At 42.0% G+C, this 136,647-nt stretch overlaps 56 non-coding genes and 2 pseudogenes across 56 annotated transcripts; 56 read left to right on the top strand and 2 right to left on the bottom strand.

The window, feature by feature from the left end:
* Window positions 1–73,984: 73,984 nt before the first annotated feature.
* On the bottom strand, window positions 73,985–74,148 carry LOC135014005 (U1 spliceosomal RNA). Its single transcript, XR_010212585.1, has one exon. It is a non-coding gene; the product is annotated as a U1 spliceosomal RNA (small nuclear RNA).
* Window positions 74,149–74,299: 151 nt separating this feature from the next.
* Window positions 74,300–74,463, bottom strand: LOC135014197 (U1 spliceosomal RNA). Its single transcript, XR_010212748.1, has one exon. It is a non-coding gene; the product is annotated as a U1 spliceosomal RNA (small nuclear RNA).
* An 11,427-nt stretch (window positions 74,464–85,890) lies between these two features.
* On the top strand, window positions 85,891–86,054 carry LOC135013996 (U1 spliceosomal RNA). Its single transcript, XR_010212581.1, has one exon. It is a non-coding gene; the product is annotated as a U1 spliceosomal RNA (small nuclear RNA).
* Window positions 86,055–86,206: 152 nt separating this feature from the next.
* On the top strand, window positions 86,207–86,348 carry LOC135013999 (U1 spliceosomal RNA; annotated as a pseudogene).
* A 692-nt stretch (window positions 86,349–87,040) lies between these two features.
* LOC135013985 (U1 spliceosomal RNA) lies at window positions 87,041–87,204 on the top strand. Its single transcript, XR_010212570.1, has one exon. It is a non-coding gene; the product is annotated as a U1 spliceosomal RNA (small nuclear RNA).
* A 152-nt stretch (window positions 87,205–87,356) lies between these two features.
* Window positions 87,357–87,491, top strand: LOC135014002 (U1 spliceosomal RNA; annotated as a pseudogene).
* Window positions 87,492–88,190: 699 nt separating this feature from the next.
* Window positions 88,191–88,354, top strand: LOC135013944 (U1 spliceosomal RNA). The gene has a single exon (XR_010212531.1). It is a non-coding gene; the product is annotated as a U1 spliceosomal RNA (small nuclear RNA).
* Window positions 88,355–88,506: 152 nt separating this feature from the next.
* Window positions 88,507–88,669, top strand: LOC135014167 (U1 spliceosomal RNA). The gene has a single exon (XR_010212724.1). It is a non-coding gene; the product is annotated as a U1 spliceosomal RNA (small nuclear RNA).
* A 674-nt stretch (window positions 88,670–89,343) lies between these two features.
* On the top strand, window positions 89,344–89,507 carry LOC135013973 (U1 spliceosomal RNA). The gene has a single exon (XR_010212559.1). It is a non-coding gene; the product is annotated as a U1 spliceosomal RNA (small nuclear RNA).
* Window positions 89,508–90,479: 972 nt separating this feature from the next.
* Window positions 90,480–90,643, top strand: LOC135013964 (U1 spliceosomal RNA). The gene has a single exon (XR_010212550.1). It is a non-coding gene; the product is annotated as a U1 spliceosomal RNA (small nuclear RNA).
* Window positions 90,644–90,795: 152 nt separating this feature from the next.
* LOC135014034 (U1 spliceosomal RNA) lies at window positions 90,796–90,958 on the top strand. Its single transcript, XR_010212613.1, has one exon. It is a non-coding gene; the product is annotated as a U1 spliceosomal RNA (small nuclear RNA).
* A 671-nt stretch (window positions 90,959–91,629) lies between these two features.
* Window positions 91,630–91,793, top strand: LOC135013911 (U1 spliceosomal RNA). The gene has a single exon (XR_010212499.1). It is a non-coding gene; the product is annotated as a U1 spliceosomal RNA (small nuclear RNA).
* A 152-nt stretch (window positions 91,794–91,945) lies between these two features.
* On the top strand, window positions 91,946–92,108 carry LOC135014164 (U1 spliceosomal RNA). Its single transcript, XR_010212721.1, has one exon. It is a non-coding gene; the product is annotated as a U1 spliceosomal RNA (small nuclear RNA).
* Window positions 92,109–92,782: 674 nt separating this feature from the next.
* Window positions 92,783–92,946, top strand: LOC135013958 (U1 spliceosomal RNA). Its single transcript, XR_010212545.1, has one exon. It is a non-coding gene; the product is annotated as a U1 spliceosomal RNA (small nuclear RNA).
* A 152-nt stretch (window positions 92,947–93,098) lies between these two features.
* On the top strand, window positions 93,099–93,261 carry LOC135013988 (U1 spliceosomal RNA). The gene has a single exon (XR_010212573.1). It is a non-coding gene; the product is annotated as a U1 spliceosomal RNA (small nuclear RNA).
* Window positions 93,262–93,932: 671 nt separating this feature from the next.
* On the top strand, window positions 93,933–94,096 carry LOC135014196 (U1 spliceosomal RNA). The gene has a single exon (XR_010212747.1). It is a non-coding gene; the product is annotated as a U1 spliceosomal RNA (small nuclear RNA).
* Window positions 94,097–94,248: 152 nt separating this feature from the next.
* Window positions 94,249–94,411, top strand: LOC135014153 (U1 spliceosomal RNA). Its single transcript, XR_010212712.1, has one exon. It is a non-coding gene; the product is annotated as a U1 spliceosomal RNA (small nuclear RNA).
* A 674-nt stretch (window positions 94,412–95,085) lies between these two features.
* LOC135013981 (U1 spliceosomal RNA) lies at window positions 95,086–95,249 on the top strand. Its single transcript, XR_010212566.1, has one exon. It is a non-coding gene; the product is annotated as a U1 spliceosomal RNA (small nuclear RNA).
* A 152-nt stretch (window positions 95,250–95,401) lies between these two features.
* LOC135014087 (U1 spliceosomal RNA) lies at window positions 95,402–95,564 on the top strand. The gene has a single exon (XR_010212660.1). It is a non-coding gene; the product is annotated as a U1 spliceosomal RNA (small nuclear RNA).
* Window positions 95,565–96,235: 671 nt separating this feature from the next.
* Window positions 96,236–96,399, top strand: LOC135014195 (U1 spliceosomal RNA). The gene has a single exon (XR_010212746.1). It is a non-coding gene; the product is annotated as a U1 spliceosomal RNA (small nuclear RNA).
* Window positions 96,400–96,551: 152 nt separating this feature from the next.
* Window positions 96,552–96,714, top strand: LOC135014116 (U1 spliceosomal RNA). The gene has a single exon (XR_010212686.1). It is a non-coding gene; the product is annotated as a U1 spliceosomal RNA (small nuclear RNA).
* A 674-nt stretch (window positions 96,715–97,388) lies between these two features.
* LOC135013980 (U1 spliceosomal RNA) lies at window positions 97,389–97,552 on the top strand. The gene has a single exon (XR_010212565.1). It is a non-coding gene; the product is annotated as a U1 spliceosomal RNA (small nuclear RNA).
* A 152-nt stretch (window positions 97,553–97,704) lies between these two features.
* LOC135014009 (U1 spliceosomal RNA) lies at window positions 97,705–97,867 on the top strand. The gene has a single exon (XR_010212589.1). It is a non-coding gene; the product is annotated as a U1 spliceosomal RNA (small nuclear RNA).
* Window positions 97,868–98,538: 671 nt separating this feature from the next.
* On the top strand, window positions 98,539–98,703 carry LOC135014059 (U1 spliceosomal RNA). Its single transcript, XR_010212638.1, has one exon. It is a non-coding gene; the product is annotated as a U1 spliceosomal RNA (small nuclear RNA).
* Window positions 98,704–98,855: 152 nt separating this feature from the next.
* LOC135014147 (U1 spliceosomal RNA) lies at window positions 98,856–99,018 on the top strand. Its single transcript, XR_010212707.1, has one exon. It is a non-coding gene; the product is annotated as a U1 spliceosomal RNA (small nuclear RNA).
* A 674-nt stretch (window positions 99,019–99,692) lies between these two features.
* On the top strand, window positions 99,693–99,856 carry LOC135013978 (U1 spliceosomal RNA). The gene has a single exon (XR_010212564.1). It is a non-coding gene; the product is annotated as a U1 spliceosomal RNA (small nuclear RNA).
* Window positions 99,857–100,008: 152 nt separating this feature from the next.
* On the top strand, window positions 100,009–100,171 carry LOC135014086 (U1 spliceosomal RNA). The gene has a single exon (XR_010212659.1). It is a non-coding gene; the product is annotated as a U1 spliceosomal RNA (small nuclear RNA).
* Window positions 100,172–100,842: 671 nt separating this feature from the next.
* LOC135014194 (U1 spliceosomal RNA) lies at window positions 100,843–101,006 on the top strand. Its single transcript, XR_010212745.1, has one exon. It is a non-coding gene; the product is annotated as a U1 spliceosomal RNA (small nuclear RNA).
* Window positions 101,007–101,158: 152 nt separating this feature from the next.
* LOC135014115 (U1 spliceosomal RNA) lies at window positions 101,159–101,321 on the top strand. Its single transcript, XR_010212685.1, has one exon. It is a non-coding gene; the product is annotated as a U1 spliceosomal RNA (small nuclear RNA).
* A 674-nt stretch (window positions 101,322–101,995) lies between these two features.
* LOC135013977 (U1 spliceosomal RNA) lies at window positions 101,996–102,159 on the top strand. Its single transcript, XR_010212563.1, has one exon. It is a non-coding gene; the product is annotated as a U1 spliceosomal RNA (small nuclear RNA).
* Window positions 102,160–102,311: 152 nt separating this feature from the next.
* Window positions 102,312–102,474, top strand: LOC135014101 (U1 spliceosomal RNA). The gene has a single exon (XR_010212673.1). It is a non-coding gene; the product is annotated as a U1 spliceosomal RNA (small nuclear RNA).
* Window positions 102,475–103,145: 671 nt separating this feature from the next.
* On the top strand, window positions 103,146–103,310 carry LOC135014058 (U1 spliceosomal RNA). The gene has a single exon (XR_010212637.1). It is a non-coding gene; the product is annotated as a U1 spliceosomal RNA (small nuclear RNA).
* Window positions 103,311–103,462: 152 nt separating this feature from the next.
* LOC135014046 (U1 spliceosomal RNA) lies at window positions 103,463–103,625 on the top strand. The gene has a single exon (XR_010212625.1). It is a non-coding gene; the product is annotated as a U1 spliceosomal RNA (small nuclear RNA).
* Window positions 103,626–104,299: 674 nt separating this feature from the next.
* LOC135013938 (U1 spliceosomal RNA) lies at window positions 104,300–104,463 on the top strand. Its single transcript, XR_010212525.1, has one exon. It is a non-coding gene; the product is annotated as a U1 spliceosomal RNA (small nuclear RNA).
* A 152-nt stretch (window positions 104,464–104,615) lies between these two features.
* Window positions 104,616–104,778, top strand: LOC135014008 (U1 spliceosomal RNA). The gene has a single exon (XR_010212588.1). It is a non-coding gene; the product is annotated as a U1 spliceosomal RNA (small nuclear RNA).
* A 671-nt stretch (window positions 104,779–105,449) lies between these two features.
* LOC135014206 (U1 spliceosomal RNA) lies at window positions 105,450–105,613 on the top strand. The gene has a single exon (XR_010212757.1). It is a non-coding gene; the product is annotated as a U1 spliceosomal RNA (small nuclear RNA).
* Window positions 105,614–105,765: 152 nt separating this feature from the next.
* Window positions 105,766–105,928, top strand: LOC135014163 (U1 spliceosomal RNA). Its single transcript, XR_010212720.1, has one exon. It is a non-coding gene; the product is annotated as a U1 spliceosomal RNA (small nuclear RNA).
* Window positions 105,929–106,602: 674 nt separating this feature from the next.
* On the top strand, window positions 106,603–106,766 carry LOC135013957 (U1 spliceosomal RNA). Its single transcript, XR_010212544.1, has one exon. It is a non-coding gene; the product is annotated as a U1 spliceosomal RNA (small nuclear RNA).
* Window positions 106,767–106,918: 152 nt separating this feature from the next.
* Window positions 106,919–107,081, top strand: LOC135013987 (U1 spliceosomal RNA). Its single transcript, XR_010212572.1, has one exon. It is a non-coding gene; the product is annotated as a U1 spliceosomal RNA (small nuclear RNA).
* Window positions 107,082–107,752: 671 nt separating this feature from the next.
* LOC135014193 (U1 spliceosomal RNA) lies at window positions 107,753–107,916 on the top strand. Its single transcript, XR_010212744.1, has one exon. It is a non-coding gene; the product is annotated as a U1 spliceosomal RNA (small nuclear RNA).
* A 152-nt stretch (window positions 107,917–108,068) lies between these two features.
* LOC135014114 (U1 spliceosomal RNA) lies at window positions 108,069–108,231 on the top strand. The gene has a single exon (XR_010212684.1). It is a non-coding gene; the product is annotated as a U1 spliceosomal RNA (small nuclear RNA).
* Window positions 108,232–108,905: 674 nt separating this feature from the next.
* LOC135013976 (U1 spliceosomal RNA) lies at window positions 108,906–109,069 on the top strand. Its single transcript, XR_010212562.1, has one exon. It is a non-coding gene; the product is annotated as a U1 spliceosomal RNA (small nuclear RNA).
* A 152-nt stretch (window positions 109,070–109,221) lies between these two features.
* LOC135014099 (U1 spliceosomal RNA) lies at window positions 109,222–109,384 on the top strand. Its single transcript, XR_010212671.1, has one exon. It is a non-coding gene; the product is annotated as a U1 spliceosomal RNA (small nuclear RNA).
* A 671-nt stretch (window positions 109,385–110,055) lies between these two features.
* On the top strand, window positions 110,056–110,220 carry LOC135014057 (U1 spliceosomal RNA). The gene has a single exon (XR_010212636.1). It is a non-coding gene; the product is annotated as a U1 spliceosomal RNA (small nuclear RNA).
* Window positions 110,221–110,372: 152 nt separating this feature from the next.
* LOC135014146 (U1 spliceosomal RNA) lies at window positions 110,373–110,535 on the top strand. Its single transcript, XR_010212706.1, has one exon. It is a non-coding gene; the product is annotated as a U1 spliceosomal RNA (small nuclear RNA).
* A 674-nt stretch (window positions 110,536–111,209) lies between these two features.
* LOC135013975 (U1 spliceosomal RNA) lies at window positions 111,210–111,373 on the top strand. Its single transcript, XR_010212561.1, has one exon. It is a non-coding gene; the product is annotated as a U1 spliceosomal RNA (small nuclear RNA).
* Window positions 111,374–111,525: 152 nt separating this feature from the next.
* Window positions 111,526–111,688, top strand: LOC135014085 (U1 spliceosomal RNA). The gene has a single exon (XR_010212658.1). It is a non-coding gene; the product is annotated as a U1 spliceosomal RNA (small nuclear RNA).
* A 671-nt stretch (window positions 111,689–112,359) lies between these two features.
* On the top strand, window positions 112,360–112,523 carry LOC135014192 (U1 spliceosomal RNA). Its single transcript, XR_010212743.1, has one exon. It is a non-coding gene; the product is annotated as a U1 spliceosomal RNA (small nuclear RNA).
* A 152-nt stretch (window positions 112,524–112,675) lies between these two features.
* Window positions 112,676–112,838, top strand: LOC135014113 (U1 spliceosomal RNA). Its single transcript, XR_010212683.1, has one exon. It is a non-coding gene; the product is annotated as a U1 spliceosomal RNA (small nuclear RNA).
* Window positions 112,839–113,512: 674 nt separating this feature from the next.
* Window positions 113,513–113,676, top strand: LOC135013974 (U1 spliceosomal RNA). The gene has a single exon (XR_010212560.1). It is a non-coding gene; the product is annotated as a U1 spliceosomal RNA (small nuclear RNA).
* Window positions 113,677–113,828: 152 nt separating this feature from the next.
* LOC135014097 (U1 spliceosomal RNA) lies at window positions 113,829–113,991 on the top strand. Its single transcript, XR_010212670.1, has one exon. It is a non-coding gene; the product is annotated as a U1 spliceosomal RNA (small nuclear RNA).
* Window positions 113,992–114,662: 671 nt separating this feature from the next.
* LOC135014056 (U1 spliceosomal RNA) lies at window positions 114,663–114,827 on the top strand. The gene has a single exon (XR_010212635.1). It is a non-coding gene; the product is annotated as a U1 spliceosomal RNA (small nuclear RNA).
* Window positions 114,828–114,979: 152 nt separating this feature from the next.
* On the top strand, window positions 114,980–115,142 carry LOC135014045 (U1 spliceosomal RNA). The gene has a single exon (XR_010212624.1). It is a non-coding gene; the product is annotated as a U1 spliceosomal RNA (small nuclear RNA).
* Window positions 115,143–115,816: 674 nt separating this feature from the next.
* On the top strand, window positions 115,817–115,980 carry LOC135013937 (U1 spliceosomal RNA). The gene has a single exon (XR_010212524.1). It is a non-coding gene; the product is annotated as a U1 spliceosomal RNA (small nuclear RNA).
* Window positions 115,981–116,132: 152 nt separating this feature from the next.
* On the top strand, window positions 116,133–116,295 carry LOC135014033 (U1 spliceosomal RNA). The gene has a single exon (XR_010212612.1). It is a non-coding gene; the product is annotated as a U1 spliceosomal RNA (small nuclear RNA).
* A 671-nt stretch (window positions 116,296–116,966) lies between these two features.
* Window positions 116,967–117,130, top strand: LOC135014191 (U1 spliceosomal RNA). Its single transcript, XR_010212742.1, has one exon. It is a non-coding gene; the product is annotated as a U1 spliceosomal RNA (small nuclear RNA).
* A 972-nt stretch (window positions 117,131–118,102) lies between these two features.
* On the top strand, window positions 118,103–118,266 carry LOC135013972 (U1 spliceosomal RNA). Its single transcript, XR_010212558.1, has one exon. It is a non-coding gene; the product is annotated as a U1 spliceosomal RNA (small nuclear RNA).
* A 152-nt stretch (window positions 118,267–118,418) lies between these two features.
* Window positions 118,419–118,581, top strand: LOC135014084 (U1 spliceosomal RNA). The gene has a single exon (XR_010212657.1). It is a non-coding gene; the product is annotated as a U1 spliceosomal RNA (small nuclear RNA).
* Window positions 118,582–136,647: the final 18,066 nt, after the last annotated feature.

Genomic DNA, 136,647 nt, shown 5'->3' with positions numbered 1-136,647 from the left:
CTAACAGGAGGCTTTAATATTTTCATTCTAGTGTCTTTCGTTTGGGAGAAAAATGCAAAAGTACAATGCAGCTTTTCCTTGCCGATATCTCTCTTTTGCAGAGATAGGCATTGGAAAATTCATGGCTATTACGTGTAGATGAAGCACTAACAGGAGGCTTTAAAATTTTCATTCTAGTGTCCTTCGTTTGGGAGAAAAATGCAAAGGTACAATACAGCTTTTCCTTGCCAATATCTTTCTTTTGCAAAGAGCTAGGCATTGGAAAATTCAGGGCTATACCGTGTAGATGAGGCACTAACAGGAGGCTTTAAAATTTTCATTCTAGTGTCCTTCGTTTGGGAGAAAAATGCAAAGGTACAATACAGCTTTTCCTTGCCGATATCTCTCTTTTGCAATGAGATAGGCATTGGAAAATTCAGGGCTATAACGTGTAGATGAAGCACTAACAGGAGGCTTTAAAATTTTCATTCTAGTGTCTTTCGTTTGGGAGAAAAATGCAAAGGTACAATACAGCTTTTCCTTGCCGATATCTCTCTTTTGCAAAGAGATAGGCATTGGAAAATTCAGGGCTATAACGTGTAGATGAAGCACTAACAGGAGGCTTTAAAATTTTCATTCTAGTGTCTTTCGTTTGGGAGAAAAATGCAAAAGTACAATACACTTTTCCTTGCCGATATCTCTCTTTTGCAAAGAGATAGGCATTGGAAAATTCAGGGCTATAACGTGTAGATGAAGCACTAATAGGAGGCTTTAAAATTTTCATTCTAGTGTCCTTCGTTTGGGAGAAAAATGCAAAGGTACAATACAGCTTTTCCTTGCCGATATCTCTCTTTTGCAAAGAGATAGGCATTGGAAAATTCAGGGCTATAACGTGTAGATGAAGCACTAACAGGAGGCTTTAAAATTTTCATTCTAGTGTCCTTCGTTTGGGAGAAAAATACAAAGGTACAATACAGCTTTTCCTTGCTAATATATCTCTTTTGCAAAGAGCTAGGCATTGGAAAATTCAGGGCTATACCGTGTAGATGAAGCACTAACAGGAGGCTTTAAAATTTTCATTCTAGTGTCCTTCGTTTGGGAGAAAAATGCAAAGGTACAATACAGCTTTTCCTTGCTAATATATCTCTTTTGCAAAGAGCTAGGCATTGGAAAATTCAGGGCTATAACGTGTAGATGAAGCACTAACAGGAGGCTTTAAAATTTTCATTCTAGTGTCCTTCGTTTGGGAGAAAAATGCAAAGGTACAATACAGCTTTTCCTTGCCAATATCTCTCTTTTGCAAAGAGCTAGGCATTGGAAAATTCAGGGCTATACCGTGTAGATGAGGCACTAACAGAAGGCTTTAAAATTTTCATTCTAGTGTCTTTCGTTTGGGAGAAAAATGCAAAAGTACAATGCAGCTTTTCCTTGCCGATATCTCTCTTTTGCAAAGAGATAGGCATTGGAAAATGCAGGGCTATAACGTGTAGATGAAGCACTAACAGGAGGCTTTAAAATTTTCATTCTAGTGTCTTTCGTTTGGGAGAAAAATGCAAAGGTACAATACAGTTTTTCCTTGCCGATATCTCTCTTTTGAAAAGAGATAGGCATTGGAAAATTCAGGGCTATAACGTGTAGATGAAGCACTAACAGGAGGCTTTAAAATTTTCATTCTAGTGTCTTTCGTTTGGGAGAAAAATGCAAAGGTACAATACAGCTTTTCCTTGCCAATATCTCTCTTTTGCAAAGAGCTAGGCATTGGAAAATTCAGGGCTATAACGTGTAGATGAAGCACTAACAGGAGGCTTTAAAATTTTCATTCTAGTGTCTTTCGTTTGGGAGAAAAATGCAAAAGTACAATGCAGCTTTTCCTTGCCGATATCTCTCTTTTGCAAAGAGATAGGCATTGGAAAATGCAGGGCTATAACGTGTAGATGAAGCACTAACAGGAGGCTTTAAAATTTTCATTCTAGTGTCTTTCGTTTGGGAGAAAAATGCAAAAGTACAATGCAGCTTTTCCTTGCCGATATCTCTCTTTTGCAAAGAGATAGGCATTGGAAAATGCAGGGCTATAACGTGTAGATGAAGCACTAACAGTAGGCTTTAAAATTTTCATTCTAGTGTCTTTCGTTTGGGAGAAAAATGCAAAGGTACAATACAGCTTTTCCTTGCCGATATCTCTCTTTTGCAAAGAGATAGGCATTGGAAAATTCAGGGCTATAACGTGTAGATGAAGCACTAACAGGAGGCTTTAAAATTTTCATTCTAGTGTCTTTCGTTTGGGAGAAAAATGCAAAGGTACAATACAGCTTTTCCTTGCCGATATCTCTCTTTTGCAAAGAGCTAGGCATTGGAAAATTCAGGGCTATAACGTGTAGATGAAGCACTAACAGGAGGCTTAAAAATTTTCATTCTAGTGTCTTTCGTTTGGGAGAAAAATGCAAAAGTACAATGCAGCTTTTCCTTGCCGATGTCTCTCTTTTGCAAAGAGATAGGCATTGGAAAATGCAGGGCTATAACGTGTAGATGAAGCACTAACAGGAGGCTTTAAAATTTTCATTCTAGTGTCTTTCGTTTGGGAGAAAAATGCAAAAGTACAATGCAGCTTTTCCTTGCCGATATCTCTCTTTTGCAAAGAGATAGGCATTGGAAAATGCAGGGCTATAACGTGTAGATGAAGCACTAACAGTAGGCTTTAAAATTTTCATTCTAGTGTCTTTCGTTTGGGAGAAAAATGCAAAGGTACAATACAGCTTTTCCTTGCCGATATCTCTCTTTTGCAAAGAGATAGGCATTGGAAAATTCAGGGCTATAACGTGTAGATGAAGCACTAACAGTAGGCTTTAACATTTTCATTCTAGTGTCTTTCGTTTGGGAGAAAAATGCAAAGGTACAATACAGCTTTTCCTTGCCGATATCTCTCTTTTGCAATGAGATAGGCATTGGAAAATTCAGGGCTATAACGTGTAGATGAAGAACTAACAGGAGGCTTTAAAATTTTCATTCTAGTGTCTTTCGTTTGGGAGAAAAATGCAAAGGTACAATACAGCTTTTCCTTGCCGATATCTCTCTTTTGCAAAGAGATAGGCATTGGAAAATTCAGGGCTATAACGTGTAGATGAAGCACTAACAGGAGGCTTTAAAATTTTCATTCTAGTGTCTTTCGTTTGGGAGAAAAATGCAAAAGTACAATACACTTTTCCTTGCCGATATCTCTCTTTTGCAAAGAGATAGGCATTGGAAAATTCAGGGCTATAACGTGTAGATGAAGCACTAATAGGAGGCTTTAAAATTTTCATTCTAGTGTCCTTCGTTTGGGAGAAAAATGCAAAGGTACAATACAGCTTTTCCTTGCCGATATCTCTCTTTTGCAAAGAGATAGGCATTGGAAAATTCAGGGCTATAACGTGTAGATGAAGCACTAACAGGAGGCTTTAAAATTTTCATTCTAGTGTCTTTCGTTTGGGAGAAAAATGCAAAGGTACAATACAGCTTTTCCTTGCCGATATCTCTCTTTTGCAAAGAGCTAGGCATTGGAAAATTCAGGGCTATAACGTGTAGATGAAGCACTAACAGGAGGCTTTAAAATTTTCATTCTAGTGTCTTTCGTTTGGGAGAAAAATGCAAAGTTACAATACAGCTTTTCCTTGCCGATATCTCTCTTTTGCAAAGAGATAGGCATTGGAAAATTCAGGGCTATAACGTGTAGATGAAGCACTAACAGGAGGCTTTAATATTTTCATTCTAGTGTCTTTCGTTTGGGAGAAAAATGCAAAAGTACAATGCAGCTTTTCCTTGCCGATATCTCTCTTTTGCAGAGATAGGCATTGGAAAATTCATGGCTATTACGTGTAGATGAAGCACTAACAGGAGGCTTTAAAATTTTCATTCTAGTGTCCTTCGTTTGGGAGAAAAATGCAAAGGTACAATACAGCTTTTCCTTGCCAATATCTTTCTTTTGCAAAGAGCTAGGCATTGGAAAATTCAGGGCTATACCGTGTAGATGAGGCACTAACAGGAGGCTTTAAAATTTTCATTCTAGTGTCCTTCGTTTGGGAGAAAAATGCAAAAGTACAATGCAGCTTTTCCTTGCCGATATCTCTCTTTTGCAAAGAGATAGGCATTGGAAAATGCAGGGCTATAACGTGTAGATGAAGCACTAACAGGAGGCTTTAAAATTTTCATTCTAGTGTCTTTCGTTTGGGAGAAAAATGCAAAGGTACAATACAGCATTTCCTTGCCGATATCTCTCTTTTGCAAAGAGATAGGCATTGGAAAATTCAGGGCTATTACGTGTAGATGAAGCACTAACAGGAGGCTTTAAAATTTTCATTCTAGTGTCTTTCGTTTGGGAGAAAAATGCAAAGGTACAATACAGCTTTTCCTTGCCGATATCTCTCTTTTGCAAAGAGCTAGGCATTGGAAAATTCAGGGCTATAACGTGTAGATGAAGCACTAACAGTAGGCTTTAACATTTTCATTCTAGTGTCTTTCGTTTGGGAGAAAAATGCAAAGGTACAATACAGCTTTTCCATGCCGATATCTCTCTTTTGCAAAGAGATAGGCATTGGAAAATTCAGGGCTATAACGTGTAGATGAAGCACTAACAGGAGGCTTTAAAATTTTCATTCTAGTGTCTTTCGTCTGGGAGAAAAATGCAAAGGTACAATACAGCTTTTCCTTGCCGATATCTCTCTTTTGCAAAGAGATAGGCATTGGAAAATTCAGGGCTATAACGTGTAGATGAAGCACTAACAGGAGGCTTTAAAATTTTGATTCTAGTGTTTTTCGTTTGGGAGAAAAATGCAAAAGTACAATGCAGCTTTTCCTTGCCGATATCTCTCTTTTGCAAAGAGATAGGCTTTGGAAAATGCAGGGCTATAACGTGTAGATGAAGCACTAACAGGATGCTTTAAAATTTTAATTCTAGTGTCTTTCCTTTGGGAGAAAAATGCAAAAGTACAATACACTTTTCCTTGCCGATATCTCTCTTTTGCAAAGAGATAGGCATTGGAAAATTCAGGGCTATAACGTGTAGATGAAGCACTAATAGGAGGCTTTAAAATTTTCATTCTAGTGTCCTTCGTTTGGGAGAAAAATGCAAAGGTACAATACAGCTTTTCCTTGCCGATATCTCTCTTTTGCAAAGAGATAGGCATTGGAAAATTCAGGGCTATAACGTGTAGATGAAGCACTAACAGGAGGCTTTAAAATTTTCATTCTAGTGTCTTTCGTTTGGGAGAAAAAAGCAAAGGTACAATACAGCTTTTCCTTGCCGATATCTCTCTTTTGCAAAGAGCTAGGCATTGGAAAATTCAGGGCTATAACGTGTAGATGAAGCACTAACAGTAGGCTTTAAAATTTTCATTCTAGTGTCTTTCGTTTGGGAGAAAAATGCAAAGGTACAATACAGTTTTTCCTTGCCGATATCTCTCTTTTGCAAAGAGATAGGCATTGGAAAATTCAGGGCTATAACGTGTAGATGAAGCACTAATAGGAGGCTTTAAAATTTTCATTCTAGTGTCTTTCGTTTGGGAGAAAAATGCAAAGGTACAATACAGCTTTTCCTTGCCGATATCTCTCTTTTGCAAAGAGATAGGCATTGGAAAATTCAGGGCTATAACGTGTAGATGAAGCACTAACAGGAGGCTTTAAAATTTTCATTCTAGTGTCTTTCGTTTGGGAGAAAAATGCAAAGGTACAATACAGCTTTTCCTTGCCGATATCTCTCTTTTGCAAAGAGCTAGGCATTGGAAAATTCAGGGCTATAACGTGTAGATGAAGCACTAACAGGAGGCTTAAAAATTTTCATTCTAGTGTCTTTCGTTTGGGAGAAAAATGCAAAAGTACAATGCAGCTTTTCCTTGCCGATGTCTCTCTTTTGCAAAGAGATAGGCATTGGAAAATGCAGGGCTATAACGTGTAGATGAAGCACTAACAGGAGGCTTTAAAATTTTCATTCTAGTGTCTTTCGTTTGGGAGAAAAATGCAAAAGTACAATGCAGCTTTTCCTTGCCGATATCTCTCTTTTGCAAAGAGATAGGCATTGGAAAATGCAGGGCTATAACGTGTAGATGAAGCACTAACAGTAGGCTTTAAAATTTTCATTCTAGTGTCTTTCGTTTGGGAGAAAAATGCAAAGGTACAATACAGCTTTTCCTTGCCGATATCTCTCTTTTGCAAAGAGCTAGGCATTGGAAAGTTCAGGGCTATAACGTGTAGATGAAGCACTAACAGTAGGCTTTAAAATTTTCATTCTAGTGTCTTTCGTTTGGGAGAAAAATGCAAAGGTATAATACAGCTTTTCCTTGCCGATATCTCTCTTTTGCAAAGAGATAGGCATTGGAAAATTCAGGGCTATAACGTGTAGATGAAGCACTAACAGGAGGCTTTAAAATTTTCATTCTAGTGTCTTTCGTTTGGGAGAAAAATGCAAAAGTACAATGCAGCTTTTCCTTTCCGATATCTCTCTTTTGCAAAGAGATAGGCATTGGAAAATTCAGGGCTATTACGTGTAGATGAAGCACTAACAGGAGGCTTTAAAATTTTCATTCTAGTGTCCTTCGTTTGGGAGAAAAATGCAAAGGTACAATACAGCTTTTCCTTGCTAATATCTCTCTTTTGCAAAGAGCTAGGCATTGGAAAATTCAGGGCTATACCGTGTAGATGAGGCACTAACAGGAGGCTTTAAAATTTTCATTCTAGTGTCTTTCGTTTGGGAGAAAAATGCAAAAGTACAATGCAGCTTTTCCTTGCCGATATCTCTCTTTTGCAAAGAGATAGGCATTGGAAAATTCAGGGCTATTACGTGTAGATGAAGCACTAACAGGAGGCTTTAAAATTTGCATTCTAGTGTCCTTCGTTTGGGAGAAAAATGCAAAGGTACAATACAGCTTTTCCTTGCCGATATCTCTCTTTTGCAAAGAGATAGGCATTGGAAAATTCAGGGCTATAACGTGTAGATGAAGCACTAACAGGAGGCTTTAAAATTTTCATTCTAGTGTCCTTCGTTTGGGAGAAAAATACAAAGGTACAATACAGCTTTTCCTTGCTAATATATCTCTTTTGCAAAGAGCTAGGCATTGGAAAATTCAGGGCTATACCGTGTAGATGAGGCACTAACAGGAGGCTTTAAAATTTTCATTCTAGTGTCTTTCGTTTGGGAGAAAAATGCAAAAGTACAATGCAGCTTTTCCTTGCCGATATCTCTCTTTTGCAAAGAGATAGGCATTGGAAAATTCAGGGCTATTACGTGTAGATGAAGCACTAACAGGAGGCTTTAAAATTTTCATTCTAGTGTCCTTCGTTTGGGAGAAAAATGCAAAGGTACAATACAGCTTTTCCTTGCCAATATCTCTCTTTTGCAAAGAGCTAGGCATTGGAAAATTCAGGGCTATACCGTGTAGATGAGGCACTAACAGAAGGCTTTAAAATTTTCATTCTAGTGTCTTTCGTTTGGGAGAAAAATGCAAAAGTACAATGCAGCTTTTCCTTGCCGATATCTCTCTTTTGCAAAGAGATAGGCATTGGAAAATGCAGGGCTATAACGTGTAGATGAAGCACTAACAGGAGGCTTTAAAATTTTCATTCTAGTGTCTTTCGTTTGGGAGAAAAATGCAAAAGTACAATGCAGCTTTTCCTTGCCGATATCTCTCTTTTGCAAAGAGATAGGCATTGGAAAATGCAGGGCTATAACGTGTAGATGAAGCACTAACAGTAGGCTTTAAAATTTTCATTCTAGTGTCTTTCGTTTGGGAGAAAAATGCAAAGGTACAATACAGCTTTTCCTTGCCGATATCTCTCTTTTGCAAAGAGATAGGCATTGGAAAATTCAGGGCTATAACGTGTAGATGAAGCACTAACAGGAGGCTTTAAAATTTTCATTCTAGTGTCTTTCGTTTGGGAGAAAAATGCAAAGGTACAATACAGCTTTTCCTTGCCGATATCTCTCTTTTGCAAAGAGCTAGGCATTGGAAAATTCAGGGCTATAACGTGTAGATGAAGCACTAACAGGAGGCTTAAAAATTTTCATTCTAGTGTCTTTCGTTTGGGAGAAAAATGCAAAAGTACAATGCAGCTTTTCCTTGCCGATGTCTCTCTTTTGCAAAGAGATAGGCATTGGAAAATGCAGGGCTATAACGTGTAGATGAAGCACTAACAGGAGGCTTTAAAATTTTCATTCTAGTGTCTTTCGTTTGGGAGAAAAATGCAAAAGTACAATGCAGCTTTTCCTTGCCGATATCTCTCTTTTGCAAAGAGATAGGCATTGGAAAATGCAGGGCTATAACGTGTAGATGAAGCACTAACAGTAGGCTTTAAAATTTTCATTCTAGTGTCTTTCGTTTGGGAGAAAAATGCAAAGGTACAATACAGCTTTTCCTTGCCGATATCTCTCTTTTGCAAAGAGCTAGGCATTGGAAAGTTCAGGGCTATAACGTGTAGATGAAGCACTAACAGTAGGCTTTAAAATTTTCATTCTAGTGTCTTTCGTTTGGGAGAAAAATGCAAAGGTATAATACAGCTTTTCCTTGCCGATATCTCTCTTTTGCAAAGAGATAGGCATTGGAAAATTCAGGGCTATAACGTGTAGATGAAGCACTAACAGGAGGCTTTAAAATTTTCATTCTAGTGTCTTTCGTTTGGGAGAAAAATGCAAAAGTACAATGCAGCTTTTCCTTTCCGATATCTCTCTTTTGCAAAGAGATAGGCATTGGAAAATTCAGGGCTATTACGTGTAGATGAAGCACTAACAGGAGGCTTTAAAATTTTCATTCTAGTGTCCTTCGTTTGGGAGAAAAATGCAAAGGTACAATACAGCTTTTCCTTGCTAATATCTCTCTTTTGCAAAGAGCTAGGCATTGGAAAATTCAGGGCTATACCGTGTAGATGAGGCACTAACAGGAGGCTTTAAAATTTTCATTCTAGTGTCTTTCGTTTGGGAGAAAAATGCAAAAGTACAATGCAGCTTTTCCTTGCCGATATCTCTCTTTTGCAAAGAGATAGGCATTGGAAAATTCAGGGCTATTACGTGTAGATGAAGCACTAACAGGAGGCTTTAAAATTTGCATTCTAGTGTCCTTCGTTTGGGAGAAAAATGCAAAGGTACAATACAGCTTTTCCTTGCCAATATCTCTCTTTTGCAAAGAGCTAGGCATTGGAAAATTCAGGGCTATACCGTGTAGATGAGGCACTAACAGGAGGCTTTAAAATTTTCATTCTAGTGTCTTTCGTTTGGGAGAAAAATGCAAAAGTACAATGCAGCTTTTCCTTGCCGATATCTCTCTTTTGCAAAGAGATAGGCATTGGAAAATGCAGGGCTATAACGTGTAGATAAAGCACTAACAGGAGGCTTTAAAATTTTCATTCTAGTGTCTTTCGTTTGGGAGAAAAATGCAAAGGTACAATACAGTTTTTCCTTGCCGATATCTCTCTTTTGAAAAGAGATAGGCATTGGAAAATTCAGGGCTATAACGTGTAGATGAAGCACTAACAGGAGGCTTTAAAATTTTCATTCTAGTGTCTTTCGTTTGGGAGAAAAATGCAAAGGTACAATACAGCTTTTCCTTGCCAATATCTCTCTTTTGCAAAGAGCTAGGCATTGGAAAATTCAGGGCTATAACGTGTAGATGAAGCACTAACAGGAGGCTTTAAAATTTTCATTCTAGTGTCTTTCGTTTGGGAGAAAAATGCAAAAGTACAATGCAGCTTTTCCTTGCCGATATCTCTCTTTTGCAAAGAGATAGGCATTGGAAAATGCAGGGCTATAACGTGTAGATGAAGCACTAACAGGAGGCTTTAAAATTTTCATTCTAGTGTCTTTCGTTTGGGAGAAAAATGCAAAAGTACAATGCAGCTTTTCCTTGCCGATATCTCTCTTTTGCAAAGAGATAGGCATTGGAAAATGCGGGGCTATAACTTGTAGATGAAGCACTAACAGTAGGCTTTAAAATTTTCATTCTAGTGTCTTTCGTTTGGGAGAAAAATGCAAAGGTACAATACAGCTTTTCCTTGCCGATATCTCTCTTTTGCAAAGAGATAGGCATTGGAAAATTCACTGCTATAACGTGTAGATGAAGCACTAACAGGAGGCTTTAAAATTTTCATTCTAGTGTCTTTCGTTTGGGAGAAAAATGCAAAGGTACAATACAGCTTTTCCTTGCCGATATCTCTCTTTTGCAAAGAGCTAGGCATTGGAAAATTCAGGGCTATAACGTGTAGATGAAGCACTAACAGGAGGCTTTAAAATTTTCATTCTAGTGTCTTTCGTTTGGGAGAAAAATGCAAAAGTACAATGCAGCTTTTCCTTGCCGATATCTCTCTTTTGCAAAGAGATAGGCATTGGAAAATGCAGGGCTATAACGTGTAGATGAAGCACTAACAGTAGGCTTTAAAATTTTCATTCTAGTGTCTTTCGTTTGGGAGAAAAATGCAAAGGTACAATACAGCTTTTCCTTGCCGATATCTCTCTTTTGCAAAGAGATAGGCATTGGAAAATTCAGGGCTATAACGTGTAGATGAAGCACTAACAGGAGGCTTTAAAATTTTCATTCTAGTGTCTTTCGTTTGGGAGAAAAATGCAAAGGTACAATACAGCTTTTCCTTGCCGATATCTCTCTTTTGCAAAGAGCTAGGCATTGGAAAATTCAGGGCTATAACGTGTAGATGAAGCACTAACAGTAGGCTTTAAAATTTTCATTCTAGTGTCTTTCGTTTGGGAGAAAAATGCAAAGGTACAATACAGCTTTTCCTTGCCGATATCTCTCTTTTGCAAAGAGATAGGCATTGGAAAATTCAGGGCTATAACGTGTAGATGAAGCACTAACAGGAGGCTTTAAAATTTTCATTCTAGTGTCTTTCGTTTGGGAGAAAAATGCAAAAGTACAATGCAGCTTTTCCTTGCCGATATCTCTCTTTTGCAGAGATAGGCATTGGAAAATTCAGGGCTATTACGTGTAGATGAAGCACTAACAGGAGGCTTTAAAATTTTCATTCTAGTGTCCTTCGTTTGGGAGAAAAATGCAAAGGTACAATACAGCTTTTCCTTGCTAATATCTCTCTTTTGCAAAGAGCTAGGCATTGGAAAATTCAGGGCTATACCGTGTAGATGAGGCACTAACAGGAGGCTTTAAAATTTTCATTCTAGTGTCTTTCGTTTGGGAGAAAAATGCAAAAGTACAATGCAGCTTTTCCTTGCCGATATCTCTCTTTTGCAAAGAGATAGGCATTGGAAAATTCAGGGCTATTACGTGTAGATGAAGCACTAACAGGAGGCTTTAAAATTTGCATTCTAGTGTCCTTCGTTTGGGAGAAAAATGCAAAGGTACAATACAGCTTTTCCTTGCCAATATCTCTCTTTTGCAAAGAGCTAGGCATTGGAAAATTCAGGGCTATACCGTGTAGATGAGGCACTAACAGGAGGCTTTAAAATTTTCATTCTAGTGTCTTTCGTTTGGGAGAAAAATGCAAAAGTACAATGCAGCTTTTCCTTGCCGATATCTCTCTTTTGCAAAGAGATAGGCATTGGAAAATGCAGGGCTATAACGTGTAGATAAAGCACTAACAGGAGGCTTTAAAATTTTCATTCTAGTGTCTTTCGTTTGGGAGAAAAATGCAAAGGTACAATACAGTTTTTCCTTGCCGATATCTCTCTTTTGAAAAGAGATAGGCATTGGAAAATTCAGGGCTATAACGTGTAGATGAAGCACTAACAGGAGGCTTTAAAATTTTCATTCTAGTGTCTTTCGTTTGGGAGAAAAATGCAAAGGTACAATACAGCTTTTCCTTGCCAATATCTCTCTTTTGCAAAGAGCTAGGCATTGGAAAATTCAGGGCTATAACGTGTAGATGAAGCACTAACAGGAGGCTTTAAAATTTTCATTCTAGTGTCTTTCGTTTGGGAGAAAAATGCAAAAGTACAATGCAGCTTTTCCTTGCCGATATCTCTCTTTTGCAAAGAGATAGGCATTGGAAAATGCAGGGCTATAACGTGTAGATGAAGCACTAACAGGAGGCTTTAAAATTTTCATTCTAGTGTCTTTCGTTTGGGAGAAAAATGCAAAAGTACAATGCAGCTTTTCCTTGCCGATATCTCTCTTTTGCAAAGAGATAGGCATTGGAAAATGCGGGGCTATAACTTGTAGATGAAGCACTAACAGTAGGCTTTAAAATTTTCATTCTAGTGTCTTTCGTTTGGGAGAAAAATGCAAAGGTACAATACAGCTTTTCCTTGCCGATATCTCTCTTTTGCAAAGAGATAGGCATTGGAAAATTCACTGCTATAACGTGTAGATGAAGCACTAACAGGAGGCTTTAAAATTTTCATTCTAGTGTCTTTCGTTTGGGAGAAAAATGCAAAGGTACAATACAGCTTTTCCTTGCCGATATCTCTCTTTTGCAAAGAGCTAGGCATTGGAAAATTCAGGGCTATAACGTGTAGATGAAGCACTAACAGGAGGCTTTAAAATTTTCATTCTAGTGTCTTTCGTTTGGGAGAAAAATGCAAAAGTACAATGCAGCTTTTCCTTGCCGATGTCTCTCTTTTGCAAAGAGATAGGCATTGGAAAATGCAGGGCTATAACGTGTAGATGAAGCACTAACAGGAGGCTTTAAAATTTTCATTCTAGTGTCTTTCGTTTGGGAGAAAAATGCAAAAGTACAATGCAGCTTTTCCTTGCCGATATCTCTCTTTTGCAAAGAGATAGGCATTGGAAAACGCAGGGCTATAACGTGTAGATGAAGCACTAACAGTAGGCTTTAAAATTTTCATTCTAGTGTCTTTCGTTTGGGAGAAAAATGCAAAGGTACAATACAGCTTTTCCTTGCCGATATCTCTCTTTTGCAAAGAGATAGGCATTGGAAAATTCAGGGCTATAACGTGTAGATGAAGCACTAACAGGAGGCTTTAAAATTTTCATTCTAGTGTCTTTCGTTTGGGAGAAAAATGCAAAGGTACAATACAGCTTTTCCTTGCCGATATCTCTCTTTTGCAAAGAGCTAGGCATTGGAAAATTCAGGGCTATAACGTGTAGATGAAGCACTAACAGTAGGCTTTAAAATTTTCATTCTAGTGTCTTTCGTTTGGGAGAAAAATGCAAAGGTACAATACAGCTTTTCCTTGCCGATATCTCTCTTTTGCAAAGAGATAGGCATTGGAAAATTCAGGGCTATAACGTGTAGATGAAGCACTAACAGGAGGCTTTAAAATTTTCATTCTAGTGTCTTTCGTTTGGGAGAAAAATGCAAAAGTACAATGCAGCTTTTCCTTGCCGATATCTCTCTTTTGCAGAGATAGGCATTGGAAAATTCAGGGCTATTACGTGTAGATGAAGCACTAACAGGAGGCTTTAAAATTTTCATTCTAGTGTCCTTCGTTTGGGAGAAAAATGCAAAGGTACAATACAGCTTTTCCTTGCCAATATCTCTCTTTTGCAAAGAGCTAGGCATTGGAAAATTCAGGGCTATACCGTGTAGATGAGGCACTAACAGGAGGCTTTAAAATTTTCATTCTAGTGTCTTTCGTTTGGGAGAAAAATGCAAAAGTACAATGCAGCTTTTCCTTGCCGATATCTCTCTTTTGCAAAGAGATAGGCATTGGAAAATGCAGGGCTATAACGTGTAGATGAAGCACTAACAGGAGGCTTTAAAATTTTCATTCTAGTGTCTTTCGTTTGGGAGAAAAATGCAAAGGTACAATACAGTTTTTCCTTGCCGATATCTCTCTTTTGAAAAGAGATAGGCATTGGAAAATTCAGGGCTATAACGTGTAGATGAAGCACTAACAGGAGGCTTTAAAATTTTCATTCTAGTGTCTTTCGTTTGGGAGAAAAATGCAAAGGTACAATACAGCTTTTCCTTGCCAATATCTCTCTTTTGCAAAGAGCTAGGCATTGGAAAATTCAGGGCTATAACGTGTAGATGAAGCACTAACAGGAGGCTTTAAAATTTTCATTCTAGTGTCTTTCGTTTGGGAGAAAAATGCAAAAGTACAATGCAGCTTTTCCTTGCCGATATCTCTCTTTTGCAAAGAGATAGGCATTGGAAAATGCTGGGCTATAACGTGTAGATGAAGCACTAACAGGAGGCTTTAAAATTTTCATTCTAGTGTCTTTCGTTTGGGAGAAAAATGCAAAAGTACAATGCAGCTTTTCCTTGCCGATATCTCTCTTTTGCAAAGAGATAGGCATTGGAAAATGCAGGGCTATAACTTGTAGATGAAGCACTAACAGTAGGCTTTAAAATTTTCATTCTAGTGTCTTTCGTTTGGGAGAAAAATGCAAAGGTACAATACAGCTTTTCCTTGCAGATATCTCTCTTTTGCAAAGAGATAGGCATTGGAAAATTCAGGGCTATAACGTGAAGATGAAGCACTAACAGGAGGCTTTAAAATTTTCATTCTAGTGTCTTTCGTTTGGGAGAAAAATGCAAAAGTACAATGCAGCTTTTCCTTGCCGATATCTCTCTTTTGCAAAGAGATAGGCATTGGAAAATGCAGGGCTATAACGTGTAGATGAAGCACTAACAGTAGGCTTTAAAATTTTCATTCTAGTGTCTTTCGTTTGGGAGAAAAATGCAAAGGTACAATACAGCTTTTCCTTGCCGATATCTCTCTTTTGCAAAGAGATAGGCATTGGAAAATTCAGGGCTATAACGTGTAGATGAAGCACTAACAGGAGGCTTTAAAATTTTCATTCTAGTGTCTTACGTTTGGGAGAAAAATGCAAAGGTACAATACAGCTTTTCCTTGCCGATATCTCTCTTTTGCAAAGAGCTAGGCATTGGAAAATTCAGGGCTATAACGTGTAGATGAAGCACTAACAGGAGGCTTTAAAATTTTCATTCTAGTGTCTTTCGTTTGGGAGAAAAATGCAAAGGTACAATACAGCTTTTCCTTGCCGATATCTCTCTTTTGCAAAGAGATAGGCATTGGAAAATTCAGGGCTATAACGTGTAGATGAAGCACTAACAGGAGGCTTTAAAATTTTCATTCTAGTGTCTTTCGTTTGGGAGAAAAATGCAAAAGTACAATGCAGCTTTTCCTTGCCGATATCTCTCTTTTGCAGAGATAGGCATTGGAAAATTCAGGGCTATTACGTGTAGATGAAGCACTAACAGGAGGCTTTAAAATTTTCATTCTAGTGTCCTTCGTTTGGGAGAAAAATGCAAAGGTACAATACAGCTTTTCCTTGCCAATATCTCTCTTTTGCAAAGAGCTAGGCATTGGAAAATTCAGGGCTATACCGTGTAGATGAGGCACTAACAGGAGGCTTTAAAATTTTCATTCTAGTGTCTTTCGTTTGGGAGAAAAATGCAAAAGTACAATGCAGCTTTTCCTTGCCGATATCTCTCTTTTGCAAAGAGATAGGCATTGGAAAATTCAGGGCTATAACGTGTAGATGAAGCACTAACAGGAGGCTTTAACATTTTCATTCTAGTGTCTTTCGTTTGGGAGAAAAATGCAAAGGTACAATACAGCTTTTCCTTGCCGATATCTCTCTTTTGCAAAGAGATAGGCATTGGAAAATTCAGGGCTATAACGTGTAGATGAAGCACTAACAGGAGGCTTTAAAATTTTCATTCTAGTGTCCTTCGTTTGGGAGAAAAATGCAAAGGTACAATACAGCTTTTCCTTGCCAATATCTCTCTTTTGCAAAGATCTAGGCATTGGAAAATTCAGGGCTATACCGTGTAGATGAAGCACTAACAGGAGACTTTTAAATCTTCATTCTAGTGTCCTTCGTTTGGGAGAAAATTGCAAAGGTACAATACAGCTTTTCCTTGCCGATATCTCTCTTTTGCAAAGAGATAGGCATTGGAAAATTCAGGGCTATAACGTGTAGATGAAGCACTAACAGGAGGCTTTAACATTTTCATTCTAGTGTCTTTCGTTTGGGAGAAAAATGCAAAGGTACAATACAGCTTTTCCTTGCCGATATCTCTCTTTTGCAAAGAGATAGGCATTGGAAAATTCAGGGCTATAACGTGTAGATGAAGCACTAACAGGAGGCTTTAAAATTTTCATTCTAGTGTCCTTCGTTTGGGAGAAAAATGCAAAGGTACAATACAGCTTTTCCTTGCCGATATCTCTCTTTTGCAAAGAGATAGGCATTGGAAAATTCAGTGCTATAACGTGTAGATGAAGCACTAATAGGAGGCTTTAAAATTTTCATTCTAGTGTCTTTCGTTTGGGAGAAAAATGCAAAGGTACAATACAGCTTTTCCTTGCCGATATCTCTCTTTTGCAAAGAGCTAGGCATTGGAAAATTCAGGGCTATAACGTGTAGATGAAGCACTAGCAGGAGGCTTTAAAATTTTCATTCTAGTGTCTTTCGTTTGGGAGAAAAATGCAAAAGTACAATACACTTTTCCTTGCCGATATCTCTCTTTTGCAAAGAGATAGGCATTGGAAAATTCAGGGCTATAACGTGTAGATGAAGCACTAATAGGAGGCTTTAAAATTTTCATTCTAGTGTCCTTCGTTTGGGAGAAAAATGCAAAGGTACAATACAGCTTTTCCTTGCCGATATCTCTCTTTTGCAAAGAGATAGGCATTGGAAAATTCAGGGCTATAACGTGTAGATGAAGCACTAACAGGAGGCTTTAAAATTTTCATTCTAGTGTCTTTCGTTTGGGAGAAAAATGCAAAGGTACAATACAGCTTTTCCTTGCCGATATCTCTCTTTTGCAAAGAGCTAGGCATTGGAAAATTAAGGGCTATAACGTGTAGATGAAGCACTAACAGGAGGCTTTAAAATTTTCATTCTAGGGTCTTTCGTTTGGGAGAAAAATGCAAAGGTACAATACAGCTTTTCCTTGCCGATATCTCTCTTTTGCAAAGAGATAGGCATTGGAAAATTCAGGGCTATAACGTGTAGATGAAGCACTAACAGGAGGCTTTAAAATTTTCATTCTAGTGTCTTTCGTTTGGGAGAAAAATGCAAAAGTACAATGCAGCTTTTCCTTGCCGATATCTCTCTTTTGCAAAGAGATAGGCATTGGAAAATGCAGGGCTATAACGTGTAGATGAAGCACTAACAGGAGGCTTTAAAATTTTCATTCTAGTGTCCTTCGTTTGGGAGAAAAATGCAAAGGTACAATACAGCTTTTCCTTGCCGATATCTCTCTTTTGCAAAGAGCTAGGCATTGGAAAATTCAGGGCTATAACGTGTAGATGAAGCACTAACAGGAGGCTTTAAAATTTTCATTCTAGTGTCTTTCGTTTGGGAGAAAAATGCAAAGGTACAATACAGCTTTTCCTTGCCGATATCTCTCTTTTGCAAAGAGCTAGGCATTGGAAAATTCAGGGCTATAACGTGTAGATGAAGCACTAACAGTAGGCTTTAAAATTTTCATTCTAGTGTCTTTCGTTTGGGAGAAAAATGCAAAGGTACAATACAGCTTTTCCTTGCCGATATCTCTCTTTTGCAAAGAGATAGGCATTGGAAAATTCAGGGCTATAACGTGTAGATGAAGCACTAACAGGAGGCTTTAAAATTTTCATTCTAGTGTCTTTCGTTTGGGAGAAAAATGCAAAGGTACAATACAGTTTTTCCTTGCCGATATCTCTCTTTTGCAAAGAGATAGGCATTGGAAAATTCAGGGCTATAACGTGTAGATGAAGCACTAATAGGAGGCTTTAACATTTTCATTCTAGTGTCCTTCGTTTGGGAGAAAAATGCAAAGGTACAATACAGCTTTTCCTTGCCGATATCTCTCTTTTGCAAAGAGATAGGCATTGGAAAATTCAGGGCTATAACGTGTAGATGAAGCACTAACAGGAGGCTTTAAGATTTTCATTCTAGTGTCTTTCGTTTGGGAGAAAAATGCAAAGGTACAATACAGCTTTTCCTTGCCGATATCTCTCTTTTGCAAAGAGCTAGGCATTGGAAAATTCAGGGCTATAACGTGTAGATGAAGCACTAACAGTAGGCTTTAAAATTTTCATTCTAGTGTCTTTCGTTTGGGAGAAAAATGCAAAGGTACAATACAGCTTTTCCTTGCCGATATCTCTCTTTTGCAAAGAGATAGGCATTGGAAAATTCAGGGCTATAACGTGTAGATGAAGCACTAACAGGAGGCTTTAAAATTTTCATTCTAGTGTCTTTCGTTTGGGAGAAAAATGCAAAGGTACAATACAGTTTTTCCTTGCCGATATCTCTCTTTTGCAAAGAGATAGGCATTGGAAAATTCAGGGCTATAACGTGTAGATGAAGCACTAATAGGAGGCTTTAACATTTTCATTCTAGTGTCCTTCGTTTGGGAGAAAAATGCAAAGGTACAATACAGCTTTTCCTTGCCGATATCTCTCTTTTGCAAAGAGATAGGCTTTGGAAAATTCAGGGCTATAACGTGTAGATGAAGCACTAACAGGAGGCTTTAAAATTTTCATTCTAGTGTCTTTCGTTTGGGAGAAAAATGCAAAAGTACAATACACTTTTCCTTGCCGATATCTCTCTTTTGCAAAGAGATAGGCATTGGAAAATTCAGGGCTATAACGTGTAGATGAAGCACTAATAGGAGGCTTTAACATTTTCATTCTAGTGTCCTTCGTTTGGGAGAAAAATGCAAAGGTACAATACAGCTTTTCCTTGCCGATATCTCTCTTTTGCAAAGAGATAGGCATTGGAAAATTCAGGGCTATAACGTGTAGATGAAGCACTAACAGGAGGCTTTAAAATTTTCATTCTAGTGTCTTTCGTTTGGGAGAAAAATGCAAAGGTACAATACAGCTTTTCCTTGCCGATATCTCTCTTTTGCAAAGAGCTAGGCATTGGAAAATTCAGGGCTATAACGTGTAGATGAAGCACTAACAGTAGGCTTTAAAATTTTCATTCTAGTGTCTTTCGTTTGGGAGAAAAATGCAAAGGTACAATACAGCTTTTCCTTGCCGATATCTCTCTTTTGCAAAGAGATAGGCATTGGAAAATTCAGGGCTATAACGTGTAGATGAAGCACTAACAGTAGGCTTTAACATTTTCATTCTAGTGTCTTTCGTTTGGGAGAAAAATGCAAAGGTACAATACAGCTATTCCTTGCCGATATCTCTCTTTTGCAAAGAGATAGGCATTGGAAAATTCAGGGCTATAACGTATAGATGAAGCACTAACAGGAGGCTTTAAAATTTTCATTCTAGTGTCTTTCGTTTGGGAGAAAAATGCAAAAGTACAATACACTTTTCCTTGCCGATATCTCTCTTTTTCAAAGAGATAGGCATTGAAAAATTCAGGGCTATAACGTGTAGATGAAGCACTAATAGGAGGCTTTAAAATTTTCATTCTAGTGTCCTTCGTTTGGGAGAAAAATGCAAAGGTACAATACAGCTTTTCCCTGCCGATATCTCTCTTTTGCAAAGAGATAGGCATTGGAAAATTCAGGGCTATAACGTGTAGATGAAGCACTAACAGGAGGCTTTAAAATTTTCTTTCTAGTGTCTTTCGTTTGGGAGAAAAATGCAAAGGTACAATACAGCTTTTCCTTGCCGATATCTCTCTTTTGCAAAGAGCTAGGCATTGGAAAATTCAGGGCTATAACGTGTAGATGAAGCACTAACAGGAGGCTTTAAAATTTTCATTCTACTGTCTTTCGTTTGGGAGAAAAATGCAAAGGTAAAATACAGCATTTCCTTGCCGATATCTCTCTTTTGCAAAGAGATAGGCATTGGAAAATTCAGGGCTATTACGTGTAGATGAAGCACTAACAGGAGGCTTTAAAATTTTCATGCTAGTGTCTTTCGTTTTGGAGAAAAATGCAAAAGTACAATGCAGCTTTTCCTTGCCGATATCTCTCTTTTGCAAAGAGATAGGCATTGGAAAATGCAGGGCTATAACGTGTAGATGAAGCACTAACAGGAGGCTTTAAAATTTTCATTCTAGTGTCTTTCGTTTGGGAGAAAAATGCAAAGGTACAATACAGCATTTCCTTGCCGATATCTCTCTTTTGCAAAGAGATAGGCATTGGAAAATTCAGGGCTATAACGTGTAGATGAAGCACTAACAGGAGGCTTTAAAATTTTCATTCTAGTGTCTTTCGTTTGGGAGAAAAATGCAAAGGTATAATACAGCTTTTCCTTGCCGATATCTCTCTTTTGCAAAGAGATAGGCATTGGAAAATTCAGGGCTATAACGTGTAGATGAAGCACTAACAGGAGGCTTTAAAATTTTCATTCTAGTGTCTTTCGTTTGGGAGAAAAATGCAAAAGTACAATGCAGCTTTTCCTTTCCGATATCTCTCTTTTGCAAAGAGATAGGCATTGGAAAATTCAGGGCTATTACGTGTAGATGAAGCACTAACAGGAGGCTTTAAAATTTTCATTCTAGTGTCCTTCGTTTGGGAGAAAAATGCAAAGGTACAATACAGCTTTTCCTTGCTAATATCTCTCTTTTGCAAAGAGCTAGGCATTGGAAAATTCAGGGCTATACCGTGTAGATGAGGCACTAACAGGAGGCTTTAAAATTTTCATTCTAGTGTCTTTCGTTTGGGAGAAAAATGCAAAAGTACAATGCAGCTTTTCCTTGCCGATATCTCTCTTTTGCAAAGAGATAGGCATTGGAAAATTCAGGGCTATTACGTGTAGATGAAGCACTAACAGGAGGCTTTAAAATTTGCATTCTAGTGTCCTTCGTTTGGGAGAAAAATGCAAAGGTACAATACAGCTTTTCCTTGCCAATATCTCTCTTTTGCAAAGAGCTAGGCATTGGAAAATTCAGGGCTATACCGTGTAGATGAGGCACTAACAGGAGGCTTTAAAATTTTCATTCTAGTGTCTTTCGTTTGGGAGAAAAATGCAAAAGTACAATGCAGCTTTTCCTTGCCGATATCTCTCTTTTGCAAAGAGATAGGCATTGGAAAATGCAGGGCTATAACGTGTAGATGAAGCACTAACAGGAGGCTTTAAAATTTTCATTCTAGTGTCTTTCGTTTGGGAGAAAAATGCAAAGGTACAATACAGTTTTTCCTTGCCGATATCTCTCTTTTGAAAAGAGATAGGCATTGGAAAATTCAGGGCTATAACGTGTAGATGAAGCACTAACAGGAGGCTTTAAAATTTTCATTCTAGTGTCTTTCGTTTGGGAGAAAAATGCAAAGGTACAATACAGCTTTTCCTTGCCAATATCTCTCTTTTGCAAAGAGCTAGGCATTGGAAAATTCAGGGCTATAACGTGTAGATGAAGCACTAACAGGAGGCTTTAAAATTTTCATTCTAGTGTCTTTCGTTTGGGAGAAAAATGCAAAAGTACAATGCAGCTTTTCCTTGCCAATATCTCTCTTTTGCAAAGAGCTAGGCATTGGAAAATTCAGGGCTATACCGTGTAGATGAGGCACTAACAGGAGGCTTTAAAATTTTCATTCTAGTGTCTTTCGTTTGGGAGAAAAATGCAAAAGTACAATGCAGCTTTTCCTTGCCGATATCTCTCTTTTGCAAAGAGATAGGCATTGGAAAATGCAGGGCTATAACGTGTAGATGAAGCACTAACAGGAGGCTTTAAAATTTTCATTCTAGTGTCTTTCGTTTGGGAGAAAAATGCAAAGGTACAATACAGTTTTTCCTTGCCGATATCTCTCTTTTGAAAAGAGATAGGCATTGGAAAATTCAGGGCTATAACGTGTAGATGAAGCACTAACAGGAGGCTTTAAAATTTTCATTCTAGTGTCTTTCGTTTGGGAGAAAAATGCAAAGGTACAATACAGCTTTTCCTTGCCAATATCTCTCTTTTGCAAAGAGCTAGGCATTGGAAAATTCAGGGCTATAACGTGTAGATGAAGCACTAACAGGAGGCTTTAAAATTTTCATTCTAGTGTCTTTCGTTTGGGAGAAAAATGCAAAAGTACAATGCAGCTTTTCCTTGCCGATATCTCTCTTTTGCAAAGAGATAGGCATTGGAAAATGCAGGGCTATAACGTGTAGATGAAGCACTAACAGGAGGCTTTAAAATTTTCATTCTAGTGTCTTTCGTTTGGGAGAAAAATGCAAAAGTACAATGCAGCTTTTCCTTGCCGATATCTCTCTTTTGCAAAGAGATAGGCATTGGAAAATGCAGGGCTATAACTTGTAGATGAAGCACTAACAGTAGGCTTTAAAATTTTCATTCTAGTGTCTTTCGTTTGGGAGAAAAATGCAAAGGTACAATACAGCTTTTCCTTGCCGATATCTCTCTTTTGCAAAGAGATAGGCATTGGAAAATTCAGGGCTATAACGTGTAGATGAAGCACTAACAGGAGGCTTTAAAATTTTCATTCTAGTGTCTTTCGTTTGGGAGAAAAATGCAAAGGTACAATACAGCTTTTCCTTGCCGATATCTCTCTTTTGCAAAGAGCTAGGCATTGGAAAATTCAGGGCTATAACGTGTAGATGAAGCACTAACAGGAGGCTTTAAAATTTTCATTCTAGTGTCTTTCGTTTGGGAGAAAAATGCAAAAGTACAATGCAGCTTTTCCTTGCCGATATCTCTCTTTTGCAGAGATAGGCATTGGAAAATTCAGGGCTATTACGTGTAGATGAAGCACTAACAGGAGGCTTTAAAATTTTCATTCTAGTGTCCTTCGTTTGGGAGAAAAATGCAAAGGTACAATACAGCTTTTCCTTGCCAATATCTCTCTTTTGCAAAGAGCTAGGCATTGGAAAATTCAGGGCTATAACGTGTAGATGAAGCACTAACAGGAGGCTTTAAAATTTTCATTCTAGTGTCTTTCGTTTGGGAGAAAAATGCAAAAGTACAATGCAGCTTTTCCTTGCCGATGTCTCTCTTTTGCAAAGAGATAGGCATTGGAAAATGCAGGGCTATAACGTGTAGATGAAGCACTAACAGGAGGCTTTAAAATTTTCATTCTAGTGTCTTTCGTTTGGGAGAAAAATGCAAAAGTACAATGCAGCTTTTCCTTGCCGATGTCTCTCTTTTGCAAAGAGATAGGCATTGGAAAATGCAGGGCTATAACGTGTAGATGAAGCACTAACAGGAGGCTTTAAAATTTTCATTCTAGTGTCTTTCGTTTGGGAGAAAAATGCAAAAGTACAATGCAGCTTTTCCTTGCCGATATCTCTCTTTTGCAAAGAGATAGGCATTGGAAAATGCAGGGCTATAACGTGTAGATGAAGCACTAACAGTAGGCTTTAAAATTTTCATTCTAGTGTCTTTCGTTTGGGAGAAAAATGCAAAGGTACAATACAGCTTTTCCTTGCCGATATCTCTCTTTTGCAAAGAGATAGGCATTGGAAAATTCAGGGCTATAACGTGTAGATGAAGCACTAACAGGAGGCTTTAAAATTTTCATTCTAGTGTCTTTCGTTTGGGAGAAAAATGCAAAGGTACAATACAGCTTTTCCTTGCCGATATCTCTCTTTTGCAAAGAGCTAGGCATTGGAAAATTCAGGGCTATAACGTGTAGATGAAGCACTAACAGTAGGCTTTAAAATTTTCATTCTAGTGTCTTTCGTTTGGGAGAAAAATGCAAAGGTACAATACAGCTTTTCCTTGCCGATATCTCTCTTTTGCAAAGAGATAGGCATTGGAAAATTCAGGGCTATAACGTGTAGATGAAGCACTAACAGGAGGCTTTAAAATTTTCATTCTAGTGTCTTTCGTTTGGGAGAAAAATGCAAAAGTACAATGCAGCTTTTCCTTGCCGATATCTCTCTTTTGCAGAGATAGGCATTGGAAAATTCAGGGCTATTACGTGTAGATGAAGCACTAACAGGAGGCTTTAACATTTTCATTCTAGTGTCCTTCGTTTGGGAGAAAAATGCAAAGGTACAATACAGCTTTTCCTTGCCAATATCTCTCTTTTGCAAAGAGCTAGGCATTGGAAAATTCAGGGCTATACCGTGTAGATGAGGCACTAACAGGAGGCTTTAAAATTTTCATTCTAGTGTCTTTCGTTTGGGAGAAAAATGCTTAAGTACAATGCAGCTTTTCCTTGCCGATATCTCTCTTTTGCAAAGAGATAGGCATTGGAAAATTCAGGGCTATTACGTGTAGATGAAGCACTAACAGGAGGCTTTAAAATTTTCATTCTAGTGTCCTTCGTTTGGGAGAAAAATGCAAAGGTACAATACAGCTTTTCCTTGCCAATATCTCTCTTTTGCAAAGAGCTAGGCATTGGAAAATTCAGGGCTATACCGTGTAGATGAGGCACTAACAGGAGGCTTTAAAATTTTCATTCTAGTGTCTTTCGTTTGGGAGAAAAATGCAAAAGTACAATGCAGCTTTTCCTTGCCGATATCTCTCTTTTGCAAAGAGATAGGCATTGGAAAATGCAGGGCTATAACGTGTAGATGAAGCACTAACAGGAGGCTTTAAAATTTTCATTCTAGTGTCTTTCGTTTGGGAGAAAAATGCAAAGGTACAATACAGTTTTTCCTTGCCGATATCTCTCTTTTGAAAAGAGATAGGCATTGGAAAATTCAGGGCTATAACGTGTAGATGAAGCACTAACAGGAGGCTTTAAAATTTTCATTCTAGTGTCTTTCGTTTGGGAGAAAAATGCAAAGGTACAATACAGCTTTTCCTTGCCAATATCTCTCTTTTGCAAAGAGCTAGGCATTGGAAAATTCAGGACTATAACGTGTAGATGAAGCACTAACAGGAGGCTTTAAAATTTTCATTCTAGTGTCTTTCGTTTGGGAGAAAAATGCAAAAGTACAATGCAGCTTTTCCTTGCCGATATCTCTCTTTTGCAAAGAGATAGGCATTGGAAAATGCAGGGCTATAACGTGTAGATGAAGCACTAACAGGAGGCTTTAAAATTTTCATTCTAGTGTCTTTCGTTTGGGAGAAAAATGCAAAAGTACAATGCAGCTTTTCCTTGCCGATATCTCTCTTTTGCAAAGAGATAGGCATTGGAAAATGCAGGGCTATAACTTGTAGATGAAGCACTAACAGTAGGCTTTAAAATTTTCATTCTAGTGTCTTTCGTTTGGGAGAAAAATGCAAAGGTACAATACAGCTTTTCCTTGCCGATATCTCTCTTTTGCAAAGAGATAGGCATTGGAAAATTCAGGGCTATAACGTGAAGATGAAGCACTAACAGGAGGCTTTAAAATTTTCATTCTAGTGTCTTTCGTTTGGGAGAAAAATGCAAAGGTACAATACAGCTTTTCCTTGCCGATATCTCTCTTTTGCAAAGAGCTAGGCATTGGAAAATTCAGGGCTATAACGTGTAGATGAAGCACTAACAGGAGGCTTTAAAATTTTCATTCTAGTGTCTTTCGTTTGGGAGAAAAATGCAAAAGTACAATGCAGCTTTTCCTTGCCGATATCTCTCTTTTGCAGAGATAGGCATTGGAAAATTCAGGGCTATTACGTGTAGATGAAGCACTAACAGGAGGCTTTAAAATTTTCATTCTAGTGTCCTTCGTTTGGGAGAAAAATGCAAAGGTACAATACAGCTTTTCCTTGCCAATATCTCTCTTTTGCAAAGAGCTAGGCATTGGAAAATTCAGGGCTATAACGTGTAGATGAAGCACTAACAGGAGGCTTTAAAATTTTCATTCTAGTGTCTTTCGTTTGGGAGAAAAATGCAAAAGTACAATGCAGCTTTTCCTTGCCGATGTCTCTCTTTTGCAAAGAGATAGGCATTGGAAAATGCAGGGCTATAACGTATAGATGAAGCACTAACAGGAGGCTTTAAAATTTTCATTCTAGTGTCTTTCGTTTGGGAGAAAAATGCAAAAGTACAATGCAGCTTTTCCTTGCCGATATCTCTCTTTTGCAAAGAGATAGGCATTGGAAAATGCAGGGCTATAACGTGTAGATGAAGCACTAACAGTAGGCTTTAAAATTTTCATTCTAGTGTCTTTCGTTTGGGAGAAAAATGCAAAGGTACAATACAGCTTTTCCTTGCCGATATCTCTCTTTTGCAAAGAGATAGGCATTGGAAAATTCAGGGCTATAACGTGTAGATGAAGCACTAACAGGAGGCTTTAAAATTTTCATTCTAGTGTCTTACGTTTGGGAGAAAAATGCAAAGGTACAATACAGCTTTTCCTTGCCGATATCTCTCTTTTGCAAAGAGCTAGGCATTGGAAAATTCAGGGCTATAACGTGTAGATGAAGCACTAACAGTAGGCTTTAAAATTTTCATTCTAGTGTCTTTCGTTTGGGAGAAAAATGCAAAGGTACAATACAGCTTTTCCTTGCCGATATCTCTCTTTTGCAAAGAGATAGGCATTGGAAAATTCAGGGCTATAACGTGTAGATGAAGCACTAACAGGAGGCTTTAAAATTTTCATTCTAGTGTCTTTCGTTTGGGAGAAAAATGCAAAAGTACAATGCAGCTTTTCCTTGCCGATATCTCTCTTTTGCAGAGATAGGCATTGGAAAATTCAGGGCTATTACGTGTAGATGAAGCACTAACAGGAGGCTTTAAAATTTTCATTCTAGTGTCCTTCGTTTGGGAGAAAAATGCAAAGGTACAATACAGCTTTTCCTTGCCAATATCTCTCTTTTGCAAAGAGCTAGGCATTGGAAAATTCAGGGCTATAACGTGTAGATGAAGCACTAACAGGAGGCTTTAAAATTTTCATTCTAGTGTCTTTCGTTTGGGAGAAAAATGCAAAAGTACAATGCTGCTTTTCCTTGCCGATATCTCTCTTTTGCAAAGAGATAGGCATTGGAAAATGCAGGGCTATAACGTGTAGATGAAGCACTAACAGGAGGCTTTAAAATTTTCATTCTAGTGTCTTTCGTTTGGGAGAAAAATGCAAAGGTACAATACAGTTTTTCCTTGCCGATATCTCTCTTTTGCAAAGAGATAGGCATTGGAAAATGCAGGGCTATAACGTGTAGATGAAGCACTAACAGGAGGCTTTACAATTTTCATTCTAGTGTCTTTCGTTTGGGAGAAAAATGCAAAGGTACAATGCTGCTTTTCCTTGCCGATATCTCTCTTTTGCAAAGAGATAGGCATTGGAAAATGCAGGGCTATAACGTGTAGATGAAGCACTAACAGGAGGCTTTTAAATTTTCATTCTAGTGTCCTTCGTTTGGGAGAAAAATGCAAAGGTACAATACAGCTTTTCCTTGCCGATATCTCTCTTTTGCAAAGAGATAGGCATTGGAAAATTCAGGACTATAACGTGTAGATGAAGCACTAACAGGAGGCTTTAAAATTTTCATTCTAGTGTCTTTCGTTTGGGAGAAAAATGCAAAGGTACAATATAGTTTTTCCTTGCCGATATCTCTCTTTTGCAAAGAGATAGGCATTGGAAAATTCAGGGCTATAACGTGTAGATGAAGCACTAACAAGAGGCTTTAAAATTTTCATTCTAGTGTCTTTCGTTTGGGAGAAAAATGCAAAGGTACAATACAGCTTTTCCTTGCCAATATCTCTCTTTTGCAAAGAGCTAGGCATTGGAAAATTCAGGGCTATAACGTGTAGATGAAGCACTAACAGGAGGCTTTAAAATTTTCATTCTAGTGTCTTTCGTTTGGGAGAAAAATGCAAAAGTACAATGCAGCTTTTCCTTGCCGATATCTCTCTTTTGCAAAGAGATAGGCATTGGGAAATGCAGGGCTATAACGTGTAGATGAAGCACTAACAGGAGTCTTTAAAATTTTCATTCTAGTGTCTTTCGTTTGGGAGAAAAATGCAAAAGTACAATGCAGCTTTTCCTTGCCGATATCTCTCTTTTGCAAAGAGATAGGCATTGGAAAATGCAGGGCTATAACGTGTAGATGAAGCACTAACAGGAGGCTTTAAAATTTTCATTCTAGTGTCTTTCGTTTGGGAGAAAAATGCAAAGGTACAATACAGCTTTTCCTTGCCGATATCTCTCTTTTGCAAAGAGATAGGCATTGGAAAATTCAGGGCTATAACGTGTAGATGAATCACTAACAGGAGGCTTTAAAATTTTCATTCTAGTGTCTTTCGTTTGGGAGAAAAATGCAAAGGTACAATACAGTTTTTCCTTGCCGATATCTCTCTTTTGCAAAGAGATAGGCATTGGAAAATTCAGGGCTATAACGTGTAGATGAAGCACTAATAGGAGGCTTTAAAATTTTCATTCTAGTGTCCTTCGTTTGGGAGAAAAATGCAAAGGTACAATACAGCTTTTCCTTGCCGATATCTCTCTTTTGCAAAGAGCTAGGCATTGGAAAATTCAGGGCTATAACGTGTAGATGAAGCACTAACAGTAGGCTTTAAAATTTTCATTCTAGTGTCTTTCGTTTGGGAGAAAAATGCAAAGGTACAATACAGCTTTTCCTTGCCGATATCTCTATTTTGCAAAGAGATAGGCATTGGAAAATTCAGGGCTATAACGTGTAGATGAAGCACTAACAGGAGGCTTTCAAATTTTAATTCTAATGTCTTTCGTTTGGGAGAAAAATGCAAAAGTACAATGCAGCTTTTCCTTGCTGATATCTCTCTTTTGCAAAGAGATAGGCATTGGAAAATGCAGGGCTATAACGTGTAGATGAAGCACTAACAGGAGGCTTTAAAATTTTCATGCTAGTATCTTTCGTTTGGGAGAAAAATGCAAAGGTACAATACAGCATTTCCTTGCCGATATCTCTCTTTTGCAAAGAGATAGGCATTGGAAAATTCAGGGCTATTACGTGTAGATGAAGCACTAACAGGAGGCTTTAAAATTTTCATTCTAGTGTCTTTCGTTTGGGAGAAAAATGCAAAAGTACAATGCAGCTTTTCCTTGCCGATATCTCTCTTTTGCAAAGAGATAGGCATTGGAAAATGCAGGGCTACAACGTGTAGATGAAGCACTAACAGGAGGCTTTAAAATTTTCATGCTAGTGTCTTTCGTTTGGGAGAAAAATGCAAAGGTACAATACAGCATTTCCTTGCCGATATCTCTCTTTTGCAAAGAGATAGGCATTGGAAAATTCAGGGCTATAACGTGTAGATGAAGCACTAACAGGAGGCTTTAAAATTTTCATTCTAGTGTCCTTCGTTTGGGAGAAAAATGCAAAGGTACAATACAGCTTTTCCTTGCCGATATCTCTCTTTTGCAAAGAGATAGGCATTGGAAAATTCAGGGCTATAACGTGTAGATGAAGCACTAATAGGAGGCTTTAAAATTTTCATTCTAGTGTCTTTCGTTTGGGAGAAAAATGCAAAGGTACAATACAGCTTTTCCTTGCCGATATCTCTATTTTGCAAAGAGATAGGCATTGGAAAATTCAGGGCTATAACGTGTAGATGAAGCACTAACAGGAGGCTTTAAAATTTTCATTCTAGTGTCCTTCGTTTGGGAGAAAAATGCAAAGGTACAATACAGCTTTTCCTTGCCGATATCTCTCTTTTGCAAAGAGATAGGCATTGGAAAATTCAGGGCTATAACGTGTAGATGAAGCACTAACAGGAGGCTTTAAAATTTTCATGCTAGTGTCTTTCGTTTGGGAGAAAAATACAAAGGTACAATACAGCATTTCCTTGCCAATATCTCTCTTTTTCAAAGAGATAGGCATTGGAAAATTCAGGGCTATTACGTGTAGATGAAGCACTAACAGGAGGCTTTAAAATTTTCATGCTAGTGTCTTTCGTTTGGGAGAAAAATACAAAGGTACAATACAGCATTTCCTTGCCAATATCTCTCTTTTTCAAAGAGCTAGGCATTGGAAAATTCAGGGCTATACCGTGTAGATGAAGCACTAACAGGAGGCTTTTAAATCTTCATTCTAGTGTCCTTCGTTTGGGAGAAAAATGCAAAGGTACAATACAGCTTTTCCTTGCCGATATCTCTCTTTTGCAAAGAGATAGGCATTGGAAAATTCAGGGCTATAACGTGTAGATGAAGCACTAACAGGAGGCTTTAAAATTTTCATTCTAGTGTCTTTCGTTTGGGAGAAAAATGCAAAGGTACAATACAGCTTTTCCTTGCCGATATCTCTCTTTTGCAAAGAGATAGGCTTTGGAAAATTCAGGGCTATAACGTGTAGATGAAGCACTAACAGGAGGCTTTAAAATTTTCATTCTAGTGTCCTTCGTTTGGGAGAAAAATGCAAAGGTACAATACAGCTTTTCCTTGCCGATATCTCTCTTTTGCAAAGAGATAGGCATTGGAAAATTCAGGGCTATAACGTGTAGATGAAGCACTAATAGGAGGCTTTAAAATTTTCATTCTAGTGTCTTTCGTTTGGGAGAAAAATGCAAAGGTACAATACAGCTTTTCCTTGCCGATATCTCTCTTTTGCAAAGAGATAGGCATTGGAAAATTCAGGGCTATAACGTGTAGATGAAGCACTAACAGGAGGCTTTAAAATTTTCATTCTAGTGTCCTTCGTTTGGGAGAAAAATGCAAAGGTACAATACAGCTTTTCCTTGCCGATATCTCTCTTTTGCAAAGAGATAGGCTTTGGAAAATTCAGGGCTATAACGTGTAGATGAAGCACTAACAGGAGGCTTTAAAATTTTCATTCTAGTGTCCTTCGTTTGGGAGAAAAATGCAAAGGTACAATACAGCTTTTCCTTGCCGATATCTCTCTTTTGCAAAGAGCTAGGCATTGGAAAATTCAGGGCTATAACGTGTAGATGAAGCACTAACAGGAGGCTTTAAAATTTTCATTCTAGTGTCTTTTGTTTGGGAGAAAAATGCAAAGGTACAATACAGCATTTCCTTGCCGATATCTCTCTTTTGCAAAGAGATAGGCATTGGAAAATTCAGGGCTATAACGTATAGATGAAGCACTAACAGGAGGCTTTAAAATTTTCATTCTAGTTACTTTCGTTTGGGAGAAAAATGCAAAGGTACAATACAGCTTTTCCTTGCCGATATCTCTATTTTGCAAAGAGATAGGCATTGGAAAATTCAGGGCTATAACGTGTAGATGAAGCACTAACAGGAGGCTTTAAAATTTTCATTCTAGTGTCCTTCGTTTGGGAGAAAAATGCAAAGGTACAATACAGCTTTTCCTTGCCGATATCTCTCTTTTGCAAAGAGATAGGCATTGGAAAATTCAGGGCTATGACGTGTAGATGAAGCACTAATAGGAGGCTTTAACATTTTCATTCTAGTGCCTTTCGTTTGGGAGAAAAATGCAAAAGTACAATGCAGCTTTTCCTTGCCGATATCTCTATTTTACAATGAGATAGACATTGGAAAATGCAGGGCTATAACGTGTAGATGAAGCACTAACAGGAGGCTTTAAAATTTTCATTCTAGTGTCTTTCGTTTGGGAGAAAAATGCAAAGGTACAATACAGCTTTTCCTTGCCAATATCTCTCTTTTGCAAAGAGCTAGGCATTGGAAAATTCAGGGCTATACCGTGTAGATGAGGCACTAACAGGAGGCTTTAAAATTTTCATTCTAGTGTCTTTCGTTTGGGAGAAAAATGCAAAAGTACAATGCAGCTTTTCCTTGCCGATATCTCTCTTTTGCAAAGAGATAGGCATTGGAAAATGCAGGGCTACAACGTGTAGATGAAGCACTAACAGGAGGCTTTAAAATTTTCATGCTAGTGTCTTTCGTTTGGGAGAAAAATGCAAAGGTACAATACAGCATTTCCTTGCCGATATCTCTCTTTTGCAAAGAGATAGGCATTGGAAAATTCAGGGCTATTACGTGTAGATGAAGCACTAACAGGAGGCTTTAAAATTTTCATTCTAGTGTCCTTCGTTTGGGAGAAAAATGCAAAGGTACAATACATCTTTTCCTTGCCAATATCTCTCTTTTGCAAAGAGCTAGGCATTGGAAAATTCAGGGCTATACCGTGTAGATGAAGCACTAACAGGAGGCTTTAAAATCTTCATTCTAGTGTCCTTCGTTTGGGAGAAAAATGCAAAGGTACAATACAGCTTTTCCTTGCCGATATCTCTCTTTTGCAAAGAGATAGGCATTGGAAAATTCAGGGCTATAACGTGTAGATGAAGCACTAACAGGAGGCTTTAACATTTTCATTCTAGTGTCTTTCGTTTGGGAGAAAAATGCAAAGGTACAATACAGCTTTTCCTTGCCGATATCTCTCTTTTGCAAAGAGATAGGCATTGGAAAATTCAGGGCTATAACGTGTAGATGAAGCACTAACAGGAGGCTTTAAAATTTTCATTCTAGTGTCCTTCGTTTGGGAGAAAAATGCAAAGGTACAATACAGCTTTTCCTTGCCGATATCTCTCTTTTGCAAAGAGATAGGCATTGGAAAATTCAGGGCTATAACGTGTAGATGAAGCACTAATAGGAGGCTTTAAAATTTTCATTCTAGTGTCTTTCGTTTGGGAGAAAAATGCAAAGGTACAATACAGCTTTTCCTTGCCGATATCTCTATTTTGCAAAGAGATAGGCATTGGAAAATTCAGGGCTATAACGTGTAGATGAAGCACTAACAGGAGGCTTTAAAATTTTCATTCTAGTGTCCTTCGTTTGGGAGAAAAATGCAAAGGTACAATACAGCTTTTCCTTGCCGATATCTCTCTTTTGCAAAGAGATAGGCATTGGAAAATTCAGGGCTATAACGTGTAGATGAAGCACTAACAGGAGGCTTTAAAATTTTCATGCTAGTGTCTTTCGTTTGGGAGAAAAATACAAAGGTACAATACAGCATTTCCTTGCCAATATCTCTCTTTTTCAAAGAGATAGGCATTGGAAAATTCAGGGCTATTACGTGTAGATGAAGCACTAACAGGAGGCTTTAAAATTTTCATGCTAGTGTCTTTCGTTTGGGAGAAAAATACAAAGGTACAATACAGCATTTCCTTGCCAATATCTCTCTTTTTCAAAGAGCTAGGCATTGGAAAATTCAGGGCTATACCGTGTAGATGAAGCACTAACAGGAGGCTTTTAAATCTTCATTCTAGTGTCCTTCGTTTGGGAGAAAAATGCAAAGGTACAATACAGCTTTTCCTTGCCGATATCTCTCTTTTGCAAAGAGATAGGCATTGGAAAATTCAGGGCTATAACGTGTAGATGAAGCACTAACAGGAGGCTTTAAAATTTTCATTCTAGTGTCTTTCGTTTGGGAGAAAAATGCAAAGGTACAATACAGCTTTTCCTTGCCGATATCTCTCTTTTGCAAAGAGATAGGCTTTGGAAAATTCAGGGCTATAACGTGTAGATGAAGCACTAACAGGAGGCTTTAAAATTTTCATTCTAGTGTCCTTCGTTTGGGAGAAAAATGCAAAGGTACAATACAGCTTTTCCTTGCCGATATCTCTCTTTTGCAAAGAGATAGGCATTGGAAAATTCAGGGCTATAACGTGTAGATGAAGCACTAATAGGAGGCTTTAAAATTTTCATTCTAGTGTCTTTCGTTTGGGAGAAAAATGCAAAGGTACAATACAGCTTTTCCTTGCCGATATCTCTCTTTTGCAAAGAGATAGGCATTGGAAAATTCAGGGCTATAACGTGTAGATGAAGCACTAACAGGAGGCTTTAAAATTTTCATTCTAGTGTCCTTCGTTTGGGAGAAAAATGCAAAGGTACAATACAGCTTTTCCTTGCCGATATCTCTCTTTTGCAAAGAGCTAGGCATTGGAAAATTCAGGGCTATAACGTGTAGATGAAGCACTAACAGGAGGCTTTAAAATTTTCATTCTAGTGTCTTTTGTTTGGGAGAAAAATGCAAAGGTACAATACAGCATTTCCTTGCCGATATCTCTCTTTTGCAAAGAGATAGGCATTGGAAAATTCAGGGCTATAACGTGTAGATGAAGCACTAACAGGAGGCTTTAAAATTTTCATTCTAGTTACTTTCGTTTGGGAGAAAAATGCAAAGGTACAATACAGCTTTTCCTTGCCGATATCTCTATTTTGCAAAGAGATAGGCATTGGAAAATTCAGGGCTATAACGTGTAGATGAAGCACTAACAGGAGGCTTTAAAATTTTCATTCTAGTGTCCTTCGTTTGGGAGAAAAATGCAAAGGTACAATACAGCTTTTCCTTGCCGATATCTCTCTTTTGCAAAGAGATAGGCATTGGAAAATTCAGGGCTATGACGTGTAGATGAAGCACTAATAGGAGGCTTTAACATTTTCATTCTAGTGCCTTTCGTTTGGGAGAAAAATGCAAAAGTACAATGCAGCTTTTCCTTGCCGATATCTCTATTTTACAATGAGATAGACATTGGAAAATGCAGGGCTATAACGTGTAGATGAAGCACTAACAGGAGGCTTTAAAATTTTCATTCTAGTGTCTTTCGTTTGGGAGAAAAATGCAAAGGTACAATACAGCATTTCCTTGCCGATATCTCTCTTTTGCAAAGAGATAGGCATTGGAAAATTCAGGGCTATTACGTGTAGATGAAGCACTAACAGGAGGCTTTAAAATTTTCATTCTAGTGTCTTTCGTTTGGGAGAAAAATGCAAAAGTACAATGCAGCTTTTCCTTGCCGATATCTCTCTTTTGCAAAGAGATAGGCATTGGAAAATGCAGGGCTATAACGTGTAGATGAAGCACTAACAGGAGGCTTTAACATTTTCATTCTAGTGTCTTTCGTTTGGGAGAAAAATGCAAAGGTACAATACAGCATTTCCTTGCCGATATCTCTCTTTTGCAAAGAGCTGGGCATTGGAAAATTCAGGGCTATACCGTGTAGATGAAGCACTAACAGGAGGCTTTTAAATTTTCATTCTAGTGTCTTTCGTTTGGGAGAAAAATGCAAAGGTACAATGCAGCTTTTCCTTGCCGATATCTCTCTTTTGCAAAGAGATAGGCATTGGAAAATGCAGGGCTATAACGTGTAGATGAAGCACTAACATATGGCTTTAAAATTTTCATTCTAGTGTCTTTCGTTTGGGAGAAAAATGCAAAGCTACAATACAGCATTTCCTTGCCGATATCTCTCTTTTGCAAAGAGATAGGCATTGGAAAATTCAGGGCTATACCGTGTAGATGAAGCACTAACAGGAGGCTTTAAAATTTTCATTCTAGTGTCTTTCGTTTGGGAGAAAAATGCAAAAGTACAATGCAGCTTTTCCTTGCCGATATCTCTCTTTTGCAAAGAGATAGGCATTGGAAAATGCAGGGCTATAACGTGTAGATGAAGCACTAACAGGAGGCTTTAAAATTTTCATTCTAGTATCCTTCGTTTGGGAGAAAAATGCAAAGGTACAATACAGCTTTTCCTTGCCGATATCTCTCTTTTGCAAAGAGATAGGCATTGGAAAATTCAGGGCTATAACGTGTAGATGAAGCACTAATAGGAGGCTTTAAAATTTTCATTCTAGTGTCTTTCGTTTGGGAGAAAAATGCAAAGGTACAATACAGCTTTTCCTTGCCGATATCTCTCTTTTGCAAAGAGCTAGGCATTGGAAAATTCAGGGCTATAACGTGTAGATGAAGCACTAACAGGAGGCTTTAAAATTTTCATTCTAGTGTCTTTCGTTTGGGAGAAAAATGCAAAGGTACAATACAGCTTTTCCTTGCCGATATCTCTCTTTTGCAAAGAGATAGGCATTGGAAAATTCAGGGCTATAACGTGTAGATGAAGCACTAACAGGAGGCTTTAAAATTTTCATTCTAGTGTCTTTCGTTTGGGAGAAAAATGCAAAGGTACAATACAGCTTTTCCTTGCCGATATCTCTATTTTGCAAAGAGATAGGCATTGGAAAATTCAGGGCTATAACGTGTAGATGAAGCACTAACAGGAGGCTTTAAAATTTTCATTCTAGTGTTCTTCGTTTGGGAGAAAAATGCAAAGGTACAATACAGCTTTTCCTTGCCGATATCTCTCTTTTGCAAAGAGATAGGCATTGGAAAATTCAGGGCTATAACGTGTAGATGAAGCACTAACAGGAGGCTTTAAAATTTTCATGCTAGTGTCTTTCGTTTGGGAGAAAAATGCAAAGGTACAATACAGCATTTCCTTGCCAATATCTCTCTTTTTCAAAGAGATAGGCATTGGGAAATTCAGGGCTATTACGTGTAGATGAAGCACTAACAGGAGGCTTTAAAATTTTCATTCTAGTGTCCTTCGTTTGGGAGAAAAATGCAAAGGTACAATACAGCTTTTCCTTGCCAATATCTCTCTTTTACAAAGAGCTAGGCATTGGAAAATTCAGGGCTATACCGTGTAGATGAAGCACTAACAGGAGGCTTTTAAATCTTCATTCTAGTGTCCTTCGTTTGGGAGAAAAATGCAAAGGTACAATACAGCTTTTCCTTGCCGATATCTCTCTTTTGCAAAGAGATAGGCATTGGAAAATTCAGGGCTATAACGTGTAGATGAAGCACTAACAGGAGGCTTTAAAATTTTCATTTTAGTGTCTTTCGTTTGGGAGAAAAATGCAAAGGTACAATACAGCTTTTCCTTGCCGATATCTCTCTTTTGCAAAGAGATAGGCATTGGAAAATTCAGGGCTATAACGTGTAGATGAAGCACTAACAGGAGGCTTTAAAATTTTCATTCTAGTGTCCTTCGTTTGGGAGAAAAATGCAAAGGTACAATACAGCTTTTCCTTGCCGATATCTCTCTTTTGCAAAGAGATAGGCATTGGAAAATTCAGGGCTATAACGTGTAGATGAAGCACTAATAGGAGGCTTTAAAATTTTCATTCTAGTGTCTTTCGTTTGGGAGAAAAATGCAAAGGTACAATACAGCTTTTCCTTGCCGATATCTCTCTTTTGCAAAAAGCTAGGCATTGGAAAATTCAGGGCTATAACGTGTAGATGAAGCACTAACAGGAGGCTTTAAAATTTTCATTCTAGTGTCTTTTGTTTGGGAGAAAAATGCAAAGGTACAATACAGCATTTCCTTGCCGATATCTCTCTTTTGCAAAGAGATAGGCATTGGAAAATTCAGGGCTATAACGTGTAGATGAAGCACTAACAGGAGGCTTTAAAATTTTCATTCTAGTTACTTTCGTTTGGGAGAAAAATGCAAAGGTACAATACAGCTTTTCCTTGCCGATATCTCTATTTAGCAAAGAGATAGGCATTGGAAAATTCAGGGCTATAACGTGTAGATGAAGCACTAACAGGAGGCTTTAAAATTTTCATTCTAGTGTCCTTCGTTTGGGAGAAAAATGCAAAGGTACAATACAGCTTTTCCTTGCCGATATCTCTCTTTTGCAAAGAGATAGGCATTGGAAAATTCAGGGCTATAACGTGTAGATGAAGCACTAACAGGAGGCTTTAACATTTTCATTCTAGTGCCTTTCGTTTGGGAGAAAAATGCAAAAGTACAATGCAGCTTTTCCTTGCCGATATCTCTATTTTGCAATGAGATAGACATTGGAAAATGCAGGGCTATAACGTGTAGATGAAGCACTAATAGGAGGCTTTAAAATTTTCATTCTAGTGTCTTTCGTTTGGGAGAAAAATGCAAAGGTACAATGCAGCATTTCCTTGCCGATATCTCTCTTTTGCAAAGAGATAGGCATTGGAAAATTCAGGGCTATTACGTGTAGATGAAGCACTAACAGGAGGCTTTAAAATTTTCATTCTAGTGTCTTTCGTTTGGGAGAAAAATGCAAAAGTACAATGCAGCTTTTCCTTGCCGATATCTCTCTTTTGCAAAGAGATAGGCATTGGAAAATGCAGGGCTATAACGTGTAGATGAAGCACTAACAGGAGGCTTTAACATTTTCATTCTAGTGTCTTTCGTTTGGGAGAAAAATGCAAAGGTACAATACAGCATTTCCTTGCCGATATCTCTCTTTTGCAAAGAGATAGGCATTGGAAAATTCAGGGCTATAACGTGTAGATGAAGCACTAACAGGAGGCTTTAAAATTTTCATTCTAGTGTCCTTCGTTTGGGAGAAAAATGCAAAGGTACAATACAGCTTTTCCTTGCCGATATCTCTCTTTTGCAAAGAGATAGGCATTGGAAAATTCAGGGCTATAACGTGTAGATGAAGCACTAACAGGAGGCTTTAAAATTTTCATTCTAGTGTCTTTCGTTTGGGAGAAAAATGCAAAGGTACAATACAGTTTTTCCTTGCCGATATCTCTCTTTTGCAAAGAGATAGGCATTGGAAAATTCAGGGCTATAACGTGTAGATGAAGCACTAATAGTAGGCTTTAAAATTTTCATTCTAGTGTCCTTCGTTTGGGAGAAAAATGCAAAGGTACAATACAGCTTTTCCTTGCCGATATCTCTCTTTTGCAAAGAGCTAGGCATTGGAAAATTCAGGGCTATAACGTGTAGATGAAGCACTAACAGGAGGCTTTAAAATTTTCATTCTAGTGTCTTTCGTTTGGGAGAAAAATGCAAAGGTACAATACAGCTTTTCCTTGCCAATATCTCTCTTTTGCAAAGAGCTAGGCATTGGAAAATTCAGGGCTATACCGTGTAGATGAAGCACTAACAGGAGGCTTTTAAATCTTCATTCTAGTGTCCTTCGTTTGGGAGAAAAATGCAAAGGTACAATACAGCTTTTCCTTGCCGATATCTCTCTTTTGCAAAGAGATAGGCATTGGAAAATGCAGGGCTATAACGTGTAGATGAAGCACTAACCAGGAGGCTTTAACATTTTCATTCTAGTGTCTTTCGTTTGGGAGAAAAATGCAAAGGTACAATACAGCTTTTCCTTGCCGATATCTCTCTTTTGCAAAGAGCTAGGCATTGGAAAATTCAGGGCTATAACGTGTAGATGAAGCACTAATAGGAGGCTTTAAAATTTTCATTCTAGTGTCCTTCGTTTGGGAGAAAAATGCAAAGGTACAATACAGCTTTTCCTTGCCAATATCTCTCTTTTGCAAAGAGCTAGGCATTGGAAAATTCAGGGCTATAACGTGTAGATGAAGCACTAACAGGAGGCTTTAACATTTTCATTCTAGTGTCTTTCGTTTGGGAGAAAAATGCAAAAGTACAATGCTGCTTTTCCTTGCCGATATCTCTCTTTTGCAGAGAGATAGGCATTGGAAAATGCAGGGCTATAACGTGTAGATGAAGCACTAACAGGAGGCGTTAAAATTTTCATTCTAGTGTCTTTCGTTTGGGAGAAAAATGCAAAGGTACAATACAGCTTTTCCTTGCCGATATCTCTCTTTTGCAAAGAGATAGGCATTGGAAAATTCAGGGCTATACCGTGTAGATGAAGCACTAACAGGAGGCTTTAAAATTTTCATTCTAGTGTCTTTCGTTTGGGAGAAAAATGCAAAAGTACAATGCAGCTTTTCCTTGCCGATATCTCTCTTTTGCAAAGAGATAGGCATTGGAAAATGCAGGGCTATAACGTGTAGATGAAGCACTAACAGGAGGCTTTAAAATTTTCATTCTAGTGTCTTTCGTTTGGGAGAAAAATGCAAAGGTACAATACAGCATTTCCTTGCCGATATCTCTCTTTTGCAAAGAGATAGGCATTGGAAAATTCAGGGCTATAACGTGTAGATGAAGCACTAACAGGAGGCTTTAAAATTTTCATTCTAGTGTCCTTCGTTTGGGAGAAAAATGCAAAGGTACAATACAGCTTTTCCTTGCCAATATCTCTCTTTTGCAAAGAGCTAGGCATTGGAAAATTCAGGGCTATACCGTGTAGATGAAGCACTAACAGGAGGCTTTTAAATTTTATTCTAGTGTCCTTCGTTTGGGAGAAAAATGCAAAGGTACAATACAGCTTTTCCTTGCCGATATCTCTCTTTTGCAAAGAGATAGGCATTGGAAAATTCAGGGCTATAACGTGTAGATGAAGCACTAACAGGAGGCTTTAAAATTTTCATTCTAGTGTCTTTCGTTTGGGAGAAAAATGCAAAGGTACAATACAGTTTTTCCTTGCCGATATCTCTCTTTTGCAAAGAGATAGGCATTGGAAAATTCAGGGCTATAACGTGTAGATGAAGCACTAATAGTAGGCTTTAAAATTTTCATTCTAGTGTCCTTCGTTTGGGAGAAAAATGCAAAGGTACAATACAGCTTTTCCTTGCCGATATCTCTCTTTTGCAAAGAGCTAGGCATTGGAAAATGCAGGGCTATAACGTGTAGATGAAGCACTAACAGGAGGCTTTACAATTTTCATTCTATTGTCTTTCGTTTGGGAGAAAAATGCAAAGGTACAATGCTGCTTTTCCTTGCCGATATCTCTCTTTTGCAAAGAGATAGGCATTGGAAAATGCAGGGCTATAACGTGTAGATGAAGCACTAACAGGAGGCTTTAAAATTTTCATTCTAATGTCTTTCGTTTGGGAGAAAAATGCAAAGGTACAATACAGCTTTTCCTTGCCGATATCTCTCTTTTGCAAAGAGATAGGCATTGGAAAATTCAGGGCTATAACGTGTAGATGAAGCACTAACAGGAGGCTTTAAATTTTTCATTCTAGTGTCTTTCGTTTGGGAGAAAAATGCAAAGGTACAATACAGCTTTTCCTTGCCAATATCTCTCTTTTGCAAAGAGATAGGCATTGGAAAATGCAGGGCTATAACGTGTAGATGAAGCACTAACCAGGAGGCTTTAACATTTTCATTCTAGTGTCTTTCGTTTGGGAGAAAAATGCAAAGGTACAATACAGCTTTTCCTTGCCGATATCTCTCTTTTGCAAAGAGCTAGGCATTGGAAAATTCAGGGCTATAACGTGTAGATGAAGCACTAATAGGAGGCTTTAAAATTTTCATTCTAGTGTCCTTCGTTTGGGAGAAAAATGCAAAGGTACAATACAGCTTTTCCTTGCCAATATCTCTCTTTTGCAAAGAGCTAGGCATTGGAAAATTCAGGGCTATAACGTGTAGATGAAGCACTAACAGGAGGCTTTAACATTTTCATTCTAGTGTCTTTCGTTTGGGAGAAAAATGCAAAAGTACAATGCTGCTTTTCCTTGCCGATATCTCTCTTTTGCAAAGAGATAGGCATTGGAAAATGCAGGGCTATAACGTGTAGATGAAGCACTAACAGGAGGCGTTAAAATTTTCATTCTAGTGTCTTTCGTTTGGGAGAAAAATGCAAAGGTACAATACAGCTTTTCCTTGCCGATATCTCTCTTTTGCAAAGAGATAGGCATTGGAAAATTCAGGGCTATACCGTGTAGATGAAGCACTAACAGGAGGCTTTAAAATTTTCATTCTAGTGTCTTTCGTTTGGGAGAAAAATGCAAAAGTACAATGCAGCTTTTCCTTGCCGATATCTCTCTTTTGCAAAGAGATAGGCATTGGAAAATGCAGGGCTATAACGTGTAGATGAAGCACTAACAGGAGGCTTTAAAATTTTCATTCTAGTGTCTTTCGTTTGGGAGAAAAATGCAAAGGTACAATACAGCATTTCCTTGCCGATATCTCTCTTTTGCAAAGAGATAGGCATTGGAAAATTCAGGGCTATAACGTGTAGATGAAGCACTAACAGGAGGCTTTAAAATTTTCATTCTAGTGTCCTTCGTTTGGGAGAAAAATGCAAAGGTACAATACAGCTTTTCCTTGCCAATATCTCTCTTTTGCAAAGAGCTAGGCATTGGAAAATTCAGGGCTATACCGTGTAGATGAAGCACTAACAGGAGGCTTTTAAATTTTATTCTAGTGTCCTTCGTTTGGGAGAAAAATGCAAAGGTACAATACAGCTTTTCCTTGCCGATATCTCTCTTTTGCAAAGAGATAGGCATTGGAAAATTCAGGGCTATAACGTGTAGATGAAGCACTAACAGGAGGCTTTAAAATTTTCATTCTAGTGTCTTTCGTTTGGGAGAAAAATGCAAAGGTACAATACAGTTTTTCCTTGCCGATATCTCTCTTTTGCAAAGAGATAGGCATTGGAAAATTCAGGGCTATAACGTGTAGATGAAGCACTAATAGTAGGCTTTAAAATTTTCATTCTAGTGTCCTTCGTTTGGGAGAAAAATGCAAAGGTACAATACAGCTTTTCCTTGCCGATATCTCTCTTTTGCAAAGAGCTAGGCATTGGAAAATGCAGGGCTATAACGTGTAGATGAAGCACTAACAGGAGGCTTTACAATTTTCATTCTATTGTCTTTCGTTTGGGAGAAAAATGCAAAGGTACAATGCTGCTTTTCCTTGCCGATATCTCTCTTTTGCAAAGAGATAGGCATTGGAAAATGCAGGGCTATAACGTGTAGATGAAGCACTAACAGGAGGCTTTAAAATTTTCATTCTAGTGTCTTTCGTTTGGGAGAAAAATGCAAAGGTACAATACAGCTTTTCCTTGCCGATATCTCTCTTTTGCAAAGAGATAGGCATTGGAAAATTCAGGGCTATAACGTGTAGATGAAGCACTAACAGGAGGCTTTAAAATTTTCATTCTAGTGTCCTTCGTTTGGGAGAAAAATGCAAAGGTACAATACAGCTTTTCCTTGCCGATATCTCTCTTTTGCAAAGAGATAGGCATTGGAAAATTCAGGGCTATAACGTGTAGATGAAGCACTAATAGGAGGCTTTAAAATTTTCATTCTAGTGTCCTTCGTTTGGGAGAAAAATGCAAAGGTACAATACAGCTTTTCCTTGCCGATATCTCTCTTTTGCAAAGAGATAGGCATTGGAAAATTCAGGGCTATAACGTGTAGGTGAAGCACTAACAGGAGGCTTTAAAATTTTCATTCTAGTGTCTTTCGTTTGGGAGAAAAATGCAAAGGTACAATGCTGCTTTTCCTTGCCGATATCTCTCTTTTGCAAAGAGATAGGCATTGGAAAATGCAGGGCTATAACGTGTAGATGAAGCACTAACAGGAGGCGTTAAAATTTTCATTCTAGTGTCTTTCGTTTGGGAGAAAAATGCAAAGGTACAATACAGCTTTTCCTTGCCGATATCTCTCTTTTGCAAAGAGATAGGCATTGGAAAATTCAGGGCTATACCGTGTAGATGAAGCACTAACAGGAGGCTTTAAAATTTTCATTCTAGTGTCTTTCGTTTGGGAGAAAAATGCAAAAGTACAATGCAGCTTTTCCTTGCCGATATCTCTCTTTTGCAAAGAGATAGGCATTGGAAAATGCAGGGCTATAACGTGTAGATGAAGCACTAACAGGAGGCTTTAAAATTTTCATTCTAGTGTCTTTCGTTTGGGAGAAAAATGCAAAGGTACAATACAGCATTTCCTTGCCGATATCTCTCTTTTGCAAAGAGATAGGCATTGGAAAATTCAGGGCTATAACGTGTAGATGAAGCACTAACAGGAGGCTTTAAAATTTTCATTCTAGTGTCCTTCGTTTGGGAGAAAAATGCAAAGGTACAATACAGCTTTTCCTTGCCAATATCTCTCTTTTGCAAAGAGCTAGGCATTGGAAAATTCAGGGCTATACCGTGTAGATGAAGCACTAACAGGAGGCTTTTAAATTTTATTCTAGTGTCCTTCGTTTGGGAGAAAAATGCAAAGGTACAATACAGCTTTTCCTTGCCGATATCTCTCTTTTGCAAAGAGATAGGCATTGGAAAATTCAGGGCTATAACGTGTAGATGAAGCACTAACAGGAGGCTTTAAAATTTTCATTCTAGTGTCTTTCGTTTGGGAGAAAAATGCAAAGGTACAATACAGTTTTTCCTTGCCGATATCTCTCTTTTGCAAAGAGATAGGCATTGGAAAATTCAGGGCTATAACGTGTAGATGAAGCACTAATAGTAGGCTTTAAAATTTTCATTCTAGTGTCCTTCGTTTGGGAGAAAAATGCAAAGGTACAATACAGCTTTTCCTTGCCGATATCTCTCTTTTGCAAAGAGCTAGGCATTGGAAAATGCAGGGCTATAACGTGTAGATGAAGCACTAACAGGAGGCTTTACAATTTTCATTCTATTGTCTTTCGTTTGGGAGAAAAATGCAAAGGTACAATGCTGCTTTTCCTTGCCGATATCTCTCTTTTGCAAAGAGATAGGCATTGGAAAATGCAGGGCTATAACGTGTAGATGAAGCACTAACAGGAGGCTTTAAAATTTTCATTCTAGTGTCTTTCGTTTGGGAGAAAAATGCAAAGGTACAATACAGCTTTTCCTTGCCGATATCTCTCTTTTGCAAAGAGATAGGCATTGGAAAATTCAGGGCTATAACGTGTAGATGAAGCACTAACAGGAGGCTTTAAAATTTTCATTCTAGTGTCCTTCGTTTGGGAGAAAAATGCAAAGGTACAATACAGCTTTTCCTTGCCGATATCTCTCTTTTGCAAAGAGATAGGCATTGGAAAATTCAGGGCTATAACGTGTAGATGAAGCACTAATAGGAGGCTTTAAAATTTTCATTCTAGTGTCCTTCGTTTGGGAGAAAAATGCAAAGGTACAATACAGCTTTTCCTTGCCGATATCTCTCTTTTGCAAAGAGATAGGCATTGGAAAATTCAGGGCTATAACGTGTAGGTGAAGCACTAACAGGAGGCTTTAAAATTTTCATTCTAGTGTCTTTCGTTTGGGAGAAAAATGCAAAGGTACAATGCTGCTTTTCCTTGCCGATATCTCTCTTTTGCAAAGAGATAGGCATTGGAAAATGCAGGGCTATAACGTGTAGATGAATCACTAACAGGAGGCTTTAAAATTTTCATTCTAGTGTCTTTCGTTTGGGAGAAAAATGCAAAGGTACAATACAGCTTTTCCTTGCCGATATCTCTCTTTTGCAAAGAGATAGGCATTGGAAAATTCAGGGCTATAACGTGTAGATGAAGCACTAACAGGAGGCTTTAAAATTTTCATTCTAGTGTCCTTCGTTTGGGAGAAAAATGCAAAGGTACAATACAGCTTTTCCTTGCCGATATCTCTCTTTTGCAAAGAGATAGGCATTGGAAAATTCAGGGCTATAACGTGTAGATGAAGCACTAATAGGAGGCTTTAAAATTTTCATTCTAGTGTCTTTCGTTTGGGAGAAAAATGCAAAGGTACAATACAGCTTTTCCTTGCCGATATCTCTCTTTTGCAAAGAGATAGGCATTGGAAAATTCAGGGCTATAACGTGTAGATGAAGCACTAACAGGAGGCTTTAAAATTTTCATTCTAGTGTCCTTCGTTTGGGAGAAAAATGCAAAGGTACAATACAGCTTTTCCTTGCCGATATCTCTCTTTTGCAAAGAGATAGGCATTGGAAAATTCAGGGCTATAACGTGTAGATGAAGCACTAATAGGAGGCTTTAAAATTTTCATTCTAGTGTCCTTCGTTTGGGAGAAAAATGCAAAGGTACAATACAGCTTTTCCTTGCCGATATCTCTCTTTTGCAAAGAGATAGGCATTGGAAAATTCAGGGCTATAACGTGTAGGTGAAGCACTAACAGGAGGCTTTAAAATTTTCATTCTAGTGTCTTTCGTTTGGGAGAAAAATGCAAAGGTACAATGCTGCTTTTCCTTGCCGATATCTCTCTTTTGCAAAGAGATAGGCATTGGAAAATGCAGGGCTATAACGTGTAGATGAATCACTAACAGGAGGCTTTAAAATTTTCATTCTAGTGTCTTTCGTTTGGGAGAAAAATGCAAAGGTACAATACAGCTTTTCCTTGCCGATATCTCTCTTTTGCAAAGAGATAGGCATTGGAAAATTCAGGGCTATAACGTGTAGATGAAGCACTAACAGGAGGCTTTAAAATTTTCATTCTAGTGTCCTTCGTTTGGGAGAAAAATGCAAAGGTACAATACAGCTTTTCCTTGCCGATATCTCTCTTTTGCAAAGAGATAGGCATTGGAAAATTCAGGGCTATAACGTGTAGATGAAGCACTAATAGGAGGCTTTAAAATTTTCATTCTAGTGTCTTTCGTTTGGGAGAAAAATGCAAAGGTACAATACAGCTTTTCCTTGCCGATATCTCTCTTTTGCAAAAAGCTAGGCATTGGAAAATTCAGGGCTATAACGTGTAGATGAAGCACTAACAGGAGGCTTTAAAATTTTCATTCTAGTGTCTTTTGTTTGGGAGAAAAATGCAAAGGTACAATACAGCATTTCCTTGCCGATATCTCTCTTTTGCAAAGAGATAGGCATTGGAAAATTCAGGGCTATAACGTGTAGATGAAGCACTAACAGGAGGCTTTAAAATTTTCATTCTAGTTACTTTCGTTTGGGAGAAAAATGCAAAGGTACAATACAGCTTTTCCTTGCCGATATCTCTATTTAGCAAAGAGATAGGCATTGGAAAATTCAGGGCTATAACGTGTAGATGAAGCACTAACAGGAGGCTTTAAAATTTTCATTCTAGTGTCCTTCGTTTGGGAGAAAAATGCAAAGGTACAATACAGCTTTTCCTTGCCGATATCTCTCTTTTGCAAAGAGATAGGCATTGGAAAATGCAGGGCTATAACGTGTAGATGAAGCACTAATAGGAGGCTTTAAAATTTTCATTCTAGTGTCTTTCGTTTGGGAGAAAAATGCAAAGGTACAATGCAGCATTTCCTTGCCGATATCTCTCTTTTGCAAAGAGATAGGCATTGGAAAATTCAGGGCTATTACGTGTAGATGAAGCACTAACAGGAGGCTTTAAAATTTTCATTCTAGTGTCTTTCGTTTGGGAGAAAAATGCAAAAGTACAATGCAGCTTTTCCTTGCCGATATCTCTCTTTTGCAAAGAGATAGGCATTGGAAAATGCAGGGCTATAACGTGTAGATGAAGCACTAACAGGAGGCTTTAAAATTTTCATTCTAGTGTCTTTCGTTTGGGAGAAAAATGCAAAGGTACAATACAGCATTTCCTTGCCGATATCTCTCTTTTGCAAAGAGATAGGCATTGGAAAATTCAGGGCTATAACGTGTAGATGAAGCACTAATAGGAGGCTTTAAAATTTTCATTCTAGTGTCCTTCGTTTGGGAGAAAAATGCAAAGGTACAATACAGCTTTTCCTTGCCAATATCTCTCTTTTGCAAAGAGCTAGGCATTGGAAAATTCAGGGCTATACCGTGTAGATGAAGCACTAACAGGAGGCTTTTAAATTTTATTCTAGTGTCCTTCGTTTGGGAGAAAAATGCAAAGGTACAATACAGCATTTCCTTGCCGATATCTCTCTTTTGCAAAGAGATAGGCATTGGAAAATTCAGGGCTATAACGTGTAGATGAAGCACTAATAGTAGGCTTTAAAATTTTCATTCTAGTGTCCTTCGTTTGGGAGAAAAATGCAAAGGTACAATACAGCTTTTCCTTGCCGATATCTCTCTTTTGCAAAGAGCTAGGCATTGGAAAATGCAGGGCTATAACGTGTAGATGAAGCACTAACAGGAGGCTTTACAATTTTCATTCTATTGTCTTTCGTTTGGGAGAAAAATGCAAAGGTACAATGCTGCTTTTCCTTGCCGATATCTCTCTTTTGCAAAGAGATAGGCATTGGAAAATGCAGGGCTATAACGTGTAGATGAAGCACTAACAGGAGGCTTTAAAATTTTCATTCTAGTGTCTTTCGTTTGGGAGAAAAATGCAAAGGTACAATACAGCTTTTCCTTGCCGATATCTCTCTTTTGCAAAGAGATAGGCATTGGAAAATTCAGGGCTATAACGTGTAGATGAAGCACTAACAGGAGGCTTTAAAATTTTCATTCTAGTGTCCTTCGTTTGGGAGAAAAATGCAAAGGTACAATACAGCTTTTCCTTGCCGATATCTCTCTTTTGCAAAGAGATAGGCATTGGAAAATTCAGGGCTATAACGTGTAGATGAAGCACTAATAGGAGGCTTTAAAATTTTCATTCTAGTGTCCTTCGTTTGGGAGAAAAATGCAAAGGTACAATACAGCTTTTCCTTGCCGATATCTCTCTTTTGCAAAGAGATAGGCATTGGAAAATTCAGGGCTATAACGTGTAGGTGAAGCACTAACAGGAGGCTTTAAAATTTTCATTCTAGTGTCTTTCGTTTGGGAGAAAAATGCAAAGGTACAATGCTGCTTTTCCTTGCCGATATCTCTCTTTTGCAAAGAGATAGGCATTGGAAAATGCAGGGCTATAACGTGTAGATGAATCACTAACAGGAGGCTTTAAAATTTTCATTCTAGTGTCTTTCGTTTGGGAGAAAAATGCAAAGGTACAATACAGCTTTTCCTTGCCGATATCTCTCTTTTGCAAAGAGATAGGCATTGGAAAATTCAGGGCTATAACGTGTAGATGAAGCACTAACAGGAGGCTTTAAAATTTTCATTCTAGTGTCCTTCGTTTGGGAGAAAAATGCAAAGGTACAATACAGCTTTTCCTTGCCGATATCTCTCTTTTGCAAAGAGATAGGCATTGGAAAATTCAGGGCTATAACGTGTAGATGAAGCACTAATAGGAGGCTTTAAAATTTTCATTCTAGTGTCTTTCGTTTGGGAGAAAAATGCAAAGGTACAATACAGCTTTTCCTTGCCGATATCTCTCTTTTGCAAAAAGCTAGGCATTGGAAAATTCAGGGCTATAACGTGTAGATGAAGCACTAACAGGAGGCTTTAAAATTTTCATTCTAGTGTCTTTTGTTTGGGAGAAAAATGCAAAGGTACAATACAGCATTTCCTTGCCGATATCTCTCTTTTGCAAAGAGATAGGCATTGGAAAATTCAGGGCTATAACGTGTAGATGAAGCACTAACAGGAGGCTTTAAAATTTTCATTCTAGTTACTTTCGTTTGGGAGAAAAATGCAAAGGTACAATACAGCTTTTCCTTGCCGATATCTCTATTTAGCAAAGAGATAGGCATTGGAAAATTCAGGGCTATAACGTGTAGATGAAGCACTAACAGGAGGCTTTAAAATTTTCATTCTAGTGTCCTTCGTTTGGGAGAAAAATGCAAAGGTACAATACAGCTTTTCCTTGCCGATATCTCTCTTTTGCAAAGAGATAGGCATTGGAAAATTCAGGGCTATAACGTATAGATGAAGCACTAACAGGAGGCTTTAACATTTTCATTCTAGTGCCTTTCGTTTGGGAGAAAAATGCAAAAGTACAATGCAGCTTTTCCTTGCCGATATCTCTATTTTGCAATGAGATAGACATTGGAAAATGCAGGGCTATAACGTGTAGATGAAGCACTAATAGGAGGCTTTAAAATTTTCATTCTAGTGTCTTTCGTTTGGGAGAAAAATGCAAAGGTACAATGCAGCATTTCCTTGCCGATATCTCTCTTTTGCAAAGAGATAGGCATTGGAAAATTCAGGGCTATTACGTGTAGATGAAGCACTAACAGGAGGCTTTAAAATTTTCATTCTAGTGTCTTTCGTTTGGGAGAAAAATGCAAAAGTACAATGCAGCTTTTCCTTGCCGATATCTCTCTTTTGCAAAGAGATAGGCATTGGAAAATGCAGGGCTATAACGTGTAGATGAAGCACTAACAGGAGGCTTTAACATTTTCATTCTAGTGTCTTTCGTTTGGGAGAAAAATGCAAAGGTACAATACAGCATTTCCTTGCCGATATCTCTCTTTTGCAAAGAGATAGGCATTGGAAAATTCAGGGCTATAACGTGTAGATGAAGCACTAACAGGAGGCTTTAAAATTTTCATTCTAGTGTCTTTCGTTTGGGAGAAAAATGCAAAGGTACAATACAGTTTTTCCTTGCCGATATCTCTCTTTTGCAAAGAGATAGGCATTGGAAAATTCATGGCTATAACGTGTAGATGAAGCACTAATAGTAGGCTTTAAAATTTTCATTCTAGTGTCCTTCGTTTGGGAGAAAAATGCAAAGGTACAATACAGCTTTTCCTTGCCGATATCTCTCTTTTGCAAAGAGCTAGGCATTGGAAAATTCAGGGCTATAACGTGTAGATGAAGCACTAACAGGAGGCTTTAAAATTTTCATTCTAGTGTCTTTCGTTTGGGAGAAAAATGCAAAGGTACAATACAGCTTTTCCTTGCCAATATCTCTCTTTTGCAAAGAGCTAGGCATTGGAAAATTCAGGGCTATACCGTGTAGATGAAGCACTAACAGGAGGCTTTTAAATCTTCATTCTAGTGTCCTTCGTTTGGGAGAAAAATGCAAAGGTACAATACAGCTTTTCCTTGCCGATATCTCTCTTTTGCAAAGAGATAGGCATTGGAAAATGCAGGGCTATAACGTGTAGATGAAGCACTAACCAGGAGGCTTTAACATTTTCATTCTAGTGTCTTTCGTTTGGGAGAAAAATGCAAAGGTACAATACAGCTTTTCCTTGCCGATATCTCTCTTTTGCAAAGAGCTAGGCATTGGAAAATTCAGGGCTATAACGTGTAGATGAAGCACTAATAGGAGGCTTTAAAATTTTCATTCTAGTGTCCTTCGTTTGGGAGAAAAATGCAAAGGTACAATACAGCTTTTCCTTGCCAATATCTCTCTTTTGCAAAGAGATAGGCATTGGAAAATTCAGGGCTATACCGTGTAGATGAAGCACTAACAGGAGGCTTTAAAATTTTCATTCTAGTGTCTTTCGTTTGGGAGAAAAATGCAAAAGTACAATGCAGCTTTTCCTTGCCGATATCTCTCTTTTGCAAAGAGATAGGCATTGGAAAATGCAGGGCTATAACGTGTAGATGAAGCACTAACAGGAGGCGTTAAAATTTTCATTCTAGTGTCTTTCGTTTGGGAGAAAAATGCAAAGGTACAATACAGCTTTTCCTTGCCGATATCTCTCTTTTGCAAAGAGATAGGCATTGGAAAATTCAGGGCTATACCGTGTAGATGAAGCACTAACAGGAGGCTTTAAAATTTTCATTCTAGTGTCTTTCGTTTGGGAGAAAAATGCAAAAGTACAATGCAGCTTTTCCTTGCCGATATCTCTCTTTTGCAAAGAGATAGGCATTGGAAAATGCAGGGCTATAACGTGTAGATGAAGCACTAACAGGAGGCTTTAAAATTTTCATTCTAGTGTCTTTCGTTTGGGAGAAAAATGCAAAGGTACAATACAGCATTTCCTTGCCGATATCTCTCTTTTGCAAAGAGATAGGCATTGGAAAATTCAGGGCTATAACGTGTAGATGAAGCACTAACAGGAGGCTTTAAAATTTTCATTCTAGTGTCCTTCGTTTGGGAGAAAAATGCAAAGGTACAATACAGCTTTTCCTTGCCAATATCTCTCTTTTGCAAAGAGCTAGGCATTGGAAAATTCAGGGCTATACCGTGTAGATGAAGCACTAACAGGAGGCTTTTAAATTTTATTCTAGTGTCCTTCGTTTGGGAGAAAAATGCAAAGGTACAATACAGCTTTTCCTTGCCGATATCTCTCTTTTGCAAAGAGATAGGCATTGGAAAATTCAGGGCTATAACGTGTAGATGAAGCACTAACAGGAGGCTTTAAAATTTTCATTCTAGTGTCTTTCGTTTGGGAGAAAAATGCAAAGGTACAATACAGTTTTTCCTTGCCGATATCTCTCTTTTGCAAAGAGATAGGCATTGGAAAATTCAGGGCTATAACGTGTAGATGAAGCACTAATAGTAGGCTTTAAAATTTTCATTCTAGTGTCCTTCGTTTGGGAGAAAAATGCAAAGGTACAATACAGCTTTTCCTTGCCGATATCTCTCTTTTGCAAAGAGCTAGGCATTGGAAAATGCAGGGCTATAACGTGTAGATGAAGCACTAACAGGAGGCTTTACAATTTTCATTCTATTGTCTTTCGTTTGGGAGAAAAATGCAAAGGTACAATGCTGCTTTTCCTTGCCGATATCTCTCTTTTGCAAAGAGATAGGCATTGGAAAATGCAGGGCTATAACGTGTAGATGAAGCACTAACAGGAGGCTTTAAAATTTTCATTCTAGTGTCTTTCGTTTGGGAGAAAAATGCAAAGGTACAATACAGCTTTTCCTTGCCGATATCTCTCTTTTGCAAAGAGATAGGCATTGGAAAATTCAGGGCTATAACGTGTAGATGAAGCACTAACAGGAGGCTTTAAAATTTTCATTCTAGTGTCCTTCGTTTGGGAGAAAAATGCAAAGGTACAATACAGCTTTTCCTTGCCGATATCTCTCTTTTGCAAAGAGATAGGCATTGGAAAATTCAGGGCTATAACGTGTAGATGAAGCACTAATAGGAGGCTTTAAAATTTTCATTCTAGTGTCCTTCGTTTGGGAGAAAAATGCAAAGGTACAATACAGCTTTTCCTTGCCGATATCTCTCTTTTGCAAAGAGATAGGCATTGGAAAATTCAGGGCTATAACGTGTAGGTGAAGCACTAACAGGAGGCTTTAAAATTTTCATTCTAGTGTCTTTCGTTTGGGAGAAAAATGCAAAGGTACAATGCTGCTTTTCCTTGCCGATATCTCTCTTTTGCAAAGAGATAGGCATTGGAAAATGCAGGGCTATAACGTGTAGATGAATCACTAACAGGAGGCTTTAAAATTTTCATTCTAGTGTCTTTCGTTTGGGAGAAAAATGCAAAGGTACAATACAGCTTTTCCTTGCCGATATCTCTCTTTTGCAAAGAGATAGGCATTGGAAAATTCAGGGCTATAACGTGTAGATGAAGCACTAACAGGAGGCTTTAAAATTTTCATTCTAGTGTCCTTCGTTTGGGAGAAAAATGCAAAGGTACAATACAGCTTTTCCTTGCCGATATCTCTCTTTTGCAAAGAGATAGGCATTGGAAAATTCAGGGCTATAACGTGTAGATGAAGCACTAATAGGAGGCTTTAAAATTTTCATTCTAGTGTCTTTCGTTTGGGAGAAAAATGCAAAGGTACAATACAGCTTTTCCTTGCCGATATCTCTCTTTTGCAAAAAGCTAGGCATTGGAAAATTCAGGGCTATAATGTGTAGATGAAGCACTAACAGGAGGCTTTAAAATTTTCATTCTAGTGTCTTTTGTTTGGGAGAAAAATGCAAAGGTACAATACAGCATTTCCTTGCCGATATCTCTCTTTTGCAAAGAGATAGGCATTGGAAAATTCAGGGCTATAACGTGTAGATGAAGCACTAACAGGAGGCTTTAAAATTTTCATTCTAGTTACTTTCGTTTGGGAGAAAAATGCAAAGGTACAATACAGCTTTTCCTTGCCGATATCTCTATTTAGCAAAGAGATAGGCATTGGAAAATTCAGGGCTATAACGTGTAGATGAAGCACTAACAGGAGGCTTTAAAATTTTCATTCTAGTGTCCTTCGTTTGGGAGAAAAATGCAAAGGTACAATACAGCTTTTCCTTGCCGATATCTCTCTTTTGCAAAGAGATAGGCATTGGAAAATTCAGGGCTATAACGTGTAGATGAAGCACTAACAGGAGGCTTTAACATTTTCATTCTAGTGCCTTTCGTTTGGGAGAAAAATGCAAAAGTACAATGCAGCTTTTCCTTGCCGATATCTCTATTTTGCAATGAGATAGACCTTGGAAAATGCAGGGCTATAACGTGTAGATGAAGCACTAATAGGAGGCTTTAAAATTTTCATTCTAGTGTCTTTCGTTTGGGAGAAAAATGCAAAGGTACAATGCAGCATTTCCTTGCCGATATCTCTCTTTTGCAAAGAGATAGGCATTGGAAAATTCAGGGCTATTACGTGTAGATGAAGCACTAACAGGAGGCTTTAAAATTTTCATTCTAGTGTCTTTCGTTTGGGAGAAAAATGCAAAAGTACAATGCAGCTTTTCCTTGCCGATATCTCTCTTTTGCAAAGAGATAGGCATTGGAAAATGCAGGGCTATAACGTGTAGATGAAGCACTAACAGGAGGCTTTAACATTTTCATTCTAGTGTCTTTCGTTTGGGAGAAAAATGCAAAGGTACAATACAGCATTTCCTTGCCGATATCTCTCTTTTGCAAAGAGATAGGCATTGGAAAATTCAGGGCTATAACGTGTAGATGAAGCACTAACAGGAGGCTTTAAAATTTTCATTCTAGTGTCCTTCGTTTGGGAGAAAAATGCAAAGGTACAATACAGCTTTTCCTTGCCGATATCTCTCTTTTGCAAAGAGATAGGCATTGGAAAATTCAGGGCTATAACGTGTAGATGAAGCACTAACAGGAGGCTTTAAAATTTTCATTCTAGTGTCTTTCGTTTGGGAGAAAAATGCAAAGGTACAATACAGCTTTTCCTTGCCGATATCTCTCTTTTGCAAAGAGATAGGCATTGGAAAATTCAGGGCTATAACGTGTAGATGAAGCACTAACAGGAGGCTTTAAAATTTTCATTCTAGTGTCCTTCGTTTGGGAGAAAAATGCAAAGGTACAATACAGCTTTTCCTTGCCGATATCTCTCTTTTGCAAAGAGATAGGCATTGGAAAATTCAGGGCTATAACGTGTAGATGAAGCACTAATAGGAGGCTTTAAAATTTTCATTCTAGTGTCCTTCGTTTGGGAGAAAAATGCAAAGGTACAATACAGCTTTTCCTTGCCGATATCTCTCTTTTGCAAAGAGATAGGCATTGGAAAATTCAGGGCTATAACGTGTAGGTGAAGCACTAACAGGAGGCTTTAAAATTTTCATTCTAGTGTCTTTCGTTTGGGAGAAAAATGCAAAGGTACAATGCTGCTTTTCCTTGCCGATATCTCTCTTTTGCAAAGAGATAGGCATTGGAAAATGCAGGGCTATAACGTGTAGATGAATCACTAACAGGAGGCTTTAAAATTTTCATTCTAGTGTCTTTCGTTTGGGAGAAAAATGCAAAGGTACAATACAGCTTTTCCTTGCCGATATCTCTCTTTTGCAAAGAGATAGGCATTGGAAAATTCAGGGCTATAACGTGTAGATGAAGCACTAACAGGAGGCTTTAAAATTTTCATTCTAGTGTCCTTCGTTTGGGAGAAAAATGCAAAGGTACAATACAGCTTTTCCTTGCCGATATCTCTCTTTTGCAAAGAGATAGGCATTGGAAAATTCAGGGCTATAACGTGTAGATGAAGCACTAATAGGAGGCTTTAAAATTTTCATTCTAGTGTCTTTCGTTTGGGAGAAAAATGCAAAGGTACAATACAGCTTTTCCTTGCCGATATCTCTCTTTTGCAAAAAGCTAGGCATTGGAAAATTCAGGGCTATAATGTGTAGATGAAGCACTAACAGGAGGCTTTAAAATTTTCATTCTAGTGTCTTTTGTTTGGGAGAAAAATGCAAAGGTACAATACAGCATTTCCTTGCCGATATCTCTCTTTTGCAAAGAGATAGGCATTGGAAAATTCAGGGCTATAACGTGTAGATGAAGCACTAACAGGAGGCTTTAAAATTTTCATTCTAGTTACTTTCGTTTGGGAGAAAAATGCAAAGGTACAATACAGCTTTTCCTTGCCGATATCTCTATTTAGCAAAGAGATAGGCATTGGAAAATTCAGGGCTATAACGTGTAGATGAAGCACTAACAGGAGGCTTTAAAATTTTCATTCTAGTGTCCTTCGTTTGGGAGAAAAATGCAAAGGTACAATACAGCTTTTCCTTGCCGATATCTCTCTTTTGCAAAGAGATAGGCATTGGAAAATTCAGGGCTATAACGTGTAGATGAAGCACTAACAGGAGGCTTTAACATTTTCATTCTAGTGCCTTTCGTTTGGGAGAAAAATGCAAAAGTACAATGCAGCTTTTCCTTGCCGATATCTCTATTTTGCAATGAGATAGACCTTGGAAAATGCAGGGCTATAACGTGTAGATGAAGCACTAATAGGAGGCTTTAAAATTTTCATTCTAGTGTCTTTCGTTTGGGAGAAAAATGCAAAGGTACAATGCAGCATTTCCTTGCCGATATCTCTCTTTTGCAAAGAGATAGGCATTGGAAAATTCAGGGCTATTACGTGTAGATGAAGCACTAACAGGAGGCTTTAAAATTTTCATTCTAGTGTCTTTCGTTTGGGAGAAAAATGCAAAAGTACAATGCAGCTTTTCCTTGCCGATATCTCTCTTTTGCAAAGAGATAGGCATTGGAAAATGCAGGGCTATAACGTGTAGATGAAGCACTAACAGGAGGCTTTAACATTTTCATTCTAGTGTCTTTCGTTTGGGAGAAAAATGCAAAGGTACAATACAGCATTTCCTTGCCGATATCTCTCTTTTGCAAAGAGATAGGCATTGGAAAATTCAGGGCTATAACGTGTAGATGAAGCACTAACAGGAGGCTTTAAAATTTTCATTCTAGTGTCCTTCGTTTGGGAGAAAAATGCAAAGGTACAATACAGCTTTTCCTTGCCGATATCTCTCTTTTGCAAAGAGATAGGCATTGGAAAATTCAGGGCTATAACGTGTAGATGAAGCACTAACAGGAGGCTTTAAAATTTTCATTCTAGATTCTTTCGTTTGGGAGAAAAATGCAAAGGTACAATACAGTTTTTCCTTGCCGATATCTCTCTTTTGCAAAGAGATAGGCATTGGAAAATTCAGGGCTATAACGTGTAGATGAAGCACTAATAGTAGGCTTTAAAATTTTCATTCTAGTGTCCTTCGTTTGGGAGAAAAATGCAAAGGTACAATACAGCTTTTCCTTGCCGATATCTCTCTTTTGCAAAGAGCTAGGCATTGGAAAATTCAGGGCTATAACGTGTAGATGAAGCACTAACAGGAGGCTTTAAAATTTTCATTCTAGTGTCTTTCGTTTGGGAGAAAAATGCAAAGGTACAATACAGCTTTTCCTTGCCAATATCTCTCTTTTGCAAAGAGCTAGGCATTGGAAAATTCAGGGCTATACCGTGTAGATGAAGCACTAACAGGAGGCTTTTAAATCTTCATTCTAGTGTCCTTCGTTTGGGAGAAAAATGCAAAGGTACAATACAGCTTTTCCTTGCCGATATCTCTCTTTTGCAAAGAGATAGGCATTGGAAAATGCAGGGCTATAACGTGTAGATGAAGCACTAACAGGAGGCTTTACAATTTTCATTCTATTGTCTTTCGTTTGGGAGAAAAATGCAAAGGTACAATGCTGCTTTTCCTTGCCGATATCTCTCTTTTGCAAAGAGATAGGCATTGGAAAATGCAGGGCTATAACGTGTAGATGAAGCACTAACAGGAGGCTTTAAAATTTTCATTCTAGTGTCTTTCGTTTGGGAGAAAAATGCAAAGGTACAATACAGCTTTTCCTTGCCGATATCTCTCTTTTGCAAAGAGATAGGCATTGGAAAATTCAGGGCTATAACGTGTAGATGAAGCACTAACAGGAGGCTTTAAAATTTTCATTCTAGTGTCCTTCGTTTGGGAGAAAAATGCAAAGGTACAATACAGCTTTTCCTTGCCGATATCTCTCTTTTGCAAAGAGATAGGCATTGGAAAATTCAGGGCTATAACGTGTAGATGAAGCACTAATAGGAGGCTTTAAAATTTTCATTCTAGTGTCCTTCGTTTGGGAGAAAAATGCAAAGGTACAATACAGCTTTTCCTTGCCGATATCTCTCTTTTGCAAAGAGATAGGCATTGGAAAATTCAGGGCTATAACGTGTAGGTGAAGCACTAACAGGAGGCTTTAAAATTTTCATTCTAGTGTCTTTCGTTTGGGAGAAAAATGCAAAGGTACAATGCTGCTTTTCCTTGCCGATATCTCTCTTTTGCAAAGAGATAGGCATTGGAAAATGCAGGGCTATAACGTGTAGATGAATCACTAACAGGAGGCTTTAAAATTTTCATTCTAGTGTCTTTCGTTTGGGAGAAAAATGCAAAGGTACAATACAGCTTTTCCTTGCCGATATCTCTCTTTTGCAAAGAGATAGGCATTGGAAAATTCAGGGCTATAACGTGTAGATGAAGCACTAACAGGAGGCTTTAAAATTTTCATTCTAGTGTCCTTCGTTTGGGAGAAAAATGCAAAGGTACAATACAGCTTTTCCTTGCCGATATCTCTCTTTTGCAAAGAGATAGGCATTGGAAAATTCAGGGCTATAACGTGTAGATGAAGCACTAATAGGAGGCTTTAAAATTTTCATTCTAGTGTCTTTCGTTTGGGAGAAAAATGCAAAGGTACAATACAGCTTTTCCTTGCCGATATCTCTCTTTTGCAAAAAGCTAGGCATTGGAAAATTCAGGGCTATAATGTGTAGATGAAGCACTAACAGGAGGCTTTAAAATTTTCATTCTAGTGTCTTTTGTTTGGGAGAAAAATGCAAAGGTACAATACAGCATTTCCTTGCCGATATCTCTCTTTTGCAAAGAGATAGGCATTGGAAAATTCAGGGCTATAACGTGTAGATGAAGCACTAACAGGAGGCTTTAAAATTTTCATTCTAGTTACTTTCGTTTGGGAGAAAAATGCAAAGGTACAATACAGCTTTTCCTTGCCGATATCTCTATTTAGCAAAGAGATAGGCATTGGAAAATTCAGGGCTATAACGTGTAGATGAAGCACTAACAGGAGGCTTTAAAATTTTCATTCTAGTGTCCTTCGTTTGGGAGAAAAATGCAAAGGTACAATACAGCTTTTCCTTGCCGATATCTCTCTTTTGCAAAGAGATAGGCATTGGAAAATTCAGGGCTATAACGTGTAGATGAAGCACTAACAGGAGGCTTTAACATTTTCATTCTAGTGCCTTTCGTTTGGGAGAAAAATGCAAAAGTACAATGCAGCTTTTCCTTGCCGATATCTCTATTTTGCAATGAGATAGACCTTGGAAAATGCAGGGCTATAACGTGTAGATGAAGCACTAATAGGAGGCTTTAAAATTTTCATTCTAGTGTCTTTCGTTTGGGAGAAAAATGCAAAGGTACAATGCAGCATTTCCTTGCCGATATCTCTCTTTTGCAAAGAGATAGGCATTGGAAAATTCAGGGCTATTACGTGTAGATGAAGCACTAACAGGAGGCTTTAAAATTTTCATTCTAGTGTCTTTCGTTTGGGAGAAAAATGCAAAAGTACAATGCAGCTTTTCCTTGCCGATATCTCTCTTTTGCAAAGAGATAGGCATTGGAAAATGCAGGGCTATAACGTGTAGATGAAGCACTAACAGGAGGCTTTAACATTTTCATTCTAGTGTCTTTCGTTTGGGAGAAAAATGCAAAGGTACAATACAGCATTTCCTTGCCGATATCTCTCTTTTGCAAAGAGATAGGCATTGGAAAATTCAGGGCTATAACGTGTAGATGAAGCACTAACAGGAGGCTTTAAAATTTTCATTCTAGTGTCCTTCGTTTGGGAGAAAAATGCAAAGGTACAATACAGCTTTTCCTTGCCGATATCTCTCTTTTGCAAAGAGATAGGCATTGGAAAATTCAGGGCTATAACGTGTAGATGAAGCACTAACAGGAGGCTTTAAAATTTTCATTCTAGTTTCTTTCGTTTGGGAGAAAAATGCAAAGGTACAATACAGTTTTTCCTTGCCGATATCTCTCTTTTGCAAAGAGATAGGCATTGGAAAATTCAGGGCTATAACGTGTAGATGAAGCACTAATAGTAGGCTTTAAAATTTTCATTCTAGTGTCCTTCGTTTGGGAGAAAAATGCAAAGGTACAATACAGCTTTTCCTTGCCGATATCTCTCTTTTGCAAAGAGCTAGGCATTGGAAAATTCAGGGCTATAACGTGTAGATGAAGCACTAACAGGAGGCTTTAAAATTTTCATTCTAGTGTCTTTCGTTTGGGAGAAAAATGCAAAGGTACAATACAGCTTTTCCTTGCCAATATCTCTCTTTTGCAAAGAGCTAGGCATTGGAAAATTCAGGGCTATACCGTGTAGATGAAGCACTAACAGGAGGCTTTTAAATCTTCATTCTAGTGTCCTTCGTTTGGGAGAAAAATGCAAAGGTACAATACAGCTTTTCCTTGCCGATATCTCTCTTTTGCAAAGAGATAGGCATTGGAAAATGCAGGGCTATAACGTGTAGATGAAGCACTAACCAGGAGGCTTTAACATTTTCATTCTAGTGTCTTTCGTTTGGGAGAAAAATGCAAAGGTACAATACAGTTTTTCCTTGCCGATATCTCTCTTTTGCAAAGAGATAGGCATTGGAAAATTCAGGGCTATAACGTGTAGATGAAGCACTAATAGTAGGCTTTAAAATTTTCATTCTAGTGTCCTTCGTTTGGGAGAAAAATGCAAAGGTACAATACAGCTTTTCCTTGCCGATATCTCTCTTTTGCAAAGAGCTAGGCATTGGAAAATTCAGGGCTATAACGTGTAGATGAAGCACTAACAGGAGGCTTTAAAATTTTCATTCTAGTGTCTTTCGTTTGGGAGAAAAATGCAAAGGTACAATACAGCTTTTCCTTGCCAATATCTCTCTTTTGCAAAGAGCTAGGCATTGGAAAATTCAGGGCTATACCGTGTAGATGAAGCACTAACAGGAGGCTTTTAAATCTTCATTCTAGTGTCCTTCGTTTGGGAGAAAAATGCAAAGGTACAATACAGCTTTTCCTTGCCGATATCTCTCTTTTGCAAAGAGATAGGCATTGGAAAATGCAGGGCTATAACGTGTAGATGAAGCACTAACCAGGAGGCTTTAACATTTTCATTCTAGTGTCTTTCGTTTGGGAGAAAAATGCAAAGGTACAATACAGCTTTTCCTTGCCGATATCTCTCTTTTGCAAAGAGCTAGGCATTGGAAAATTCAGGGCTATAACGTGTAGATGAAGCACTAATAGGAGGCTTTAAAATTTTCATTCTAGTGTCCTTCGTTTGGGAGAAAAATGCAAAGGTACAATACAGCTTTTCCTTGCCAATATCTCTCTTTTGCAAAGAGCTAGGCATTGGAAAATTCAGGGCTATAACGTGTAGATGAAGCACTAACAGGAGGCTTTAACATTTTCATTCTAGTGTCTTTCGTTTGGGAGAAAAATGCAAAAGTACAATGCTGCTTTTCCTTGCCGATATCTCTCTTTTGCAAAGAGATAGGCATTGGAAAATGCAGGGCTATAACGTGTAGATGAAGCACTAACAGGAGGCGTTAAAATTTTCATTCTAGTGTCTTTCGTTTGGGAGAAAAATGCAAAGGTACAATACAGCTTTTCCTTGCCAATATCTCTCTTTTGCAAAGAGCTAGGCATTGGAAAATGCAGGGCTATAACGTGTAGATGAAGCACTAACAGGAGGCTTTACAATTTTCATTCTATTGTCTTTCGTTTGGGAGAAAAATGCAAAGGTACAATGCTGCTTTTCCTTGCCGATATCTCTCTTTTGCAAAGAGATAGGCATTGGAAAATGCAGGGCTATAACTTGTAGATGAAGCACTAACAGGAGGCTTTAAAATTTTCATTCTAGTGTCTTTCGTTTGGGAGAAAAATGCAAAGGTACAATACAGCTTTTCCTTGCCGATATCTCTCTTTTGCAAAGAGATAGGCATTGGAAAATTCAGGGCTATAACGTGTAGATGAAGCACTAACAGGAGGCTTTAAAATTTTCATTCTAGTGTCCTTCGTTTGGGAGAAAAATGCAAAGGTACAATACAGCTTTTCCTTGCCGATATCTCTCTTTTGCAAAGAGATAGGCATTGGAAAATTCAGGGCTATAACGTGTAGATGAAGCACTAATAGGAGGCTTTAAAATTTTCATTCTAGTGTCCTTCGTTTGGGAGAAAAATGCAAAGGTACAATACAGCTTTTCCTTGCCGATATCTCTCTTTTGCAAAGAGATAGGCATTGGAAAATTCAGGGCTATAACGTGTAGGTGAAGCACTAACAGGAGGCTTTAAAATTTTCATTCTAGTGTCTTTCGTTTGGGAGAAAAATGCAAAGGTACAATGCTGCTTTTCCTTGCCGATATCTCTCTTTTGCAAAGAGATAGGCATTGGAAAATGCAGGGCTATAACGTGTAGATGAATCACTAACAGGAGGCTTTAAAATTTTCATTCTAGTGTCTTTCGTTTGGGAGAAAAATGCAAAGGTACAATACAGCTTTTCCTTGCCGATATCTCTCTTTTGCAAAGAGATAGGCATTGGAAAATTCAGGGCTATAACGTGTAGATGAAGCACTAATAGGAGGCTTTAAAATTTTCATTCTAGTGTCCTTCGTTTGGGAGAAAAATGCAAAGGTACAATACAGCTTTTCCTTGCCGATATCTCTCTTTTGCAAAGAGATAGGCATTGGAAAATTCAGGGCTATAACGTGTAGATGAAGCACTAACAGGAGGCTTTAAAATTTTCATTCTAGTGTCCTTCGTTTGGGAGAAAAATGCAAAGGTACAATACAGCTTTTCCTTGCCGATATCTCTCTTTTGCAAAGAGATAGGCATTGGAAAATTCAGGGCTATAACGTGTAGATGAAGCACTAATAGGAGGCTTTAAAATTTTCATTCTAGTGTCCTTCGTTTGGGAGAAAAATGCAAAGGTACAATACAGCTTTTCCTTGCCGATATCTATCTTTTGCAAAGAGATAGGCATTGGAAAATTCAGGGCTATAACGTGTAGGTGAAGCACTAACAGGAGGCTTTAAAATTTTCATTCTAGTGTCTTTCGTTTGGGAGAAAAATGCAAAGGTACAATGCTGCTTTTCCTTGCCGATATCTATCTTTTGCAAAGAGATAGGCATTGGAAAATGCAGGGCTATAACGTGTAGATGAAGCACTAACAGGAGGCTTTAAAATTTTCATTCTAGTGTCTTTCGTTTGGGAGAAAAATGCAAAGGTACAATACAGCTTTTCCTTGCCGATATCTCTCTTTTGCAAAGAGATAGGCATTGGAAAATTCAGGGCTATAACGTGTAGATGAAGCACTAACAGGAGGCTTTAAAATTTTCATTCTAGTGTCCTTCGTTTGGGAGAAAAATGCAAAGGTACAATACAGCTTTTCCTTGCCGATATCTCTCTTTTGCAAAGAGATAGGCATTGGAAAATTCAGGGCTATACCGTGTAGATGAAGCACTAACAGGAGGCTTTAAAATTTTCATTCTAGTGTCTTTCGTTTGGGAGAAAAATGCAAAAGTACAATGCAGCTTTTCCTTGCCGATATCTCTCTTTTGCAAAGAGATAGGCATTGGAAAATGCAGGGCTATAACGTGTAGATGAAGCACTAACAGGAGGCTTTAAAATTTTCATTCTAGTGTCTTTCGTTTGGGAGAAAAATGCAAAGGTACAATACAGCTTTTCCTTGCCGATATCTCTCTTTTGCAAAGAGATAGGCATTGGAAAATTCAGGGCTATACCGTGTAGATGAAGCACTAACAGGAGGCTTTAAAATTTTCATTCTAGTGTCTTTCGTTTGGGAGAAAAATGCAAAAGTACAATGCAGCTTTTCCTTGCCAATATCTCTCTTTTGCAAAGAGCTAGGCATTGGAAAATTCAGGGCTATACCGTGTAGATGAAGCACTAACAGGAGGCTTTTAAATTTTATTCTAGTGTCCTTCGTTTGGGAGAAAAATGCAAAGGTACAATACAGCTTTTCCTTGCCGATATCTCTCTTTTGCAAAGAGATAGGCATTGGAAAATTCAGGGCTATAACGTGTAGATGAAGCACTAACAGGAGGCTTTAAAATTTTCATTCTAGTGTCTTTCGTTTGGGAGAAAAATGCAAAGGTACAATACAGTTTTTCCTTGCCGATATCTCTCTTTTGCAAAGAGATAGGCATTGGAAAATTCAGGGCTATAACGTGTAGATGAAGCACTAATAGTAGGCTTTAAAATTTTCATTCTAGTGTCCTTCGTTTGGGAGAAAAATGCAAAGGTACAATACAGCTTTTCCTTGCCGATATCTCTCTTTTGCAAAGAGCTAGGCATTGGAAAATTCAGGGCTATAACGTGTAGATGAAGCACTAACAGGAGGCTTTAAAATTTTCATTCTAGTGTCTTTCGTTTGGGAGAAAAATGCAAAGGTACAATACAGCTTTTCCTTGCCAATATCTCTCTTTTGCAAAGAGCTAGGCATTGGAAAATTCAGGGCTATACCGTGTAGATGAAGCACTAACAGGAGGCTTTTAAATCTTCATTCTAGTGTCCTTCGTTTGGGAGAAAAATGCAAAGGTACAATACAGCTTTTCCTTGCCGATATCTCTCTTTTGCAAAGAGATAGGCATTGGAAAATGCAGGGCTATAACGTGTAGATGAAGCACTAACCAGGAGGCTTTAACATTTTCATTCTAGTGTCTTTCGTTTGGGAGAAAAATGCAAAGGTACAATACAGCTTTTCCTTGCCGATATCTCTCTTTTGCAAAGAGCTAGGCATTGGAAAATTCAGGGCTATAACGTGTAGATGAAGCACTAATAGGAGGCTTTAAAATTTTCATTCTAGTGTCCTTCGTTTGGGAGAAAAATGCAAAGGTACAATACAGCTTTTCCTTGCCAATATCTCTCTTTTGCAAAGAGCTAGGCATTGGAAAATTCAGGGCTATAACGTGTAGATGAAGCACTAACAGGAGGCTTTAACATTTTCATTCTAGTGTCTTTCGTTTGGGAGAAAAATGCAAAAGTACAATGCTGCTTTTCCTTGCCGATATCTCTCTTTTGCAAAGAGATAGGCATTGGAAAATGCAGGGCTATAACGTGTAGATGAAGCACTAACAGGAGGCGTTAAAATTTTCATTCTAGTGTCTTTCGTTTGGGAGAAAAATGCAAAGGTACAATACAGCTTTTCCTTGCCAATATCTCTCTTTTGCAAAGAGCTAGGCATTGGAAAATGCAGGGCTATAACGTGTAGATGAAGCACTAACAGGAGGCTTTACAATTTTCATTCTATTGTCTTTCGTTTGGGAGAAAAATGCAAAGGTACAATGCTGCTTTTCCTTGCCGATATCTCTCTTTTGCAAAGAGATAGGCATTGGAAAATGCAGGGCTATAACTTGTAGATGAAGCACTAACAGGAGGCTTTAAAATTTTCATTCTAGTGTCTTTCGTTTGGGAGAAAAATGCAAAGGTACAATACAGCTTTTCCTTGCCGATATCTCTCTTTTGCAAAGAGATAGGCATTGGAAAATTCAGGGCTATAACGTGTAGATGAAGCACTAACAGGAGGCTTTAAAATTTTCATTCTAGTGTCCTTCGTTTGGGAGAAAAATGCAAAGGTACAATACAGCTTTTCCTTGCCGATATCTCTCTTTTGCAAAGAGATAGGCATTGGAAAATTCAGGGCTATAACGTGTAGATGAAGCACTAATAGGAGGCTTTAAAATTTTCATTCTAGTGTCCTTCGTTTGGGAGAAAAATGCAAAGGTACAATACAGCTTTTCCTTGCCGATATCTCTCTTTTGCAAAGAGATAGGCATTGGAAAATTCAGGGCTATAACGTGTAGGTGAAGCACTAACAGGAGGCTTTAAAATTTTCATTCTAGTGTCTTTCGTTTGGGAGAAAAATGCAAAGGTACAATGCTGCTTTTCCTTGCCGATATCTCTCTTTTGCAAAGAGATAGGCATTGGAAAATGCAGGGCTATAACGTGTAGATGAATCACTAACAGGAGGCTTTAAAATTTTCATTCTAGTGTCTTTCGTTTGGGAGAAAAATGCAAAGGTACAATACAGCTTTTCCTTGCCGATATCTCTCTTTTGCAAAGAGATAGGCATTGGAAAATTCAGGGCTATAACGTGTAGATGAAGCACTAATAGGAGGCTTTAAAATTTTCATTCTAGTGTCCTTCGTTTGGGAGAAAAATGCAAAGGTACAATACAGCTTTTCCTTGCCGATATCTCTCTTTTGCAAAGAGATAGGCATTGGAAAATTCAGGGCTATAACGTGTAGATGAAGCACTAACAGGAGGCTTTAAAATTTTCATTCTAGTGTCCTTCGTTTGGGAGAAAAATGCAAAGGTACAATACAGCTTTTCCTTGCCGATATCTCTCTTTTGCAAAGAGATAGGCATTGGAAAATTCAGGGCTATAACGTGTAGATGAAGCACTAATAGGAGGCTTTAAAATTTTCATTCTAGTGTCCTTCGTTTGGGAGAAAAATGCAAAGGTACAATACAGCTTTTCCTTGCCGATATCTCTCTTTTGCAAAGAGATAGGCATTGGAAAATTCAGGGCTATAACGTGTAGGTGAAGCACTAACAGGAGGCTTTAAAATTTTCATTCTAGTGTCTTTCGTTTGGGAGAAAAATGCAAAGGTACAATGCTGCTTTTCCTTGCCGATATCTCTCTTTTGCAAAGAGATAGGCATTGGAAAATGCAGGGCTATAACGTGTAGATGAATCACTAACAGGAGGCTTTAAAATTTTCATTCTAGTGTCTTTCGTTTGGGAGAAAAATGCAAAGGTACAATACAGCTTTTCCTTGCCGATATCTCTCTTTTGCAAAGAGATAGGCATTGGAAAATTCAGGGCTATAACGTGTAGATGAAGCACTAATAGGAGGCTTTAAAATTTTCATTCTAGTGTCCTTCGTTTGGGAGAAAAATGCAAAGGTACAATACAGCTTTTCCTTGCCGATATCTCTCTTTTGCAAAGAGATAGGCATTGGAAAATTCAGGGCTATAACGTGTAGGTGAAGCACTAACAGGAGGCTTTAAAATTTTCATTCTAGTGTCTTTCGTTTGGGAGAAAAATGCAAAGGTACAATGCTGCTTTTCCTTGCCGATATCTATCTTTTGCAAAGAGATAGGCATTGGAAAATGCAGGGCTATAACGTGTAGATGAAGCACTAACAGGAGGCGTTAAAATTTTCATTCTAGTGTCTTTCGTTTGGGAGAAAAATGCAAAGGTACAATACAGCTTTTCCTTGCCAATATCTCTCTTTTGCAAAGAGCTAGGCATTGGAAAATGCAGGGCTATAACGTGTAGATGAAGCACTAACAGGAGGCTTTACAATTTTCATTCTATTGTCTTTCGTTTGGGAGAAAAATGCAAAGGTACAATGCTGCTTTTCCTTGCCGATATCTCTCTTTTGCAAAGAGATAGGCATTGGAAAATGCAGGGCTATAACTTGTAGATGAAGCACTAACAGGAGGCTTTAAAATTTTCATTCTAGTGTCTTTCGTTTGGGAGAAAAATGCAAAGGTACAATACAGCTTTTCCTTGCCGATATCTCTCTTTTGCAAAGAGATAGGCATTGGAAAATTCAGGGCTATAACGTGTAGATGAAGCACTAACAGGAGGCTTTAAAATTTTCATTCTAGTGTCCTTCGTTTGGGAGAAAAATGCAAAGGTACAATACAGCTTTTCCTTGCCGATATCTCTCTTTTGCAAAGAGATAGGCATTGGAAAATTCAGGGCTATAACGTGTAGATGAAGCACTAATAGGAGGCTTTAAAATTTTCATTCTAGTGTCCTTCGTTTGGGAGAAAAATGCAAAGGTACAATACAGCTTTTCCTTGCCGATATCTCTCTTTTGCAAAGAGATAGGCATTGGAAAATTCAGGGCTATAACGTGTAGGTGAAGCACTAACAGGAGGCTTTAAAATTTTCATTCTAGTGTCTTTCGTTTGGGAGAAAAATGCAAAGGTACAATGCTGCTTTTCCTTGCCGATATCTCTCTTTTGCAAAGAGATAGGCATTGGAAAATGCAGGGCTATAACGTGTAGATGAATCACTAACAGGAGGCTTTAAAATTTTCATTCTAGTGTCTTTCGTTTGGGAGAAAAATGCAAAGGTACAATACAGCTTTTCCTTGCCGATATCTCTCTTTTGCAAAGAGATAGGCATTGGAAAATTCAGGGCTATAACGTGTAGATGAAGCACTAATAGGAGGCTTTAAAATTTTCATTCTAGTGTCCTTCGTTTGGGAGAAAAATGCAAAGGTACAATACAGCTTTTCCTTGCCGATATCTCTCTTTTGCAAAGAGATAGGCATTGGAAAATTCAGGGCTATAACGTGTAGATGAAGCACTAACAGGAGGCTTTAAAATTTTCATTCTAGTGTCCTTCGTTTGGGAGAAAAATGCAAAGGTACAATACAGCTTTTCCTTGCCGATATCTCTCTTTTGCAAAGAGATAGGCATTGGAAAATTCAGGGCTATAACGTGTAGATGAAGCACTAATAGGAGGCTTTAAAATTTTCATTCTAGTGTCCTTCGTTTGGGAGAAAAATGCAAAGGTACAATACAGCTTTTCCTTGCCGATATCTCTCTTTTGCAAAGAGATAGGCATTGGAAAATTCAGGCTATAACGTGTAGGTGAAGCACTAACAGGAGGCTTTAAAATTTTCATTCTAGTGTCTTTCGTTTGGGAGAAAAATGCAAAGGTACAATGCTGCTTTTCCTTGCCGATATCTCTCTTTTGCAAAGAGATAGGCATTGGAAAATGCAGGGCTATAACGTGTAGATGAATCACTAACAGGAGGCTTTAAAATTTTCATTCTAGTGTCTTTCGTTTGGGAGAAAAATGCAAAGGTACAATACAGCTTTTCCTTGCCGATATCTCTCTTTTGCAAAGAGATAGGCATTGGAAAATTCAGGGCTATAACGTGTAGATGAAGCACTAATAGGAGGCTTTAAAATTTTCATTCTAGTGTCCTTCGTTTGGGAGAAAAATGCAAAGGTACAATACAGCTTTTCCTTGCCGATATCTCTCTTTTGCAAAGAGATAGGCATTGGAAAATTCAGGGCTATAACGTGTAGGTGAAGCACTAACAGGAGGCTTTAAAATTTTCATTCTAGTGTCTTTCGTTTGGGAGAAAAATGCAAAGGTACAATGCTGCTTTTCCTTGCCGATATCTATCTTTTGCAAAGAGATAGGCATTGGAAAATGCAGGGCTATAACGTGTAGATGAAGCACTAACAGGAGGCTTTAAAATTTTCATTCTAGTGTCTTTCGTTTGGGAGAAAAATGCAAAGGTACAATACAGCTTTTCCTTGCCGATATCTCTCTTTTGCAAAGAGATAGGCATTGGAAAATTCAGGGCTATAACGTGTAGATGAAGCACTAACAGGAGGCTTTAAAATTTTCATTCTAGTGTCCTTCGTTTGGGAGAAAAATGCAAAGGTACAATACAGCTTTTCCTTGCCGATATCTCTCTTTTGCAAAGAGATAGGCATTGGAAAATTCAGGGCTATAACGTGTAGATGAAGCACTAATAGGAGGCTTTAAAATTTTCATTCTAGTGTCCTTCGTTTGGGAGAAAAATGCAAAGGTACAATACAGCTTTTCCTTGCCGATATCTCTCTTTTGCAAAGAGATAGGCATTTGAAAATTCAGGGCTATAACTTGTAGGTGAAGCACTAACAGGAGGCTTTAAAATTTTCATTCTAGTGTCTTTCGTTTGGGAGAAAAATGCAAAGGTACAATACAGCTTTTCCTTGCCGATATCTCTCTTTTGCAAAGAGCTAGGCATTGGAAAATTCAGGGCTATAACGTGTAGATGAAGCACTAACAGGAGGCTTTAAATTTTTCATTCTAGTGTCTTTCGTTTGGGAGAAAAATGCAAAGGTACAATACAGCTTTTCCTTGCCGATATCTCTCTTTTGCAAAGAGCTAGGCATTGGAAAATTTGTTCTCTGAAAAGTGTCCACAAAGCCAAGTTTCTGATTAACACCTTTGTAGGGATGGTTTTTAACCTATTACTAAATTAAACTTGCTTCATTGGAAAGGCAGCAAGATGCATCCTCATTTCAATATCTACTGAAATAATACTTGTTGACACCAGGAAACATTAACGCCACTGCATCCTTGCTGCTTTCTCATGTGGAAGTCTGTTTAATGTGAAAACAAGGTGATATCTAATTAGCACACAGGTAAGGAATTAAGAAAATCTTTATTTAAGGGTGAAGATGTTTCTCACAAAATCGTTGCCCCAATGCATCATTGAAATTCAAGCTGGAAAGATGATTTTAATATATCACTTGTACATTTTGTATTGCTCTTCTGGTGACAATGTAGTTTGTTTTTGTCAATTACCATTTTAATAATCGGGTAAATAAAATTAATTGGATTTTTGAAAGAAAACAATACTGTCAATATACTATTAAAACAAATTAAAATGGTAATAGTTATTGTACTTTAAGTAAAAATAAAAGAGCAAAAATATCAATCCCAGTTTTGGTTTACTTTAATTAACAAAAAAAAAAAATGCATATAGCAGAGGATAGTTTCAATCTGCCTACCTCTGGGTTATGGATCCAGCATGCTTCCATTACAGTACTCTGCTGCACATGTAATTGCAAGAGATCCTGAAGCACTCACTCATCATGGGAAAGTACCAATGTGTTTCTTCATTGGTTGATGGAAGAAACATCTTACAAAAACTCTCCAGATTATTGAGTATTTAAAGTTTTTCTAGGAAACGTTCTAGATGAATGCTTATTAGCCTTTGTCAGTATATACTTTTGCAAAGTGTCGCTGTGGCGCAATCAGTTACTGTGTACGGCTATTAACCAAAAGGTTAGTGGTTCAATCCCACCCAGGGACGTAATTGACCTTGTTATCAGATTTTGGTGATCTTTAAGTAGACAAGTCAAAATTTCAAAAACCCCTGTTATGGTGTAGGGTACCTGGCCTTCTCTGATGTAATCAGAGTTAGATTTGATTCAGTGATTTTATAAAAACAGCTAGGAAGCACAATTTAGCAGTGGTTTGCAGAGAAAAAGAAATATGCTGGCAAAAAAATCCAATTGAGTGATTAAACAGCTCTTCATTTTCTTGCTTTATTTTTATGCTAACAAATTTGTTCTCTGAAAAGTGTCCACAAAGCCAAGTATCTGATTAACATCTTTGTAGGGATGGTTTTTCACCTATTACTAAATTAAACTTGCTTCATTGGAAAGGCAGCAAGATGCATCCTCATTTCAATATCTACTGAAATAATACAGGTTGACACCAGGAAACATTAACGCCACTGCATCCTTGCTGCTTTCTCATGTGGAAGTCTGTTTAATGTGAAAACAAGGTGATATCTAATTAGCACACAGGTAGGGAATTAAGAAAATCTTTATTTAAGGGTGAAGATGTTTCTCACAATATCGTTGCCCCAATGCATCATTGAAATTCAAGCTGGAAAGATGATTTTAATATATCACTTGTACATTTTGTATTGCTCTTCTGGTGACAATGTAGTTTGTTTTTGTCAATTACCATTTTAATAATAGGGTAAAGAAAATTAAGTGGATTTTTGAAAGAAAACAATACTGTCAATATACTATTAAAACAAATTAAAATGGTAAAAGTTATTGTACTTTAAGTAAAAATAAAAGAGCAAAAATATCAATCCCAGTTTTGGATTACTTTAACAAAAAAAAAATGCATATAGCAGAGGATAGTTTCAATCTGCCTACCTCTGGGTTATGGGCCCAGCATGCTTCCATTGCAGTACTCTGCTGCACATGTAAGTGCAAGAGATCCTGAAGCACTCACTCATCATGGGAAAGTACCAATGCGTTTCTTCATTGGTTGATGGAAGAAACATTTTACAAAAACTCTCCAGATTATTGACTTTTTAAAGTTTTCTAGGAAACGTTCTAGATGAATGCTTATTAGCCTTTGTCAGTATGTACTTTTGCAAAGTGTCTCTGTGGTGCAATCGGTTAGTGTGTTTGGTTATTAACCAAAGGGTAGGTGGTTCAATCCCACCCAGGGATGTTATTGACCTTGTCATCAGATTTTGGTGATCTTTAAGTAGACAAGTCAAAATTTCAAACCCCCTCTTATGGTGTAGGGTACCTGGCCTACTCTGATGTAATCAGAGCTAGATTTGATTAAGTGATTTTATAAAAAAACAGCTAGGAAGCACAATTTAGCAGTGGGTTGCAGAGAAAATGAAATATGCTGGCAGAAAAATCCAATTGAGTGATTAAACAGCTCTTCATTTTCTGGCTTTATTTTTATGCTAACAAATTTGTTCTCTGAAAAGTGTCCAAAAAGCCAAGTATCGCATTAACATCTTTGTAGGGATGGTTTTTCACCTATTACTAAATTAAACTTGCTTCATTGGAAAGGCAGCAAGATGCATCCTCATTTCAATATCTACTGAAATAATACAGGTTGACACCAGGAAACATTAACGCCACTGCATCCTTGCTGCTTTCTCATGTGGAAGTCTGTTTAATGTGAAAACAAGGTGATATCTAATTAGCACACAGGTAAGGAATTAAGAAAATCTTTATTTAAGGGTGAAGATGTTTCTCACAAAATCGTTGCCCCAATGCATCATTGAAATTCAAGCTGGAAAGATGATTTTAATATATCACTTGTACATTTTGTATTGCTCTTCTGGTGACAATGTAGTTTGTTTTTGTCAATTACCATTTTAATAATAGGGTAAAGAAAATTAAGTGGATTTTTGAAAGAAAACAATACTGTCAATATACTATTAAAACAAATTAAAATGGTAAAAGTTATTGTACTTTAAGTAAAAATAAAAGAGCAAAAATATCAATCCCAGTTTTGGATTACTTTAATTAACAAAAAAAAAATGCATATAGCAGAGGATAGTTTCAATCTGCCTACCTCTGGGTTATGAACCCAGCATGCTTTCATTACAGTACTCTGCTGCACATGTAAGTGCAAGAGATCCTGAAGCACTCACTCATCATGGGAAAGTACCAATGTGTTTCTTCGTTGGTTGATGGAAGAAACATCTTACAAAAACTCTCCAGATTATTGACTATTTAAAGTTTTTCTAGGAAACGTTCTAGATGAATGCTTATTAGCCTTTGTCAGTATGTACTTTTGCAAAGTGTCGCTGTAGCGCAATCAGTTAGTGTGTACGGCTATTAACCAAAACGTTGGTGGTTCAATCCCACCCAGGGACGTAATTGACCCTGTGATCAGATTTTGGTGATATTTAAGTAGACAAGTCAAAATTTCAAACCCTCTCTTATGGTGTAGGGTACCTGGCCTACTCTGATGTAATCAGAGTTAGATTTGATTAAGTGATTTTATAAAAAAAACAGCTAGGAAGCACAATTTAGCAGTGGTTTGCAGAGAAAAAGAAATATGCTGGCAGAAAAATCCAATTGAGTGATTAAACAGCTCTTCATTTTCTGGCTTTATTTTTATGCTAACAAATTTGTTCTCTGAAAAGAGTCCACAAAGCCAAGTATCTGATTAACACCTTTGTAGGGATGGTTTTTCACCTATTACTAAATTAAACATGCTTCATTGGAAAGGCAGCAAGATGCATCCTCATTTCAATATCTACTGAAATAATACAGGTTGACACCAGGAAACATTAACGCCACTGCATCCTTGCTGCTTTCTCATGTGGAAGTCTGTTTAATGTGAAAACAAGGTGATATCTAATTAGCACACAGGTAAGGAATTAAGAAAATCTTTATTTAAGGGTGAAGATGTTTCTCACAAAATCGTTGCCCCAATGCATCATTGAAATTCAAGCTGGAAAGATGATTTTAATATATCACTTGTACATTTTGTATTGCTCTTCTGGTGACAATGTAGTTTGTTTTTGTCAATTACCATTTGAATAATAGGGTAAAGAAAATTAAGTGGATTTTTGAAAGAAAACAATACTGTCAATATACTATTAAAACAAATTAAAATAATAAAAGTTATTGTACTTAAAGTAAAAATAAAAGAGCAAAAATATCAATCCCAGTTTTGGATTACTTTAATTAACAAAAAAAAATGCATATAGCAGAGGATAGTTTCAATCTGCCTACCTCTGGGTTATGGGCCCAGCATGCTTCCATTGCAGTACTCTGCTGCACATGTAAGTGCAAGAGATCCTGAAGCACTCACTCATCATGGGAAAGTACCAATGTGTTTCTTCATTGGTTGATGGAAGAAACATCTTACAAAAACTCTCCAGATTATTGACTTTTTAAAGTTTTTCTAGGAAACGTTCTAGATGAATGCTTATTAGCCTTTGTCAGTATATACTTTTGCAATGTGTCTCTGTGGCGCAATCAGTTAGCGTGTTCGGTTATTAACCAAAAGGTTGGTGGTTCAATCCTACCCAGGGACGTAATTTACCTTGTTATCAGATTTTGGTGATCTTTAAGTAGACAAGTCAAAATTTCAAACCCCCTCTTATGGTGTAGGGTACCTGGCCTTCTCTGATGTAATCAGAGTTAGATTTGATTAAGTGATTTTATAAAAAATAGCTAGGAAGCACAATTTAGAAGTGGGTTGCAGAGAAAAAGAAATATGCTGGCAGAAAAATCCAACTGAGTGATTAAACAGCTCTTCATTTTCTGGCTTTATTTTTATGCTAACAAATTTGTTCTCTGAAAAGTGTCCACAAAGCCAAGTATCTGATTAACACCTTTGTAGGGATGGTTTTTCACCTATTACTAAATTAAACTTGCTTCATTGGAAAGGCAGCAAGTGATGTCATCCAAGCAGTGGGTCAAAGTTGGCTTCAACCCTCGTCTGCTTATGAAAAGAGAAAAGGGATATGCAGGGCATGGCGGCCTTTTGCGACGCTTGGATGACCCCTAGTTCGCATTAAACACCCCCACCCTCCTTCGGTGTGGGGCTCATGTTGGCCATGCCCCAGCCCCTGAAGCATTCAAGCTGATTTCTTGCAGCAGCTGGGTACTGTAACAGCTCCAGAGCTGCTCTGTAAGGCAAGTAAAAGGGTGTGGGCCCTGCAGCACTACCTGTAGTTTGCATTGTGCATTGGAAGGCACAAAGTAAGCAGATGGGAGGAGAAGTCAGGATAGTGCACAAGGTTATAGAAGGGAGGGGCTCAAGAAAAGAGAAGTGGAAACAGACAGCATACTAGGCTGGAGAGAGACCTGAGACAAAGAGATCTGAATTATACGAGAGCCGTCCAGGGGAAACACAAATTATGCAGTCAAGTTTCCCACATTTGGGGAAATCGCAAGGGGCAGCACACCCAGAGTGCAATGGGTGAGCCTTGCCCTGGGAGAAGCACCTTCATGATCATAGTATCTCACCTGGCAGGTTAGTAGGAGTTGGGCTAGAGCTGGGGAGGGTCGCTGCTCGGGCACTACCTGTCAAGTGAAGGAGATCCAACTGAGGCAGCACAAGGGAACTCTCAAAAGAAGAACAAGGCTAGAGGAAGATCTGAGACAAAGAAATCTGACTTTTACCAGAGCTGACCAGAGGAAAGCACAAACACAGTCCCCCACTACCACAAATAATGCAGTCGAGTTTCCCACATTTGGGGAAATCACAGGGGTCAGCATACCCAGAATGCAATGAATGAACCTCACCCTGGGAGAACAATCTTCATGACAATAGTATCTCCTATGCAAAATAAGTATGATTTGGGATAGGGCTGGGGAGGGCCGCTGCTCAGGCACATCTCTGTCAAGTAAAGGAGATTCAACTGAGGCAGCACAAGGGAACTCTCATCTGGGGACAACAACTGCAGGGAGAACACATATTTTCAGATGAACATGGGAGGGCAGAAGGCTGCCTAATACTGAAGCACCCCCAAACAACAAACCAAATGCAACAACTAGTGCAAGCATTCCTGGGGGATGGCCTGCAGCAGATGGATTTGAATATGGTGATGTCATCCAAGCAGTGGGTCAAAGTTGGCTTCAACCCTCGTCTGCATATGAAAAGAGAAAAGGGGCGTGCAGGGCATGGAGGCCTTTTGTGGTGCTTGGATGACCCCTAGTTCGCGCCTGACACACACAGACACGCAGCGCCTGACACACACACACACTCACGCACCTGACACACACACTCACGCACCTGACACACACACACACACTCACGCACCTGACACACACACACTCACGCACCTGACACACGCACACTCACGCACCTGACACACGCACACGGCACGCAGCACCTGACACACACACACAGCACCTGACACACACACACACACGCAGCACCTGACACACAGACATGCAGCGCCTGACACACACATGCAGACACGCAGCACCTGACACACACACGCAGACACGCAGCACCTGACACACACACACACACGCAGCACCTGACACACACACGCAGACACGCAGCACCTGACACACACACGCAGACACGCAGCACCTGACACACACACGCAGACACGCAGCACCTGACACAGACACGCAGCACCTGACACACACACACATACGCAGCACCTGACACACACACACACACACACACACACACACACAGCACCTGACACACACACACACGCAGCACCTGACACAGACATGCAGCGCCTGACACACACACGCAGACATGCAGCACCTGACACACACATGCAGCACCTGACAGACACACACACACACACACACACATGCAGCACCTGACACACCCACACACACAGACATGCAGCACCTGACACACCCACACACACACGCAGCACCTGACACACATACATACATGTGGCATTTAACGCACACATGCACAGCACCTGACACACAATCATATACACTCAGAGCACCTAACACACACATACACTCGCAGCACCTTACACACACTCGTATACACACGCAGCACCTGCCACTCACACATATATACACATGTAGCACCTGCCACTCCCACATACATGAACAGCACCTAACACACACATATATACATGCAGCACCTGACACACACATACACGTGCAGCACCTGACAGTCACACACATACAGATGCGACACAAACACATACATGCTCAACACCTGACACCCACGTGGCAGCTGACGCATACAAATGCAGCACCTGAGATACACACATATACACGTGCAGCACCTGAGACACACACATACACGTACAGCACCTGACACACACACACATGTATGTACACGCGCGGCTCCAGGCACACACATACGTACGTCCACACGCGGAATTTAACACACACACACACATACACGTGCGGCACCTGACACACATGTACGAACACGCGTGGCTCCTGACACACACACACACGCGTGGCTCCTGACACACACACACACATGTACGAACACGCGCGGCTCCTGACACACACACGTATATACGTATACGCACGGCACCTGACACCTACACGTATGTACGTATACGCACGGCTCCTGACACCCACACACATGTACATGCGCGGCTCCTGGCACACACACACACACACACACACACACGTACGTACACGCGCGGCACCTGACACACGCCTGTACGTACACACATGCACAGCACCTGACATACACACATGTAGGTACGCGCCACTTGACACAAACGTACGTACACGCACGGCACTGACACTCACGTACATACTAGTGATGAGTGGGTTCGGTTCGTCGGAATCCGAACCCCCCGAACTTCACCCATTTTACACGGGTCCGAGGCAGGTTCGAACCTTCCCGCCTTGCTCGGCTAGCCCGAGCGCGCACGAACGTCATCATCCCGCTGTCGGATTCTCGCGAGATTCGGATGTCTGCATTCGTGGAAAGGGATCCCATGTGTAAACATGGGACCCCTTTCAGTCCGTCTGGTCCGGGTGTTCGGTTTGTTGTTTTGCCAAGTACGTGGATTTAATCTGGAACCTGGATCAGGTGAGTATAATTATCTTTTATTTTCAGGTACCCGTGGATTCTACTTGGAGAAGAGGACCGACTGCTTCATGTCAACATAGGTAAGTATGTGTGTGTCGGCAGGTGGGAAATAAAGTTATACTTTCACGGTGTCTGTGTCCTGTTTTTATTTGGGTATTTTTTCCCCAGTAGAACTACAGGTACCAGCGGGCCCGTTTTTCTCCTGCATGCTGGTACTTGTGGTTCTCAAAGTACCAGCTTGCGGGGGAGGCTTGCTGGGACTTGTAGTACTACTAGAAAAAACAATATTCTTTAACTTTTCTCAAGGCTATCAGCCTCCCATCCGCAGCCCTTGGATGGGGGGACAGCCTCGGTCTTCACCCCTGGCCCTTAGGTGGCTGGGGGGGGGGCCCCTTGATTGAAGGGGTCCCCACTCCCCCAGGGTACCCCGGCCAGGGGTGACTAGTTGGATATTTAATGCCACGGCCGCAGGGCACTGTATAAAAGTGACCCCCGGCTGTGGCATTATCTGTCCAGCTAGTGGAGCCCGATGCTGGTGTAAAAAATACGGGGGACCCCTACTCTTTTTGTCCCCCGTATTTTTTGCACCAGCACCAGGCGCAGAGCCCGGTGCTGGTTTTAAAAATACGGGGGATCCCCTGTCCGTTTTCCCCCCGGATTTTTAGAACCAGGACCGGCTCGAAGAGCCCGAGGCTGGTTATGCTTTGGAGGGGGGACCCACGCGATTTTTTTTTCGGGTTTTTCACATTCCATTTAAAAAATAAATAATATTTTAAAAAATATATAAATAATACTTGTGCCTCCAAAAAAGACAAACCAAGTACCTAATCCCTTCTAATATAAATAGATATGCTATTACCAAAAAAAAAAACTGCAAAAAAAAACATGTTTTTAAATTTTTTTTATTAGATTCCGCCAGCAAAGTGTGGCGGATTGAAAATGACAAATTTACTGTTTAAAAGCACTGTTGTCGAATTTACAAACTTCAATTGAATATACTTTTGTCGAATTGCCGCATTTGTACCATTGCAGAAAAGTCGAATTTGTCAAATGTCGAATTTTAAAGTCGAATTTTGAAAGCCTGTAAGAATAGGCTCCGTCCCCTTCTACCCCTGTACCTTGCTCTCTCCTGTCTGTGCTCTCTCCCGTCTGTAGGACTAGGCCCCGCCCCCTTCTTACCCTCCTGTGACTGCTCTCTCCTGACAAGTGGACCAGGCCTGCCCCCTACACGCTGCTGGTGTCTTCATTGTTACTTGGTCTGGAGCTCCGTTGGGGAGAGAACTCACATGAGCTCATTAAGAATGAGGAACTGGGATGTTTTAATTTTATTGTGAGTAGTGTAGTGTGGTGATGTAGTATGTTGTATGGGGGGTATAGTGTAATTATGAAGTGCAGCATATGGGAGGGCTGTAGCATAGTGATGTAGTGTGGCATATGGGGGGTGGTAGCGCATAGGCGTGCGTACAGGGGGTGCCTGGTGCGCACAGGCACTCCCTAATGTCCAGCACCGCTGCACGCCACGCTTGCTGTAGCACAGTGATCGCTGAGTGTGTGATCGGTGGAGCCTAGCCTGCAGCTCATTTCCGTACCTCCCACCACCGTTGCACCCGACCCCCCTCTGCCTGCTGCTAATACTATGCTGAGTGCATTCGTCGGCGGCCTCACTGGGGGGACTGGCGTCACTTTGCAATGTGACATGGTGATGTCCGCCCATGCTCTCCTCCCGCCCACCTGTGCTTTCCTCCTGCTGCGGTCTCTCAGTCCTAGTGTGCCGCGGCCGCCACACCACTGGCAGTGTTCCTCTAGGAGGGACTGGGAGCTGCTGGCAGACACATTCTGCTGAGACTTACTTGTCAGTTCGGGTTCCGGACGGCAGGCGGCGGGTGGGAGGGCAGACGGGGAGCAGGTGTCACAAGGAGCGTGTGGGTAACTAATTCACAATACTTCCGCTCAACGTGGCACTGCTGGTCCTTCATCTCCCATGTCTCTTCACCAGGTGGCGGGCGGCCCGGAAATTAAGTGATGTGTTGTGCAGCAGTCAGTGTGAAGTGACTGTGAGTAACACTGGTGGTGCTGATGATGCTGCTGCAGAATCTGGAAGCAATTAATTCATAAATATAATGTACTCTATCAGTGTTTCTCTGACGTCCTAGTGGATGCTGGGAACTCCGTAAGGACCATGGGGATTAGTGGCTCCGCAGGAGACTGGGCACAAAAGTAAAGCTTTAGGACTACCTGGTGTGCACTGGCTCCTCCCCCTATGACAATCCTCCAAGCCTCAGTTAGATTTTTGTGCCCGGCCGAGAAGGGTGCACACTAGGGGCTCTCCTGAGCTTCTTAGTGAAAGTTTAGTTTTAGTTTTTTTATTTTCAGTGAGACCTGCTGGCAACAGGCTCACTGCATCGAGGGACTAAGGGGAGAAGAAGCGAACTCACCTGCGTGCAGAGTGGATTGGAGTTCTTAGGCTACTGGACACCATTAGCTCCAGAGGGACCGAACACAGGCCCAGCCTCGGAGCTCGGTCCCAGAGCCGCGCCGCCGGCCCCCTTACAGAGCCAGAAGCAAGAAGAGGTCCGGAAAATCGGCGGCAGAAGACATCCTGTCTTCACCAAGTTAGCGCACAGCACTGCAGCTGTGCGCCATTGCTCCTCAGCACACTTCACACTTCGGTCACTGAGGGTGCAGGGCGCTAGGGGGGGCGCCCTGAGCAGCAATAGAAACACCTTGGCTGGCGAAAATACATCACATATAGCCCCCAGGGCTATATGGATGAATTTTAACCCCTGCCAGATTCCACAGAAAAAGGGAGAAAAGGCCGCAGAGAAGGGGGCGGAGCCTATCTCCTCAGCACACTGGCGCCATTTTCTCTCACAGCTCCGTTGGAGGGAAGCTCCCTGGCTCTCCCCTGCAGTTACTACACTACAGAAAGGGGTTAAAAAAGAGAGGGGGGCACTAATTAGGCGTAGTATAACAATACAGCAGCTATAAGGGGAAAAACACTTATATAAGGTTATCCCTGTATATATATATATATATATATAGCGCTCTGGTGTGTGCTGGCATACTCTCCCTCTGTCTCCCCAAAGGGCTAGTGGGGTCCTGTCCTCTATCAGAGCATTCCCTGTGTGTGTGCTGTGTGTCGGTACGATTGTGTCGACATGTATGAGGAGGAAAATGGTGTGGAGGCGGAGCAATTGCCTGTAATGGAGTTGTCACCCCCTAGGGAGTCGACACCTGAGTGGCTGAGCTTATGGAAGGAATTACGTGACAGTGTCAGCTCTTTACAAAAGATTGATGACATGAGACAGCCGGCTACTCAGCCTGTGCCTGTCCAGGTGTCTCAAAAGCCATCAGGGGCTCTAAAACGCCCGTTACCGCAGATGGCAGATACAGACGCCGACACGGATACTGATTCCAGTGTCGACGATTAAGAGACGAATGTGACTTCCAGTAGGGCCACACGTTTCATGAATGAGGCTATGGAAAATGTTTTTACACATTTCTGATAATACCAGTACCACTAAAAAGGGTATTATGTTGGGTGAGAAAAAACTGCCTGTAGTTTTTCCTGCATCTGAGGAATTAAATGAAGTGTGTGATGATGCGTGGGTTTCCCCCGATAAAAACTGTTAATTCCTAAAAAGTTATTAGCATCATACCCCTTCCCGCCAGAGGATAGGGCACATTGGGAAACACCCCCTAGGGTGAATAAAGCGCTCACACGCTTGTCTAAACAGGTGGCACTACCGTCCCCGGATACGGCCGCCCTTAAGGAACCTGCTGACAGAAAGCAGTAAAATATCCTAAAATGTATATACACTCACACGGGTGTGATACTGCGACCAGCAATCGCCTCAGCCTGGATGTGCAGTGCTGGGGTGGCTTGGTCGGATTCCCTGACTTACAATATTGATACCCTAGATAGGGACAGTATATTACTGACTATAGAGCATTTAAAAGATGCTTTCTATATATGCGTGATGCACAGAGGGATATTTGCCGACTGGCATCAAGAGTAAGTGCGCTGTCCATTTCTGCCAGAAGAGGGTTATGGACAAGACAGTGGTCAGGTGATGCTGATTCCAAAAGGCATATGGAAGTATCGCCTTATAAAAGGGAGGAGTTATTTGGGGTAGGTCTAACTGACCTGGTGGCCACGGCAACGGCTGGGAAATCCACATTTTTACCCCAGGTAGCCTCTCAACATAAGAAGACGCCGTATTATCAGGCGCAGTCCTTTGGGCCCCATAAGGGCAAGCGGGCAAAAGGCTCCTCATTTCTGCCCCGTGGCAGAGGGAGAGGAAAAAGGCTGCAGCAAACAGCCAGTTCCCAGGAACAGAAACGGTGGGGGCCCGTCTCATAAATTTCAGCGTGCAGTGGGCTCACTCACAGGTGGACCCCTGGATCCTTCAGGTGGTATCTCAGGGGTACAAATTGGAATTCGAGACGTCTCCCCTTCGCCGTTTTCCTAAAGTCTGCTTTACCGACGTCTCCCTCCGACAGGGAGGCGGTATGGGAAGCCATTCACAAGCTGTATTCCCAGCAGGTGATAATCAAGGTACCCCTCCTACAACAGGGATTGGGGTATTATTCCACGCTGTTTGTGGTACCTAAGCCGGACGGCTCGGTGAGACCTAATTTAAATCTGAAATCCTTGAACACTTACATACAAAGGTTCAAATTCAAGATGGAGTCACTCAGAGCGGTGATGGCAAACCGGGAAGAAGGGGATTATATGGTGTCTCTGGACATCAAGGATGCTTATCTCCATGTCCCAAATTACCCTTCTCACCAAGGGTACCTCAGGTTTGTGGTACAGAACTGTCACTATCAGTTTCAGACGCTGCCGTTTGGTTTGTCCACGGCACCCCGGGTCTTTACCAAAGTAATGGCCGAAATGATGATACTCCTTCGAAGGAAGGGAGTTTTAATTATCCCTTACTTGGACGATCTCCGGATAAGGGCAAGATCCAGGGAACAGTTGGTAGTCGGGGTAGCACTATCTCAGGTAGTGTTGCGGCAGCACGGTTGGATTCTTAATATTCCAAAATCGCAGCTGATTCCGACGACACGTCTTCTATTCCTAAGGATGATCCTGGACACAGTCCAGAAAATAAGAATTTACTTACCGATAATTCTATTTCTCATAGTCCGTAGTGGATGCTGGGGACTCCGAAAGGACCATGGGGAATAGCGGCTCCGCAGGAGACTGGGCACAAAGTAAAAGCTTTAGGACTAGCTGGTGTGCACTGGCTCCTCCCCCTATGACCCTCCTCCAAGCCTCAGTTAGGATACTGTGCCCGGACGAGCATACACAATAAGGAAGGATTTTGAATCCCGGGTAAGACTCATACCAGCCACACCAATCACACCGTACAACTTGTGATCTGAACCCAGTTAACAGCATGATAACAGAAGGAGCCTCTGAAAAGATGGCTCACAACAACAATAACCCGATTTTTGTAACAATAACTATGTACAAGTAATGCAGACAATCCGCACTTGGGATGGGCGCCCAGCATCCACTACGGACTATGAGAAATAGAATTATCGGTAAGTAAATTCTTATTTTCTCTAACGTCCTAGTGGATGCTGGGGACTCCGAAAGGACCATGGGGATTATACCAAAGCTCCCAACCGGGCGGGAGAGTGCGGATGACTCTGCAGTACCGAATGAGAGAACTCCAGGTCCTCCTCAGCCAGGGTATCAAATTTGTAGAATTTAGCAAACATGTTTTCCCCTGACCAAGTAGCTGCTCGGCAAAGTTGTAAAGCGGAGACCCCTCTGGCAGCCGCCCAAGATGAGCCCACTTTCCGTGTGGAATGGGCTTTTACAGATTTTGGCTGTGGCAGGCCTGCCACAGAATGTGCAAGCTGAATTGTACTACAAATCCAACGAGCAATCGTCTGCTTAGAAGCAGGAGCACCCAGCTTGCTGGGTGCATACAGGATAAACAGCGAATCAGATTTTCTGACTCCAGCCGTCCTGGAAACATATATTTTCAGGGCCCTGACTACGTCCAGCAACTTGGAATCCTCCAAGTCCCTAGTAGCCGCAGGCACCACATATGAAAAATTAGGTAAGGGCTTTTATAGGATAAAGCCGCCAATTCTGAGACACGATCTACAGAGAGCCAACGTAAAAAATAACAATGTTTATTAATAAAACATATAAAAAGATTAATTGTCAAATAACCGGTGAAAAATATATATAAATATATATAAGAACATTCTACCTTTGAGAAAGTCACGTGAACGTGACGAAACGCGTCAGGACCCGCCCCTATCCACACTCAGCTCAGGTGAAATCTTCCAGGTGTTCCTTGGTCCCGCTGCACCCTCCGTCTACAGCATCCGACATCAGCGGCTTCAGCGCACACGCCGCCACGACCGGGTTGTGAGAGAGACGGTCCATTCCTTTCCGCTGCACAGCGTATGTGGGCATTGCAGGACATTGAAGCCGAGGACGCTCGGCTCTTACCAGCCCATTTTGGAAAGGTATTGAATATCAATTTCAACTGAGGGACTTTTTTATTCATTAGGATCCTACCAACACACCTGGTATTTATCAACTATCTAACAAGTGAATCACTGAACTTTTCACCTCAATAAGCTGAGTCATTACAATATACCACTAGTTCACGTCTAGTGACTGTTCTTATATATATTTGTATATATTTTTCACCGGTTATTTGACAATTAATCTTTTTATATGTTTTATTAATAAACATTGTTATTTTTTACGTTGGCTCTCTGTACATCATGTTTCGTTCCTGATATTCAGCGCAGCCGTTTGTTCTTTTTCTATGCTATCACCACAATACTACACATAGTATTCCGGCAAGCGCAGACTATCAGGAACATAAAATTGTGATTATTTAATTCTATGAAACACGTATTGGTTTTCACTTTTTATTTTGATGATTAGGCGCTTGTTTGTTGCAGTTTTTTGTTTTGGTCAATTCTGAGACACGCCTGGCTGAAGCCAGGGCTAACAGCATTACCACTTTCCATGTGAGATATTTTAAGTCCACAGTGGTGAGTGGTTCAAACCAATGTGATTTTAGGAATCCCAAAACTACATTGAGATCCCAAGGTGCCACTGGAGGCACAAAAGGAGGCTGTATATGCAGTACTCCCTTGACAAACGTCTGAACTTCAGGAACAGAAGCCAGTTCTTTTTGGAAGAATATTGACAGGGCCGAAATTTGAACCTTAATGGACCCTAATTTGAGGCCCATAGACAGTCCTGTTTGCAGGAAATGCAGGAAACGACCCAGTTGAAATTCCTCTGTAGGGGCCTTCCTGGCCTCGCACCACGCAACATATTTACGCCAAATACGGTGATAATGTTGTATGGTTACATCCTTCCTGGCTTTGATCAGGGTAGGGATGACTTCATCCGGAATGCCTTTTTCCTTCAGGATCCGGCGTTCAACCGCCATGCCGTCAAACGCAGCCGCGGTAAGTCTTGGAACAGACATGGTCCCTGCTGGAGCAGGTCCTTTCTTAGAGGTAGAGGCCACGGGTCTTCCGTGAGCATCTCTTGAATTTCCGGGTACCAAGTCCTTCTTGGCCAAACCGGAGCCACGAGTATAGTCTTTACTCCTCTCCTTCTTATGATTCTCAGTACTTTTGGTATGAGAGGAAGAGGAGGGAACACATACACTGACTGGTACACCCACGGTGTTACCAGAGAGTCCACAGCTATTGCCTGAGGGTCCCTTGACCTGGCGCAATATCTGTCCAGTTTTTTGTTGAGGCGGGACGCCATCATGTCCACCCTTTGGTTTTTCCCAACGGTTCACAATCATGTGGAAGATTTCTGGGTGAAGTCCCCACTCCCCCGGGTGAAGATTGTGTCTGCTGAGGAAGTCTGCTTCCCAGTTGTCCACTCCCGGAATGAACACTGCTGACAGTGCTATCACATGATTCTCCGCCCAGCGAAGAATCCTTGCCACTTCCATCATTGCCCTCCTGCTTCTTGTGCCGCCCTGTCTGTTTACGTGGGCGACTGCCGTGATGTTGTCCGACTGGATCAACACCGGCTGACCCTGAAGCAGAGGTCTTGCCTGACTTAGGGCATTGTAAATGGCCCTTAGTTCCAGGATATTTATGTGAAGTGACGTTTCCATGCTTGACCACAAGCCCTGGAAATTTCTTCCCTGTGTGACTGCTCCCCAGCCTCTCAGGCTGGCATCCGTGGTCACCAGGACCCAATCCTGAATGCCGAATCTGCGGCCCTCTAGGAGATGAGCACTCTGTAACCACCACAGGAGAGACACCCTTGTCCTTGGAGACAGGGTTATCCGCTGATGCATTTGAAGATGCGATCCGGACCATTTGTCCAGCAGATCCCACTGAAAAGTTCTTGCGTGGAATCTGCCGAATGGAATCGCTTCGTAAGAAGCCACCATCTTTCCCAGGACCCTTGTGCATTGATGTACTGACACTTGGCCTGGTCTTAGGAGGTTCCTGACTAGGTCGGATAACTCCTTGGCTTTCTCCTCCGGGAGAAACACCTTTTTCTGTACTGTGTCCAGAATCATCCCTAGGAACAGCAGACGTGTCGTCGGAATCAGCTGCGATTTTGGAATATTTAGAATCCATCCGTGCTGTCGTAGTACTACTTGAGATAGTGCTACTCCGACCTCTAACTGTTCTCTGGACCTTGCCTGCTTACTTTGTGACTTCCAATGCACAATGCAAACTACAGGTAGTGCTGCAGGGCCCACACCCTTTTACTTGCCGTACAGAGCAGCTCTGGAGCTGTTACAGTGCCCAGCTGCTGCAAGAAATCAGCTTGAATACTTCAGGGGCTGGGGCATAGCCAACATGAGCCCCACACCGAAGGAGGGTGGAGGTGTTTAATGCGAACTAGGGGTCATCCAAGCGCCTCAAAAGGCCGCCATGCCCTGCACGCCCCTTTTCTCTTTTCATATGCAGACGAGGGTTGAAGCCAACTTTGACCCACTGCTTGGATGACATCACCGTATGCAAATCCATCTGCTGCAGGCCTTCCCCCAGGAATGCTTGCACTAGTTGTTGCATTTGGTTTGTTGTTTGGGGGTGCTTCATTATTAGGCAGCCTTCTGCCCTCCCATGTTCATCTGAAAATATGTGTTCTCCCTGCAGTTGTTGTCCCCAGATGAGAGTTCCCTTGTGCTGCCTCAGTTGAATCTCCTTTACTTGACAGAGATGTGCCTGAGCAGCGGCCCTCCCCAGCCCTATCCCAAATCATACTTATTTTGCATAGGAGATACCATGGTCATGAAGATTGTTCTCCCAGGGTGAGGTTCATTCATTGCATTCTGGGTATGCTGACCCCTGTGATTTCCCCAAATGTGGGAAACTCGACTGCATTATTTGTGGTAGTGGGGGACTGTGTTTGTGCTTTCCTCTGGTCAGCTCTGGTAAAAGTCAGATTTATTTGTCTCAGATCTTCCTCTAGCCTTGTTCTTCTTTCGAGAGTTCCCTTGTGCTGCCTCAGTTGGATCTCCTTCACTTGACAGGGGGGTACCCGAGCAGCGACCCTCCCCAGCTCTAGCCCAACTTCTACTTACCTGGCAGGTGAGATACTATGATCATGTAGGTGCTTCTCCCAGGGCAAGGCTCACCCATTGCACTCTGGGTGTGCTGCTCCTGCGATTTCCCCAAATGTGGGAAACTTGACTGCATAATTTGTGTTTCCCCTGGTCGGCTCTCATATAATTCAGATCTCTTTGTCTCAGGTCTCTCTCCAGCCTAGTTTGCTGTCTGTTTCAACTTCTCTTTTCTTGAGCCGCTCCCTTCTATGCCCTTGCGCACTATCCTGACTTCTCCCGTCTGCTTACTTTGTGCCTTCCAATGCACAATGCAAACTACAGGTAGTGCTGCAGGGCCCACACCCTTTTACTTGCCGTTCAGAGCAGCTCTGGAGCTGTTACAGTGCCCAGCTGCAGCAAGAAATCAGCTTGAATGCTTCAGGGGCTGGGGCATAGCCAACATGAGCCCCACACCGAAGGAGGGTGGAGGTGTTTAATGCGAACTAGGGGTCATCCAAGCGCCGCAAAAGGCCGCCATGCCCTGCACGCCCCTTTTCTCTTTTCATATGCAGACGAGGGTTGAAGCCAACTTTAACCCACTGCTTGGATGACATCACCATATGCAAATCCATCTGCTGCAGGCCTTCCCCCAGGAATGCTTGTACTAGTTGTTGCATTTGGTTTGTTGTTTGGGGGTGCTTCAGTATTAGGCAGCCTTCTGCCCTCCCATGTTCATCTGAAAATATGTGTTCTCCCTGCAGTTGTTGTCCCCAGATGAGAGTTCCCTTGTGCTGCCTCAGTTGAATCTCCTTTACTTGACAGAGATGTGCCTGAGCAGCGGCCCTCCCCAGCCCTATCCCAAATCATACTTATTTTGCATAGGAGATACCATGGTCATGAAGATTGTTCTCCCAGGGTGAGGTTCATTCATTGCATTCTGGGTATGCTGACCCCTGTGATTTCCCCAAATGTGGGAAACTCGACTGCATTATTTGTGGTAGTGGGGGACTGTGTTTGTGCTTTCCTCTGGTCAGCTCTGGTAAAAGTCAGATTTATTTGTCTCAGATCTTCCTCTAGCCTTGTTCTTCTTTCGAGAGTTCCCTTGTGCTGCCTCAGTTGGATCTCCTTCACTTGACAGGGGGGTACCCGAGCAGCGACCCTCCCCAGCTCTAGCCCAACTTCTACTTACCTGGCAGGTGAGATACTATGATCATGTAGGTGCTTCTCCCAGGGCAAGGCTCACCCATTGCACTCTGGGTGTGCTGCTCCTGCGATTTCCCCAAATGTGGGAAACTTGACTGCATAATTTGTGTTTCATCTTGTCGGCTCTCATATAATTCAGATCTCTTTGTCTCAGGTCTCTCTCCAGCCTAGTTTGCTGTCTGTTTCAACTTCTCTTTTCTTGAGCCGCTCCCTTCTATGCCCTTGCGCACTATCCTGACTTCTCCCGTCTGCTTACTTTGTGCCTTCCAATGCACAATGCAAACTACAGGTAGTGCTGCAGGGCCCACACCCTTTTACTTGCCGTTCAGAGCAGCTCTGGAGCTGTTACAGTGCCCAGCTGCTGCAAGAAATCAGCTTGAATGCTTCAGGGGCTGGGGCATAGCCAACATGAGCCCCACACCGAAGGAGGGTGGAGGTGTTTAATGCGAACTAGGGGTCATCCAAGCGCCGCAAAAGGCCGCCATGCCCTGCACGCCCCTTTTCTCTTTTCATATGCAGACGAGGGTTGAAGCCAACTTTGACCCACTGCTTGGATGACATCACCATATGCAAATCCATCTGCTGCAGGCCTTCCCCCAGGAATGCTTGTACTAGTTGTTGCATTTGGTTTGTTGTTTGGGGGTGCTTCAGTATTAGGCAGCCTTCTGCCCTCCCATGTTTATCTGGAAATATGTGTTCTCCCTGCAGTTGTTGTCCCCAGATGAGAGTTCCCTTGTGCTGCCTCAGTTGAATCTCCTTTACTTGACAGATATGTGCCTGAGCAGCGGCCCTCCCCAGCCCTATCCCAAATCATACTTATTTTGCATAGGCGATACCATGGTCATGAAGATTGTTCTCCCAGGGTGAGGTTCATTCACTGCATTCTGGGTATGCTGACCCCTGTGATTTCCCCAAATGTGGGAAACTCGACTGCATTATTTGTGGTAGTGGGGGACTGTGTTTGTGCTTTCCTCTGGACAGCTCTGGTAAAAGTCAGATTTATTTGTCTCAGATCTTCCTCTAGCCTTGTTCTTCTTTCGAGAGTTCCCTTGTGCTGCCTCAGTTGGATCTCTTTCACTTGACAGGGGGGTGCCAGAGCAGCGACCCTCCCCAGCTCTAGCCCAACTCCTACTTACCTGCCAGGTGAGATACTTTGATCATGAAGGTGCTTCTCCCAGGGCAAGGCTCACCCATTGCACTCTGGGTGTGGTGCCCCTGCGATTTCCCCAAATGTGGGAAGCTTGACTGCATAATTTGTGTTTCCCCTGGTCGGCTCTCGTATAATTCAGATCTCTTTGTCTCAGGTCTCTCTCCAGCCTAGTTTGCTGTCTGTTTCCACTTCTTTTTTCATGAGCCCCTCCCTTTTATACCCTTGTGCACTATCCTGACTTCTCCTCCTGTCTGCTTACTTTGTGCCTTCCAATGCACAATGCAAACTACAGGTAGTGCTGCAGGGCCCACACCCTTTTACTTGCCGTACAGAGCAGCTCTGGAGCTGTTACAGTGCCCAGCTGCTGCAAGAAATCAGCTTGAATGCTTCAGGGGCTGGGGCATAGCCAACATGAGCCCCACACCGAAGGAGGGTGGAGGTGTTTAATGTGAACTAGGGGTCATCCAAGCGCTGCAAAAGGCCGCCATGCCCTGCACGCCCCTTTTTTCTTTTCATATGCAGACGAGGGTTGAAGCCAACTTTGACCCACTGCTTGGATGACATCACCGTATGCAAATCCATCTGCTGCAGGCCTTCCCCCAGGAATGCTTGCACTAGTTGTTGCATTTGGTTTGTTGTTTGGGGGTGCTTCAGTATTAGGCAGCCTTCTGCCCTCCCATGTTCATCTGAAAATATGTGTTCTCCCTGCAGTTGTTGTCCCCAGATGAGAGTTCCCTTGTGCTGCCTCAGTTGAATCTCCTTTACTTGACAGAGATGTGCCTGAGCAGCGGCCCTCCCCAGACCTATCCCAAATCATACTTATTTTGCATAGGAGATACCATGGTCATGAAGATTGTTCTCCCAGGGTGAGGTTCATTCATTGCATTCTGGGTATGCTGACCCCTGTGATTTCCCCAAATGTGGGAAACTCGACTGCATTATTTGTGGTAGTGGGGGACTGTGTTTGTGCTTTCCTCTGGTCAGCTCTGGTAAAAGTCAGATTTATTTGTCTCAGATCTTCCTCTAGCCTTGTTCTTCTTTCGAGAGTTCCCTTGTGCTGCCTCAGTTGGATCTCTTTCACTTGACAGGGGGGTGCCCGAGCAGCGACCCTCCCCAGCTCTAGCCCAACTCCTACTTACCTGCCAGGTGAGATACTATGATCATGAAGGTGCTTCTCCCAGGGCAAGGCTCACCCATTGCACTCTGATTTCCCCAAATGTGGGAAGCTTGACTGCATAATTTGTGTTTCCCCTGGTCGGCTCTCGTATAATTCAGATCTCTTTGTCTCAGGTCTCTCTCCAGCCTAGTTTGCTGTCTGTTTCCACTTCTTTTTTCATGAGCCCCTCCCTTTTATACCCTTGTGCACTATCCTGACTTCTCCTCCTGTCTGCTTACTTTGTGCCTTCCAATGCACAATGCAAACTACAGGTAGTGCTGCAGGGCCCACACCCTTTTACTTGCCGTACAGAGCAGCTCTGGAGCTGTTACAGTGCCCAGCTGCTGCAAGAAATCAGCTTGAATGCTTCAGGGGCTGGGGCATAGCCAACATGAGCCCCACACCGAAGGAGGGTGGAGGTGTTTAATGCGAACTAGGGGTCATCCAAGCGCCGCAAAAGGCCGCCATGCCCTGCACGCCCCTTTTCTCTTTTCATATGCAGACGAGGGTTGAAGCCAACTTTGACCCACTGCTTGGATGACATCACCATATGCAAATCCATCTGCTGCAGGCCATCCCCCAGGAATGCTTGCACTAGTTGTTGCATTTGGTTTGTTGTTTGGGGGTGCTTCAGTATTAGGCAGCCTTCTGCCCTCCCATGTTCATCTGAAAATATGTGTTCTCCCTGCAGTTGTTGTCCCCAGATGAGAGTTCCCTTGTGCTGCCTCAGTTGAATCAACTTTACTTGACAGAGATGTGCCTGAGCAGCGGCCCTCCCCAGCCATATCCCAAATCATACTTATTTTGCATAGGAGATACCATTGTTATGAAGATTGTTCTCCCAGGGTGCGGTTCATTCATTGCACTCTGGGTATGCTGACCCCTGTGATTTCCCCAAATGTGGGAAACTCGACTGCATTATTTGTGGTAGTGGTGGACTGTGTTTGTGCTTTCTTCAGGTCAGCTCTGGTAAAAGTCAGATTTCTTTGTCTCAGATCTTCCTCTAGCCTTGTTCTTCTTTCGAGAGTTCCTTTGTGCTGCCTCAGTTGGATCTCCTTCACTTGACAGGGGGGTGCCCGAGCAGCGACCCTCCCCAGCTCTAGCCCAACTCCTACTTACCTGCCAGGTGAGATACTATGATCATGAAGGTGCTTCTCCCAGGGCAAGGCTCACCCATTGCACTCTGGGTGTGCTGCCCCTGCGATTTCCCCAAATGTGGGAAACTTGACTGCATAATTTGTGTTTCCCCTGGTCGGCTCTCGTATAATTCAGATCTCTTTGTCTCAGGTCTCTCTCCAGCCTAGTTTGCTGTCTGTTTCCACTTCTCTTTTCTTGAGCCGCTCCCTTCTATGCCCTTGCGCACTATCCTGACTTCTCCCGTCTGCTTACTTTGTGCCTTCCAACGCACAATGCGAACTACATGTAGTGCTGCAGGGACCACACCCTTTTACTTGCCTTACAGAGCAGCTCTGGAGCTGTTACAGTGCCCAGCTGCTGCAAGAAATCAGCTTGAATGCTTCAGGGGCTGGGGCATAGCCAACATGAGCCCCACACCGAAGGAGGGTGGAGGTGTTTAATGCGAACTAGGGGTCATCCAAGCGCCGCAAAAGGCCGCCATGCCCTGCACGCCCCTTTTCTCTTTTCATATGCAGACGAGGGTTGAAGCCAACTTTGACCCACTGCTTGGATGACATCACCGTATGCAATTCCGTCTTCTGCAGAACTTCCCCCAGGAATGCTTGTACTAGTTGTTGCATTTGGTTTGTTGTTTGGGGGTGCTTCAGTATTAGGCAGCCTTCTGCCCTCCCATGTTCATCTGAAAATATGTGTTCTCCCTGCAGTTGTTGTCCCCAGATAAGAGTTTCCTTGTGCTGCCTCAGTTGAATCTCCTTTACTTGACAGAGATGTGCATGAGCAGCGGCCCTCCCCAGCCCTATCCCAAATCATACTTATTTTGCATAGGAGATACCATGGTCATGAAGATTGTTCTCCCAGGGTGAGGTTCATTCATTGCATTTTGGGTATGCTGACCCCTGTGATTTCCCCAAATGTGGGAAACTCGACTGCATTATTTGTAATAGTGGGGGACTGTGTTTGTGCTTTCCTCTGGTCAGCTCTGGTAAAAGTCAGATTTCTTTGTCTCAGATTTTCCTCTAGCCTTGTTCTTCTTTCGAGAGTTCCCTTGTGCTGCCTCAGTTGGATCTCCTTCACTTGACAGGGGGGTACCCGAGCAGCGACCCTCCCCAACTCTCGCCCAACTCCTACTTACCTGCTAGGTGAGATACTATGATCATGAAGGTGCTTCTCCCAGGGCAAGGCTCACCCATTGCACTCTGGGTGTGCTGCTCCTGCGATTTCCCGAAATTTGGGAAACTTGACTGCATAATTTGTGTTTCCCCTGGTCGGCTATCGTATAATTCAGATCTCTTTGTCTCAGGTCTCTCTCCAGCCTAGTTTGCTGTCTGTTTCCACTTCTCTTTTCTTGAGCCGCTCCCTTCTATGCCCTTGCGCACTATCCTGACTTCTCCTCCTTTCTGCTTACTTTGTGCCTTCCAACGCACAATGCGAACTACAGGTAGTGCTGCAGGGCCCACACCCTTTTACTTGCCTTACAGAGCAGCTCTGGAGCTGTTACAGTGCCCAGCTGCTGTAAGAAATCAGCTTGAATGCTTCAGGGGCTGGGGCATAGCCAACATGAGCCCCACACCGAAGGAGGGTGGAGGTGTTTAATGCAAACTAGGGGTCAGCCAAGTGCCGCAAAAGGCCACCATGCCCTGCACGCCCCTTTTCTCTTTTCATATGCAGACGAGGGTTGAAGCCAACTTTGACCCACTGCTTGGATGACATCACCATATGCAAATCTATCTGCTGCAGGCCTTCCCCCAGGAATGCTTGCACTAGTTGTTGCATTTGGTTTGTTGTTTGGGGGTGCTTCAGTATTAGGCAGCCTTCTGCCCTCCCATGTTCATCTGAAAATATGTGTTCTCCGTGCAGTTGTTGTCCCCAGATGAGAGTTCCCTTGTGCTGCCTCAGTTGAATCTCCTTTACTTGACAGAGATGTGCCTGAGCAGCGGCCCTCCCCAGCCATATCCCAAATCATACTTATTTTGCATAGGAGATACCATTGTTATGAAGATTGTTCTCCCAGGGTGCGGTTCATTCATTGCACTCTGGGTATGCTGACCCCTGTGATTTCCCCAAATGTGGGAAACTCGACTGCATTATTTGTGGTAGTGGTGGACTGTGTTTGTGCTTTCCTTTGGTCAGCTCTGGTAAAAGTCAGATTTCTTTGTCTCAGATCTTCCTCTAGCCTTGTTCTTCTTTCGAGAGTTCCTTTGTGCTGCCTCAGTTGGATCTCCTTCACTTGACAGGGGGGTGCCCGAGCAGCGACCCTCCCCAGCTCTAGCCCAACTCCTACTTACCTGCCAGGTGAGATACTATGATCATGAAGGTGCTTCTCACAGGGCAAGGCTCACCCATTGCACTCTGGGTGTGCTGCCCCTGCGATTTCCCCAAATGTGGGAAACTTGACTGCATAATTTGTGTTTCCCCTGGTCGGCTCTCGTATAATTCAGATCTCTTTGTCTCAGGTCTCTCTCCAGCCTAGTTTGCTGTCTGTTTCCACTTCTCTTTTCTTCAGCCGCTCCCTTCTATGCCCTTGCGCACTATCCTGACTTCTCCCGTCTGCTTACTTTGTGCCTTCCAACGCACAATGCGAACTACAGGTAGTGCTGCAGGGCCCACACCCTTTTACTTGCCTTACAGAGCAGCTCTGGAGCTGTTACATTGCCCAGCTGCTGCAAGAAATCAGCTTGAATGCTTCAGGGGCTGGGGCATAGCCAACATGAGCCCCACACCGAAGGAGGGTGGAGGTGTTTAATGCGAACTAGGGGTCATCCAAGCGCCGCAAAAGGCCACCATGCCCTGCATAACCCTTTTCTCTTTTCATATGCAGATGAGGGTTCCAGCCAACTTTGGCCCACTGCTTGGATGACATCACCGTATGCAAATCCGTCTTCTGCAGACCTTCACCCAGGAATGCTTTTACTAGTTGTTGCATTTGGTTTGTTGTTTGGGGGTGCTTCAGTATTAGGCAGCCTTCTGTCCTCCCATGTTCATCTGAAAATATGTGTTCTCCCTGCAGTTGTTGTCCCCAGATGAGAGTTCCCTTGTGCTGCCTCAGTTGAATCTCCTTTACTTGACAGAGATGTGCCTGAGCAGCGGCCCTCCCCAGCCCTATCCCAAATCATACTTATTTTGCATAGGAGATACCATGGTCATGAAGATTGTTCTCCCAGGGTGAGGTTCATTCATTGCATTCTGGGTATGCTGACCCCTGTGATTTCCCCAAATTTGGGAAACTCGACTGCATTATTTGTGGTAGTGGGGGACTGTGTTTGTGCTTTCCTCTGGTCAGCTCTGGTAAAAGTCAGATTTCTTTGTCTCAGATCTTCCTCTAGCCTTGTTCTTCTTTCGAGAGTTTCCTTGTGCTGCCTCAGTTGGATCTCCTTCACTTGACAGGGGGGTGCCCGAGCAGCGACCCTCCCAAGCTCTAGCCCAACTCCTACTTACCTGCCAGGTGAGATACTATAATCAGGAAGGTGCTTCTCCCAGGGCAAGGCTCACCCATTGCACTCTGGGTGTGCTGCTTCTACGATTTCCCCAAATGTGGGACACTTGACTGCATAATTTGTGTTTCCTCTGGTCGGCTCTCGTATAATTCAGATCTCTTTGTCTCAGGTCTCTCTCCAGCCTAGTTTGCTGTCTGTTTCCACTTCTTTTTTCTTGAGCCCCTCCCTTCTATACCCTTGTGCACTATCCTGACTTCTCCTCCCGTCTGCTTACTTTGTGCCTTCCAATGCACAATGCAAACTACAGGTAGTGCTGCAGGGCCTACACCCTTTTACTTGCCTTACAGAGCAGCTCTGGAGCTGTTACAGTGCCCAGCTGCTGCAAGAAATCAGCTTGAATGCTTCATGGGATGGGGCATGGCCAACATGAGCCCCACACCAAAGGAGGGTGGGGGTGTTTAATGCGATCTAGGGGTCATCCAAGCAGCGCAAAAGGCCGCCATGCCCTGCACGCCCCTTTTCTCTTTTCATATGCAGATGAGGGTTGAAGCCAACGTTGACCCACTGCTTGGATAACATCACCATATGCAAATCCATCTGCTGCAGGCCTTCCCCCAGGAATGCTTGCACTAGTTGTTGCATTTGGTTTGTTGTTTGGGGGTGCTTCAGTATTAGGCAGCCTTCTGCCCTCCCATGTTCATCTGAAAATATGTGTTCTCCCTGCAGTTGTTGTCCCCAGATGAGAGTTCCCTTGTGCTGCCTCAGTTGAATTTTCTTTACTTGACAGAGATGTGCCTGAGCAGCGGCCCTCCCCAGCCCTATCCCAAATCATACTTATTTTGCATAGGAGACACCATGGTCATGAAGATTGTTCACCCAGGGTGAGGTTCATTCATTGCATTCTGGGTATGCTGACCCCTGTGATTTCCCCAAATGTGGGAAACTCGCCTGCATTATTTGTGGTAGTGGGGGACTGTGTTTGTGTTTTCCGCTGGTCAGCTCTGGTAAAAGTCAGATTTCTTTGTCTCAGATCTTCCTCTAGCCTTGTTCTTCTTTCGAGAGTTCCATTGTGCTGCCTCAGTTGGATCTCCTTCACTTGACAATGGGGTGCCCGAGCAGCGACCCTCCCCAGCTCTAGCCCAACTCCTACTTACCTGCCAGGTGAGATACTATGATCTTGAAGGTGCTTCTCCCAGGGCAAGGCTCACCCATTGCACTCTGGGTGTGCTGCCCCTGCGATTTCCCCAAATGTGGGAAACTTGACTGCATAATTTGTGTTTCCCCTGGTCGGCTCTCGTATAATTCAGATCTCTTTGTCTCAGGTCTCTCTCCAGCCTAGTTTGCTGTCTGTTTCCACTTCTCTTTTCTTGAGCCGCTCCCTTCTATGCCCTTGCGCACTATCCTGACTTCTCCCGTTTGCTTACTTTGTGCCTTCCAACGCACAATGCGAACTACAGGTAGTGCTGCAGGGCCCACACCCTTTTACTTGCCGTTCAGAGCAGCTCTGGAGCTGTTACAGTGCCCAGCTGCTGCAAGAAATCAGCTTGAATGCTTCAGGGGCTGGGGCATAGCCAACATGAGCCCCACACCGAAGGAGGGTGGAGGTGTTTAATGCGAACTAGGGGTCATCCAAGCGCCGCAAAAGGCCGCCATGCCCTGCATAACCCTTTTCTCTTTTCATATGCAGATGAGGGTTCCAGCCAACTTTGGCCCACTGCTTGGATGACATCACCGTATGCAAATCCGTCTTCTGCAGACCTTCACCCAGGAATGCTTTTACTAGTTGTTGCATTTGGTTTGTTGTTTGGGGGTGCTTCAGTATTAGGCAGCCTTCTGTCCTCCCATGTTCATCTGAAAATATGTGTTCTCCCTGCAGTTGTTGTCCCCAGATGAGAGTTCCCTTGTGCTGCCTCAGTTGAATCTCCTTTACTTGACAGAGATGTGCCTGAGCAGCGGCCCTCCCCAGCCCTATCCCAAATCATACTTATTTTGCATAGGAGATACCATGGTCATGAAGATTGTTCTCCCAGGGTGAGGTTCATTCATTGCATTCTGGGTATGCTGACCCCTGTGATTTCCCCAAATTTGGGAAACTCGACTGCATTATTTGTGGTAGTGGGGGACTGTGTTTGTGCTTTCCTCTGGTCAGCTCTGGTAAAAGTCAGATTTCTTTGTCTCAGATCTTCCTCTAGCCTTGTTCTTCTTTCGAGAGTTTCCTTGTGCTGCCTCAGTTGGATCTCCTTCACTTGACAGGGGGGTGCCCGAGCAGCGACCCTCCCAAGCTCTAGCCCAACTCCTACTTACCTGCCAGGTGAGATACTATAATCAGGAAGGTGCTTCTCCCAGGGCAAGGCTCACCCATTGCACTCTGGGTGTGCTGCTCCTACGATTTCCCCAAATGTGGGACACTTGACTGCATAATTTGTGTTTCCTCTGGTCGGCTCTCGTATAATTCAGATCTCTTTGTCTCAGGTCTCTCTCCAGCCTAGTTTGCTGTCTGTTTCCACTTCTTTTTTCTTGAGCCCCTCCCTTCTATACCCTTGTGCACTACCCTGACTTCTCCTCCCGTCTGCTTACTTTGTGCCTTCCAATGCACAATGCAAACTACAGGTAGTGCTGCAGGGCCCACACCCTTTTACTTGCCTTACAGAGCAGCTCTGGAGCTGTTACAGTGCCCAGCTGCTGCAAGAAATCAGCTTGAATGCTTCATGGGATGGGGCATGGCCAACATGAGCCCCACACCAAAGGAGGGTGGGGGTGTTTAATGCGATCTAGGGGTCATCGAAGCAGCGCAAAAGGCCGCCATGCCCTGCACGCCCCTTTTCTCTTTTCATATGCAGATGAGGGTTGAAGCCAACTTTGACCCACTGCTTGGATAACATCACCATATGCAAATCCATCTGCTGCAGGCCTTCCCCCAGGAATGCTTGCAATAGTTGTTGCATTTGGTTTGTTGTTTGGGGGTGCTTCAGTATTAGGCAGCCTTCTGCCCTCCCATGTTCATCTGAAAATATGTGTTCTCCCTGCAGTTGTTGTCCCCAGATGAGAGTTCCCTTGTGCTGCCTCAGTTGAATTTCCTTTACTTGACAGAGATGTGCCTGAGCAGCGGCCCTCCCCAGCCCTATCCCAAATCATACTTATTTTGCATAGGAGACACCATGGTCATGAAGATTGTTCACCCAGGGTGAGGTTCATTCATTGCATTCTGGGTATGCTGACCCCTGTGATTTCCCCAAATGTGGGAAACTCGCCTGCATTATTTGTGGTAGTGGGGGACTGTGTTTGTGTTTTCCGCTGGTCAGCTCTGGTAAAAGTCAGATTTCTTTGTCTCAGATCTTCCTCTAGCCTTGTTCTTCTTTCGAGAGTTCCATTGTGCTGCCTCAGTTGGATCTCCTCCACTTGACAGGGGGGTGCCCGAGCAGCGACCCTCCCCAGCTCTAGCCCAACTCCTACTTACCTGCCAGGAGAGATACTATGATCTTGAAGGTGCTTCTCCCAGGGCAAGGCTCACCCATTGCACTCTGGGTGTGCTGCTCCTGCGATTTCCCCAAATGTGGGAAACTTGACTGCATAATTTGTGTTTCCCCTGGTCTGCTCTCGTATAATTCAGATCTCTTTGTCTCAGGTATCTCTCCAGCCTAGTTTGCTGTCTGTTTCAACTTCTCTTTTCTTGAGCCGCTCCCTTCTATGCCCTTGCGCACTATCCTGACTTCTCCCGTCTGCTTACTTTGTGCCTTCCAATGCACAATGCAAACTACAGGTAGTGCTGCAGGGCCCACACCCTTTTACTTGCCGTTCAGAGCAGCTCTGGAGCTGTTACAGTGCCCAGCTGCTGCAATAAATCAGCTTGAATGCTTCAGGGGCTGGGGCATAGCCAACATGAGCCCCACACCAAAGGAGGGTGGGGGTGTTTAATGCGAACTAGGGGTCATCCAAGCACCGCAAAAGGCCGCCATGCCCTGCACGCCCCTTTTCTATTTTCATATGCAGATGAGGGTTGAAGCCAACTTTGACCCACTGCTTGGATGACATCACCGTATGCAAATCCGTCTTCTGCAGAACTTCCCCCTGGAATGCTTGCACTAGTTGTTGCATTTGGTTTGTTGTTTGGGGGTGCTTCAGTATTAGGCAGCCTTCTGCCCTCCCATGTTCATCTGAAAATATGTGTTCTCCCTGCAGTTGTTGTCCCCAGATGAGAGTTCCCTTGTGCTGCCTCAGTTGAATCTCCTTTACTTGACAGAGATGTGCATGAGCAGCGGCCCTCCCCAGCCCTATCCCAAATCATACTTATTTTGCATAGGAGATACCATGGTCATGAAGATTACTCTCCCAGGGTGAGGTTCATTCATTGCATTCTGGGTATGCTGACCCCTGTGATTTCCCCAAATGTGGGAAACGCGACTGCTTTATTTGTTGGTAGTGGGGGACTGTGTTTGTGTTTTCCTCTGGTCAGCTCTGGTAAAAGTCAGATTTCTTTGTTTCAGATCTTCCTCTAGCCTTGTTCTTCTTTTGAGAGTTTCCTTGTGCTGCCTCAGTTGGATCTCCTTCACTTGACAGGGGGGTGCCCGAGCAGCGACCCTCCCCAGCTCTAGCCCAACTCCAACTTACCTGCCAGGTGATATACTATGATCATGAAGGTGCTTCTCCCAGGGCAAGGCTCACCCATTGCACTCTGGGTGTGCTGCCCCTGCGATTTCCCCAAATGTGGGAAACTTGACTGCATAATTTGTGTTTCCCCTGGTCAGGTCTCGTATAATTCAGATCTCTTTGTCTCAGGTCTCTCTCCAGCCTAGTTTGCTGTCTGTTTCAACTTCTCTTTTCTTGAGCCGCTCCCTTTTATACCCTTGTGCACTATCCTGACTTCTCCTCCTGTCTGCTTACTTTGTGCCTTCCAATGCACAATGCAAACTACAGGTAGTGCTGCAGGGCCCACACCCTTTTACTTGCCTTACAGAACAGCTCTGGAGCTGTTACAGTGCCAAGCTGCTGCAAGAAATCAGCTTGAATGCTTCAGGGGATGGGGCATGGCCAACATGAGCCCAACACCAAAGGAGGGTGGGGGTGTTTAATGCGATCTAGGGGTCATCCAAGCAGCGCAAAAGGCCGCCATGCCCTGCACGCCCCTTTTCTCTTTTCATATGCAGATGAGGGTTGAAGCCAACGTTGACCCACTGCTTGGATAACATCACCATATGCAAATCCATCTGCTGCAGGCCTTCCCCCAGGAATGCTTGCACTAGTTGTTGCATTTGGTTTGTTGTTTGGGGGTGCTTCAGTATTAGGCAGCCTTCTGCCCTCCCATGTTCATCTGAAAATATGTGTTCTCCCTGCAGTTGTTGTCCCCAGATGAGAGTTCCCTTGTGCTGCCTCAGTTGAATTTTCTTTACTTGACAGAGATGTGCCTGAGCAGCGGCCCTCCCCAGCCCTATCCCAAATCATACTTATTTTGCATAGGAGACACCATGGTCATGAAGATTGTTCACCCAGGGTGAGGTTCATTCATTGCATTCTGGGTATGCTGACCCCTGTGATTTCCCCAAATGTGGGAAACTCGCCTGCATTATTTGTGGTAGTGGGGGACTGTGTTTGTGTTTTCCGCTGGTCAGCTCTGGTAAAAGTCAGATTTCTTTGTCTCAGATCTTCCTCTAGCCTTGTTCTTCTTTCGAGAGTTCCATTGTGCTGCCTCAGTTGGATCTCCTTCACTTGACAATGGGGTGCCCGAGCAGCGACCCTCCCCAGCTCTAGCCCAACTCCTACTTACCTGCCAGGTGAGATACTATGATCTTGAAGGTGCTTCTCCCAGGGCAAGGCTCACCCATTGCACTCTGGGTGTGCTGCCCCTGCGATTTCCCCAAATGTGGGAAACTTGACTGCATAATTTGTGTTTCCCCTGGTCGGCTCTCGTATAATTCAGATCTCTTTGTCTCAGGTCTCTCTCCAGCCTAGTTTGCTGTCTGTTTCCACTTCTCTTTTCTTGAGCCGCTCCCTTCTATGCCCTTGCGCACTATCCTGACTTCTCCCGTCTGCTTACTTTGTGCCTTCCAACGCACAATGCGAACTACAGGTAGTGCTGCAGGGCCCACACCCTTTTACTTGCCTTACAGAGCAGCTCTGGAGCTGTTACAGTGCCCAGCTGCTGCAAGAAATCAGCTTGAATGCTTCAGGGGCTGGGGCATAGCCAACATGAGCCCCACACCGAAGGAGGGTGGAGGTGTTTAATGCGAACTAGGGGTCATCCAAGCGCCGCAAAAGGCCGCCATGCCCTGCATAACCCTTTTCTCTTTTCATATGCAGATGAGGGTTCCAGCCAACTTTGGCCCACTGCTTGGATGACATCACCGTATGCAAATCCGTCTTCTGCAGACCTTCACCCAGGAATGCTTTTACTAGTTGTTGCATTTGGTTTGTTGTTTGGGGGTGCTTCAGTATTAGGCAGCCTTCTGTCCTCCCATGTTCATCTGAAAATATGTGTTCTCCCTGCAGTTGTTGTCCCCAGATGAGAGTTCCCTTGTGCTGCCTCAGTTGAATCTCCTTTACTTGACAGAGATGTGCCTGAGCAGCGGCCCTCCCCAGCACTATCCCAAATCATACTTATTTTGCATAGGAGATACCATGGTCATGAAGATTGTTCTCCCAGGGTGAGGTTCATTCATTGCATTCTGGGTATGCTGACCCCTGTGATTTCCCCAAATTTGGGAAACTCGACTGCATTATTTGTGGTAGTGGGGGACTGTGTTTGTGCTTTCCTCTGGTCAGCTCTGGTAAAAGTCAGATTTCTTTGTCTCAGATCTTCCTCTAGCCTTGTTCTTCTTTCGAGAGTTTCCTTGTGCTGCCTCAGTTGGATCTCCTTCACTTGACAGGGGGGTGCCCGAGCAGCGACCCTCCCAAGCTCTAGCCCAACTCCTACTTACCTGCCAGGTGAGATACTATAATCAGGAAGGTGCTTCTCCCAGGGCAAGGCTCACCCATTGCACTCTGGGTGTGCTGCTCCTACGATTTCCCCAAATGTGGGACACTTGACTGCATAATTTGTGTTTCCTCTGGTCGGCTCTCGTATAATTCAGATCTCTTTGTCTCAGGTCTCTCTCCAGCCTAGTTTGCTGTCTGTTTCCACTTCTTTTTTCTTGAGCCCCTCCCTTCTATACCCTTGTGCACTATCCTGACTTCTCCTCCCGTCTGCTTACTTTGTGCCTTCCAATGCACAATGCAAACTACAGGTAGTGCTGCAGGGCCCACACCCTTTTACTTGCCTTACAGAGCAGCTCTGGAGCTGTTACAGTGCCCAGCTGCTGCAAGAAATCAGCTTGAATGCTTCATGGGATGGGGCATGGCCAACATGAGCCCCACACCAAAGGAGGGTGGGGGTGTTTAATGCGATCTAGGGGTCATCCAAGCAGCGCAAAAGGCCGCCATGCCCTGCACGCCCCTTTTCTCTTTTCATATGCAGATGAGGGTTGAAGCTAACTTTGACCCACTGCTTGGATAACATCACCATATGCAAATCCATCTGCTGCAGGCCTTCCCCCAGGAATGCTTGCAATAGTTGTTGCATTTGGTTTGTTGTTTGGGGGTGCTTCAGTATTAGGCAGCCTTCTGCCCTCCCATGTTCATCTGAAAATATGTGTTCTCCCTGCAGTTGTTGTCCCCAGATGAGAGTTCCCTTGTGCTGCCTCAGTTGAATTTCCTTTACTTGACAGAGATGTGCCTGAGCAGCGGCCCTCCCCAGCCCTATCCCAAATCATACTTATTTTGCATAGGAGACACCATGGTCATGAAGATTGTTCACCCAGGGTGAGGTTCATTCATTGCATTCTGGGTATGCTGACCCCTGTGATTTCCCCAAATGTGGGAAACTCGCCTGCATTATTTGTGGTAGTGGGGGACTGTGTTTGTGTTTTCCGCTGGTCCGCTCTGGTAAAAGTCAGATTTCTTTGTCTCAGATCTTCCTCTAGCCTTGTTCTTCTTTCGAGAGTTCCATTGTGCTGCCTCAGTTGGATCTCCTCCACTTGACAGGGGGGTGCCCGAGCAGCGACCCTCCCCAGCTCTAGCCCAACTCCTACTTACCTGCCAGGTGAGATACTATGATCTTGAAGGTGCTTCTCCCAGGGCAAGGCTCACCCATTGCACTCTGGGTGTGCTGCTCCTGCGATTTCCCCAAATGTGGGAAACTTGACTGCATAATTTGTGTTTCCCCTGGTCGGCTCTCGTATAATTCAGATCTCTTTGTCTCAGGTATCTCTCCAGCCTAGTTTGCTGTCTGTTTCAACTTCTCTTTTCTTGAGCCGCTCCATTCTATGCCCTTGCGCACTATCCTGACTTCTCCCGTCTGCTTACTTTGTGCCTTCCAATGCACAATGCAAACTACAGGTAGTGCTGCAGGGCCCACACCCTTTTACTTGCCGTTCAGAGCAGCTCTGGAGCTGTTACAGTGCCCAGCTGCTGCAATAAATCAGCTTGAATGCTTCAGGGGATGGGGCATGGCCAACATGAGCCCCACACCAAAGGAGGGTGGGGGTGTTTAATGCGAACTAGGGGTCATCCAAGCACCGCAAAAGGCCGCCATGCCCTGCACGCCCCTTTTCTATTTTCATATGCAGATGAGGGTTGAAGCCAACTTTGACCCACTGCTTGGATGACATCACCGTATGCAAATCCGTCTTCTGCAGAACTTCCCCCTGGAATGCTTGCACTAGTTGTTGCATTTGGTTTGTTGTTTGGGGGTGCTTCAGTATTAGGCAGCCTTCTGCCCTCCCATGTTCATCTGAAAATATGTGTTCTCCCTGCAGTTGTTGTCCCCAGATGAGAGTTCCCTTGTGCTGCCTCAGTTGAATCTCCTTTACTTGACAGAGATGTGCATGAGCAGCGGCCCTCCCCAGCCCTATCCCAAATCATACTTATTTTGCATAGGAGATACCATGGTCATGAAGATTACTCTCCCAGGGTGAGGTTCATTCATTGCATTCTGGGTATGCTGACCCCTGTGATTTCCCCAAATGTGGGAAACGCGACTGCTTTATTTGTTGGTAGTGGGGGACTGTGTTTGTGTTTTCCTCTGGTCAGCTCTGGTAAAAGTCAGATTTCTTTGTTTCAGATCTTCCTCTAGCCTTGTTCTTCTTTTGAGAGTTTCCTTGTGCTGCCTCAGTTGGATCTCCTTCACTTGACAGGGGGGTGCCCGAGCAGCGACCCTCCCCAGCTCTAGCCCAACTCCTACTTACCTGCCAGGTGAGATACTATGATCATGAAGGTGCTTCTCCCAGGGCAAGGCTCACCCATTGCACTCTGGGTGTGCTGCCCCTGCGATTTCCCCAAATGTGGGAAACTTGACTGCATAATTTGTGTTTCCCCTGGTCAGGTCTCGTATAATTCAGATCTCTTTGTCTCAGGTCTCTCTCCAGCCTAGTTTGCTGTCTGTTTCAACTTCTCTTTTCTTGAGCCGCTCCCTTTTATACCCTTGTGCACTATCCTGACTTCTCCTCCTGTCTGCTTACTTTGTGCCTTCCAATGCACAATGCAAACTACAGGTAGTGCTGCAGGGCCCACACCCTTTTACTTGCCTTACAGAACAGCTCTGGAGCTGTTACAGTGCCAAGCTGCTGCAAGAAATCAGCTTGAATGCTTCAGGGGATGGGGCATGGCCAACATGAGCCCCACACCGAAGGAGGGTGGGGGTGTTTAATGCGAACTAAGGGTCATCCAAGCGCCGCAAAAGGCCGCCATGCCCTGCATACCCCTTTTCTCTTTTCATATGCAGATGAGGGTTCCAGCCAACTTTGGCCCACTGCTTGGATGACATCACCGTATGCAATTCCGTCTTCTGCAGAACTTCCCCCAGGAATGCTTGCACTAGTTGTTGCATTTGGTTTGTTGTTTGGGGGTGCTTCAGTATTAGGCAGCCTTCTGCCCTCCCATGTTCATCTGAAAATATGTGTTCTCCCAGCAGTTGTTGTCCCCAGATGAGAGTTCCCTTGTGCTGCCTCAGTTGAATCTCATTTACTTGACAGAGATGTGCCTGAGCAGCGGCCCTCCCCAGCCATATCCCAAATCATACTTATTTTGCATAGGAGATACCATTGTTATGAAGATTGTTCTCCCAGGGTGCGGTTCATTCATTGCACTCTGGGTATGCTGACCCCTGTGATTTCCCCAAATGTGGGAAACTCGACTGCATTATTTGTGGTAGTGGGGGACTGTGTTTGTGCTTTCCTCTGGTCAGCTCTGGTAAAAGTCAGATTTCTTTGTCTCAGATCTTCCTCTAGCCTTGTTCTTCTTTCGAGAGTTCCTTTGTGCTGCCTCAGTTGGATCTCCTTCACTTGACAGGGGGGTGCCCGAGCAGCGACCCTCCCCAGCTCTAGCCCAACTCCTACTTACCTGCCAGGTGAGATACTATGATCATGAAGGTGCTTCTCCCAGGGCAAGGCTCACCCATTGCACTCTGGGTGTGCTGCCCCTGCAATTTCCCCAAATGTGGGAAACTTGACTGCATAATTTGTGTTTCCCCTGGTCGGCTCTCGTATAATTCAGATCTCTTTGTCTCAGGTCTCTCTCCAGCCTAGTTTGCTGTCTGTTTCCACTTCTCTTTTCTTGAGCCGCTCCCTTCTATGCCCTTGCGCACTATCCTGACTTCTCCCGTCTGCTTACTTTGTGCCTTCCAACGCACAATGCGAACTACATGTAGTGCTGCAGGGACCACACCCTTTTACTTGCCTTACAGAGCAGCTCTGGAGCTGTTACAGTGCCCAGCTGCTGCAAGAAATCAGCTTGAATGCTTCAGGGGCTGGGGCATAGCCAACATGAGCCCCACACCGAAGGAGGGTGGAGGTGTTTAATGCGAACTAGGGGTCATCCAAGCGCCGCAAAAGGCCGCCATGCCCTGCACGCCCCTTTTCTCTTTTCATATGCAGACGAGGGTTGAAGCCAACTTTGACCCACTGCTTGGATGACATCACCGTATGCAATTCCGTCTTCTGCAGAACTTCCCCCAGGAATGCTTGTACTAGTTGTTGCATTTGGTTTGTTGTTTGGGGGTGCTTCAGTATTAGGCAGCCTTCTGCCCTCCCATGTTCATCTGAAAATATGTGTTCTCCCTGCAGTTGTTGTCCCCAGATAAGAGTTTCCTTGTGCTGCCTCAGTTGAATCTCCTTTACTTGACAGAGATGTGCATGAGCAGCGGCCCTCCCCAGCCCTATCCCAAATCATACTTATTTTGCATAGGAGATACCATGGTCATGAAGATTGTTCTCCCAGGGTGAGGTTCATTCATTGCATTTTGGGTATGCTGACCCCTGTGATTTCCCCAAATGTGGGAAACTCGACTGCATTATTTGTAATAGTGGGGGACTGTGTTTGTGCTTTCCTCTGGTCAGCTCTGGTAAAAGTCAGATTTCTTTGTCTCAGATTTTCCTCTAGCCTTGTTCTTCTTTCGAGAGTTCCCTTGTGCTGCCTCAGTTGGATCTCCTTCACTTGACAGGGGGGTACCCGAGCAGCGACCCTCCCCAACTCTCGCCCAACTCCTACTTACCTGCTAGGTGAGATACTATGATCATGAAGGTGCTTCTCCCAGGGCAAGGCTCACCCATTGCACTCTGGGTGTGCTGCTCCTGCGATTTCCCGAAATTTGGGAAACTTGACTGCATAATTTGTGTTTCCCCTGGTCGGCTATCGTATAATTCAGATCTCTTTGTCTCAGGTCTCTCTCCAGCCTAGTTTGCTGTCTGTTTCCACTTCTCTTTTCTTGAGCCGCTCCCTTCTATGCCCTTGCGCACTATCCTGACTTCTCCTCCTTTCTGCTTACTTTGTGCCTTCCAACGCACAATGCGAACTACAGGTAGTGCTGCAGGGCCCACACCCTTTTACTTGCCTTACAGAGCAGCTCTGGAGCTGTTACAGTGCCCAGCTGCTGTAAGAAATCAGCTTGAATGCTTCAGGGGCTGGGGCATAGCCAACATGAGCCCCACACCGAAGGAGGGTGGAGGTGTTTAATGCAAACTAGGGGTCAGCCAAGTGCCGCAAAAGGCCACCATGCCCTGCACGCCCCTTTTCTCTTTTCATATGCAGACGAGGGTTGAAGCCAACTTTGACCCACTGCTTGGATGACATCACCATATGCAAATCTATCTGCTGCAGGCCTTCCCCCAGGAATGCTTGCACTAGTTGTTGCATTTGGTTTGTTGTTTGGGGGTGCTTCAGTATTAGGCAGCCTTCTGCCCTCCCATGTTCATCTGAAAATATGTGTTCTCCGTGCAGTTGTTGTCCCCAGATGAGAGTTCCCTTGTGCTGCCTCAGTTGAATCTCCTTTACTTGACAGAGATGTGCCTGAGCAGCGGCCCTCCCCAGCCATATCCCAAATCATACTTATTTTGCATAGGAGATACCATTGTTATGAAGATTGTTCTCCCAGGGTGCGGTTCATTCATTGCACTCTGGGTATGCTGACCCCTGTGATTTCCCCAAATGTGGGAAACTCGACTGCATTATTTGTGGTAGTGGTGGACTGTGTTTGTGCTTTCCTTTGGTCAGCTCTGGTAAAAGTCAGATTTCTTTGTCTCAGATCTTCCTCTAGCCTTGTTCTTCTTTCGAGAGTTCCTTTGTGCTGCCTCAGTTGGATCTCCTTCACTTGACAGGGGGGTGCCCGAGCAGCGACCCTCCCCAGCTCTAGCCCAACTCCTACTTACCTGCCAGGTGAGATACTATGATCATGAAGGTGCTTCTCACAGGGCAAGGCTCACCCATTGCACTCTGGGTGTGCTGCCCCTGCGATTTCCCCAAATGTGGGAAACTTGACTGCATAATTTGTGTTTCCCCTGGTCGGCTCTCGTATAATTCAGATCTCTTTGTCTCAGGTCTCTCTCCAGCCTAGTTTGCTGTCTGTTTCCACTTCTCTTTTCTTGAGCCGCTCCCTTCTATGCCCTTGCGCACTATCCTGACTTCTCCCGTCTGCTTACTTTGTGCCTTCCAATGCACAATGCGAACTACAGGTAGTGCTGCAGGGCCCACACCCTTTTATTTGCCTTACAGAGCAGCTCTGGAGCTGTTACAGTGCCCAGCTGCTGCAAAAAATCAGCTTCAATGCTTCAGGGGCTGGGGCATAGCCAACATGAGCCCCACACCGAAGGAGGGTGGAGGTGTTTAATGCGAACTAGGGGTCATCCAAGCGCCGCAAAAGGCCGCCATGCCCTGCATAACCCTTTTCTCTTTTCATATGCAGATGAGGGTTCCAGCCAACTTTGGCCCACTGCTTGGATGACATCACCGTATGCAAATTCGTCTCCTGCAGACCTTCCCCCAGGAATGCTTTTACTAGTTATTGCATATGGTTTGATATTTGATGGTGCTTCAGTATTAGGCAGCCTTCCGCCCTCCCATGTTCATCTGAAAAGATGTGGTCTCCCTGCAGTTGTTGTCCCCAGACGAGAGTTCCCTTGTGCTTCCTCAGTTGAATCTCCTTTACTTGACAGAGATGTGCCTGAGCAGCGGCCCTCCCCAGCCCTATCCCAAATCATACTTATTTTGCATAGGAGATACCATGGTCATGAAGATTGTTCTCCCAGGGTGAGGTTCATTCATTGCATTCTGGGTATGCTGACCCCTGTGATTTCCCCAAATTTGGGAAACTCGACTGCATTATTTGTGGTAGTGGGGGACTGTGTTTGTGCTTTCCTCTGGTCAGCTCTGGTAAAAGTCAGATTTCTTTGTCTCAGATCTTCCTCTAGCCTTGTTCTTCTTTCGAGAGTTTCCTTGTGCTGCCTCAGTTGGATCTCCTTCACTTGACAGGGGGGTGCCCGAGCAGCGACCCTCCCAAGCTCTAGCCCAACTCCTACTTACCTGCCAGGTGAGATACTATAATCAGGAAGGTGCTTCTCCCAGGGCAAGGCTCACCCATTGCACTCTGGGTGTGCTGCTCCTACGATTTCCCCAAATGTGGGACACTTGACTGCATAATTTGTGTTTCCTCTGGTCGGCTCTCGTATAATTCAGATCTCTTTGTCTCAGGTCTCTCTCCAGCCTAGTTTGCTGTCTGTTTCCACTTCTTTTTTCTTGAGCCCCTCCCTTCTATACCCTTGTGCACTACCCTGACTTCTCCTCCCGTCTGCTTACTTTGTGCCTTCCAATGCACAATGCAAACTACAGGTAGTGCTGCAGGGCCCACACCCTTTTACTTGCCTTACAGAGCAGCTCTGGAGCTGTTACAGTGCCCAGCTGCTGCAAGAAATCAGCTTGAATGCTTCATGGGATGGGGCATGGCCAACATGAGCCCCACACCAAAGGAGGGTGGGGGTGTTTAATGCGATCTAGGGGTCATCGAAGCAGCGCAAAAGGCCGCCATGCCCTGCACGCCCCTTTTCTCTTTTCATATGCAGATGAGGGTTGAAGCCAACTTTGACCCACTGCTTGGATAACATCACCATATGCAAATCCATCTGCTGCAGGCCTTCCCCCAGGAATGCTTGCAATAGTTGTTGCATTTGGTTTGTTGTTTGGGGGTGCTTCAGTATTAGGCAGCCTTCTGCCCTCCCATGTTCATCTGAAAATATGTGTTCTCCCTGCAGTTGTTGTCCCCAGATGAGAGTTCCCTTGTGCTGCCTCAGTTGAATTTCCTTTACTTGACAGAGATGTGCCTGAGCAGCGGCCCTCCCCAGCCCTATCCCAAATCATACTTATTTTGCATAGGAGACACCATGGTCATGAAGATTGTTCACCCAGGGTGAGGTTCATTCATTGCATTCTGGGTATGCTGACCCCTGTGATTTCCCCAAATGTGGGAAACTCGCCTGCATTATTTGTGGTAGTGGGGGACTGTGTTTGTGTTTTCCGCTGGTCAGCTCTGGTAAAAGTCAGATTTCTTTGTCTCAGATCTTCCTCTAGCCTTGTTCTTCTTTCGAGAGTTCCATTGTGCTGCCTCAGTTGGATCTCCTCCACTTGACAGGGGGGTGCCCGAGCAGCGACCCTCCCCAGCTCTAGCCCAACTCCTACTTACCTGCCAGGTGAGATACTATGATCTTGAAGGTGCTTCTCCCAGGGCAAGGCTCACCCATTGCACTCTGGGTGTGCTGCTCCTGCGATTTCCCCAAATGTGGGAAACTTGACTGCATAATTTGTGTTTCCCCTGGTCGGCTCTCGTATAATTCAGATCTCTTTGTCTCAGGTATCTCTCCAGCCTAGTTTGCTGTCTGTTTCAACTTCTCTTTTCTTGAGCCGCTCCCTTCTATGCCCTTGCGCACTATCCTGACTTCTCCCGTCTGCTTACTTTGTGCCTTCCAATGCACAATGCAAACTACAGGTAGTGCTGCAGGGCCCACACCCTTTTACTTGCCGTTCAGAGCAGCTCTGGAGCTGTTACAGTGCCCAGCTGCTGCAATAAATCAGCTTGAATGCTTCAGGGGCTGGGGCATAGCCAACATGAGCCCCACACCAAAGGAGGGTGGGGGTGTTTAATGCGAACTAGGGGTCATCCAAGCACCGCAAAAGGCCGCCATGCCCTGCACGCCCCTTTTCTATTTTCATATGCAGATGAGGGTTGAAGCCAACTTTGACCCACTGCTTGGATGACATCACCGTATGCAAATCCGTCTTCTGCAGAACTTCCCCCTGGAATGCTTGCACTAGTTGTTGCATTTGGTTTGTTGTTTGGGGGTGCTTCAGTATTAGGCAGCCTTCTGCCCTCCCATGTTCATCTGAAAATATGTGTTCTCCCTGCAGTTGTTGTCCCCAGATGAGAGTTCCCTTGTGCTGCCTCAGTTGAATCTCCTTTACTTGACAGAGATGTGCATGAGCAGCGGCCCTCCCCAGCCCTATCCCAAATCATACTTATTTTGCATAGGAGATACCATGGTCATGAAGATTACTCTCCCAGGGTGAGGTTCATTCATTGCATTCTGGGTATGCTGACCCCTGTGATTTCCCCAAATGTGGGAAACGCGACTGCTTTATTTGTTGGTAGTGGGGGACTGTGTTTGTGTTTTCCTCTGGTCAGCTCTGGTAAAAGTCAGATTTCTTTGTTTCAGATCTTCCTCTAGCCTTGTTCTTCTTTTGAGAGTTTCCTTGTGCTGCCTCAGTTGGATCTCCTTCACTTGACAGGGGGGTGCCCGAGCAGCGACCCTCCCCAGCTCTAGCCCAACTCCAACTTACCTGCCAGGTGATATACTATGATCATGAAGGTGCTTCTCCCAGGGCAAGGCTCACCCATTGCACTCTGGGTGTGCTGCCCCTGCGATTTCCCCAAATGTGGGAAACTTGACTGCATAATTTGTGTTTCCCCTGGTCAGGTCTCGTATAATTCAGATCTCTTTGTCTCAGGTCTCTCTCCAGCCTAGTTTGCTGTCTGTTTCAACTTCTCTTTTCTTGAGCCGCTCCCTTTTATACCCTTGTGCACTATCCTGACTTCTCCTCCTGTCTGCTTACTTTGTGCCTTCCAATGCACAATGCAAACTACAGGTAGTGCTGCAGGGCCCACACCCTTTTACTTGCCTTACAGAACAGCTCTGGAGCTGTTACAGTGCCAACCTGCTGCAAGAAATCAGCTTGAATGCTTCAGGGGATGGGGCATGGCCAACATGAGCCCAACACCAAAGGAGGGTGGGGGTGTTTAATGCGATCTAGGGGTCATCCAAGCAGCGCAAAAGGCCGCCATGCCCTGCACGCCCCTTTTCTCTTTTCATATGCAGATGAGGGTTGAAGCCAACGTTGACCCACTGCTTGGATAACATCACCATATGCAAATCCATCTGCTGCAGGCCTTCCCCCAGGAATGCTTGCACTAGTTGTTGCATTTGGTTTGTTGTTTGGGGGTGCTTCAGTATTAGGCAGCCTTCTGCCCTCCCATGTTCATCTGAAAATATGTGTTCTCCCTGCAGTTGTTGTCCCCAGATGAGAGTTCCCTTGTGCTGCCTCAGTTGAATTTTCTTTACTTGACAGAGATGTGCCTGAGCAGCGGCCCTCCCCAGCCCTATCCCAAATCATACTTATTTTGCATAGGAGACACCATGGTCATGAAGATTGTTCACCCAGGGTGAGGTTCATTCATTGCATTCTGGGTATGCTGACCCCTGTGATTTCCCCAAATGTGGGAAACTCGCCTGCATTATTTGTGGTAGTGGGGGACTGTGTTTGTGTTTTCCGCTGGTCAGCTCTGGTAAAAGTCAGATTTCTTTGTCTCAGATCTTCCTCTAGCCTTGTTCTTCTTTCGAGAGTTCCATTGTGCTGCCTCAGTTGGATCTCCTTCACTTGACAATGGGGTGCCCGAGCAGCGACCCTCCCCAGCTCTAGCCCAACTCCTACTTACCTGCCAGGTGAGATACTATGATCTTGAAGGTGCTTCTCCCAGGGCAAGGCTCACCCATTGCACTCTGGGTGTGCTGCCCCTGCGATTTCCCCAAATGTGGGAAACTTGACTGCATAATTTGTGTTTCCCCTGGTCGGCTCTCGTATAATTCAGATCTCTTTGTCTCAGGTCTCTCTCCAGCCTAGTTTGCTGTCTGTTTCCACTTCTCTTTTCTTGAGCCGCTCCCTTCTATGCCCTTGCGCACTATCCTGACTTCTCCCGTCTGCTTACTTTGTGCCTTCCAACGCACAATGCGAACTACAGGTAGTGCTGCAGGGCCCACACCCTTTTACTTGCCTTACAGAGCAGCTCTGGAGCTGTTACAGTGCCCAGCTGCTGCAAGAAATCAGCTTGAATGCTTCAGGGGCTGGGGCATAGCCAACATGAGCCCCACACCGAAGGAGGGTGGAGGTGTTTAATGCGAACTAGGGGTCATCCAAGCGCCGCAAAAGGCCGCCATGCCCTGCATAACCCTTTTCTCTTTTCATATGCAGATGAGGGTTCCAGCCAACTTTGGCCCACTGCTTGGATGACATCACCGTATGCAAATCCGTCTTCTGCAGACCTTCACCCAGGAATGCTTTTACTAGTTGTTGCATTTGGTTTGTTGTTTGGGGGTGCTTCAGTATTAGGCAGCCTTCTGTCCTCCCATGTTCATCTGAAAATATGTGTTCTCCCTGCAGTTGTTGTCCCCAGATGAGAGTTCCCTTGTGCTGCCTCAGTTGAATCTCCTTTACTTGACAGAGATGTGCCTGAGCAGCGGCCCTCCCCAGCCCTATCCCAAATCATACTTATTTTGCATAGGAGATACCATGGTCATGAAGATTGTTCTCCCAGGGTGAGGTTCATTCATTGCATTCTGGGTATGCTGACCCCTGTGATTTCCCCAAATTTGGGAAACTCGACTGCATTATTTGTGGTAGTGGGGGACTGTGTTTGTGCTTTCCTCTGGTCAGCTCTGGTAAAAGTCAGATTTCTTTGTCTCAGATCTTCCTCTAGCCTTGTTCTTCTTTCGAGAGTTTCCTTGTGCTGCCTCAGTTGGATCTCCTTCACTTGACAGGGGGGTGCCCGAGCAGCGACCCTCCCAAGCTCTAGCCCAACTCCTACTTACCTGCCAGGTGAGATACTATAATCAGGAAGGTGCTTCTCCCAGGGCAAGGCTCACCCATTGCACTCTGGGTGTGCTGCTCCTACGATTTCCCCAAATGTGGGACACTTGACTGCATAATTTGTGTTTCCTCTGGTCGGCTCTCGTATAATTCAGATCTCTTTGTCTCAGGTCTCTCTCCAGCCTAGTTTGCTGTCTGTTTCCACTTCTTTTTTCTTGAGCCCCTCCCTTCTATACCCTTGTGCACTATCCTGACTTCTCCTCCCGTCTGCTTACTTTGTGCCTTCCAATGCACAATGCAAACTACAGGTAGTGCTGCAGGGCCCACACCCTTTTACTTGCCTTACAGAGCAGCTCTGGAGCTGTTACAGTGCCCAGCTGCTGCAAGAAATCAGCTTGAATGCTTCATGGGATGGGGCATGGCCAACATGAGCCCCACACCAAAGGAGGGTGGGGGTGTTTAATGCGATCTAGGGGTCATCCAAGCAGCGCAAAAGGCCGCCATGCCCTGCACGCCCCTTTTCTCTTTTCATATGCAGATGAGGGTTGAAGCCAACTTTGACCCACTGCTTGGATAACATCACCATATGCAAATCCATCTGCTGCAGGCCTTCCCCCAGGAATGCTTGCAATAGTTGTTGCATTTGGTTTGTTGTTTGGGGGTGCTTCAGTATTAGGCAGCCTTCTGCCCTCCCATGTTCATCTGAAAATATGTGTTCTCCCTGCAGTTGTTGTCCCCAGATGAGAGTTCCCTTGTGCTGCCTCAGTTGAATTTCCTTTACTTGACAGAGATGTGCCTGAGCAGCGGCCCTCCCCAGCCCTATCCCAAATCATACTTATTTTGCATAGGAGACACCATGGTCATGAAGATTGTTCACCCAGGGTGAGGTTCATTCATTGCATTCTGGGTATGCTGACCCCTGTGATTTCCCCAAATGTGGGAAACTCGCCTGCATTATTTGTGGTAGTGGGGGACTGTGTTTGTGTTTTCCGCTGGTCCGCTCTGGTAAAAGTCAGATTTCTTTGTCTCAGATCTTCCTCTAGCCTTGTTCTTCTTTCGAGAGTTCCATTGTGCTGCCTCAGTTGGATCTCCTCCACTTGACAGGGGGGTGCCCGAGCAGCGACCCTCCCCAGCTCTAGCCCAACTCCTACTTACCTGCCAGGTGAGATACTATGATCTTGAAGGTGCTTCTCCCAGGGCAAGGCTCACCCATTGCACTCTGGGTGTGCTGCTCCTGCGATTTCCCCAAATGTGGGAAACTTGACTGCATAATTTGTGTTTCCCCTGGTCGGCTCTCGTATAATTCAGATCTCTTTGTCTCAGGTATCTCTCCAGCCTAGTTTGCTGTCTGTTTCAACTTCTCTTTTCTTGAGCCGCTCCATTCTATGCCCTTGCGCACTATCCTGACTTCTCCCGTCTGCTTACTTTGTGCCTTCCAATGCACAATGCAAACTACAGGTAGTGCTGCAGGGCCCACACCCTTTTACTTGCCGTTCAGAGCAGCTCTGGAGCTGTTACAGTGCCCAGCTGCTGCAATAAATCAGCTTGAATGCTTCAGGGGATGGGGCATGGCCAACATGAGCCCCACACCAAAGGAGGGTGGGGGTGTTTAATGCGAACTAGGGGTCATCCAAGCACCGCAAAAGGCCGCCATGCCCTGCACGCCCCTTTTCTATTTTCATATGCAGATGAGGGTTGAAGCCAACTTTGACCCACTGCTTGGATGACATCACCGTATGCAAATCCGTCTTCTGCAGAACTTCCCCCTGGAATGCTTGCACTAGTTGTTGCATTTGGTTTGTTGTTTGGGGGTGCTTCAGTATTAGGCAGCCTTCTGCCCTCCCATGTTCATCTGAAAATATGTGTTCTCCCTGCAGTTGTTGTCCCCAGATGAGAGTTCCCTTGTGCTGCCTCAGTTGAATCTCCTTTACTTGACAGAGATGTGCATGAGCAGCGGCCCTCCCCAGCCCTATCCCAAATCATACTTATTTTGCATAGGAGATACCATGGTCATGAAGATTACTCTCCCAGGGTGAGGTTCATTCATTGCATTCTGGGTATGCTGACCCCTGTGATTTCCCCAAATGTGGGAAACGCGACTGCTTTATTTGTTGGTAGTGGGGGACTGTGTTTGTGTTTTCCTCTGGTCAGCTCTGGTAAAAGTCAGATTTCTTTGTTTCAGATCTTCCTCTAGCCTTGTTCTTCTTTTGAGAGTTTCCTTGTGCTGCCTCAGTTGGATCTCCTTCACTTGACAGGGGGGTGCCCGAGCAGCGACCCTCCCCAGCTCTAGCCCAACTCCTACTTACCTGCCAGGTGAGATACTATGATCATGAAGGTGCTTCTCCCAGGGCAAGGCTCACCCATTGCACTCTGGGTGTGCTGCCCCTGCGATTTCCCCAAATGTGGGAAACTTGACTGCATAATTTGTGTTTCCCCTGGTCAGGTCTCGTATAATTCAGATCTCTTTGTCTCAGGTCTCTCTCCAGCCTAGTTTGCTGTCTGTTTCAACTTCTCTTTTCTTGAGCCGCTCCCTTTTATACCCTTGTGCACTATCCTGACTTCTCCTCCTGTCTGCTTACTTTGTGCCTTCCAATGCACAATGCAAACTACAGGTAGTGCTGCAGGGCCCACACCCTTTTACTTGCCTTACAGAACAGCTCTGGAGCTGTTACAGTGCCAAGCTGCTGCAAGAAATCAGCTTGAATGCTTCAGGGGATGGGGCATGGCCAACATGAGCCCCACACCGAAGGAGGGTGGGGGTGTTTAATGCGAACTAAGGGTCATCCAAGCGCCGCAAAAGGCCGCCATGCCCTGCATACCCCTTTTCTCTTTTCATATGCAGATGAGGGTTCCAGCCAACTTTGGCCCACTGCTTGGATGACATCACCGTATGCAATTCCGTCTTCTGCAGAACTTCCCCCAGGAATGCTTGCACTAGTTGTTGCATTTGGTTTGTTGTTTGGGGGTGCTTCAGTATTAGGCAGCCTTCTGCCCTCCCATGTTCATCTGAAAATATGTGTTCTCCCAGCAGTTGTTGTCCCCAGATGAGAGTTCCCTTGTGCTGCCTCAGTTGAATCTCATTTACTTGACAGAGATGTGCCTGAGCAGCGGCCCTCCCCAGCCATATCCCAAATCATACTTATTTTGCATAGGAGATACCATTGTTATGAAGATTGTTCTCCCAGGGTGCGGTTCATTCATTGCACTCTGGGTATGCTGACCCCTGTGATTTCCCCAAATGTGGGAAACTCGACTGCATTATTTGTGGTAGTGGGGGACTGTGTTTGTGCTTTCCTCTGGTCAGCTCTGGTAAAAGTCAGATTTCTTTGTCTCAGATCTTCCTCTAGCCTTGTTCTTCTTTCGAGAGTTCCTTTGTGCTGCCTCAGTTGGATCTCCTTCACTTGACAGGGGGGTGCCCGAGCAGCGACCCTCCCCAGCTCTAGCCCAACTCCTACTTACCTGCCAGGTGAGATACTATGATCATGAAGGTGCTTCTCCCAGGGCAAGGCTCACCCATTGCACTCTGGGTGTGCTGCCCCTGCGATTTCCCCAAATGTGGGAAACTTGACTGCATAATTTGTGTTTCCCCTGGTCGGCTCTCGTATAATTCAGATCTCTTTGTCTCAGGTCTCTCTCCAGCCTAGTTTGCTGTCTGTTTCCACTTCTCTTTTCTTGAGCCGCTCCCTTCTATGCCCTTGCGCACTATCCTGACTTCTCCCGTCTGCTTACTTTGTGCCTTCCAACGCACAATGCGAACTACAGATAGTGCTGCAGGGCCCACACCCTTTTACTTGCCTTACAGAGCAGCTCTGGAGCTGTTACAGTGCCCAGCTGCTGCAAGAAATCAGCTTGAATGCTTCAGGGGCTGGGGCATAGCCAACATGAGCCCCACACCGAAGGAGGGTGGAGGTGTTTAATGCGAACTAGGGGTCATCCAAGCGCCGCAAAAGGCCGCCATGCCCTGCATAACCCTTTTCTCTTTTCATATGCAGATGAGGGTTCCAGCCAACTTTGGCCCACTGCTTGGATGACATCACCGTATGCAAATCCGTCTTCTGCAGACCTTCACCCTGGAATGCTTTTACTAGTTGTTGCATTTGGTTTGTTGTTTGGGGGTGCTTCAGTATTAGGCAGCCTTCTGTCCTCCCATGTTCATCTGAAAATATGTGTTCTCCCTGCAGTTGTTGTCCCCAGATGAGAGTTCCCTTGTGCTGCCTCAGTTGAATCTCCTTTACTTGACAGAGATGTGCCTGAGCAGCGGCCCTCCCCAGCCCTATCCCAAATCATACTTATTTTGCATAGGAGATACCATGGTCATGAAGATTGTTCTCCCAGGGTGAGGTTCATTCATTGCATTCTGGGTATGCTGACCCCTGTGATTTCCCCAAATTTGGGAAACTCGACTGCATTATTTGTGGTAGTGGGGGACTGTGTTTGTGCTTTCCTCTGGTCAGCTCTGGTAAAAGTCAGATTTCTTTGTCTCAGATCTTCCTCTAGCCTTGTTCTTCTTTCGAGAGTTTCCTTGTGCTGCCTCAGTTGGATCTCCTTCACTTGACAGGGGGGTGCCCGAGCAGCGACCCTCCCAAGCTCTAGCCCAACTCCTACTTACCTGCCAGGTGAGATACTATAATCAGGAAGGTGCTTCTCCCAGGGCAAGGCTCACCCATTGCACTCTGATTTCCCCAAATGTGGGAAGCTTGACTGCATAATTTGTGTTTCCCCTGGTCGGCTCTCGTATAATTCAGATCTCTTTGTCTCAGGTCTCTCTCCAGCCTAGTTTGCTGTCTGTTTCCACTTCTTTTTTCTTGAGCCCCTCCCTTCTATACCCTTGTGCACTATCCTGACTTCTCCTCCCGTCTGCTTACTTTGTGCCTTCCAATGCACAATGCAAACTACAGGTAGTGCTGCAGGGCCCACACCCTTTTACTTGCCTTACAGAGCAGCTCTGGAGCTGTTACAGTGCCCAGCTGCTGCAAGAAATCAGCTTGAATGCTTCATGGGATGGGGCATGGCCAACATGAGCCCCACACCAAAGGAGGGTGGGGGTGTTTAATGCGATCTAGGGGTCATCCAAGCAGCGCAAAAGGCCGCCATGCCCTGCACGCCCCTTTTCTCTTTTCATATGCAGATGAGGGTTGAAGCCAACTTTGACCCACTGCTTGGATAACATCACCATATGCAAATCCATCTGCTGCAGGCCTTCCCCCAGGAATGCTTGCACTAGTTGTTGCATTTGGTTTGTTGTTTGGGGGTGCTTCAGTATTAGGCAGCCTTCTGCCCTCCCATGTTCATCTGAAAATATGTGTTCTCCCTGCAGTTGTTGTCCCCAGATGAGAGTTCCCTTGTGCTGCCTCAGTTGAATTTCCTTTACTTGACAGAGATGTGCCTGAGCAGCGGCCCTCCCCAGCCCTATCCCAAATCATACTTATTTTGCATAGGAGACACCATGGTCATGAAGATTGTTCACCCAGGGTGAGGTTCATTCATTGCATTCTGGGTATGCTGACCCCTGTGATTTCCCCAAATGTGGGAAACTCGCCTGCATTATTTGTGGTAGTGGGGGACTGTGTTTGTGTTTTCCGCTGGTCAGCTCTGGTAAAAGTCAGATTTCTTTGTCTCAGATCTTCCTCTAGCCTTGTTCTTCTTTCGAGAGTTCCATTGTGCTGCCTCAGTTGGATCTCCTTCACTTGACAAGGGGGTGCCCGAGCAGCGACCCTCCCCAGCTCTAGCCCAACTCCTACTTACCTGCCAGGTGAGATACTATGATCTTGAAGGTGCTTCTCCCAGGGCAAGGCTCACCCATTGCACTCTGGGTGTGCTGCCCCTGCGATTTCCCCAAATGTGGGAAACTTGACTGCATAATTTGTGTTTCCCCTGGTCGGCTCTCGTATAATTCAGATCTCTTTGTCTCAGGTCTCTCTCCAGCCTAGTTTGCTGTCTGTTTCCACTTCTCTTTTCTTGAGCCGCTCCCTTCTATGCCCTTGCGCACTATCCTGACTTCTCCCGTCTGCTTACTTTGTGCCTTCCAATGCACAATGCGAACTACAGGTAGTGCTGCAGGGCCCACACCCTTTTATTTGCCTTACAGAGCAGCTCTGGAGCTGTTACAGTGCCCAGCTGCTGCAAAAAATCAGCTTCAATGCTTCAGGGGCTGGGGCATAGCCAACATGAGCCCCACACCGAAGGAGGGTGGAGGTGTTTAATGCAAACTAGGGGTCATCCAAGCGCCGCAAAAGGCCGCCATGCCCTGCATAACCCTTTTCTCTTTTCATATGCAGATGAGGGTTCCAGCCAACTTTGGCCCACTGCTTGGATGACATCACCGTATGCAAATTCGTCTCCTGCAGACCTTCCCCCAGGAATGCTTTTACTAGTTATTGCATATGGTTTGATATTTGATGGTGCTTCAGTATTAGGCAGCCTTCCGCCCTCCCATGTTCATCTGAAAAGATGTGGTCTCCCTGCAGTTGTTGTCCCCAGACGAGAGTTCCCTTGTGCTTCCTCAGTTGAATCTCCTTAACTTGACGGGGGAGGGGCTGCCCGAGCAGCCACCCTCCCCAGCCCTATCCCAACTCATACTTATTTTGCATATGAGATCTCTTGATCATGAAGATTGTTCTCACAGGGTGAGGTTCATCCATTATATTTTAAAATAGGAAGGTTCAAATTACATATTTGAATTGCATCTATGTGCTGGATTCAAATGTCCCCCCCCCTTCCTTTCTCAATTGTGCCCGTCAGCAGCTATTCTAAGGTTGCTGCCAATGGGTGTGACACATTAATTTCTTCTGTGGGGTACACTGGACTCCACAAGGATTCACATTGGGGTGTAGAGTAGGATCTTGATCTGAGGCACCAACCGGCTCAAAGCTTTTGACTGTTCCCAAGATGCTCAGCGCATTCTCCTCTATAACCCTGCTTCCATGAACAGGGAGCTCAGTTTGTAGTTGTTGCCTTCATTAGCAGGCCACTTAACAGGGGCCTGCCTCAAGCAGCCTATTCTTAGCTATTAATTTTGACAAGAAAAGAAGAACTTTTTTTATGAGAATCTACAAGGGCTGCAGCAGGCTAGGTCTAATAGACATCTTTACTGCAGCTTCATCACTCCCAGCGGCGCTGTATACTCCCGTGCCCTGGTTGCTGGGTCACTGCAGCGGAGGCTCCGGTTTCTTCCTAAGGTCAGTCACACACAATGTAACACCCCGGTATAACAAGTGTGTAAACTATGTGGAACAGGTCAGGGATACCTTGATGGACTATTCCTCCTTCAGCAGCAGCTCTTCTCTATTCCTGGCAGAGAGGCAAGGTTTCCCCAGACACAAAGAAAGGCAGGCAGGGCTTTGTATGAAAGAATAAATGGTTTACCACATAACTCAGAAAAGGAACTGATTACAGTAGGGAAGGGAAAGATTTGATTCAAGCAACTTAAACACAGACACCATATACACTTTAAGTCATTACACAAATGGTAATATAACTAAATCTGAGATTAATACTATGTTGCTTAGTAATAGAAATCAACTTATGCAGACAATATTTAAGTCCCAGATAACATTGGTGTCACAGCAGGGAGTCTCTATGTGCACGTTGGGGCCCGGTTATGTTGTTACATAGTTATATGCAGCTATTGTCTCCTTTAGCTGTGAACAAAATATTGTAGCTCTGTGTAGTAAAGATGATTGTTTAAAACAAACTGGAGCTGCTTCCCATGTAAATCGCTGCATAGGTATAGTAAATATAGGATAATGTCCTTTGCAGTGGAGTAGGTTTCAATATAAATATGGATTTATCTCACCCAGTCAATAGATGTTTCTGAGGCAGTTTCCCCTCAGATGTAGGCCAGTCAGCATTGGTATAAAGGCTTTATACTCTCCTGTCTCTGACACTTGCTGTGCACTCTCTTGGCTGAGAGTGTCATGGCGTTCTTACTTGTTAATTGCTGCACTTCCACTGCTGTATTTTGCACTACTGCTTACTCTCTCATGCAATTTTCAGCTTATTTGTCTCCCCTCTCTCAGCTGCTCATCTCTGCGTAATGGCGTCGCCAGCTCTTTCCTCACCATGGCTCCAACTGACTTCTCAAACTGCTGTTCAATTTTCTTTTAAATAAACTTTATTTAAAATGGCACAGGCAACAACACTGTTGTCAAAAATGTCCTTGTTGTTATGGGATATCACACGTGCCCCGCCCCCTCCCCAAAACATGCGTGTCCTCACGCATTTTGGTTTTATCCCTATATAAACTTCTCACTATATCCAGTCACATTCATTAGTGAACACAGTTTATGTCTGAAACATTAACATTTATCAACATTTTTAACATCAGTATCTGATAGGTATAATTCCTTTTGTGCTATAGTACATTAACACATGCTCCTGGAGCAATCGGTTGAAATCTGGACAGTATATGGTCTTGAAAAGTTTGTCTAGGAAACCTCAACCCCCCTGCCATGGATGAGTATTGAACTCTTTCTAAACTGTCTTTGGGACATGCTGTACAAAACTGCAGCTGACTATGGTGGTTTTCTGTTTTGCAAGCCCTAGTCTTCTTGCCTCCTTGTCGGTGACAAACCACCTTAGTCTGCTGTAAATACATTTTATGAGCCTCTTCCATTCCATCTTGGGATTCAGTATCACAGCTGGTTTGGGACAATGGATTCAGGAGAGAAAGAGGCAGCAAGGTTCTTCTTACAGAACAGGTTGGACAGTTTCGGCACCATCTCTTGATGTCTTCCCTCATTTCAACCCAAAAGAACTTTTTCCAGATGCTTGTTTCCATACTTTTGCACCCAGGGTGACCTGACTTGTCGTGATATTCTTCAAGTACATAACAAGCACTTTGTCTTGGAATTACAAGTTGACTGATCCTATAATGAGTATTAGGATCCACACTACATCGAACCAACTGTCCTTTCTCTTCAAACAGCCTTTCTCGCTGTCTCAACAACTTCAGGAGTTCTGGCGAGGATTCTTGCCTTTGTCGCTTGGTCAGGTATTTCCCAGTCTTCAGTAAGGCTTTGAGGTGTCTTATCATCTGACTTTTATCTTGCAGGTGGTCAAAACTGGTTCCTTGAATAGGTTGCTCACAGTTTCTAGAACTGGATGCTATATTATTCATGCCTAACATTGAAGCATTCTTTCGGATAATCTGGACACTGGAGATGGGCATTTCTATCATTATTTGGCTAGCCTTATTTTTTTCATGTTCCTCTCTTACAGATAATTCTGTTATCATTCTTCCCTTTTGTTTGGCTATCCCAGGTTGAAGGCCTTGTTTCTCCTGGAGCTTGTCAGTTTGAAACTCTCCTTGGAGTGCTGCTACGAGCTCCTCACAGCAGTTCCGCAACACATTCATGCCCACTATCACTGGAGGCAATCCATCATCTTGGGCAGTGGTGATGATGAAGCCTTGCTGTGGTAGCACTGTTCGTCCGATTTGAATTTCAGCTTCCCAGTATCCTTTGCAAGGGATGCAGTGCCCATTGCTTGCAATCGGGTTTATCAATGTGGAAGTTGACGGAAACATCTGTTCCTCAGTCCAATGCTGCTCAAACTGTGTTGCTTGTATTGTGGTCACTTGTGATCCAGTGTCTAAGAGAGCGGGCATTGAGACTCCATTGATGCAAACTTGAACCACCGGGCATTGGCTAACATAACGGGTTAACCACATGAATTTGGAGTTTAAATGACCTGGCTGCTCAAATTCTCTCTTAATTTGTCCGCTTCCTTCACAGCTTTGAAAAATGGGTCGCCTTTGGGAGGCAAAGTGGTTGGAAAAAAGTGTCTCCCTGTTTCTATGTAGGTCCTATTGGGAACTGTTCAGTGGTCTCCTCTCCTGGCACCATTCCATTTCTTCATGGAGCAGTGCCTGCTGTCTCTTCAGAATCTGCAGGTCTCTGCGCATCTCTGTCACACCACGTGTCAGTTCAGCCAGCTGACCTCGTAACTCACTAGAAGAGTCAAATATGCATGTCTTTGAACATGGCACTGTCACTCCTTTTACTGTAGGTGGGTAAGTAGCTCCTTTAAAACTTGACTCCTGGGCATCAGAATTCTCTTGATACCGTGGCATCTCTGGAATAGACTCTTGTGGAACAGCCCCTGAAGTAAGACTGGAGCCTAGAACTTTAATCGCAGCCTCTTTAAAATCCAGGAATGTGCTTCCAGGCTTCTGCAATCTCAATAGTCGCAGCTGAGTTTTTACAAATTCGCCCCTTGCACCTTCAGTGAACTGGTCCAATAACATTTTCTCTTTGTCATGCACTTCCTCAGGGTCTGCTTGCTGAACATCTCTGAGTGCTTCCTGCAAGCTGAGGGCATAGCCCCGTAGTGACTCTCCTGGTTGTTGCTTTCGAGCAAAGAAGTGCATTTTAAGTTCTGACACTGTCCTTGTGTCAAATGTGGTAGCAAGCCTGTTGAGGATCTGGTCCACAGTCTTCTTCTCTTCAGTAGGCCAAGAAGTAACCTCTCTAAGTGCAAGCCCTTTCAACTGTCCCATCAAGATCTCCACCTTTTGCTGCTCTTTCAGCGGGTACAGATGAAACAAAGACTGCTGTAGTATCCTCATCAGTTTATTTTTGTCAATTACCATTTTAATAATCGGGTAAAGAAAATTAAGTGGATTTTTGAAAGAAAACAATACTGTCAATATACTATTAAAACAAATTAAAATGGTAAAAGTTATTGTACTTTAAGTAAAAATAAAAGAGCAAAAATATCAATCCCAGTTTTGGATTACTTTAATTAACAAAAAAAAATGCATATAGCAGAGGATAGTTTCAATCTGCCTACCTCTGGGCTATGGACCCAGCATGCTTCCATTACAGTACTCTGCTGCACATGTAATTGCAAGAGATCCTGAAGCACTCACTCATCATGGGAAAGTACCAATGTGTTTCTTCATTGGTTGATGGAAGAAACATCTTACAAAAACTCTCCAGATTATTGACTATTTAAAGTTTTTCTAGGAAACGTTCTAGATGAATGCTTATCAGCCTTTGTCAGTATGTACTTTTGCAAAGTGTCGCTGTGGCGCAATCAGTTAGTGTGTACGGCTATTAACCAAAAGGTTGGTGGTTCAATCCCACCCAGGGACGTAATTGACCTTGTTATCAGATTTTGGTGATCTTTAAGTAGACAAGTCAAAATTTCAAAAACCCCTGTTATGGTGTAGGGTACCTGGCCTTCTCTGATGTAATCAGAGTTATATTTGATTCAGTGGTTTTATAAAAACAGCTAGGAAGCACAATTTAGCAGTGGTTTGCAGAGAAAAAGAAATATGCTGGCAAAAAAATCCAATTGAGTGATTAAACAGCTCTTCATTTTCTGGCTTTACTTTTATGCTAACAAATTTGTTCTCTGAAAAGTGTCCACAAAGCCAAATATCTGATTAACATCTTTGTAGGGATGGTTTTTCACCTATTACTAAATTAAACTTGCTTCATTGGAAAGGCAGCAAGATGCATCCTCATTTCAATATCTACTGAAATAATACAGGTTGACACCAGGAAACATTAACGCCACTGCATCCTTGCTGCTTTCTCATGTGGAAGTCTGTTTAATGTGAAAACAAGGTGATATCTAATTAGCACACAGGTAAGGAATTAAGAAAATCTTTATTTAAGGGTGAAGATGTTTCTCACAAAATTGTTGCCCCAATGCATCATTGAAATTCAAGCTGGAAAGATGATTTTAATATATCACTTGTACATTTTGTATTGCTCTTCTGGTGACAATGTAGTTTGTTTTTGTCAATTACCATTTTAATAATAGGGTAAAGAAAATTAAGTGGATCTTTGAAAGAAAACAATACTGTCAATATACAATTAAAACAAATTAAAATGGTAAAAGTTATTGTACTTTAAGTAAAAATAAAAGCTAAAATATCAATCCCAGTTTTGGATTACTTTAATGAACAAAAAAAATGCATATAGCAAAGGATAGTTTCAATCTGCCTACCTCTGGGTTATGGGCCCAGCATGCTTTCATTGCAGTACTCTGCTGCACATGTAAGTGCAAGAGATCCTGAAGCACTCACTCATCATGCGAAAGTACCAATGTGTTTCTTCATTGGTTGCTGGAAGAAACATTTTACAAAAACTCTCCAGATTATTGACTTTTTAAAGTTTTTCTAGGAAACGTTCTAGATGAATGCTTATTAGTCTTTGTCAGTATGTACTTTTTGCAAAGTGTCTCTGTGGCGCAATCGGTTAGTGTGTTCAGCTATTAATCAAAAGGTTGGTGGTTCAATCCCACCCAGGGACGTAATTGACCTTGTGATCAGATTTTGGTGATATTTAAGTAGACAAGTCAAAATTGCAAACCCCCTCTTATGGTGTAGGGTACCTGGCCTTTTCTGATGTAATCAGAGTTAGATTTGATTAAGTGATTTTATAAAAAAACAGCTAGGAAGCACAATTTAGCAGTGGGTTGCAGAGAAAAAGAAAAATGCTGGCAGAAAAATCCAATTGAGTGATTAAACAGCTCTTCATTTTCTGATTTTATGTTTATGCTAACAAATTTGCTCTCTGAAAAGTGTCCACAAAGCCAAGTCTCTGATTAACACCTTTGTAGGAATGGTTTTTTACCTATTACTGAATTAAAAATGCTTCATTGGAAAGGCATCAAAGATGCATCCTCATTTCAATGTCTACTGAAATAATACAGGTTGACACCAGGAAACGTCACTGCATCCTTGCTGCTTCCTCATGGGGAAGTCTGTTTAATGTGAAAACAAGGTGATATCTAATTAGCACACAGGTAAGGAATTAAGAAAATCTTTATTTAAGGGTGAAGATGTTTCTCACAAAATCGTTGCCCCAATGCATCATTGAAATCCAAGCTGGAAAGATGATTTTAATATATCACTTGAACATTTTGTATTGCTCTTCTGGTGACAATGTAGTTTGTTTTTGTCAATTACCATTTTAATAATCGGGTAAAGAAAATTAAGTGGATTTTTTAAAGAAAACAATACTGTCAATATACTATTAAAACAAATTAAAATGGTAAAAGTTATTGTACTTTAAGTAAAAATAAAAGAGCAAAAATATCAATCCCAGTTTTGGATTACTTTAATGAACAAAAAAAAAATGCATATAGCAGAGGATAGTTTCAATCTGCCTACCTCTGGGTTATGGACCCAGCATGCTTCCATTACAGTACTCTGCTGCACATGTAAGTGCAAGAGATCCTGAAGCACTCACTCATCATGGGAAAGTACCAATGTGTTTCTTCATTGGTTGATGGAAGAAACATCTTACAAAAACTCTCCAGATTATTGACTATTTAAAGTTTTTCTAGGAAACGTTCTAGATGAATGCTTATTAGCCTTTGTCAGTATGGACTTTTGCAAAGTGTCGCTGTGGTGCAATCAGTTAGTGTGTACGACTATTAACCAAAGGGTTGGTGGTTCAATCCCACCCAGGGATGTAATTGACCTTGTTATCAGATTTTGGTGATCTTTAAGTAGACAAGTCAAAATTTCGAAAACCCCTGTTATGGTGTAGGGTACCTGGCCTTCTCTGATGTAATCAGAGTTAGATTTGATTCAGTGATTTTATAAAAACAGCTAGGAAGCACAATTTAGCAGTGGGTTGCAGAGAAAAAGAAATATGCTGGCAAAAAAATCCAGTTGAGTGATTAAATAGCTCTTCATTTTCTGGCTTTATTTTTATGCTAACAAATTTGTTCTCTGAAAAGTGTCCACAAAGCCAAGTATCTGATTAACATCTTTGTAGGGATGGTTTTTCACCTATTACTAAATTAAACTTGCTTCATTGGAAAGGCAGCAAGATGCATCCTCATTTCAATATCTACTGAAATAATACAGGTTGACACCAGGAAACATTAACGCCACTGCATCCTTGCTGCTTTCTCATGTGGAAGTCTGTTTAATGTGAAAACAAGGTGATATCTATTTAGCACACAGGTAAGGAATTAAGAAAATCTTTATTTAAGGGTGAAGATGTTTCTCACAAAATCGTTGCCCCAATGCATCATTGAAATTCAAGCTGGAAAGATGATTTTAATATATCACTTGTACATTTTGTATTGCTCTTCTGGTGACAATGTAGTTTGTTTTTGTCAATTACCATTTTAATAATAGGGTAAAGAAAATTAAGTGGATTTTTGAAAGAAAACAATACTGTCAATATACTATTAAAACAAATTAAAATGGTAAAAGTTATTGTACTTTAAGTAAAAATAAAAGCTAAAATATCAATCCCAGTTTTGGATTACTTTAATGAACAAAAAAAAATGCATATAGCAAAGGATAGTTTCAATCTGCCTACCTCTGGGTTAAGGGCCCAGCATGCTTCCATTGCAGTACTCTGCTGCACATGTAAGTGCAAGAGATCCTGAAGCAATCACTCATCATGCGAAAGTACCAATGTGTTTCTTCATTGGTTGCTGGAAGAAACATCTTACAAAAACTCTCCAGATTATTGACTTTTTAAAGTTTTTCTAGGAAACGTTCTAGATGAATGCTTATTAGTCTTTGTCAGTATGTACTTTTTGCAAAGTGTCTCTGTGGCGCAATCGGTTAGTGTGTTCAGCTATTAATCAAAAGGTTGGTGGTTCAATCCCACCCAGGGACGTAATTGACCTTGTGATCAGATTTTGGTGATATTTAAGTAGACAAGTCAAAAATGCAAACCCCCTCTTATGGTGTAGGGTACCTGGCCTTCTCTGATGTAATCAGAGTTAGATTTGATTAAGTGATTTTATAAAAAAAACAGCTAGGAAGCACAATTTAGCAGTGGGTTGCAGAGAAAAAGAAAAATGCTGGCAGAAAAATCCAATTGAGTGATTAAACAGCTCTTCATTTTCTGGCTTTATTTTTATGATAACAAATTTGTTCTCTGAAAAGTGTCCACAAAGCCAAGTGTCTGATTAACATCTTTGTAGGGATGGTTTTTCACCTATTACTAAATTAAACTTGCTTCATTGGAAAGCAGCAAGATGCATCCTCATTTCAATATCTACGGAAATAATACAGGTTGACACCATGAAACATTAATGCCACTACATCTTTGCTGTTTTCTCATGTGGAAGTCTGTTTAAGGTGAAAACAAGGTGATATCTAATTAGCACACAGGTAAGGAATTAAGAAAATCTTTATTTAAGGGTGAAGATGTTTCTCACAAAATCGTTGCCCCAATGCATCATTGAAATCCAAGCTGGAAAGATGATTTTAATATATCACTTGAACATTTTGTATTGCTCTTCTGGTGACAATGTAGTTTGTTTTTGTCAATTACCATTTTAATAATCGGGTAAAGAAAATTAAGTGGATTTTTTAAAGAAAACAATACTGTCAATATACTATTAAAACAAATTAAAATGGTAAAAGTTATTGTACTTTAAGTAAAAATAAAAGAGCAAAAATATCAATCCCAGTTTTGGATTACTTTAATTAACAAAAAAAAATGCATATAGCAGAGGATAGTTTCAATCTGCCTACCTCTGGGTTATGGACCCAGCATGCTTCCATTACAGTACTCTGCTGCACATGTAAGTGCAAGAGATCCTGAAGCACTCACTCATCATGGGAAAGTACCAATGTGTTTCTTCATTGGTTGATGGAAGAAACATCTTACAAAAACTCTCCAGATTATTGACTATTTAAAGCTTTTATAGGAAACGTTCTAGATGAATGCTTATTAGCCTTTGTCAGTATGCACTTTTGCAAAGTGTCGCTGTGGCGCAATCAGTTAGTGTGTACGGCTATTAACCAAAAGGTTTGTGGTTCAATCCCACCCAGGGATGTAATTGACTTTGTTATCAGATTTTGGTGATCTTTAAGTAGACAAGTCAAAATTTCGAAAACCCCTGTTATGGTGTAGGGTACCTGGCCTTCTCTGATGTAATCAGAGTTAGATTTGATTCAGTGATTTTATAAAAACAGCTAGGAAGCACAATTTAGCAGTGGGTTGCAGAGAAAAAGAAATATGCTGGCAAAAAAATCCAATTGAGTGATTAAATAGCTCTTCATTTTCTGGCTTTATTTTTATGCTAACAAATTTGTTCTCTGAAAAGTGTCCACAAAGCCAAGTATCTGATTAACATCTTTGTAGGGATGGTTTTTCACCTATTACTAAATTAAACTTGCTTCATTGGAAAGGCAGCAAGATGCATCCTCATTTCAATATCTACTGAAATAATACAGGTTGACACCAGGAAACATTAACGCCACTGCATCCTTGCTGCTTTCTCATGTGGAAGTCTGTTTAATGTGAAAACAAGGTGATATCTAATTAGCACACAGGTAAGGAATTAAGAAAATCTTTATTTAAGGGTGAAGATGTTTCTCACAAAATCGTTGCCCCAATGCATCATTGAAATTCAAGCTGGAAAGTTGATTTTAATATATCATTTGTACATTTTGTATTGCTCTTCTGGTGACAATATAGTTTGTTTTTGTCAATTACCATTTTAATAATCGGGTAAAGAAAATTAATTGGATTTTTGAAAGAAAACAATACTGTCAATATACTATTAAAACAAATTAAAATGGTAAAAGTTATTGTACTTTAAGTAAAAATAAAAGAGCAAAAATATCAATCCCAGTTTTGGATTACTTTAATTAACAAAAAAAAATGCATATAGCAGAGGATAGTTTCAATCTGCCTACCTCTGGGTTATGGACCCAGCATGCTTCCATTACAGTACTCTGCTGCACATGTAAGTGCAAGAGATCCTGAAGCACTCACTCATCATGGGAAAGTACCAATGTGTTTCTTCATTGGTTGATGGAAGAAACATCTTACAAAAACTCTCCACATTATTGACTTTTTAAAATGTTTCTAGGAATCGTTCTAGATGAATGCTTATTAGCCTTTGTCAGTATGTACTTTTGCAAAGTGTTGCTGTGGCGCAATCAGTTACTGTGTAAGGCTATTAACCAAAAGGTTGGTGGTTCAATCCCACCCAGGGACGTAATTGACCTTGTTATCAGATTTTGGTGATCTTTATGTAGACAAGTCAAAATTTCAAACCCCCTCTTATGGTGTAGGGTACCTGGCCTTCTCTGATGTAATCAGAGTTAGATTTGATTCAGTGATTTTATAAAAACAGGTAGGAAGCACAATTTAGCAGTGGGTTGCAGAGAAAAAGAAATATGCTGGCCAAAAAATCCAATTGAGTGATTAAACAGCTCTTCATTTTCTGGCTTTATTTTTATGCTAACAAATTTGTTCTCTGAAAAGTGTCCACAAAGCCAAGTTTCTGATTAACACCTTTGTAGGGATGGTTTTTAACCTATTACTAAATTAAACTTGCTTCATTGGAAAGGCAGCAAGATGCATCCTCATTTCAATATCTACTGAAATAATACAGGTTGACACCAGGAAACATTAACGCCACTGCATCCTTGCTGCTTTCTCATGTGGAAGTCTGTTTAATGTGAAAACAAGGTGATATCTAATTAGCACACAGGTAAGGAATTAAGAAAATCTTTATTTAAGGGTGAAGATGTTTCTCACAAAATCGTTGCCCCAATGCATAATTGAAATTCAAGCTGGAAAGATGATTTTAATATATCACTTGTACATTTTGTATTGCTCTTCTGGTGACAATGTAGTTTGTTTTTGTCAATTACCATTTTAATAATCGGGTAAAGAAATAAGGGGATTTTTGAAAGAAAACAATACTGTCAATATACTATTAAAACAAATTAAAATGGTAAAAGTTATTGTACTTTAAGTAAAAATAAAAGAGCAAAAATATCAATCCCAGTTTTGGATTACTTTAATTAACAAAAAAAAATGCATATAGCAGAGGATAGTTTCAATCTGCCTACCTCTGGGCTATGGACCAAGCATGCTTCAATTACAGTACTCTGCTGCACATGTAATTGCAAGAGATCCTGAAGCACTCACTCATCATGGGAAAGTACCAATGTGTTTCTTCATTGGTTGATGGAAGAAACATCTTACAAAAACTCTCCAGATTATTGACTATTTAAAGTTTTTCTAGGAAACGTTCCAGATGAATGCTTATTAGCCTTTGTCAGTATGTACTTTTGCAAAGTGTCGCTGTGGCGCAATCAGTTAGTGTGTACGGCTATTAACCAAAAGGTTGGTGGTTCAATTCCACCCAGGGACGTAATTGACCTTGTTATCAGATTTTGGTGATCTTTAAGAAGACAAGTCAAAATGTCAAAAACCCCTGTTATGGTGTAGGGTAGAGATATCGGCAAGGAAAAGCTGCATTGTACTTTTGCATTTTTCTCCCAAACGAAAGACACTAGAATGAAAATTTTAACGCCTCCTGTTAGTGCCTCATCTACACGGTATAGCCCTGAATTTTCCAATGCCTAGCTCTTTGCAAAAGAGAGATATTGGCAAGGAAAAGCTGTATTGTACCTTTGCATTTTTCTCCCAAACGAAGGACACTAGAATGAAAATTTTAAAGCCTCCTGTTAGTGCTTCATCTACACGTAATAGCCCTGAATTTTCCAATGCCTATCTCTTTGCAAAAGAGAGATATCGGCAAGGAAAAGCTGCATTGTACTTTTGCATTTTTCTCCCAAACGAAAGACACTAGAATGAAAATTTTAAAGCCTCCTGTTAGTGCTTCATCTACACGTTATAGCCCTGAATTTTCCAATGCCTATCTCTTTGCAAAAGAGAGATATCGGCAAGGAAAAGCTGTATTGTACCTTTGCATTTTTCTCCCAAACGAAAGACACTAGAATTAAAATTTTAAAGCCTACTGTTAGTGCTTCATCTACACGTTATAGCCCTGAATTTTCCAATGCCTAGCTCTTTGCAAAAGAGAGATATCGGCAAGGAAAAGCTGTATTGTACCTTTGCATTTTTCTCCCAAACGAAAGACACTAGAATGAAAATTTTAAAGCCTCCTGTTAGTGCTTCATCTACACGTTATAGCCCTGAATTTTCCAATGCCTATCTCTTTGCAAAAGAGAGATATCGGCAAGGAAAAGCTGTATTGTACCTTTGCATTTTTCTCCCAAACGAAGGACACTAGAAAGAAAATTTTAAAGCCTCCTATTAGTGCTTCATCTACACGTTATAGCCCTGAATTTTCCAATGCCTATCTCTTTGCAAAAGAGAGATATCGGCAAGGAAAAACTGTATTGTACCTTTGCATTTTTCTCCCAAACGAAAGACACTAGAATGAAAATTTTAAAGCCTCCTGTTAGTGCTTCATCTACACGTTATAGCCCTGAATTTTCCAATGCCTATCTCTTTGCAAAAGAGAGATATCGGCAAGGAAAAGCTGTATTGTACCTTTGCATTTTTCTCCCAAACGAAAGACACTAGAATGAAAATTTTAAAGCCTACTGTTAGTGCTTCATCTACACGTTATAGCCCTGCATTTTCCAATGCCTATCTCTTTGCAAAAGAGAGATATCGGCAAGGAAAAGCTGCATTGTACTTTTGCATTTTTCTCCCAAACGAAAGACACTAGAATGAAAATTTTAAAGCCTCCTGTTAGTGCCTCATCTACACGGTATAGCCCTGAATTTTCCAATGCCTAGCTCTTTGCAAAAGAGAGATATTGGCAAGGAAAAGCTGTATTGTACCTTTGCATTTTTCTCCCAAACGAAGGACACTAGAATGAAAATTTTAAAGCCTCCTGTTAGTGCTTCATCTACACGTAATAGCCCTGAATTTTCCAATGCCTATCTCTTTGCAAAAGAGAGATATCGGCAAGGAAAAGCTGCATTGTACTTTTGCATTTTTCTCCCAAACGAAAGACACTAGAATGAAAATTTTAAAGCCTCCTGTTAGTGCTTCATCTACACGTTATAGCCCTGAATTTTCCAATGCCTATCTCTTTGCAAAAGAGAGATATCGGCAAGGAAAAGCTGTATTGTACCTTTGCATTTTTCTCCCAAACGAAAGACACTAGAATGAAAATGTTAAAGCCTACTGTTAGTGCTTCATCTACACGTTATAGCCCTGAATTTTCCAATGCCTATCTCTTTGCAAAAGAGAGATATCGGCAAGGAAAAGCTGTATTGTACCTTTGCATTTTTCTCCCAAACGAAAGACACTAGAATGAAAATTTTAAAGCCTCCTTTTAGTGCTTCATCTACACGTTATAGCCCTGAATTTTCCAATGCCTATCTCTTTGCAAAAGAGAGATATCGGCAAGGAAAAGCTGTATTGTACCTTTGCATTTTTCTCCCAAACGAAGGACACTAGAATGAAAATTTTAAAGCCTCCTATTAGTGCTTCATCTACACGTTATAGCCCTGAATTTTCCAATGCCTATCTCTTTGCAAAAGAGAGATATCGGCAAGGAAAAACTGTATTGTACCTTTGCATTTTTCTCCCAAACGAAAGACACTAGAATGAAAATTTTAAAGCCTCCTGTTAGTGCTTCATCTACACGTTATAGCCCTGAATTTTCCAATGCCTATCTCTTTGCAAAAGAGAGATATCGGCAAGGAAAAGCTGTATTGTACCTTTGCATTTTTCTCCCAAACGAAAGACACTAGAATGAAAATTTTAAAGCCTACTGTTAGTGCTTCATCTACACGTTATAGCCCTGCATTTTCCAATGCCTATCTCTTTGCAAAAGAGAGATATCGGCAAGGAAAAGCTGCATTGTACTTTTGCATTTTTCTCCCAAACGAAAGATACTAGAATGAAAATTTTAAAGCCTCCTGTTAGTGCTTCATCTACACGTTATAGCCCTGCATTTTCCAATGCCTATCTCTTTGCAAAAGAGAGATATCGGCAAGGAAAAGCTGCATTGTACTTTTGCATTTTTCTCCCAAACGAAAGACACTAGAATGAAAATTTTAAAGCCTCCTGTTAGTGCTTCATCTACACGTTATAGCCCTGAATTTTCCAATGCCTAGCTCTTTGCAAAAGAGAGATATTGGCAAGGAAAAGCTGTATTGTACCTTTGCATTTTTCTCCCAAACGAAAGACACTAGCATGAAAATTTTAAAGCCTCCTGTTAGTGCTTCATCTACACGTTATAGCCCTGAATTTTCCAATGCCTATCTCTTTTCAAAAGAGAGATATCGGCAAGGAAAAACTGTATTGTACCTTTCCATTTTTCTCCCAAACGAAGGACACTAGAATGAAAATTTTAAAGCCTCCTGTTAGTGCTTCATCTACACGTAATAGCCCTGAATTTTCCAATGCCTATCTCTTTGCAAAAGAGAGATATCGGCAAGGAAAAGCTGCATTGTACTTTTGCATTTTTCTCCCAAACGAAAGACACTAGAATGAAAATTTTAAAGCCTCCTGTTAGTGCTTCATCTACACGTTATAGCCCTGAATTTTCCAATGCCTATCTCTTTGCAAAAGAGAGATATCGGCAAGGAAAAGCTGTATTGTACCTTTGCATTTTTCTCCCAAACGAAAGACACTAGAATGAAAATGTTAAAGCCTACTGTTAGTGCTTCATCTACACGTTATAGCCCTGAATTTTCCAATGCCTATCTCTTTGCAAAAGAGAGATATCGGCAAGGAAAAACTGTATTGTACCTTTGCATTTTTCTCCCAAACGAAAGACACTAGAATGAAAATTTTAAAGCCTCCTGTTAGTGCTTCATCTACACGTTATAGCCCTGAATTTTCCAATGCCTATCTCTTTGCAAAAGAGAGATATCGGCAAGGAAAAGCTGTATTGTACCTTTGCATTTTTCTCCCAAACGAAAGACACTAGAATGAAAATTTTAAAGCCTACTGTTAGTGCTTCATCTACACGTTATAGCCCTGCATTTTCCAATGCCTATCTCTTTGCAAAAGAGAGATATCGGCAAGGAAAAGCTGCATTGTACTTTTGCATTTTTCTCCCAAACGAAAGACACTAGAATGAAAATTTTAAAGCCTCCTGTTAGTGCTTCATCTACACGTTATAGCCCTGAATTTTCCAATGCCTATCTCTTTGTAAAAGAGAGATATCGGCAAGGAAAAGCTGTATTGTACCTTTGCATTTTTCTCCCAAACGAAAGACACTAGAATGAAAATGTTAAAGCCTACTGTTAGTGCTTCATCTACACGTTATAGCCCTGAATTTTCCAATGCCTATCTCTTTGCAAAAGAGAGATATCGGCAAGGAAAAACTGTATTGTACCTTTGCATTTTTCTCCCAAACGAAAGACACTAGAATGAAAATTTTAAAGCCTCCTGTTAGTGCTTCATCTACACGTTATAGCCCTGAATTTTCCAATGCCTATCTCTTTGCAAAAGAGAGATATCGGCAAGGAAAAGCTGTATTGTACCTTTGCATTTTTCTCCCAAACGAAAGACACTAGAATGAAAATTTTAAAGCCTACTGTTAGTGCTTCATCTACACGTTATAGCCCTGCATTTTCCAATGCCTATCTCTTTGCAAAAGAGAGATATCGGCAAGGAAAAGCTGCATTGTACTTTTGCATTTTTCTCCCAAACGAAAGATACTAGAATGAAAATTTTAAAGCCTCCTGTTAGTGCTTCATCTACACGTTATAGCCCTGCATTTTCCAATGCCTATCTCTTTGCAAAAGAGAGATATCGGCAAGGAAAAGCTGCATTGTACCTTTGCATTTTTCTCCCAAACGAAAGACACTAGAATGAAAATTTTAAAGCCTCCTTTTAGTGCTTCATCTACACGTTATAGCCCTGAATTTTCCAATGCCTATCTCTTTGCAAAAGAGAGATATCGGCAAGGAAAAGCTGTATTGTACCTTTGCATTTTTCTCCCAAACGAAGGACACTAGAATGAAAATTTTAAAGCCTCCTATTAGTGCTTCATCTACACGTTATAGCCCTGAATTTTCCAATGCCTATCTCTTTGCAAAAGAGAGATATCGGCAAGGAAAAACTGTATTGTACCTTTGCATTTTTCTCCCAAACGAAAGACACTAGAATGAAAATTTTAAAGCCTCCTGTTAGTGCTTCATCTACACGTTATAGCCCTGAATTTTCCAATGCCTATCTCTTTGCAAAAGAGAGATATCGGCAAGGAAAAGCTGTATTGTACCTTTGCATTTTTCTCCCAAACGAAAGACACTAGAATGAAAATTTTAAAGCCTACTGTTAGTGCTTCATCTACACGTTATAGCCCTGCATTTTCCAATGCCTATCTCTTTGCAAAAGAGAGATATCGGCAAGGAAAAGCTGCATTGTACTTTTGCATTTTTCTCCCAAACGAAAGATACTAGAATGAAAATTTTAAAGCCTCCTGTTAGTGCTTCATCTACACGTTATAGCCCTGCATTTTCCAATGCCTATCTCTTTGCAAAAGAGAGATATCGGCAAGGAAAAGCTGCATTGTACTTTTGCATTTTTCTCCCAAACGAAAGACACTAGAATGAAAATTTTAAAGCCTCCTGTTAGTGCTTCATCTACACGTTATAGCCCTGAATTTTCCAATGCCTAGCTCTTTGCAAAAGAGAGATATTGGCAAGGAAAAGCTGTATTGTACCTTTGCATTTTTCTCCCAAACGAAAGACACTAGCATGAAAATTTTAAAGCCTCCTGTTAGTGCTTCATCTACACGTTATAGCCCTGAATTTTCCAATGCCTATCTCTTTTCAAAAGAGAGATATCGGCAAGGAAAAACTGTATTGTACCTTTCCATTTTTCTCCCAAACGAAAGACACTAGAATGAAAATTTTAAAGCCTCCTGTTAGTGCTTTATCTACACGTTATAGCCCTGAATTTTCCAATGCCTATCTCTTTGCAAAAGAGAGATATCGGCAAGGAAAAGCTGTATTGTACCTTTGCATTTTTCTCCCAAACGAAGGACACTAGAATGAAAATTTAAAAGCCTCATGTTAGTGCTTCATCTACACGTTATAGCCCTGCATTTTCCAATGCCTATCTCTTTGCAAAAGAGAGATATCGGCAAGGAAAAGCAGCATTGTACCTTTGCATTTTTCTCCCAAACGAAAGACACTAGAATGAAAATTGTAAAGCCTCCTGTTAGTGCTTCATCTACACGTTATAGCCCTGCATTTTCCAATGCCTAGCTCTTTGCAAAAGAGATAT

Source organism: Pseudophryne corroboree, unplaced genomic scaffold (genome assembly GCF_028390025.1).
Source record: "Pseudophryne corroboree isolate aPseCor3 unplaced genomic scaffold, aPseCor3.hap2 scaffold_279, whole genome shotgun sequence".
Lineage (NCBI taxonomy): Eukaryota > Metazoa > Chordata > Amphibia > Anura > Myobatrachidae > Pseudophryne > Pseudophryne corroboree.
This window is presented reverse-complemented; position numbering and strand designations above follow the sequence as displayed.